General features: G+C 39.3%; 1 protein-coding gene across 1 annotated transcript; it reads left to right on the top strand.

Annotated features, from left to right (window-relative positions):
* The first annotated feature begins 17,235 nt into the window (after positions 1-17,235).
* Positions 17,236-117,969, top strand: LOC127435306 (receptor-type tyrosine-protein phosphatase beta-like). The gene is given in 31 exon segments (XM_051688675.1): positions 17,236-17,665; positions 19,390-19,678; positions 37,942-38,205; positions 40,575-40,838; positions 44,105-44,374; positions 44,660-44,766; positions 44,768-44,933; positions 45,554-45,820; positions 49,531-49,791; positions 52,064-52,327; positions 53,365-53,628; positions 54,797-55,060; positions 55,239-55,508; positions 56,778-57,041; positions 67,505-67,753; positions 68,058-68,327; positions 82,007-82,285; positions 83,591-83,734; positions 84,016-84,277; positions 85,904-86,010; positions 86,152-86,257; positions 86,336-86,416; positions 93,803-93,884; positions 94,056-94,146; positions 94,286-94,362; positions 94,507-94,641; positions 97,267-97,389; positions 109,252-109,415; positions 109,807-109,942; positions 110,833-110,942; positions 117,431-117,969. Coding segments are annotated over 30 exon segments (5,682 nt in total). The 5' UTR covers positions 17,236-17,611; the 3' UTR covers positions 110,941-110,942; positions 117,431-117,969.
* The last annotated feature ends 17,076 nt before the right edge of the window (positions 117,970-135,045 follow it).

Here is a 135,045-nt window from a genome sequence, read left to right as displayed (position 1 = left end):
GCCCACTTAAAATGGCAGCAGAGACCGCATGGCCCTTTGTTCTATGGTCAAAAGGAGAGACATTGAACTCAGTTTCCCAGGATTCTTCACAAATTCACAACTGGATGCAAAGTCCTGCCCATGGACCCAGTCTCAAACGCCATTGGTCGAGCGGCCTACGACCGATGATGTCATCTTGTCAACAAAACCAGCGGACAGATGAAGTTCGGCTTCTCTGTGCTAAGCTCTGCCTGGCTGTTAAGGGACACCTGTACTGTGAACGTACTGAAGGAGTTTTCCCTCCGTTTGGACCGAGAACAAAGAGACCACGTTTTTCTAACCTCACCATTTGGCCACGGTAGAGTAAGATTAACTTAGCTTTGTTCAAGTCTTATAGTATACTTATATCAACCGGTTCAGTTTCACTGTAAAGCAACAGTGAATTTATTTTGAAAAACGGAAAGGCGACCAGTTTCCCTTCTCCCTCTTTTTCATTCAACGTTGACTACTTTCTGCATTCTTCTCCATCGCTGGATCTGAAGAATAAAGCAGAGACGCGTCTTTTCGCTGACGAGCACAAGACAAGGAACCATCCAGACCACTTCTCCTGACCGCTCAATGCGACAGGAATTCCAACAGACAACCCTACTGAAATCACACAGGATTTCCCAAGTAAGGCTTGATATCTGGGCAGATTTAGTTTAGAAACTGTGATTTTTCTTGTGAATCTAAATCATATTTTTGATTCTAAATGCTGATGTTTTGAGTATATTTGTATGTTAAACTCTGCTCGCTGCTTCGAGTTGGGAGATTTGTTTTAGTTTCTTTTGGGGTTACGTTTGTTTTGTTGAGTGATTTGAACTAGTAATTCAGTCCTGCTGTTACAAGCAGTTACCCTTAACTAAACTGCATGCATTTTTCCTCTCTCTCTCGCTCTCATTCTCTCTCTCTCACTGATATTCATTGAGTGAGCGGCGCCGCGGTTTGTGTTCAACTCAGGCTGATGAACCAAATTCTCCCGCCTGTTTCGTCAGTTCCTTTCCGCTCATTTCCACCCGCACGTGGTATCAGCTCCATTTTGGAGTCAACCCTCCATTTTGAACCTGATCCTCCATTTTGATTCCTTTGTTACCACACCTGGACACACACACACAATAGCATATAGCTCCACTGTTTGTTTAGGATTTCCTTGATTTATTTTTGGATTATATTCGGATAGTATTGGCTGTGTTCACTGGCTGGTGAACCAAATTCTCCCGCCTGTTTCGTCAGTTCCTTTGTGTGTCCGCTCATTTCCACCCGCACGTGGTATCAGCTCCATTTTGGATTTAACCCTCCATTTTGAACCTGAACCTCCAATTTGATTCCTTTGTTACCACACCTGGACACATACACACACACACACACACACACACTAGCATATAGCTCCACTGTTAGTTTAGGATTTCCTTGATTTTATTTTTGGATTATATTCGGATAGTATTGGCTGTGTTCACTACTGCTTGATTATAATAAATCTTGTTATATTATAATAAGTACTCCTGTTTGTTTTTTGTTTGAATATTGCCACGTGAAGAACTCCCAAGTTACTTCAGAGTACTATTATTTTATTGGTGTTAGAAACTAACTGTAACTAGATTACTATTAGATTTGTATACCAATAATTTAACTAGTTTTTCCCCTTTTTGATTATTTTGATTAACAATGAAGATACTCAACCTACAGGGTAGATTTTGTTTTATGAGACTCAATCAGTAACTCGCTATCATTTTTCTCTTTTCAAAGAGTGGTGCCCCGAGAATAGAGTTTAATGAGTTAAATTCTATTTAATTACTATTTAGTTATTTAATTGTTATTTGATTATTCCATAATTAATAACAATTAATTATTGATTCTTTCTGATAGTAAAACTGATTTAAACAACCAGTAGCACCTACATAATAATTAGTGCCCCGTGTGAGGCCGTGATAATTGTTGGCTTCCTCCAATATTCTTGCAAATAACTAAATATTTTAGAGTAGCCAAAGGTTTCCCCTCTTGGCTTCCTTTTTCTACAGAAAGTTCAAACTGCTAAGACACAAGGCCGGTTGTGGTTGTGAATCATTGCAAGTGTTGTGTTAGTGGTTGCTAGTTTGGTACTAATTCATTATTCCTTCTGTTTGTGTTTGAGAGATTCAGTCACTAGATACTAACAAAGTAGTCTGACGTGCTGATAGTCATACTGTGATTATTTCACCTAAATTAGCAGCTCGAGGAACAGTTAATAATACAAAGCAGTTGCTCGTGAGTGACAGGTAAGTGGTTCCCCCTGTGCATTCTTTCCTCAGGATAACGACTGGTGTGTCAGTGTTTTCCACAGAGCAACAGGTGTCGTAAGTCGCCACCCTCAAAACTCAGCTAAGTTTCAGAATTGTGAACTCATAAAGAGTTCCTATAGGGGTCCACTGGACATCACCCTCTCACCTGTCAAACCAGGGAGATATGAGTAGCCAGTCCCCATCAGCGTCCGGAGCTGAAGCTCCCAGGTCAGGTGAGGAAACCTCACTGTCCAACTGGGTCGCTGACCTCCTCCTTGTCTCTAGAGAAGAAAGGGAGGAGCTTAACAGCTACACACCATCTCAGTGTGATGCTGAAATGGCTGCCGTGGTAGATAATGCACACGATCCTCAAGGTAAGGTAACCACTATCCAGGAGGTAGTTGGTAGGCTGTTTCTACTTTACCTCGCCCTTGAGTGTTGCTATTTGCAACTGGGCCTTGTGGTGGTAAAGACACTTTCAGCCCAGTGTAGTCGGCTTGATGCAAGCAATCGCGCTTTACATCGAGACCTCCAGACTACAAATACTATGCTGGAGGTGTGTGTAGAAAGGCTCCAGTCGGCTGAAAAGGAAAGCCGAGAGGTCGCTGACGACCGAGTCCGGCAAGAAAGACGAGACATATGGGTTAAAGCTCAAGAAGCGCTCCGCTACCCCATCTTTGACCAGAGTGGGGCAGAAGAATCAGAGGATGGCGCTACAGCGAAATACCCTATCCCTGGTTCAGGTAGTATTTCAAAACCGTTGCTCCAACTCCCGGAGTTAAAGCGCATCCCTGTTCGGGATGTGAGTCCACCACGTTTCGGGGGCAAGGCCACATTTCGGCAATCGTCCCCTCAGGTGTCTTTTAGGCCCCGCCCCAGCAGGATGCCTTCCTCTCCACAAGGAGGAAGTGGTCTCACCCAATGCCAGGGCAATGGGGGCAGGCACTGGTACTCATCCTCTGACGAGTCAGATGGATACAAACGGAACCAAGACACAGGTCTACGCATGCGCCAGCTTGACGCCTTTGTGAAGGACATAGAACGTTTCGACCCAGCAAGCCGAGATTCAAATGTCAACGATTACCTTATGGAAATCGAACATTGTCTTGCCGACTTGTCTCATGCCTCGGTGCGTGAGAAGTTGAAACTCATCTGGAAAACAACTTCCAGAAGCGTCCACACTTTCGTTGAGACTCAACCGCCGCACATTCGTGACAGCTATCCGAGGCTTTGCAGGGTTCTGTGCAAGGAGTACTCGCCATATTCTGATGAAACATCAGCCACCCTCAGTGCCATCTGCATCCAACAGAAGCGGTTGGAGCCTCCTAGGGAGTACTATAGGCATTTAAGAAATGCATACTTCCAAGGAAGTAATGAGCCAGGTCTGGAAGAAGAGCGAGGATTCAGGTCTCTCTTCCTCCATAACCTCCACCCCTGCATGCGAACCCACGTTACACTGATGTGTAAACAGGGTAGACCGATCTTGCAGGGAATTAGGAAGGTGGCCCAAATTACTTGGGAAACAGTCGTGCATCCGATTGATAAACCACAAGATGATGTCAGAGTCCTAGACATCCAATCAGCAGAGAGGACAGACTTAGGGCTTGAGGGCTATGAAATACCTCAGCCTAGAGTGTGCTGCGAAGCGGCAGCCCCAAAACGTTTGCCCAACTACCTACAGGGTGGTTGGAGAAACCAAGGGAATGACCACAAGGGTCCCTCCCAGGGTCAGAAAAAACTGAAAAAACAGAATCCCTCTCCAAAGAAAAAGAATGTTGGGTTTGTAAAAAGCCCCAGACAGTGGAATGGAAACAAAGGGAATCATTCGGAGCCTCCTGGAAAGAGTGATCTGAAGCGTCAGCTCAGCCTCATCCAGAAAAGCCTAGCGGACGTGACAAAGCACATCGAAGGGTCAGATGATGGCCACAAAAAACCCGATGGTGACAGTCCGTCAGCGTGACTAGCCCATACACTTCCCTGTTCTTTCCCCAAAGTCTACTTTGTAGGCTGGGAGAAGAACACAGTGAAGACCCAGACGCACCCAGTGGCAGTCATGCCCAATACCCATGCTCCGCTTTTTAAATTTGTGGGAGACCTTGTCCACAAGGGTAATGCCAGACACATATACACCTCAGTGTCGGTAGGAAGGTGTATAGACATCCATGCGTTACTGGACATTGGGTCTGAAATCAGCCTAATGTGTGAGGAGAGTTTTGCAGAAGTCGCCAGGGCAATGCTCTCTCTTGGTAAACCACTGCAGACAGAGTCCTGTGATGTGAGCCTTGTCAGCTACACACAAAACAGAGCCCCCATCATAAAACGCGCTTGGCTTGATATCAGCTTCCAGGAGACGACCCTCAATCATCCCATTGACATCTGTGCTTTCGACACAGAACAGCTTCTTATCGGCCATGACCTGCTGGACTGACTGGCCCCACTGATCGACTGCCTTCGCGGGCACACGTGGGCCCAGGTCGCAACCCCGAATCCGGTCCGTCTAGCCCACAGCCGTCACGCTTCAGATGACCGGGTCACTTATATCCAAGAGTCAAGAGAGACCACTTGTGACACTGTTCTTGAGTCAGCGCTTTGTCATTACCCAGACATCCAGACTCATCTTGGCTCTGACCCTGCTTGAGTTATCTGTGACTTCACTGACACCGCAGCTTGGCGGACCCATAAGCACCCACAAATCAGTCCTTTGCTCACTAGAAAACTCAAACCCAGCTTTGTACAGCCCCTGCATAGCTGGAGGCATGCATGCTAACGGTATCTTGGTACCTGATGTGTTTGTCGCACTCTGGTCTGAAAAGTCTGCTGTTAGTCAAGCTTTGTATGACAAGCTGTGTCAGAACAGCTCCTCTCTGTCTTTCATGTGCAGAAGTCACCACCTTCTTTCTGCAGAGTCACCGCAGAGGCCCATCAAGGCTATTGGGATATGTGCTCTTTCCATTCAATTTGGAAAGAAGAGGTTTACACACTTCATGAGTGTGATTCCCCAACTTGACCCCTCACTCCTCATGGGGGCCGATATCCTTGTTAGGTTAGGTGCTCTACTGGACACTGTCAACCAGGTCCTATGGTCTCAGGCAAGCATTGAAAACCATCCGGCAGTGGTTGATCCAGAACACATGTTGTCTGATCAGACCATCACTCAGGCGTGTCAGGCTGCAAGCAAGTTTGACCTGACTATCCCAGCTAGAACTGCAGGTGCCCCTGTCTGCCTCATGATCCTCAAGGGACAGATGATACCTGGTTCACAGGCATTCTTCCAACCCTTGCCATACTTCTGGGAACTCAGCCTGACCGTCTGTGGTACACCTCTGCTTGAGCTCAACAACCGCTCAGTTTACTTGCTTGTCCAGAACCTAACAAACATACCAATTGTTGTGACGGCACATAGACCATTAGGGTTGCTGATCGACCGCTCGTTTCATGACTTCGAGCTGACAGTGCCCGTGATTGGAGAGCTGCCTCCATCCTTGATGAGGGGGGAGAACCTCGAACCCCTCCTTCTCACCTTCCCGAACAAAATGATCACAGTTGCTTGTCATGAGGGGCTACACAATAAAGAAGTCTGCAGTACTGCCTTGGGCACAGAAAGTTTGACGGACATGATTGCATATGCCCTCACTGCTCACTCGGGTGACATGATTTCAACTGGTGACGAAGCCGGTTCCCCACCAGAGGAACCTTATCCGGGATTTGAGGATGAAATAGCACAACAACTCACTAAGGCAGATGCCTTAACGACAGAGGGTCAAAGACAAGAACTGCGGAAGATGTTTCACGACTTCCAACAGATCTTTTCAAGGGATTCCAACGACTGTGGAATCACTGAACTCCATACAGTTCGTATCCCAACTGACCCAAATGCACCACCCACATTCGTACGCCAGTACAGAATTCCTTTAGCTGCCTACGAGTCAATCCAAGAGATACTTGACACATTGCTGAGGAAACACATCATTCGAGAGTGTAACTCCACATATAACTCACCATTATGGCCGGTGTTGAAGCCAAATTTTAAGTGTCGCTTGACGATTGACTATTGACAACTGAACAAACGGGTCCCTCTTTCACGATGGCCCATGATCCATCTGGATCAGGAGCTTGTGAAAGTGAAAAGAGCCTGTTTCTTTTCGACCGTCGATGTGTCCAATGGGTTTTGGACAATGGCAGTCGACCCAGTAGATCAGTACAAGCTGGCTTTCTCTTTTGGCAATCGACAGTTCACATGGAACCGATGCCCATTCGGATATTCAAACTCTCCAGCTGAGTTTAATATCTTCTTGCACAAAGCCATGAGTGATGCTGCTGCCCGTGGCAACCTGATCTATGTGGATGACATCCTCATGCCAAGTCAGACATTTGAAGAACATCTGACCGAAATACGATACGTGCTCAGCCAGCTATCCAGCACAGGATCCAAGCTGGCCCTCTCCAAGGGTCAGTGGTGCCGCACCAAGGTTGAGTACGTGGGCTTATTGGTGGGTGCCAATGGCATTGAACCCCAAGCAGGGAGAGTTCAAGCCATCCAAAACATCAAAGCCCCAACCGACGTATCGGGAATCAGGAGCTTCTTGGGCATCTGCAACTACTCCAGACAGTTCATTGAGGACTATGTGGAGATAGCCAGGCCCCTTACTGAGCTCCTCTGGAAAGACAAGGTCTTTGAATGGGGAGACCCTCAAGAGCAGGCTTTCAGAGAACTGAAAGCAAAGCTCTGTTCAGCCCCTTGTCTTGCCTACCCAGACAAGGACAAGGAGTTTCATTTAGAGGCGAGCTTCTCCTCCCACTGCCTCAGCGCCACCCTGGCACAGAGGTATGACAAAGAGAACCGAGTCGTTGCCTACACAAGTCGACCTCTGAGCAGTGTAGAGCTGAAGGTCTCTGACTGTGAGAGAGCTCTCCTAGCCACAGTCTGGGCTGTGGAACACTTTCGCAGCTACATCGGGGGTCAGAAGGTAATCATTGAAACTTGCCACCAGCCTGTCTCCTTCCTCAATAGCCAGCGGCTAAGAGAAGGACGAGTGTCCAACAGTCGCATTGCCTCATGGATGATGGCACTACAAGGCTACGACATCGAAGTCAGGTATGCTCAGAACCACAAGATGGCTTTGGGTCAGGGCCTGGCCGAGTGCCATCATTGTGACTGCGAAGGACAGACAGGTTCCCCGCCCTACCACTCCTTCTCTTCCCTCAAATCATCATTACTATGATGAAACCATCTGTCAAGACATCCCGAAGGTTTACGTGGATGGCTGCTCTTTTCACCACGAGAGCCAGACCCGAGCTGGAGTGGGCATAGTCTGGGTCAATTACGTCGTTCATGCGCCAGACAGTTACCAACTTGGTGCAAAGACTAGCCAGTACGCGGAAGTTGCCGCAGCACTCATTGTGTTGCAACAAGCCGCTAGGTCGGCTATTGTGCAGTTGGTAGTCTGCTCCGACTCTAACTACGCCCATCACAGTTTCGTCTCACACTTCCCCACGTGGAAAGAAAATGGCATGAAGAATGCCAGAGGTAAAGAGATCAAACACTCTGAACTCTTCTTGGCAATGGACCAACTCGTGACTGACCGAGGGACGACTGTGTATTGGAAGAAGGTCAAAGGTCATTCACAAATTCTTGGCCCTGACAAAGAGAGCAACGATGAAGCTGATAGTTCAGCTAAGCGAGGTGCAGTAGAGGGCCCACTATGGGAATTCAAGGAGGAGTGGCTCCCTAAACCACTGTCTTGCTTGGTGAATGCTCTCACCCGTAGACAGGCAAGAGAGAACCGGGAAAATCCCCAAAACTGCTTGCAGACTGTGAACCTGGGTCGACAACCAGGCGACAAAGAGTTGAGTGCCATGCAGGAATGGGACCCGGTGATCCAGGCAATCCGGCAGCGGTTGAGGGAACCTCAAACACAACAGGTCCTACCATCCTCTTTACAGGACTCAAAAGAACTAAAAGCTCTTTGTCAGGTACAACAACACCTGAAACTTGAGAAAGGCCTGTTGGTCTATGTTCCCGATGGTCCAGGTCCACCCCGGTGGGTCATTCCGTCCGACCATAGGGGGGTGATGCTAATACATGCCCACGATGCTCCCATTGGAGGTCACAGGAGCTACTACTACACCCTCCAACAGGTTGCGTACTGGCCATTTATGCTCAAAGACACTAATGCCTACGTAAAGGGATGTTTGATCTGTTGTCAGTTCCATCCTTCCTGGCCACTGAATCGAGCTCCACTGCAGGTCAAGGGAATCACGTTTCCTTGGTCCAATCTGCAGATGGATTGGATCGGACCAGTACCCAAGTCGGCACGAGGTAACAAATACCTCCTCACTGTCACCTGTGCATTTACAAAATGGGTGGAGTGTTTGCCAGCACCCAATGACACGGCTGAAACCACAGCACTCATGCTGATGAACCATGTGTTCAGCTGTTGGGGGCTACCTCTCTCAATCGACTCGGACAGAGGCACTCATTTCACGGCGGCTGTGATGAAAACAATGTGGGAAATGTTGGGTGTGGAAGCCAAATTCCACATTGCATACCACTCCCAGTCATCAGGTCAGGTTGAGCGAACCAACCGTACCATTGTCAGCATGCTCAAGAAGTATGTCAACAGCAATGGCAAAGATTGGGACGTGAAACTCCCTTTGGTACTGATGGCCATCAGGTCTACTCCACACCACACCACGGGGGTCACACCCTTTGAAATGATGACTGGGAGGGAAATGACTCTCCCACTGCATCTGCTGTACCGTCCAGAAGACGTCAGTGTTGCAGCCGCATATACTGCACATCAGTACGTGACCGAGTTACGCAAACACCTCCAAACTATGTTTGCTTGGGCCCAAACAAACCTGGAAACCAGTGTCAAAGGACAAAAGGCCTATAACGATAGGAAAACGTCTGACCGCGAATATAAAGTAGGTGATAAAGTCTTCTACTTCAAGTTCGCTAAACCGGTGGGAATCGCCAAAAAGTTCCTACCATGCTGGTCAGGCCCCTTTGAGATTATAGGGAAGCTTTCTCCGGTAGCTTACCGAATCCATATCTCGAAGCCAAACCAAACACCAACATACAAATGGGTCCATTCAAATCAGATCAAACCCTTTGAACAGTCTCCACTCCAAAGGGGAGCGGACCCACAACAATAGTGTCTCTTGTAGTTGGGTGTAGCATGCTTTACTCATACATTAGCATGCACTAACCCTTAAGACTACTCCCGCAAACACAAGATAACGAGACTCTTGTATGTTTCAGGATGAAATTCCTTTGGATCCTTGGCATCTTCCTCAACCTACAGCTCGCACAAGCCATTGAGGTGGTAGAAACCGGCCCGCCAACCGGTATTGTCCTACAGGAGACCCCTGGGCTCTTAATCACCCATTGCCACCTCTACACCCAAAGAATATACGTTTGTTTAGATCCTTGGGATGTGTATCACAAACACATCCAGTTACCTCCACAGATGACGGAGGGCAGGGTAAGCGGAACACAAACCCAGGACACAGTTGAACATGCCAAATTGACAACTGTCCATATCCTAGAACAACTGCAGAAATTCCTAGTCACAGAGGAAGAACTCAGTGGGAATAAATGACCAAAGCGGTTCCTCGGTGGCCTGCTAGTAGCAGCATCGGCCATTGGTTCCCTGTTCTCTATCGGCCTTTCGGCTGCCAACTCCGTCAGTCTCGGTACACTCCAAAGACAAATGGGTGAACTTAATGATGAAATGCCAGAAATCCAAGAGAAACTCCTGTTACAACAAGAACAGTTACAGGATCTGGGTAAAACCCTACAGGGTACTATACTCACTGTAAACATGCGCTCAGCAATTTTAAATAACACTTTGCATGCTCTGGATGCCTTGTCAAAAGTTGTGAGATCAGACATAACATATGTGCGAATGGTTAGAGATCTAATGCATGACCTTGTAAGGGAAATTAGCACGTCAGTTAACAGCCTGAGTGGGGGAAAGATCCCATCCTACCTAGTTCCCCTAAACATAGTTGAACAAATCCTTAGATCGGCCACTACCACCATTGTGCAAACTTCTCAGATACATCTGGCATACAGCCTTGGCAGTGTAATACCCATCCATGTAAATCCTCAGAACCTAGAGATAGGATTTATCCTTAACTTACCCATTATAGAGAAACAGAACATTTACCGACTGAAATCCATATTGAACGTTGGGTTTTGGAAGAATAATGTACATGTACATATCAAAACACCACCGGTGCTTGCCTACCACGATGATGACCCCTCTCTCTACCTTATTCCCAATCTGAGCATGTGTACGAACACCAAGGACATACATTGGGTTTGCCCCAGCAACCCCTTTATCAGAGATATAACCAACCACCTGTGCGGTCTGAGGGCTGACACCCCAGAGCAAAAATGCCAGGCTAGTATGTCTGTTAAAGACGAAGGGACAGAATCTAAGGTAGAAAGAGCTGGTAGTCGATGGCTTGTCAGTACCCCTGCCACCGAGATCCTAATGTCATACGACCGTCATGACACAAACACTAAATTAACAATCCCAAACCAAACAGTGTTCTTGAAGGTCCCACAAGGGGCCACGGTACATATAGGTGATATTGTCCTCACCATCTCAGTCCAGAGAGACACGATTCAGAGATTGAGATGATGGACGCATTCAGAGGCCACAACCTCACTATTGACGACACCCTTCAACAACAGCTTCTAGCTGAAGGGACAAATTAGTAAAGTTCAGTCTCAAATCAACTGGGCTCACGACTACATTTTTCAATCGTATAGGAAAATGATCGGCTTATCAAGAACACCCCATCTGTTTGACTGCCCTTGGGCTCCTCCTTAGTGGTTGGATCATCACGGCAGGTATCGCATACGCTATGCAGAGACACATCCAAACACTACACACTAGACTGGATGCAATGACACTCATTCCACAGCGTTTCAAGCTCCTGTCTACCCCTCTACCACTAACTGCTCCTAACTCTGCCCAGGAACAGTTATACTAACTGTAACAATCTTTCCCATTTTCCTTTTCATAATCATTGAAAACTCAGGGATAACAAAGGGTTGTTGCAATGTTTGATGTGTTTTACCAATGTGAAGTGCTGTTTTGATAGAAATTATGTTAGCTAGCCTAGTTAGAATTCATCTGCCCAGATGTTACCTACTATGACTGCCCAGGTATCAAAAGCCTTTATGAACTGCTAATGTTTCCAGGAACTAAGCTCATGCAAACCCAGGACACATGGACTGTACAACTTTCGGTTTGCTCTCAAGGACTGAACTGTTCAACTTTTGGGTTGCTCTCAAGGACTGTGGCAGGAACCCCAACCTTAAGACCAAAGGGGGGAGGTGTAGGGCCTTGGCCCACTTAAAATGGCAGCAGAGACCGCATGGCCCTTTGTTCTATGGTCAAAAGGAGAGACATTGAACTCAGTTTCCCAGGATTCTTCACAAATTCACAACTGGATGCGAAGTCCCGCCAATGGACCCAGTCTCAAACGCCACTGGTCAAGCGGCCTACGACCAATGATGTCATCATGTCAACAAAACCAGCGGACAGATGAAGTTCGGCCTCTCTGTGCTAAGCTCTGCCTGGCTGTTAAGGGACATCTGTACTGTGCACGTACTGAAGGAGTTTTCCCTCCGATTGGACTGAGAACAAAGAGACCACGTTTTCCTAACCTCACCATTTGGCCACGGTAGAGTAAGATTAACTTAGCTTTGTTCAAGTCTTATAGTATACTTATATCAACCGGTTCAGTTTCACTGTAAAGCAACAGTGAATTTATTTTGAAAAACGGAAAGGTGACCAGTTTCCCTTCTCCCTCTTTTTCATTCAACGTTGACTACTTTCTGCATACTTCTCCATCGCTGGATCCGAAGAATAAAGCACTTAGAGATGTTGCCACATACAGAGAAAAAGAAATCATATAGTTGGTGCTTTAATGTATCCCTTTTGCAAAATCCTGATTTCCAACAAATGTTAAAGACTGAAATCAGTGTCTATATGGAGACCAACTGGTCCTCAGTATCTTCTGTGGGCATGGCTTGGGAGGCACTTAAGGCTGTTCTTAGGGGTAGGATCATACATTATGCCTCATTCACCAAAAAATCCAAAGCACGAGAACTCGTGGAGTTGGAAGGAAATATTAAAAGTGCAGAGGTAGAGCTGAAGCGCCGAATGTCGTCTGATGGTCTCAGAGAATTGACCCGATTACAGATATAATGCTATTTTATCACGGAAAGTGGAGTTTTGGTTGTTCAGGGCAAGACAGTCATACTTTGAGTCAGGGGACAAAGCAGGGAAGCTTTTGGCTAGATATATAAAGCAGAGAGAGTCTTTTTCTACCATTCCCTCAGTGAAATCTGCTGGTGGTGAAATATTTACCTCAGCCATTGATATTAATAATGCCTTTTAAGAATTCTGTCTCGATCTCTATATTTCCATGTCTTTGTCTACTGATGAAGATATTAGAAACTTTGTGGAACCATTAGAACTCCCTAAACTGACGAATGAGCAAAAAAACTCTCTTGATTCTGAGATAACCTTGGAGGAACTTGACGAGGTAATTAAGTCCTTACCTACAGGCAAGGCTCCTGGGCCAGATGGTTTTGCCACTGAATTTTTTAGATCTTATGCTACAGAACTGGCTCCACTTTTGTTAGAAGTCTATTCTGAATCATTAAAGAATGGGATGCTTCCGCCAACCATGACACAAGCCCGGATCAGTCTGATTCTTAAAAAAAGACAAAGATCCAAACGAGTGTAAAAGTTACCGTCCAATTTCCCTGATCCAGCTAGTTGTAAGTATTTTGGGTAAAATTTTGGCAAACCGATTAAGTAAAGTTATGACATCTCTTATACATATAGATCAGGTGGAGTTTATTCGGGGTCGTAGCTCTTCTGATAATATTAGGAGTTTCCTTAATATCATGTGGTCAGTGGCGAATGATCAGTCTCCGGTCACTGCCATCTCACTTGATGCCGAAAAGGCGTTTGATATGGTAGAATGGGATTATCTTTTTAAGATTTTGGTAATGTATGGGTTTGGGAGTACGTTTATTGGTTGGATCAAGTTACTTTATAGACACCCTGTAGCAGCAGTACAAACAAATGGATTAATTTCAGATTATTTTACTCTGGACAGGGGCACCTGTCAGGGTTGCCCTCTTTCCCCATTATTGTTCTGTCTTGCCCTGGAATCATTAGCAGCCATGATAAGAAAGGAGGATGATTTTTTCAGGGGTGATGGCGGGAGGCGTGGCGCAAAAGCTTCTGCTTTATGCAGATGATATTTTATTATTCGTCTTTGACCCTACTAAATCTATGCCTTGCCTCCACAGAATTATTCATTCCTTTTCCTAATTCTCAGGATACAATGTCAACTGGTCTAAATCCGAAGCTTTGGATTTGACAGCGTACTGTCGAGTAACGGCCTTCCAGCCAGGAGCCTTCCAGGCCCAAACAGGGCATTAATTATTTGGGCATTTTATTCCCAACAAATTTGTCTGATTTAGTAAGAGTTAATTTTGACCCTTAAATAAAAAGGTTTTCAAGCGAAGTAGACAGGTGGGCTTCATTACATTTATCGATGATTGGGAAGGTTAATGTTATTAAAATGAACTGTATTCCAAAATTTAACTACTTGCTACAGTCTCTCCCTGTAGATGTCCCCCTCTCTTATTTCAAGCAATTTGAGATTATAGCGAAGTTTTTCATTTGGAGTGGTAAGCGCCCCAGATTACATTTCAATAAGTTACATAGGCCGATTGACAAAGGTGGGCTAGGCCTACCCAAGATTTTTTTTTATTATTATGCATTCGGTCTCAGACATTTGGCTCATTGCTCGCTTCCACCTGAAAGAGCCCCTCCCTGGTTCTGCATTGAACAAGAACTTCTTGCCCCTATTTTGCCATTGCAAAGCCTTTCCATCAGACTAAATAGAGAAGTTAAATCACAGCCCATTATTTCACATTTGCACTCAGTATGGACAAAAGTGTCCAGAGTGTTTAATTCAGATATTTATCTAAATGTTGCCTCGAGCCTATGGCTAAACACCAAACTATGCATTAATAAGTCCCCTTTTTGTTGGTCAGAGTGGATTGCGAGGGGGGTTAATTGACTCGGTGATCTTTATGAGAGCGGCGTGATGAGATCCTTTGAAAATTTGGTTCAATATTTTGGGATCCCCAGATCTCAGTTTTTTAGTTATCCTCAGTTACGCCATTTGCTCTGTAGTATTTTTGGGAATAGCATACACCCCCTAAAGCAGCAGATACTGTAGGAGAGGTGATTTCTGCTTTTGGAATGGGCCATGAGGCATCAGTGTATTACTCTTATTAATTCAGAGTCTGGGGGACGGAGTCTCAAGCACTCTCAAGAGATTATGGGAGAAAGATTTAAACCTGGAATTGGAGGAGGGAGAATGGGCTAGGATTTTAAATAACATAAAAACTGCATCGAGAGATGCTAGGGTGCACCTTATACAATTCAAGATTTTACATTGGTTCTGTTGGACCCCCTCTAAATTGTATAGGCTTGGTCTTAAAGACACACCCACCTGCTGGCGATGCCAATCAGAGGATGGAGACATGGCCCATGTTTTTTGGTGGTGCGCTGAGATTCAGGAATTTTTGTTGAAGGTATAGAGTGTTGTGTGTGACGTGTTGGGCATTCGGATTTTGTTTTACCCCAGACTCTGTGTTTTGGGTGATGGGGCGGTCATCGACGTAGGTGACAAATACATAAACAATTGGGTCTTCACCAGTGCGATGATAGGCAGGCAGATTGTTTTAAGGGGTTGGAAGTCGGTGGGAGCACCCTCAATTCGGGAGTGGTGCGAGGAGATGGGAAGGGTGGCAACCTTTGAAGAGGTAACGTGTAGAAGGCTGGTGATATGGGATTCTTTTAATGGTAAATGGGGTAGATATTTGATGATTTTGGGGGGCTCTCAGAGTGGATCTGTGGAGAGAGAGGTAGAGTTTAGAGTTGTATCTTTATTATATGTGTATATTATATATATGTGTGTGTGTGTGTGTATGTATGTATGTATGTGTATGTGTATGTATATATATATATATATATATATTTTATTTTATTATTATTTTATTCTCTGTATATGTGTGTACTTATGTAAGACCACTGGGATGTTCATTTGGGGTCGGGTGGGGTTCTTGATTGGGGAGGGGAAGTAGTGGGAATTAATGTTGAGTCATTGTATATATGTTTTGTTTTTCTTTGCTTTGAAAAATCAATAAAAATGTTAATCACAAGAACACATGTCAGGGTCTCCTCGCCCAGGTGGGCAAGGTGTACTTCATGACTGGCTTCATGTCTGTTGACCTAAACAGATAGAATGATGAAGCACAACAAGATCGAGATCAAAGTGCCTATAGGCTGGCACTGGGTGATAGTCTACAAGCCTGTCAACACAAACAGACTCATAACGAGTCTACTGTAATGTTGTACACAGTGCACAGCAACGTCCATCACTGGCACCGACTGATGTATCTCTGAATCAAAATACACCTTTTCCTGGCAGACTATGATCAGGGCAGTCTTCCCAGCACATAATCACCATCACGACATCAAGAACAACACTCATACCCTTCTCATGTTGTTCCTTTGTATGTAACTCTGGCTGTTTCCATGATGCTACCAGATGTCAAAGTACTGAATTTCACAACTTCCTGAATGGCGGCATTATACATTAAATTCAGTAGCCAGACCTACATGAAGTATGGGAGATTTCAGCAAATATTAATTTTGCTTCCTCATTTAATTGAACAGCAAAAGAAAAAAATCCACTATTACGAAGCCTACCCCAGCATCCCCCTAGATACGGCCCTGCCCTGATAGCATACATCACGTACATCACTCAGACATCTATTTGATATGTGCGTTTACATCTGGAAGATGGAATTTTTATGTTGTTTGCTCATCTGCATTGCGCTTAATAGATGTATATCAATAAGTATGTCTCGAATGTAAATAAGACATTCAGCAGATGTCTTTGAGACATTCATGATTTAGAATGTTTGTAAATCTGATCTTTTTAAGATGTTTAGCAGATGTTAATTAGATTGTGATGCTTTCTAGATGAAAAGATCTAAAAAGGACATCTCAGAGAGGTACATGTGCTATCTGGGGGATGTCCAGATATCCATCCAAAGATGAAATAATACATGATTTTAGAGACTAGAATGTCTTTCCTGACTGGTGTAAGCACTGACAGTGTGCATAAAGAATGATGATTTTGCAACGTGGGTATTATCAGAACCAGAAGTGTTTCTTTCTTTAATTATCCCATTGGCACAAATGAAACGCAATTCTTTGTTTACCGGGACTTTGTCCACAACATGGTGGCAGGGGCGTGTTTTTGATGATGTAATTGAATACAAACTATTACAGTTCTTACTATGCTTGCTAGTTCAGTTGATCTTTTCATCCTTCCATGTGCCACGTTCGTGGATATTGTGACAAGTGTAACAAATGTATTTAAATTCCAAGAAGCCCACCTGACTGACATAAGCGTATTTCGTTTATTTATAATGCATTTATAAATTACTTATTAGTCATGAGTGAACCCCTTTATAAACCCTTAACAAAGGGAACATAATGTAAGGTGTTACCATCATAGAAGTCTGCTACTGCCACATTGCTCCAGTGTTTCCTGTTTCTATCACATTTTCACCCTTGCTGTTAGAGATTGTTTTACACTCCATCTGAAAAACCTCTCTTTGAAAAGTGGGAATCACTTTCATTCAAGTCACTGTCATATTTAATTAAATGCTTAAAGTCAGTGACTAGTAGATAATTTATCTTTTCAACATGTCGTTCTGTAGGAACACTGAGGATACAGGAAGGAAATGGGGCTGGGCTGTATGAGTATTCATGGAGAACATAGTCATTGAAATCTATTGTTCTAGAGAAAGTTCATATTCACTGGCATTTATGACCTAAAAAGGTTCAAGTAGAGCAAGTGTGTTGAAGAAAATAAATTTGCCATCCACCTTATGTGGGAGTCTAGTGTAGTTAAGAGGTTTTAAGGAAAAGACTGTAATTAAACAGCACATAGCATCTCAACTGGACTCCTGAAAACAATGCTTCTGGTGTTTTGATTAAGGATATCCTTTAAAGACGGGACTGTTTTCCTTCACATGTTCCTGATTGTTGCGGCTAATGAGTGAAAGTGAGCGGTTCCCACAGAGGTCCTCTCCTACACACTAGATTTTGTTGAAACCACTCTCTGGATTACATGCTAAGGAATAATGTGTGTCTTTTGAACAGGATTTCTGCATATTAAACACAAAAATCTAATAACCAACAATGCTGAAAAGTAATGCCATTCCTGTAGCTGTTTGGGTAGCATGTGGAATATTGGTAAGTTTTAATTAACATATTAATTTTGAAAACCTGGTTTTATTACTGATGTTAAGGAAACGTTTATATGGGTTAACAAACAGTGACCCCAAAAAGTATTTGCATACAAAATACAAAATGTCTTAGAGCCATTACATTAGATAACAAAATATCAAACAAATGCTGCAAGAGCTTTTCTCAGAACAAACTTTTCTGAGCCATTTTTGCTCAATGACTTTTAATCAGTGGTTGTTTTGTTGATTTTTATTGGATGTATGAAGTTCCCCTCAAGTTCTCAGGGGTTTTCAAACTGGGGTCCAGGGACCCCCAGGGGCCCCACAAGGGGCTGCTAGGGGGTCTGCAGAAAATATCATGAAAATATTTTACATGTATTGAATTTCACATTATGACTGTTTTACTCTGCTTTCTAAAGACTATGTTTTACATTTAACATTTGTCTAATATTGATTAGAAAAAAGAAGCGCTGTCATCTTAATCCAAATTAAAAAACGTCCAGATAATATTTTGATAATTTATTTTGACTTGAGTATCATAACAATATAAAAGCAAATTATTTAATTTTGAAAAAAAACATGTTGTCTTTATAATATCGCATGTATAATTTTCCTTACAATAAATGGGGTCTTTAAACGTAAATATACATAGCAACCTTTTTAATTTAGGAAGGGGGTCCCTTGCAAGAGGATCATCATATTTGGGGGTCCTTTTCAAAAACGTTTGAAAACCCCTGTCCTAGCAAAGTAACCACAGGGGGAGTTCACTAGCAAACTATTTAACTATCAGTATGTTCTATTAATATTTGACAAACACGGTTTTCAAAAACATTTTGTTTTGTAAATGTGAAACTTCTTTTTGTAAAAATGTTTGTTTGAAAACTGTGTTATCTTTAAAGTTAACACACATGATTTGGTAATTTCTTATATAATGCAAAAGACATTATTTTTTGTGTGTTCCAAGTATACAAATAATATTGGAAATGTATTTTTTTATTATATATTTTTTCAACATCAAGATTTTAGGTTAAAATGAATAAGGGAATGTATATATTTCAGGTGCTCTAATTGGTTACTAATAATAATAATACAATTTATTTATTTATTTTACCAATTTTAACCAAAATTTTGCCTTCCCTAGTCACACATGCTAAATAGTGTGACATACTTTTGTAGGTTACTTGTACTTTTAAACATTTGTTTGAGTATTGCATTAATATGAGGTCCCAAAAGCTGCATGAATAATAATCATACAAGAATTAGCAAATTGCTGTTTAAAGTCCTCGCTGGAGGAAAAAACAAAAAAACAAGAAAAAATTATACAAAACATCACTGAAATAGTAATATATATTTAATGGTCATAACAGCAATTGTGATGGTTTTAATGGAAAATATCAGTAAAAAAATCTTTACTGGTAATGTGTAGGCTTCTACTAGTGATATGTTATGTTTAGAGGATACCATTTGGAACAATACATATCTGTGTTGGAAACCAAAACAAACCATTAAATCTTAATGAAATTAATTAATACACTCATAATGGTATTTGTAGTGTAAACAATTAGAATCTATTCTAATGGTCCTGTTGTTGTTTTCAATAGGGATAGTTTTAGATAGAGCATAGCATGTCAGACTACAATACATATCAACTACCCATGTACAATTATTTGCCCAAAAGTGGCTAAAATGGTGTTTTGCCAGCTCGGTGAAAATTGTTTGTATCTTTTTCAGAGTACCATGGTGGTGAATACACAGCAATGTAGCGTCAACATTGTGAAGTCCATTTCTACCACAGAATCTATATTAATCACGCTAGATACTGAAGATGTGAAATGTCAATACACAGTGTATATCAGGGAAAGACACAATGACTCAATAGACTGTCACCAAGACCAGGACAATTCCTCCCATTTTGAATGCAAAGTGGAGAATTTAGATCCCGGAACGGGGTACCATCTGGATATAATATCAATGATGGATGGAAAGCTACAGATGCAAGAGACTGTGTCACTGCCAACTAGTAAGATATTCTTTTTCAAACTATATTGTATTTACTGCACTATTTTCAGGATGATTAAATGTACAATTCCAAAATGGCTTGTGTCCTTTGAGACGTGTTGTATGGGTGGCATACAATGTGTTGTTTGGAATTGTATCGCAGCAGTTTCCTGGTGAAATGAACACTAGAGGCGTTACAACAACAATGACTTTTATTCACTTTCACTCGAACCACGAGTAAAACGGCAGATTATCAGTTTATACACACTTCCCAGATGGCACACATACATCTCTCTTTTAGATCCTTTCATCTGGAAAGCATCAAAATTTAATTAAACATCTGCTAAACATCTTTAAAAAAAATCTGATTTACAAACATTTTAAATCATAAACGTCTCAAAGACATCTGCTATATATCTTATGTACATCCGAGACATACTTATTGACATACGTCTCAAAGACTTATTGCAGATGAGCAAACAACAAAAAAAAAAAATACATCTTCCAGATGTAAACACACAGATCAAATAGATGTCTGGGTGATGTACATGTGCTATCAGGGTTACTTTTCACCCTGTTTCTCACACAGTGCTATCAAATGACTAGTAATGTCATAAAATATAGATACATTGATCGGCACGTTATTTTCTCGATACGTTTTTCAGGCGTTGATAAATTAACATTAGCCAACATTTAAATTAGAAGCCTAATATTTTTTCTTTCTAATTCACTGTCAGTTGGCCTTTAGTTTAAAGTACTCTGGCGTAATAGCGTTGGGAGACCACAAGGGGGTGATATTAAATTTGCTATACTTAATACTGATGGACGCTTCGATGCGGTACTGGTGGCAGTCCAACGTTGTGAATCTAGTCACCATATAAATGAAGTTACAAAGGTTTTTGTACTCCAAGAATTAACAAAGTAAAGGTGATGAGTTTATTATGCAACTTCTCTGTATGTAGCCTTGAATAGGTTTCATGCAGTGTGAAGCATTTACCCATGTTTCCATTGATCATGGTATAAATAACGGGGGGTTTGTACTTGCTTGTTTTGGTTATTGATGAAAGGGGTTACCTCCCCCATCACCCCAGAATCTAAGTCCCTGACAGTAACCAAAGTTTAACCATGTATTTGTGGTGAAACCATAGTATCCACAAAATTAACCATTTTTACTACAGTCATGGTTGCCACGATATTAATATAGTAAAACCATGATTATTTTTCGCGAGGGTGAAACAAATAGGGCGAACACGTTAAACATAAATGTATACTTAATATATACTGATAAACTAGAAAACACTGTATTTTATCTAAATGAATTTAAATACAGTGATAAACATCAGCAATAGACTAAATACTTCACTTCAAAAAAAGAAGGCAAAGTCCCTTTAAGGCTGCGTGGGGCTCAAGTGAATTATTTATGTGAACTAATTCATTTATAACATCTGAAAGAAGCAACTCACTAAAATGAAAAAAATAAATAAAAAATAGTTCTCAACGCTAAATATAAAGAAGAAAATATAGTGAAAATATCTGAGATGCTGTTACGCTATGAAAAATGTAGTGAAGTTAGTAGCATCGCTACTTTTAGTTAACTTCTTCCCAATACTTGTTTGCTTTAAATAACCAGCTATATTTACAAGCTTGTTTGTGCACGATTAAATTGTGCGGTAGCTCAACTGATAGAACGTTGCACTTGTGGTGCAAAGGATTAGAACTAAGTGATCAGTCCAGTTTTTGCCTGACGGACAATAAAATAGGCAAAACGATTTCACAGACTTGAGCCACATCTAGGGACCAGAATGTTAAAAAGACTTGGATGGACTCTTTTGACTTTGGCTATTACGTAACCACGTAGCAACCGTGTGGAAAACCTCATTGCAACTGGCAACAATCTCCCAGAACAATAGCAACAGCATAGCATCAACCTGACAACCTAACACCCCAGCATTGTGGTGGAGAGTTTTGCATGGGCAAGAATCACTCATATTTTCTTCAGATAAAGTAGAATATTGTTGCTTTTGGAATTTGAAGGCTGAAGCGTATGTGTTTAAACTGTGATAAGACAATTTATTCATAATGTTTTCTCACCCTTCCAAAAAATCTAGAGTTCTGGAAAACTAGCTGCAAACTTGCCACAAATTTGCCACTCATAATTTTCACATGCAAATGAGCTTGTAATTCACCGCAAATGTTTGCGAGAAGTTTGCAGCTCTTCACCGGTAGTGGTGAACTTGCAGCAAACCTTTGACAACAATGGACAATTTGCTGCAGAGCTCATTTGCATTTGAAAATAATCAGTGGTGAGTTTGCGGAAAATTTGCCATGAACTCTAGATTTTTGTAAAGGCAATTTGCAAAAGACAGTTAATGAACATCTTAAAGATCCAGTGCATGATTTTTGCACCATTAGCATCAACAAATAGAATTGCAAAAATAAGACTTTTCAAAGCTCCCCCGTCTGCCATCCTTTACAAAAATTGAGAGTTCATGGCAAATTTGCCGCAACCACTGATAATTTTGACATGCAAATGAGCTTTGCGGAAAACTTGCAACAAATTGTCCATTGTTCCCAAAGGTTTGCCGGAGGTTCACCACTACCAGTGAGGAGCTGCAAACATTTGCAATGATAATTTGCGGCAAATTTGAGGCAAGTTTTGGCAAGTTTAGACTTTTTGGAAGGGATTGGATGCCAAAAAGATAGTTACATTGCTTAATAAGCGGACAATAAGCACATTCACATACATGTTCTTACACCGATTATGCTGAATAAGCCGACAACCCTTACAAAAAATCTAAACTAGCTGCAAACTTGCTGAAAATTTGTTGCTCGTTATTTTCACATCCAAATGAGCTTTTAATTCGCTGCAAAATTTGGCAGAAGTTTGCAGCTCTTTGCCGGTAGTGGTGAACCTCCGGCAAACCTTTGGCAACAATGGAGAATTTGCCGCAAGTTTGCTGCAAAGCTCATTTGCATGTGAAAATTATCAGTGCCGAATTTGCGGCAAGTGTGTGGCAAATTTGCCATGAACTCTTGATTTTCATAAGGGAACATGTGTAGTCATATAAGCGTATTAAATGGCGTTCCTTTAACATTGTAAGGTCATAAACGCATAAGAATAAATTGATCAACACGGGTAGATATTTGGCCTTTACACCGATTATGCGTTGCACGTAAACACCTTAAACGTCGTTCTTACCGGCTTATCCAATGTTCGCAAGGGTTGTGTGCATGCCTCTTTACAGTGTAAAGCCAAAAGCAGAGAATAACTCAATTATTTCAAATCTCATGTAAACGCAGATTTCTTGCATTGTCTGATTTTTTTAAATATGCTGATTTTTGGGAGTTATCAGCATATTGGTGTGCATGTAAACAGCCTCAATGTGTCATGTAAATGCCTTAAACGGCTTTCCTTTATCAGTCATAAATGGCTTAAATGATTGGAACACGTACATTTTTGTCAATTACCCTGATTTTGTCTTGCATGTTAACACCTTAACCGGCATTCTTAGCGACTTATGCAATGTGCGCAAGTGTTTTACACATGGCTGTTTACATTTTGACATCAAAAGCAGAGAAAAAACTGATGATTTCAAGTGTATACAAATGTAAAAACTTATACTGTAGATTATATAAATCTAGCCTTATATGTGCTATTCAAGTCCAAGTTCTTGTGTGAATATGAGGAAAGCTTGATCTGTGTTGTTAATGCGGTGTGTGTATGTATATGTCTGGGCTCCACTCCAAAACAGAAGCTTGACTGCAGGTCAGTTCTTCCAGCCCACTCCCTTCCTGCTCATTGTTCTTTTGTTCTAATGTATACAAAGACTTGTTAGCTCTCATTAGAGGGTCAGTCTGATTACAGTGATAACAGTTATATAACATAAAATATTTGTACATTTAAGTCACTGTTCAAAATGTCTGAATCTTTTTATATAACAAAATATGAAAGCCAAACATTAAATTATTAATAAAAATGAAACGTAAAATGTATGTAGGCAAACTTAAACATACATAAAAAAAAAAAAATCTGATTTAGAATAATATTTTGAGATTTATTCATCTTAAAGTATTTACAAATATTAAAATATAAATATATACTAAGGCATACTGACAGACAGAAGCTCTTGATTTCTGTATTCACCTAAAAAACTTTCATTAGAAGAGGTTACCTGAATGTGATCTTCAACCTCAAATGTTTCTCGTCCAGTTATCTCACAATACCATATGGAGAACATTCTTAAAACAGCAAAGGGCAAAGTGATTGTGTTTGCAAATACAGATTTTTAGACATTCTGCCATCCACACCTTTCCTTTTCTCATGGATTGCATAGCTCTGGCATATTAGAAAGATTTATATATATATATATATATATATATATATATATATATATATATATATATATAATTTTATTCTTCAGTTAGGGAAACTTTATGTCACCCAGTATGATTTTAAAGAAAAAAATTTTAGTTAAGAAAAATATATAGTCTAATAACTTTTCCATTTTTCATTTTCAATAAATTTGGTATTTATTGTATGTAACAATTGTAATTTTAAATATTAAAGAACACTGCTGTCATTACCACCAAGGCAAGCATCTTAGAGAAAAACAGACAATTTTTTTTTTAAAGGTAACTTTGAGAAACTTCAATAGAGCTGTGTCATGTAAATGTGTCTCTTTAGAAATGCTTTGTAAACCATAGTTACATTAATGCTATACAGTAGAAAATTTCCAAATGTCTCTTCCAAAGTGACTAGAAAACATGGCCCCCAGACCGCTCTAGACAAAAAATTTAAACAACAAAAATAAAATAAAATATAAAATAAAATGTGCTTTGTCAGTTTTATTTGTGTTCCACAAGTTTAAGATGGGAGAGTGTCCTCCAATGTTCACTGCGTCACTAGTGTTCAGAGTGATCTCACTAACTTTACATACAGTGTTGGGTTACTTTTAAAAGTAAATTGTTAGAATATTGCATTACTCCTTAAAAATAACTTAATTAAAAAGTTACTTTTTATGGGAAGCATTACGTTACTTTTGCGTTATTTTTGCTTTACTTTTTTTCTCACCGCCACTCTCTCTTCTGCTATGCTATGCATTCCGTACAAATAAGCCATGCATTGCATACAAGAGACATTACAGGTCATGCTAGATACTGTACAACAATCTTGTCAAAACAACATACTAAACAAACACATATTTAGAGTATACAATGAGTCAGTCTTCACATCATATTTATATAATATAGACTCAATAACAGGAATATGCATGATTTGTTTTTCCATCAACATGGCAGCCAACATGAATAATGAAGAATAACTACTGTCTTACCAAATGCATCAAAGTTCAACATCTGAACCTGCATCAAATGTCATCATATGCGGTGCCCATCAACAATGCCAGAGTCAACTTGAGATGTTTTTCAGAAGTCAGGATAGAATTCAGTGGGGAACACCAAACTAACATGTTCAAGGAATAAGTCTGATGAATAAATGAATATTTTTCACTTAAGTCATCTCAGTGCAGGCTTATTTTGAGTTGATCCACGGTGTGTAGTACTGCGTACAGCCTACTGCATATGCAGATGTTGATACAACTTGAATGGAATAATTTTTAATGCTACCAAAATGTCATAAAAACAGTATGTTTCACAAATCACATTACTTGTTTATTATAAAACAAACTGTTGAATATTTAAAAAAATTAAGACATTTTGTTTGTGTACACAAACCACGTGGTACACTGCTCGCAGCCGCTGATCCAGAGTCAAGTCATTATTTGTATAGCGCTTTTCACACATCGTTTCAAAGCAGCTTTACAGGAAATCATGCATTAACAAAAAATCAACCTGTAATATCTATAAAGTCTTATATAAAGATCATTGTGTAGTTTTATTAAATATGATTGTAAATTGTGTATAGAAATTAAAATATTAAATAATAGTTGTATTTAGAACCCCTGTGAGCAAGCTGAAGGCGACTGTGGCAAGGAACACAAAACTGTATAATATGTTGGTTAATGGAGAAAAATAACCTTGGGAGAAACCAGACTCACTGTGGGACCCAGTTCCCCTCTGGCTAAACAACATGAATATAATGCCAATATTAGTATGTGCAGTGCAAGTCATGGTTGCTAGGGTGGTAGTCATGTTGTGTTAACCTCCTCGTGGTCACCATAATATGGTTCTCGCTCTCGGTGGGGCGCGTGGGGAGTCGTGCGTGGATGCTGTGGAGAATTGCCATGAAGCCTCCACATGCGCAAGGTCTCCGCAGTAACACACTCAACAAGCCACATGATAAGATGCACGGATTGATGGTCTCAGACAGAGAGGCAACTGAGAATCGTCCTCTGCCACCCGGATTGAGGTGAGTCACTATGCCACCACGAGTGCACTGGGAATTGGGCATTCCATATTGGGGAGAAAAGGGGAGAAAAACAAAACAAAAAACAAGCCAGAGTTTTGTGATCGTAATGAACGTGACGGAATATAGCATGTCAGAAGGTCACTTAAGTACTGTGGAGCAACAGTAGACAAGTACAAAATTTAACAGGTAGCCAATGTAACAACGATAGAATGGGGCTAATATGGTCATATTTCTTGATTCTAGTCAGCACTCTGGCAGCTGCATTTTGAACCATTTGAAGTTTATTTACTGAACTTGTTGGACATCCTCCCAGTAATGCATTACAATAATCTAGTCTTGAGGTCATGAACACATGAATTAGTTTTTCGGCATCAGCAACAGAGAGAATGTGTTGTAATTTAGCAATATTTCTAAGGTGGAAGAATGCTGTTCTACAAACATTGGAAATTTGATTTTCAAAGGACAGATTGGTATCAGATATAACACCTAAGTTCTTTGCTGTAGAATATGACGTAACAGTACATCCATTGAGAGTCAAATTATATTTTAGCTGCTTATTTTTAGAAGTTTTTGGTCCAATCATTAGTATCTATGATTTGTCGGAATTGAGTAGAAGGAAATTTCTGACCATCCAATCTTTTTTATTTCCCCCCTTTTTCTCCCCAATTTGGAATGCCCAATTCCCAATGCGCTCTGTCCTCGTGGTGGCGTAGTGACTCGCCTCAATCCGGGTGGTGGAGGACGAATCTCAGTTGCCTCCGCTTCTGAGACTGTCAATCTGCGCATCTTATCACGTGGCTTGTTGAGCGCATTACCGCGAAGACATTGTGGAGTCGCATGTGGAGGCTTCACGCTATTCTCTGCGGCATCCACGCACAACTCACCACGTGCCCCACCAAGAGCGAACCAAATTATAGCCACCACGAGGAGGTTACCCCATGTGACTCTACCCTCCCTAGCAACTGGGCCAATTTGGTTGCTTAGGAGACCTGGCTGGATTCACTCACGACTCCAGGGGTGGTAGTCAGCGTCTTTACTCACTGAGCTACACCAGCCATCCAATCTTTGATTTTATTGATACACTCAATAAAATTTGGAGAATTATGAATTTTCATTGGGTTTAGAAGAAATATAAAGTTGGGTATTGTTGGCATAACAGTGGAAACTTATTCCATGATTCCTGATAATATCTCCCAGGGGAAGCATGTATAAGGAGAAAAGCAGAGGTCCTAAAACTGATCCCTGTGGCACTCCATACTTAACTTTTGTTTGATTTGACAATTCCTTGTTTAGACATACAAAGTGGTAGCAGTCTGCTAAATAGGACCTAAGCCATGCTAATGCAAGTCCACTAATGCCAACATAATTCTCCAGCTTATTCAAGAGAATGTCGTGATCTATCGTGTGGAAGGCAGCACTAAGATCTAAAAGCACTATAAGATAATGCAGCCATGATCAGATGATAAGAGCAAGTCATTTGTAACTCTGATAAGTGCAATCTCTGTACTGTGATGGGGCCTAAATCCTGAATGAATTTCTTCATATATTCCTTTTCTCTGTAGAATTGAACATAGTTGGGAGGACACTACCTTTTCTAGTATTTTCGACATAAATGGTAGATTTGAAATCGGTCTGCAATTAGCCAATTCTCTAGGATCAAGCTGTGGCCTCTTAATACATGGTTCGATAACTGCCATTTTAAAGTTTCTTGGGACATGTCCTAACGATAGCGAGGAGTTAATAATATTAAGAAAAGGTTCTGAGATTACTGGGAATACCTCTTTAAGAGCTTAGTTGGTATTGGATCTAACATACATGTTGTGGCTTTTGATTTTTTGATAAATTTTGTTAGCTCTTCATGAACTATGACAGCGAAGGATTGAAGTAAAATTATGCGACACTGTTTTCTGAGGTGCTGTGACAGTTGATTGTATAGTTCCAATTTTATTTCTGATTATTTACATTTTATCAGTAAAGAAATTTATGAAGTCATTATTATTGTGCTGTGACGGAATATCTGGTTCAGTCGATGCTTTATTCCTAACCAATTTAGCCACAGTACTGAAAAAACACCTAGGATTGAAGTGGTTATTTTCTATGAGTTTTCTCAAATATGCTGACCTGTTAGCATATAGTGCCTGTCTGTAGATACAGACACTCTCCTTCCATGCACCGCGAAATACCTCTAATTTTTTATTCTTCCTCTTGCGCTCCATTTTCCGAGCTGCTCTTTTGAGAGCATGAGTGAGATCATTGTTCTATGGTATGAGGCTTTTTTCTTTCATTTTCATTAATCGAAGGGGAGAGACACTATCAAGAGTGCTAGAGAAGACTGTATTTATATTTTCTGTTATTACGTCAAGTTCTTCTAGACTTTTTGGCTTACTGAGTATGTGAGACAATTCTGGAAGATTAATAGTGAAGCTATCTTTAGTGGTCAAAAGAATAGTTCTACCTGAATGATAGCGTGGTGTAGATTGAGTGACATTAGCTGATCACAACAAAAAGAGATGAGGTAATGATCTGAGTGTAACGTCTCAGCTCACAGACCATTCATCAAACCACCAGAGGGAGCTATCTCCAGAATACTAAAACATTATGAACTACATCTCCCAGAATCCTTGCTTCAGCCATCTTCCATACACCTGTTTCAAGTTTACTCATTTACTCATGTGTATTTAAGCTCCGTTAACGCTCAGACTTATTGCGAAGTATTTCCATTTCTATCCTGCCTTACTAAGCATTTTCCATGTCACTGTTTGCTTTTCATGTACCGACCTTGCCTGTCGATTTATGAGTGTGGATTACTGTTTTGGATTTGTTTAACTTTGATTGCTGTTTCCTTGTTTACGACCTCTGCCTGGACTTTGATTACGCCTTTTGATTACTGTTTGAATTATCTGCCTGAAACTGTTGTTTTATATAATAAACACTCGCACATGGATTCTACTCCTCCGTCTGCTTCAAGTTTGTTACATTGAGATGTCATCACTCTGCGGTAGAAGTTCTATAGTATCAACATCAACTCCATATGACAGAATTAAATCTAGCGTATGATTATGGTGATGAGTTGGTCCTGTCACATTTTGTCTGACTCCAAGAGAGTTGAGAATATCGATAAATGCTAATCCCAATGTGTCATTTTCATTATCTGTGTGAATGCTGAAATCACCAACAATTAAAGCTCTATCTACATTAACTACTAGAACTGATAGAAAATGTGCAAATTCACCAAAGAAACCAGAGTAAGGCCTGGGTGATCTATATACTGTGGCAAGGGCAAAAGATGACAGAGATTTTTTATTTATATCTGACAGTGTCATATTAAGCATTATTAGTTCAAAAGACTTAAACTTATACCCTGTCCTCTGAGTAACACCAAAAACTTCACTGTAAATTTTAGCAAAACCTCCTCCTTGACCCTTCAGATGAGGCTTATGTTTATAACAATAACCTGGGGGAGTAGATTCATTTAAACTAATATATTCATCCGGTTTAAGCCAGGTTTCAGTCAAACAGAGCACATCCAAACTATGATCTGTAATAATTTAATTTACAATTAGTGCTTTGGTAGAAAGAGATCTAATGTTTAGTAGCCCTACCTTTATATGATGTTTATCTTAATTTTTTTGTTTGTTTGTTTTTTTCAAGTTTGACCTTAATCACATTTTTTTCTAAATGATTTAGTGAGAGTTTTGTGTTTGATAGTTAAGGGAACAGACACAGTCTCTATGTGATATCTAGGTGATACAGTCTCCATGTGTAGTTTATGTGATACAGTCTATTGTAGTTTATGTGACCCATGTGACGTCTCAAGGCAGATAGCAGATGTTCGGATTTACCAGTTTGTCTGCTTCCTGACTTATGCCCCAATTAGTCAAATACTATCATTATTAAGACTATGAGCTAATTTACTAGAGAGGAGAGTGGCACCTTCCCTGGAGGGATGGAGCAGGTCTACCCCAAAAACTCTTCCAAATGTCTATAAATCCTATGCTATTCTTCAGACACCACTCAGACATCCAGCCATTCAGTGACACTAATCTACTATAAACCTCATCACCACGACAAACAGGGAGGGGGCCAGAGCATATTACAGTGTCTGATATCATTTTTGCAAGTTCACACACCTCTTTAACATTATCTCTAGTGATCTCTGACTGGCGAAGCCAGACATCATTAGTGCCGACATGAATAGCAATTTTAGAAAATCTACATTTAGCATTAGACAGCATTTGTAAATTTGATCTGATGTCAGACGCTCTGGCACCCGAAATGCATTTAACAATAGTGGCTGGAGTCTCTATTTCCACGTTCCTTACAATAGAATCACCAATAACAAGGGCTCTTTCAACATGATTCTCAGTGGGTGCATCACTGAGTGGGGAAAATCGAAACCCTATTGAAACCCTAACAGGAATGGGAGAGAGTTGTCGCTTTGCTGAGCGAGTATGCCGCTGAGACGTCACCCAATCGCCCTGCTGCGGGAGCTCTAAAGCCAGAACCAATGTGTGTGTGTTGCTCGCTGTACTACCAGCATCCAAAACAGTATCTACTGGCTTCTCTTTCTTACTGACCTCCACTAGCGTTCGGATGCGTGTCTCTAACTCATTAATCATCTCCATCAGCTTGTCTAATTCCTTACATTTATCACATGTAAACACCTCACTGCTGATGGTAGAAGCTATAGTAAACATGGCATGCAATGCAGGAAGCAATAACATGAGTAGATGCAATGACTTACCACAATTGTTTGTTGTTGTTGTTCTTGAGCGGCGAGGGTTTGAGATTGATGTGGTTCCTAATCAGCAGATGTTTGAGATTGATGCAATAATCCATGTAAAACACAGTGGAGAAAATGAATGCATGCAGTCGAGAATGCGAGAAAAAAATAAATAAAAAATGAGAGAAACGGGTGCTTGTGGTATAATACACACAGATGAAACAGTAGAAAAGCATAAAAATCCGAAGTACGCGTTAAAATGGCAAAGGATAAAATGATGAACGTATAAGAATAAGAATAAGCAATGCTAGGGGCCTGGGTGGCTCAGCGAATATTGACGCTGATTACCACCCCTGGAGTCATGAGTTCGAATCCAGGGCATGCTGAGTGACTCCGGCCAGGTCTCCTAAGCAACCAAATTGGCCCGGTTGCTAGGGAGGGTAAAGTCACATGGGGTAACCTCCTTGTGGTCGCTATAATGTGTGGTTATCGCTCTCGGTGGGGCGCATGGTGAGTTGTGCATGGATGACTCGGAGAATAGTTTGAAGCCTCCACACATGCTACATCTCCGCAGTAACACGCTCAACAAGCCACATGATTGACAGTCTTAGACATGGAGGCAACTGACATCCTCTGCCACCCAGATTGAGGCGAGTCACTATACCACCATGAGGACTTAGAGCGCATTGAGAATAGGGCATTCAAAATTGGGGAGAAAAGGGGAGAAAAAAAAAAGAAAAAAAAAGAATAAGCAATGCTTATATGCTAATAAAATTTCCAAAATGCAAAACAATTAATAAATTAATTATATGCTTGCTTGCTTGAGGTGGATACCTTTTTATAAGTTAAGAAGATGTGTACATAAACTACGATGGAAACACATGTACTGGATATATTCCTATAGAATGTATACAGGAATATAGATACGTATAAATAAGTCATGTGACCAATTTTCAGAGAAGTGACTTCTTCTTTGATGAACATTTTATCAAATTCTGAATTCAAACTCATTCTGATATTTTTTTATTCCATAGCATGCTCTTCTCTGGATTTATTTAAAGATTTTTTTCCCTTTGTCTTTTTTTATGATTAACATTTTTACTAACACACAGAAAAACAAAACATAAATACACAAAGTCAACTTTTAACACCCACTACCACCCCTCCTCCTCCTCCTCCACCCCATCCCCAACCCCACCCAGAACCTCAACTATTCCACCCAAGAACCCTCCAAGAACGCTAAATATCCACCCCATTTTCCAACAAACAAATCAAGATTCCCTAATCTTCTATAAGACCCCTCCTCTAAGGCTGCCACTCTCCCAATCTCCGAGCACCACTCCTGAAACGGGGGTGCTCCAACCAACTTCCAACCCCTAAAAATCACCTGTCTGGCGACCATAACACAGGTTAGGACCCAATCCTCCACATGTTTATTCTCCACATTGATTACCGCCCCATCTCCCAAAATACAGAGTCTGGGGCAAAACGAAACCCGAGTGCCCAAGATGTCACATACAAAATTCTGAACCCTCAACCAAAACCCTTGGATCTTAACGCACCCCCAAAAAACATGGGTTGTGTCTCCATCCTTGCCATCGCCAGCAGGTAGGTGTGTCTTTAAGACCAAGTCTATACAATCTAGAGGGGGTCCAATAGAATCTATTTAAAATCTTGAAATGCATAAGGCGAACCCTTGCATCTCTAGATACAGACTAGACATTTTTTAGAATCCTAGCCCACACTCCCTCCTCCAATACCAAGTTTAAATCTTTCTCCCATAATCTCTTGAGAGAAGTTAGAGCTCTGTCTCCCAGACTCTGAATTAACAGGGAGTAATACACTGATGCCTCATGACCTTTTCCAAAAGCAGTAATCACCTCTCCCAGAGTATCTGCCGCTTTAGGGGGGTGTATGCTACTCCCAAATACAAAACAAAGCAGGTGGCCCAGCTGTAAATACCTATAGAACTGAGATCTGGGATCAATTTTGAACCAAATTTTCAAATGATCTCAACACTCCACTCTCATATTGGTCACCAAGTGTAGCAACCCCCCTCACAATCCACTCTGACCAGCAGAAAGGGGACTTATAAATACATCATTTTGGGTTCAGCCATATGCTTGAGGCAACATTAAAATAAATGTTTGAATTAAACACTCTGGACACTTTTGTCCATACCGAGTGCAAATGTGAGATAACGGGGTGTAACTTAACTTCTCAGATTAGTTTGATAGAAAGGCTTTGCAATGGCGAAATAGGGGCAAGAACTTCCTGTTCAATACAAAACCAGGGAGGGGCTCTCTCAGGTGGAAGCGACCAGTGAGCCAAATGTCTGAGACCGAATGCATAATAATAAATCAAAATCTTGGGAAGGCATAGCCCAGCTTTGTCAATCGGTCTATGTAACTTGTTAAAATGTAATCTAGGACGCTTACCATTCCAAATGAAGGACTTCACTATGCTATCAAATTGCTTAAAGTACGAGAGGGGGACATCTATAGGGAGAGATTGTAACAGGTAGTTACATTTTGGAATACAATTCATTTTAATAACATTAACCTTCCCAATCATAGATAAATGTAATGAAGCCCACCTGCCCACATTGCTCTAGAACCTTTTTATTAAGGGATCAAAATTAACTAACTAAATCAGACAAATTTGCCGGGAATAAAATTCCCAAATATTTAGTGCCCTGTTTGGGCCACTGGAAGGCACCCGGCTGGAAAGCCGTTACTGGGCAGTACGCTGTCAGAGCCAGAGCTTCACATTTAGACCAATTACCTCTGTAACCTGAGAACTTAGAAAAGAAATTAATAATTCTGTGGAGGCAAGGCATAGATCTAGTGTGGTTGGAGACGAATAATAAAATATAATCTGCATAGAGCAAAAGCTTATGCGCCACACCTCCTGCCATCACCCCTGGAAAATCATCCTCCTTTCTTGACAGTTGACAGAACAATAATGGGGAAAGAGGGCAACCCTGCCGGGTGCCCCTATCCAAAGTAAAATAATCTGAAATTAATCCATTTGTTTGTACCGCCGCTACCGGGTGTCTATAAAGTAACTTAATCCATCCAATAAAGGTATTCCTGAACCCGTATACTTCCAAAATCTTAAAAAGATAATCCCATTCTACCATATCAAATGCCTTTTCGGCATCAAGTGAGATGGCAGCGACCGGAGTCTGATGATTCGCCACTGACCACATTATATTGATGAAACGCCTAATGTTATCAGAAGAGATGAGGCCCTGAATAAACCACACCTGATCTAAATGTATAGGAGATGTCATAACTTTACTTAATCGGTTAGCCAAAATGTTTTACAATATTTTAATGTCTAGCTGGATCAGGGAAATTGGGCGATAACTCTTACACTCATTTGGATCTTTGTCTTTTTTAAGAATCAGACTGATCCGGGCTTGTGTCATGGTTGGCAGAAGCTTTCAATTCTTTAATGATTCTATATAAACTTCTAACAAAAGTGGAGCCAGTTCTGTAGCATAAGATCCAAAAAATTCAGCGGCAAAGCTGTCTGGCCAGAAGCCTTGCCTTTAGGCAAGGCCTTAATTACCTCATCAAGCTCCAAGGTTATCTCAGAATCAAGAGAATGTTTTTTGTCAGTTTAGGGAGTTCTAATGGTTCCACAAAATCTCTAATATCTTCGTCAGTAGATGAAGACATGGAATTATAGAGATCAATATAGAATTCTTTAAAAGCATTATTAATATCAAAGGTCGAGGTAAACATTTCACCACCAGCAGATTTCACTGAGGGAATGGTAGAAAAAGACTCTCTCTGCTTTATATACAGTTGTGCTCAAAAGTTTGCATACCCTGGCATAAATTGTGAAATTTTGGCATTGATTTGGAAAATAGGACTGATCATGCAAAAAACTGTCTTTTATTTAAGGACAGTGATCATATGAAGCCATTTATTATCACATAGTTGTTTGGCTCCTTTTTAAATCATAATGGTAACAGAAATCACCCAAATGGCCCTGATCAAAAGTTTAAATACCCTTGAATGTTTGGCCTTGTTACAGACACACAAGGTGACACACACAGGTTTAAATGGCAATTAAAGGTTAATTTCCCACACCTGTGGCTTTTTAAATTGCAATTAGTGTCTGTGTATAAATAGTCAATGAGTTTGTTAGCTCTCATGTGGATGCACTGAGTAGGCTAGATACTGAGCCATGGGGAGCAGAAAAGAACTGTCAAAAGACCTGTGTAACAAGGTAATGGAACTTTATAAAGATGGAAAAGGATATAAAAAGATATCCAAAGCCTTGAAAATGCCAGTCAGTACTGTTCAATCACTTATTAAGAAGTGGAAAATTCTGGGATCTCTTGATACCAAGCCAAGGTCAGGTAGACCAAGAAAGATTTCAGCCACAACTGCCAGAAGAATTGTTCAGGATACAAAGAAAAACCCACAGGTAACCTCAGGAGAAATACAGGCTGCTCTGGAAAAAGATGGTGTGGTTGTTTTAAGGAGCACAATACGACGATACTTGAACAAAAATGAGCTGCATGGTCGAGTTGCCAGAAAGAAGCCAATGAAGCCATATGTGGCAACACCTCTAAACTCACCAGGGCGTGATCTGAGACTAAAATGTTTCCAATTGAGTAATCAACAACAGATGAAATGAGGGACTTAGATACCAAAAAAATTATATATTCTATTCTAGAATAAATGTTTAAATCTTATGGACTGATGAAAAAAAATGTATAGTCCCTACAAGATGGGTTCAGAAGTCTCCAAATATCTGTAAGACCAAGATTTTTACACATCCTGTGAAGCGTCAATGTTACTCTAGGGGGCTTACACACTTTTGCTTCACTATGATCAAGGACTGAGTCCATCAAAAGATTAAAGTCTCCTCCCAATATTACATCATGAGGGGTGCCAGCGGCTTGCAGCATCCCTTCTAGTTTAATAAAAACACCCTGATCATCAGCGTTAGGTTTGTAAATATTAGCCAAAATCAACCTTTGTCCTTGAATTTCTACTAAAACAATAATGGCTCTTCCTAATTTATCTTTAATCTGTTTGAGATATTTGAATTGTAGATGTTTACTTGCTCTTCCTTGAGCCAGCACTAAAGAAAACATGTCCACCCCATATCTTCACAAATTTTTCAGCTTCCTGTGGGGAAAGATGTGTTTCTTGAAGAAACACTATATCATATATCTTACATTTAAGAAAAAAATAACGTTCCTTCTTTTTATGTTGTGCCCCAACCCATTCACATTCCACATGGAGAGAGATCATCCACTCATATTAACATCTGACATTTTGACAACTTTGCCGTCATATTGCTCAAGTCTCTATACAAGTTCCATACAAATTTTGTGTGACCGATTTACATAACAGAAAATAATCTATAAAACAAACTCCAGCCAGTAGGTAGAATAAACACAAAGAACGTGTAGATTCATTCACAAAATTGTATCGAAGGTGTGTTCCTCCACAAAAAATAAAAACTCCAGCTGCTAACTCAAAAAAAAAAAAAAAAGGAAAAATCCATTCAGTTTCCTCAGACAGGCAAATTAATGTTCAGTGAGCCGGCTGTTCATGAGTGCAGCAGATGCCCTAATCATTCCAATGTCCTGCCAAAAATACTCCACGAAAAAAACTCCAGCCAATAGGAGGCATAAGAACAAAGAATGAGCAGATTCATCTACAAACTGTCCCGAAGGAGTGTTATTCCACAAAACAAACTCCAGCCACTAGGCGGGACCAGCAGAAAAATAAACAAAAAAGGCGACCAGCTTACTCAGATGGTCAAGAGTATGTTCAGCAAGTCAAGTTCAATCAGGGGCCACATGAGAAACACACCATGACTTTCTCAGTCCATTGATTTTATGGAAGACATCACTTGTTGTGGGCATGTAAATATTTTGTGGCCATCCTTAGTATCTATTCTCAATTTGGCCGGGAACTTCAGTGTAAAAATGACCTTCTGTTGATGCAAACGTTTCTTGAAGGAGTGTTACTCCACAAAACAAACTCCAGCCGCTATGGCGGAACCAACACAAAATGAAACAAAAAGGCGCCCAGCTTCCTCAGACAGTCAAGAGTATGTTCAGCGAGTCAGTTCACTTGGAGACCATATGAAATCACCAAATGGTTTACTCACCCATTGTTTCTATGAAGGACTATGCTTGCTGTGAGCATGTAAATATTTTGTGGCCATCCTTAGTATCTATTCTCAGTTTGGCCGGGAACATCAGTGCAAAAACGATCTTCCGTTGATGTAAGAGTTTCTTGCATTCCTTGAATCGATCACGTTTCTCTCTTGTCGAATTCGCAAAGTCTGGGAAAAAGAAAATGTTGTGATTCTTCCAAGAAAGATTTCCTTTGCTCCTTGCCTTGCGCAACACGAGATCTTAATCAAATGATTTCAGAAATTTGGCCAGAATTGATCGGGGCCTGTCTCCCTCAGCTTATCTCCAAGCCAGGACTCTGTGAGCTCGCTCGATTTCCAACTTGTGGCACGTTATGTCGAGCAGACTCGGAAAGAGCTCATCTACGAATTTCACCATATCTCTGCCTTCTTCATGCTCAGGAATTCCAACAATTTGGACGTTGTTTTGCCGGTTGCGGTTCTCCAAATCCTCCAGTTTTTTCAAAATGCGTTGCAAATCTACTTTAGTCACTAGCGGATTAGCAGCTAATTCCCTCTCCGATGACTCCAGATAATCTGTCTCTCGACATCCCCGATTCTTGTAACCAACAAATTTAGTTTCCATCGCAGTAATCGATCGGCGTATTACAGCAAGATCCTCTAAGTTGGCAACAACTTTTGGCAGCATCACAGACATGTTGGACAGTTGACACTGAATTTCTCCCGCCACACCGTCCAAACCGAGTCCCTGGTCTGCAGGCCTATCTGAGGTATCAGCTTGAGCACGTAAGTGTCTTTTAATATCTCCAGAGCCCGAGGATTTTGAATTCTTTGCCATGTTGACTTCAAAGAACGGTTATGTAGCAGGGTGTATCAAATCTCACCGGTTTATGACATAAAAAATAATAAAAAACTAGCAAAGTGCGCAGAAATCACCGTTTTCACGTCCGCTCCTCACTTGGCGTCACGTGACTCTCTCTATTTTTCTTTGTTTAAATGTCAAGATTATGTTATACATTATATGATATTAGCTCTAACTGTTGATATTGTATTTCTATAGGACCATCAGCGGTGGAAAATCTCAGAATTTCTGGAGATTCAAACAGCTTGGAGGTTTCATGGCAGTCTGGCCCAGGACGAACAGAGCAATGTTGGATTGTGCTCATAGACAGCAGGTACACGGGTTCAACCTGGAATGACACGGTTGCAAGCACAGCCACCTCGCATGTAATAACAGGGTTGACATCTGGACGCCTCTACAATGTCACTGTCATAACAGTGGTGGCAGGGCTACAAAATTCAACATCTGGACAAGCACAAACAGGTATTTTGGATTTGATATTCAGAAAAAAACTGTATTAATTTGACAAGACAGAATTCTTTTTTATACTTATTCTGTCTCAATACATTTTCTAAATCATGGCACAAATCCTGTGTTTTTTGTTGTGAAATTGATTAAATATTAGATAAAATTATTATCTAGCAGAAAATTAGCCTAGCAGAAAAATAGCCAGTTTTAACTAAATTAAATGTCTGTATTAAACCTTATTATTATGCTTTTGACCTGTCCCACCTCAGAAGTCTTGACTTTCTCAACTGAATCCAACAACTAAAATCATATAACATGTAAATTTAGTGGTATTCAATTCATTGTAGTAAATAATTATTTGTAATTGTTAGCAAAAATTCAGTTACATTTTTATTACCAATAAAGTTAATTTTAGCTGTGTTTTCCCCATTAAAAACATGTAACATTCCGTAGAATTGTGACACCCAAGTGACATAATTTTAACCCTTTCTAAAGCATGGCGAAAAGACAACTTAATAATCGTTCCACTTTCACAATTTTTAAAAAATGTTGTTGACTACTACATTTGTCACACTTTACATTCCTTACAAAAATCGAGAGCTCATGGCAAATTTGCTGTAAACTTGCAGCTAATTCACCACTGGTAATTTTCCCATGCAAATGAACTTTGCTGCAAACTTGCGACAAATTGTCCATTGTTGCCAAAGGTTTGCTGCAGGATCACCACTAGCAGTGAAGAGCTGCAAACTTCTGGCAAACATTTGCGGCAAATCACAAGCTCATTTGCATGTGAAAATAATTAGCAGAAAATTTGTGGCAAGTTTGCGGCTAGTTTACATTTTTTTGCAAGGGATGCAGTCATATTACTCAAGTTATATTTAAAATGTGTTTTTTTTGTATAATGCTTATAATTAGGGTTATGATTAAATGCATTAATTCAGTGCAATTGGTTATATAAAAAACGAATTTTTAAAGAAAAAAAAAAAAAAAAAAAACGCAACTAATCATGCCACCACAGCATAATAAGGAATTTTTGTTCCATCAGCTTTACAGGCAACACACCACACTTAAAGATGGCACAAGATAAGGATGCATTCTTGCAGTCTAACACAACTAGATGGAGCGCAACTCCAAATGCAACTTACCCTTACAAAATATCTAAACTAGCCGCAAATTTGCCGCTGGTTATTTTCACATGCATATGAGCTTTTGATTCACAGCAAATGTTTGCCAGAAGTTTCCAGTTCTTCGCCGGTGGTGGTGAACCTCCTGCAAACCTTTGGCAACAATGGATAAATTGCCGCAAGTTTGCCACAAAGGTCATTTGCATGTGAAAATGATCAGTTTCAAATTTGCTGCAAATTTTCCATGAACTCTCGATTTTCGTAAGGGTAGTAAAACTTGACCTAAAAACTTTGTTTTTACCCAAGACACAACCAAAGTGAGCATTTGTCTAACACATATGTGCATAGATGTGTCCTTAGAAAAGCCCCTTTAATAAGTTTACCTCGGACATATTGACAAATTCAGTTGCAAAATGGATTGCTGTTGAATGTAGGTCAATGATAGGCTTATGTTCAATGGGATGGAAATAAACAATACATTCCCTTCTAAAGCCACTTTTTGTATTGTCTAATCAATGCTTTTCTCTTCTGCCACAATAATTTATGTATTTATTCTGCATATCATGTAAAAATCCGATTGACAGTAATGTTTAATGTTTATTGCTCTAAAATTTGATCAGATATAAGAGTTTTAAATTGAATTTAGACATGCAGTTTACCCAAACATTGGTAACAGGGTTGCAAAAACTACAAACCTCGTTGAAAATGAATTGCAAATTAAAACGGCTATATATACATGTATCTTTCACTGACCATTAACTGAAAAAGAAAGCTAAATTGTAAGTTATTCATGGAAACTACCAGTAACTTTTACTTTGTTCAAAACTCTTTTTCTAATTGTGTGTGTGGCTAATGTTCACATATCTCTGCATGTACAATTTCCTCTGCAGTATTTAAAGCATGTTAACACCCTTTCCTGTTTTCAGCACTGAAAGGTTAGCTTTGTCTCTTTTGTTATCTCACCTTACGTCATGATGTTTCAATCCTAAAACATACTGCATTCCACTGACCCTGAATTAATTGAATTCTATTGATTTTGTTCTGCAATATCATTTGATTGACTGTTCTGTTTTACTCACCACTATAACCAAGAGCTAATTCAGACTACATTCACTTGTTTTGGCTCAATGGAGAATTATTACTAGATTACTAAAAATAAAAATACATTGTATATTATTTACTAGCGTTAGTGAGGTAAGCAAGTAGTATGCATTATTGTACAATCTTCAGTAAGTAAATAACCTCTCCGTTTCTATACAGTTCCCGCTGCTGTCTCTAACCTCCGTGTGGAGAACAATGGCAGCCAGAACAACCTGCAGGTTTTATGGGATCAAGCCTCTGGTGATGTGGACAGTTATCTTGTCAGTGTGATATCACCTGGTTCAAAGCCCATTGAGAAAAGCCTCTCCTCAGATACTACAGCGGTGATGATTCATGATCTAATTCCTGGAAAGGCCTACCAGGTGTCCGTCAACACCAGGAGTGGAACACTGTCTAATCAGACATGGGTCACAGGAAGAACTGGTGAGTAACAGAGAAAATGTCCCTGAAATGCAACATCTGCTATTTTATTTGGCCCCACTTTATATTGGGTGTTTTTAACTACTATATACTCACATTAAAACACAATGTATTTATTGTGTAACTACATGTTGTTCTGCAAAATTCTCAAGAGATTCATATTTGCTGCTATTGAGGTTGAGTAGATTTAGGGGTGTGTATTTATTGTTAGGATTTAGATTAGGATTAGGGTTTAGGGTATGGGATAGGGTTAGGTTTAGGGGTATGATTAACAGTGTAACAGCAGGTGTAAATAAATGCAAGTACTTTAAATGTAAGTACAATCCAACAACATGTATAGGTGCATCTCAATAAATTAGAATGTCATGGAAAAGTTCATTTATTTCAGTAATTCAACTCAAATTGTGAAACTCGTGTATTAAATAAATTCAGTGCACACAGACTGAAGTAGTTTAAGTCTTTGGTTCTTTTAATTGTGATGATTTTGGCTCACATTTAACAAAAACCCACCAATTCACTATCTCAAAAAATTAGAATACATCATAAGACCAATAAAAAAAACATTTTTAGTGAATTGTTGGCCTTCTGGAAAGTATGTTCATTTACTGTATATGTACTCAATACTTGGTAGGGGCTCCTTTTGCTTTAATTACTGCCTCAATTCGGCGTGGCATGGAGGTGATCAGTTTGTGGCACTGCTGAGGTGGTATGGAAGCCCAGGTTTCTTTGACAGTGGCCTTCAGCTCATCTGCATTTTTTGGTCTCTTGTTTCTCATTTTCCTCTTGACAATACCCCATAGATTCTCTATGGGGTTCAGGTCTGGTGAGTTTGCTGGCCAGTCAAGCACACCAACACCATGGTCATTTAACCAACTTTTGGTGCTTTTGGCAATGTGGGCAGGTGCCAAATCCTGCTGGAAAATGAAATCAGCATCTTTAAAAAGCTGGTCAGCAGAAGGAAGCATGAAGTGCTTCAAAATTTCTTGGTAAACGGGTGCAGTGACTTTGGTTTTCAAAAAACACAATGGACCAACACCAGCAGATGACATTGCACCCCAAATCATCACAGACTGTGGAAACTTAACACTGGACTTCAAGCAACTTGGGCTATGAGCTTCTCCACCCTTCCACCAGACTCTAGGACCTTGGTTTCCAAATGAAATACAAAACTTGCTCTCATCTGAAAAGAGGACTTTGGACCACTGGGCAACAGTCCAGTTCTTCTTCTCCTTAGCCCAGGTAAGACGCCTCTGACGTTGTCTGTGGTTCAGGAGTGGCTTAACAAGAGGAATACGGCAACTGTAGCCAAATTCCTTGACACGTCTGTGTGTGGTGGCTCTTGATGCCTTGACCCCAGCCTCAGTCCATTCCATGTGAAGTTCACCCAAATTCTTGAATCGATTTTGCTTGACAATCATAAGGCTGCGGTTCTCTCGGTTGGTTGTGCATCTTTTTCTTCCACACTTTTTCCTTCCACTCAACTTTCTGTTAACATGCTTGGATACAGCACTCTGTGAACAGCCAGCTTCTTTGGCAATGAATGTTTGTGGCTTACCCTCCTTGTGAAGGGTGTCAATGATTGTCTTCTGGACAACTGTCAGATCAGCAGTCTTCCCCATGATTGTGTAGCCTAGTGAACCAAACTGAGAGACCATTTTGAAGGCTCAGGAAACCTTTGCAGGTGTTTTGAGTTGATTAGCTGATTGGCATGTCACCATATTCTAATTTTTTGAGATCAGTGGGTTTTTGTTAAATGTGAGCCAAAATCATCACAATTAAAAGAACCAAAGACTTAAACTACTTCAGTCTGTGTGCACTGAATTTATTTAATACACGAGTTTCACAATTTGAGTTGAATTACTGAAATAAATGAACTTTTCCACGACATTCTAATTTATTGAGATGCACCTGTATGTACATAACAAGTACATTGTATCAAATGCTTAAGTACATAGTAGTATATGACACCTAATATTAAGTGGTTCCTATTATTTCGATGATTTATGCTCTGCAGACATTTAACTTTTGACCCTTCTTTTATTACTTAGAAGCCCTGAGTTACAATGTGAAAAATTTGCTAATGATTTGACCTTTTTTTTTTTTTTTTTACATCACTAGTAATCTTGTAATGTTCATTTATAAATGCATTAATGTTCATTGTGGTTCATGTTAGTTCAAAATGCACTCTTTTATAATTTAATAAACATATTTTCCATACAAATTATGCTTAAGTAAAAATGATTTTTAACATTCTTTTTTAATTTATTTTTTATTTTATTTTATTACATGAACAAGAAATAGTGGATTTTAAGAAAATAAAAACTAATAAATGCTATATCGTAAAATTAAGTAGAATTAAATAGGATTCTGCATTATTTTTTGGATGGAAATAGTAATTATATTTGTTATTTAACTACATTAGTTAACATAAACAATGAACAATACTTTTACAGCACTTATTAAAGTTAATTTCAACATATACATACACACACATATATATATTTTTAAATATAAAATTAAATACATTAAATATTTGTTCATATTAGTTAATGCATTATGAACTAAATTATTTTTATAATTTAACATTAAACAAAATTAATAAATGCTGTTAAAACTGACTGTTCATTGTAAGTTCTTTATACTGTACCTGATGCATTTACTAATTAACAAACAGAACAAGAACCTTATTGTAAAGTGTTACAAAATATGAAATAAACATGCCAAAAAAAAAAAGGAAAAAAAAAGAAAAAGCCTTTTCACATTTCCTGGTTTGGAACGCGGATGTAAAGTATAGCAGGGTAAACTTCCATAGCCAACAGCAGATATTTTTGCATTCCCATTTGTTCCAATAGCAAAAGAAAAAATCCACCATTACCTTTTCATTACTTTCCACAAGAGGAAAACAGTTTATAGCGGTACATGGATTACAACAGTCAGTAGAGAGAAAGATGACAAATTTCCTGTCACTCCCTCAGCAGATTGCAACAGTGGTAACTAGTTTTTTTTTTTTTTTTTTTTTTTTTTTTACTTAATGCCAGGGTAAAATAACACAAACTATATTATAAAAAGTTTGCTAGATTTACACTTCTAAATAAACTGGAAATGCGTCATCACAGTGCGTAAAAAGGGTCCATTTTATGTTGTTACAAACAGTAGAAAAATAAATAATGAAGGAAATATACTAATTGAAGGCTTTTGCATATATTCACTCCAAGTACATTGGCACATCAAAATCATAAATCTGTATGTTTACTTTATGAATACTGCAGCCCCAGGGCAGGTGTCAGATCTAATGATGGAGAACCTGTCCGCTCGTGGAGCTCTGAAGATCACCTGGACACCTCCTTCAGGAGAATGGGACCAAACCTGTGTGCTGCTCTCAAACGGAAGTGAGATCCTTGCTAACCAAACAATGAATCAAACGGTGAAGGAACTGATCTTGTCAGGGTTAAATTTGCAGCCTGGCAGAGTGTACAGCGCAGCGGTCAGTGTAGAGAGTGGAGGACTGGCTACTACCGTCTACTACCAAGGGGAAATAGGTATAACCTACATGCCAATACTGTCAATAAACTATAAAATGATTCAAAAATTTGACAAATTGGTAGAAGAGAACCTGAACATTCCTTGTGGCAAATTTGGAGGCTCTAACTGAAACCCTCTAGCGCCACCAAGAGTTCAAATTATGCTTATAACTTTTGAATGTGTTGTATGGTTGTATGCTATTCCGAACCTAGCCTTAAATTCCCAGCACTGTGCACATACATCTAAACCAGTGGTGTAATTATGGTTATGTAACATCTTGCTATTGGTCTGTTTGTTTTCAGGTTTTCCACCAGTATCCCAGTTACACATTCGTCACTCTGATGAGAGCTCCATTAGTGCTCTATGGAGTCACGCAGCTGGGTCGTCATCCCGTGATGGCTACATCGTTACAGCTTTTTCACGGCAACAGCTCTGCAGTTATTCAGACTCGAACTTTAAGCCGTGACATGAGAGAATGCACCTTTAATGTCATCACACCCGGTCGTCTGTACTATATTATTGTAACCACCACCAGACAAAACCTCCGGAGTTCTGCTTCACTCGAGGGACGAACATGTATGCCTAGCTTGCAATTTTCAAATCAAAAACTACTCAGTGTACCTATATTTGCTGACAGACTTATATTTTTTGTTTTACCAAGAGCGAAGAATATGACCAACCCGGTCTCATAACAAGTCGCAATAATTGTACAAGATGGAGAAATTGTACGAGTTGGCTTGTATAAACTTTTACACGCATAGAGAAAAATAAACTAAACAACAAACAATATTGTGATGATTAAAGTCTAACCCCTCACCCAAACACCAAACATAACCATTATTTTAATAGGAAACTAACTTATGTACCACAGAAGAAAGGAAACATATGGGTTTGGAACGAAACAAGGGAAGCATTTATCATTTGTATTGGATAAATAAATATGGAATCAGTAACACAATTTTGTTATAAAGTTTGCTTTCTTAAAATAAATTGTTAAATAGAAGGCAAGCTAAAATCTTATGCCTATATTGTATCGATTTGAAATTCTGTTTGTTGATTGGTTGGTCTCTGTAGGAATATAAGTTTTACCTTTTTGATTTCACCAAAAAGGTACCTTTATGATAATCTAGTATGAGTTAGTATGAGTTGTCATGAAATTGTGTTAATCTGACAGTAATCAAATTGTGTATCCTCAGTACCTTTGAAGGTGAATCACCTGAAACTCAGTAACAAGGGACATACAAACAGTCTGAATGCCAGCTGGGAGAAACCACATGGAGATCTGGATTACTATCATCTGCTGTTGTTGCGGGAAGGTCAGGTGGTCTACAACATTTCTGTTCCAGCAAACATCACCTCCACCGAACTTCAGTTCCTGAGAGCTGGCGCTTTACACAAGTTACTGGTGACCACTGTTAGTGGAACACAAACCTCCAAACATGCCGAGGCGGAATGTCGTACAGGTAACGTAACTGTGTGCAAGCATGCAGAAACCAGCTAAATGTGGTTACTTATTTTAAACTTTTTCAAAAAATGATACCAATGTTAAATGAAAACATGGTAAAATAACTTAAAGTTACAATTTAGATAATATGCACATACTTAACCAAAATCATACAAGACATGTGACCACAGGTAATCACAGCCATACTGATATTTAGTATACTAGCACGATTAAGTTCATATTGAGTAACTTGAATTTTAGACACAATATGGCAACCTGGTCGCATAGGATCACGTTACTATACCTACAGTTTTGCTAAATAATTTTTACTTGTCCCATTGTAGGTATCGCAGCTGTGTCCTGGTGAAATGAACACTAGAGGCGCTACAACAACAATGACTTTTAGGCTATGTCCACATTAATCCGAATACATTTGAAAACAGAATTTTCATTTTCGAAATGCTCTCTGTCCCCACTGCTGTTTTCAAGCGTTTTCCAAACGTTTCTTATCCACACTGAAACTTATAAAAATGCTTAAATCTCCTTAATGTGCACGTAGAAAATCGCCTTTCCATGTAAAGTCTGAAACACAATTGTCCTCGTGTTCCATAGCTTAGGGTGACCATACGTCCTCTTTTTCCCAGACATGTCCTCTTTTTCGAACCTTAAAAAAGCGTCCAGCCGGGATTTCTAAATTTGCAAAAATGTCCGGGATTCGGCTTTAGTTGCATTACGATGTGCATCTGGTCTAATACTTCATTGTGTGTGTGCGCATAATTGCATTGCTTTAACCCCTCTTTGTAAGTCCCGCCTTCTTGCACACCAATTGGTCGAATATAAGAGGCTTGCAGCAACAATTGGCCAAATTCCTGCCTGTCAATCTCTCCACGAACACATAAAGCTCTGTTGTGTTCGGCATCAAACAGTTGCTTGACAGTAGCAGCAAATGACAGCTGAGTGAAAACAATGCCCAAACGAAAGTGCAAATTTACAGAAGATTTGCGTCCAGGTCAAGATCCATGGGAAGCAGAATGTATGACATGTAAAGCTGGCACTTATGTGTCAGTTGCTAATAAAGGTGCAAGTGATTTAGAAGCACACATTAGCTCTGCCAAGCATAAAGGGTCAGCAAAAGGTGAAAGTTCATCAGGTAAATTAACGAACTACTTTTTGCGACCAGGTAAAATTGTTATCACATTGCTTCATTTTCCATGGCCATTCAAAATAATAGAAATAGTAAATGAAGGTACACTCATGGCATCAAATATTTTATTTTAGTACATGGACATTCAAAAGAATGTTGGAAAATGTTGTTTATTTATATATATTTATGTTATGCTAATAGAGTGTCTTTTTCACAGTATTAAAGTTTGCATTCATAGTAACACTGTTTTGAACCCTAAAAAAAAAGGTGTCCTCTTTTTGGAAAACCAGAATATGGTCACCCTACCATAGCCGGACAGCTATTCCGAGTAAACTTTTCATCGCCTTTGAAGGAATGTAATGTGAAGGTTGTACAAAGTAACATTTAACTTTAACAACTCTTGGTAGCTGGCACAGCAACAGCAATACATCATGGGCCACTGTCTTGATTTTTTTTTGGGTTGAATGATCACATGACTGCATTACATAAGAACAAATACATCATCGTTATCGGATATTTCTGTTTCCCAGTCCACACTATAACACAGCATTTTTTAATTTATCCACTTGGGAGAGATTTTTCGAAAAACTCAGTTTTCGCTGGACAAAAACACTGTCTCAGAGTGGACTTAAGGCCAAAATGTAGAAAAAAATATGTGTTCTTCAACGAAAACCTATTAGTGTGGACGTGACATTTACTTTCACACAAATCATGAGTAAAACGTCAGATTATCAGTTCATACACAGTTACTTTACACACTTACTTCCTTTTTGCCCTATCTTATGACATCTAAACTCTTTTACTATAGCGAATGACTTGTAAGGCGATACACTTTAACATTTGGATTTCTTGAAAATTAGCAGAATTGGAAGTAAACTTTGCAAGACATGACTCTCCAAGAAAAGAATCGAATAGCTCTGCAATAGTGCTTTAAATACATTAAATGATGCATTTAAAACACGATTTACACCAAATGTCATGTTATATAATGTTATACTGCATTATATTCTTCAAAGATTTAACCATGACTATTCATGTAGTATTAGTATTTTAAATATTAATAAGTATGATAATGTACTAAACGTTTTTTTTTTTTTTTACAATTATGAAAAGATATAACAAAAGCAATATATATAATATTTATACATTTATAGTGCATTTTAAACAGGCTTGATAGAATGTGCTATCAAACATATACAAAGCAGTGGTAAACTATTTTCCCAGATATTAAATTCATGATATAATCTCTGCAAAGCAATTCCCTGTTCCAATACAAAGGGGATTTGTGGAATTTCAGGAAGCTTGATATAAAAGGAGCATGTTGTATTAAACACATCCTGCTGAGCTGAAATGGGTTTTCTATTTTGAGCCAGAAATTTATGAACTCTTGTGAAGTGGTCTAAACAATGAAGTAGTCACACTCTAAAACAACTTTAAACATACAGAAAATAACATAAGCTTACTGTCAGAAATGCACTTTTATATTAAAAGACAATATTTGTCCCCTGGAAATCATTTTCAGGTGGATTATTTTTACATTTAACCATTTCAAAACAGCATTTCTCTTCGTTATTCATTAAAATACAGTTCTTTAATGAGAACAATTATGTGTGTTAATTATAAAACAGACCTAAATACAAAAGTCATAGTAAATAACAAAAAAAGATATCCACACAACAAACACTGCTAGAAAACATTTTAAACAATTGTCTGGTGACTATGTTCGGTCATACAGGTCTCTACAGTCTACAGTCACAGTAGATTTTAATATTTCATTTCAATGCTCTTTCATGTTTTGGAGCTAATGGGAGTGTATCCTTTATGTTCAGTGTTTTAAGAGCTGATTAGATTTTTCTATTCATATTTCTTTTTTTAATAATTCATAACTCATATGATCTGCACATTAAACAACACTGACCTTTGAGACAGTGAATACAGATATATGACAGCTTCAGGTCAATACAGTGTATACAGAGACACTAAACCCATAGTTGTGTGTGAAAAACAAAGTCATCCTTGTTGCAGCTAATTCTGGTCAAGAAATCTTAGAATAGAGTATACATCAATATTAGAAAATAGAATTGTAAAAATGGCATTCAAGAATTTCTGAGAAATTCAAGCATTTCAGACAGCAGTGAACACCTTTTTTAGACTCCCTTATGAAAATCGAGAGTTCATGCCAAATTTGCCACAAACCTAACTCAAATTCGCCACTGATAATTTTCACACAAATGAGCTTTGCGGCAAACTTGCGGCAAATTGTCCATTGTTGCCAAAGGTTTGCTGGAGTTTCACCACCACCGGCGAAGATCTGCAAACGTCTGGCAAACATTTGCAGCGAATCAAAAACTCATTTGCATGTGAAATTAACGAGCGGCAAGTTTGCGGCTAGTTTAGATTTTTTGTAAGGGTTAGCTTATTGTTTTCCCAGGGAACACACAATGGATGCACTGTAAGTCACTTTGGATAAAAACATCAGCCATGTAAATAAAAGTAATGTTAATTTTTCACAAATTGATAATTACTAGGCTGGTGTCTATCACTCGTTTTTGTGACTGTTACTCTTCTCTTTTTCTGGTTTTTAGTTCCCGCTGCTGTATCTGACATCATAGTCACTAATAATGCACCACACTCTCTTAATGTGTCATGGAAAGCTGCAGAAGGAGATGTGGACAGTTATATGGTGATGCTGAAGGACCAGGAGAAGACCATACACACACTCACTGTGTCTAAAGTGACTACAGAGTGTGTGTTCAGCAGTCTTGTGTCCGGTCGACTGTACACCATCTGCATTAGCACACACAGTGGCAGTTACACAAACCAAAGCATTTTACACCAGAGAACACGTAAGATGTTTCGAGAGTAATAACTCTTTTATTGCATTATTTGTGTCATATTTTGTTTCATATTTCATTAGGAAACTAATGTCTGAATCATATCTCACCCCCAAATCAAAAGAAAGTAAGCCTATTTTTAGAATCAATAAGAATTTTTGCATTGTTACTTTATTTAAATGACAATCAAACATCCCGCCCCCAATTCTCATTAACATAATGCTGTGTGTATCTTCTCTGAGTACCTTATGTCACTAAAGTTTTGGATCATTTCTGTAAAAATACATTTATAACTATCCAAAACATAACATACTTCTGTATACATTAGAAAAGATTAAAAGTACCTCTGATAATATGGCGAACAGCAACAGTTGCTAAGGTTGAACTGATCAGAAAAGTTTCTTACCCTAAGAGACCCAAGCATTGATCTTTTTTTTTTCTCCTCCTTGAAAGTGTTTTTTAGGAAGCCACTGATTATAAAAATACACATTTTGTTTTGGAGTGAATTTTGGAAAAACGTTGCAATGCTGGGCATTTAGGTTTGTAAAATTTCACCACTGTTGTTTTAAACAGTAAGTGAAAGTTTTAAATTCAAAACAAACGAGGACTGTTGATATTCATGAAATATTTGTTGGTATAATCAGAATAATAATAAAAAAATTTGCCATCTCTATGTAATGTAGTATATTTAATATACCATGAATACCATATAAAAAAAAAAAAATCAAGATGGAACAGCTAAAAAAAAAATCTTTTGGAATAGATTATATGATTTACTGAATTGACTCCATTGTGTGAATATTAAAAAAAAGGTTGAGCGATGAATTTTTGCTTAGCTTAGAAAACTTGTCTAAAATTGATATTTGATATATACAGTAGTACATATATGATATTGTTACGATGAATTATTATGTAATATTTTTCAATCATAAACATGCTGGAGAATTAAAGGTCAAATACTTGGAAAACTGTTAAATCTGTTCTAAAAGTAAAGTGTTAGCAATTGTATCATGATAGACCTGGACATGATAGATTTTATGATAAATATTTTATTTTTTTCACCCATTTAAAGAAATAGTTCACCCAAAATGATAATTCTGTCATCATTTACTCACGCTCATGTAATTTCTAGCCCATATGACTTTCTTTCTTCTGTGGAACGCAAATAGAAATGCCATATCACCCTGCAGCTCTTGCCTGGTTGCCCACTAAAGCTAAGCAGGGTTGAGCCTGCTCTGTACCTGGATGGGAGACCTCCTGGGGAAAACTAAGGTTGCTGATGGAAGTGGTGTTAGGGAGGCCAGCAGGGGGTGCTCATCTTGTGGTCTGTGTGGGTCCTAATGCCCCAGTATAGTGATGGGGACACTATACTGTAAAAAGGCACTGTCTTTTGGATGAGACGTTAAACCGAGGTCCTGACTCTCTATGGTCATTAAAAATCCCAGTGCACTTCTCGTAAAGAGTAGGGGTGTAACCCTGGTGTCCTGACCAAATTCCCCCCATTGGCCCTTATCTATCATGGCCTCCTAATAATCTCCTTCCCTGAATTGGCTACACCACTCTACTCTACACCAATATAGCTAGTGTGTGGTGGGTGTTTGGTGCACTATGGCTGCCGTCGCATCATCCAGGTGGATGCTGCACACTGGTGATGGTTGAGGAGATTCCCCCTGTGCTATGTAAAGTGCTTTGAGTGCCTAGAAAAGCGCTATATAAATATAAGGAATTATTATTATTATTTTAAAGAATGCTGTAATCGCTGATTTCCATAGAATGGCAGTTTTAACAGGTTTTTGTTCACTCTAAAGCATAAAAAGCACCCAAAAATGGTTATAAATGTACTCCATGCAACTTGTGCCATATTACAAGTCTTCTGAAGGCATTCAATAGATTTTGTTGGGAAACAAACTGCAATTGAAGTTATTTAACAATGAAAATATTGAGTTCTGCCAATCTTGACTCCACACAAGTCGTATGGACTACTTTTATGACACTTTTTGCTCCTTCAAGTGAGTCACTATCAACTGCTGCTGTATCCAAATCAGGGATCACAACATTCTTTAAAAATATCCTTTTGTGTTCCACAGAAGAATTTGGAATGACATGAGGGTGAGTAAATGATGACAGCATGTTCATTTTTGGGTGAACTTTTAAACGTAGTTTGTACTTACGGTAATTCCTTATTGAGAATGTCGAGATGTGTTTGCAGGATTTTGTTGTCCAAATACTCTGAACTTCAATAGAGTCATATAAATCACTGCTGCTGTATCATTTCCTCATCTAGAGCCATCAGCAGTACAGAATCCCACTGCAATCCACTCAGCCAGAGATGACTTCCTCAAAGTCTACTGGAACCACGCGTCTGGAGATTATGACTATTATGAAGCAGCGATTGAATATAACAGCACACTTCTGCAGCATCATAAACTGAATAGATCACACAACGAGTGTGTGTTCAGTGATCTGATTCCTGGACGTCTCTACACTGTGACTATACGCACCTGGAGTGGACACTACAACTCTACCGTTTCTATACCTGGCCGAACATGTGAGTGATGTCATGTTTTCTCTATTACTCTGTTTCATTGACTCTTCCAAATTCAGTAAGCTGCTAACATAGACAGTATTTTAAGGCATCATATTCATGCTCCTGACATGAACGCTGAGGTGGGCAGTATCAGTAAAAACAATTCATCCAAGATGGTGGACGAGGAGAGAGAAATATTGACTAGAAAGTTACTTATATTTCATTCATGTAATCCGATACATTTAATGTTTTCATTCCATAACCAACTACGTTTACAAGCTTGCTCAAGTGTGATCAAATTGCGTATTAGCTCAACTGATAGACCAGGGTGAAGTCCCGAAGAGCATGCGAGTCAACACCTGAGCCGAATGTGTCAAAAGAATGTGGTTGCTTCAGAAAGTTTGTTTTTAATCTGACATTTTCGGTTAGGTTTAAGGTTTAGGGTATGGAGGCAGGTGTTGTTGATTTGAAACTCAATAGACCTTTTATAACCTCATCTATTTCAGAAAAAATGTACCTAGCTTTTAGCACCACACAGTGGACATTTCACCTTAGAATTTCCACAATATATGTAATGAACCACATACTGTAATATCATTTTGCAAATATGTTGCCACATGAGATCTGGCTGCTTAAAATATTGCTACAAGTTCTAACATTCTGTTTACTTTTTTCTGAACTTGGAGCTAGATGATAGCTTATTGTAAATTAATTATACAATTACACAAAGTAACTTAGGGACAAAGTAACTTAGGCTTATATCGGAATGGGAAAAACATCTTGGTTACTCTCGTAACCTTGGCTCTCTGAAAGGAAGGATTGAGGCACTGCGTCAGATATGCCCACGATGTCAGCATAGGTGGAGTGCCAAGCATCAAAGTCAACGCCCCCTTGGGGGTGCTCCCATAGCGTCAGCTTCTGACAAAGCGTCGAAGTTACTTTCTTGAAAGGGAAAACAATGTTTAGTATGAACTTGAAATGGTTAAATAAGATCCTAGTGAGGTTGTATTCAGTGGGCTAAAATAAAGGTGATCTTATTTCATTCTTATATTTTTCAGTTCCGGGTGCTGTAGGTAATTTGTCCCTGGCGGAGCGTGGGAGCACATTTTTGAGAGTAAACTGGACGTCTGCTCCAGGAGATGTTGATAAGTATGAGGTTCAGATTTTCTTCAACGACACACAGGTGTTACCAGCTAAAAATGTGAGTAGCACAGTGAGGGAGCATATCTTCACTGCGCTCACACCAGGACGGCTCTACAAGATTGTGTTGTCGACTCACAGCGGGTCATACCAGCGTGCTGAGATTGTTGAAGGACGTACAGGTAAAAAAAAATATTATTAAAATTTAAAAGTATTTATCCAATGTATTTGTTGCACTGCCTTTTATTAATGGGTTGTTGACATGAAATACTTTTGGAAAGTTGACATATCTTGCAGTGTGACATGCTATAGTCTATATAAAACTATTTTAAACAGCGTTTGGCTAATTCTTATATATAATAAAAAGGTTATTAAAAAAGCTGAAAAACTTTCCTATATGCATTCAAATAAATGTAAACCTAAAATATTAATGTTGATAAATAAAAATATTGATTTAAATATTAAACAAGAGTTTGTACAAAGAATGAAAAAACAATAAATAAACTCAAACGTAAAACATTCGGGTGCATTGCACTAATTTTTTTGGTGGTGGGATGAAAAATGGTCATGAAAAAATACATAAAAATACAAAAATCTTAATGGTCTATAATTTGGAATCATTTTTCTTTTTGTGAAATATAGGATAATTTTTGTTTCTTTCTTTCTCTTGATCTTGGAGTAAAATGTGACCTGGACATGTTTTGTAAGATGGTGATAAAATACGAGTAAAATACTTAAATACAAGTTAAAATGAAAAGTTACATTTGTGCTAAATTTAAACTGAAAAATCACAGTTTAGCACTAAAAGTACCTCATGATGTGTTATATTTTTAACCTAAATTCCCAGAATTTAAATTAAAACTAGGGCTTAAAATTTATAATCGATTTTTTATGACGATGTATTAACCAAATTAACCCCATTTATCAATATTCGCCAAGAAAAGCACCCAAATGAAGACAAGACAAAGACATTATTGACGAGTAAAGCACTGAATAGACATTACAATATGTGGCTTTAGAAGTCATTATATTGTCAGTCCACATCACTCCATTTTTGTGACTGATTTTGTTAATTTATCTGAGGTAGAATTAAGGGCCGTTCACATTCACAAATATATGAAGGTGTTTCTTCAAGCTTGAATTTGCTTTGATGGTAGGAAAATTCCTTATTACGGAATTTACATACGGGTCAGGGGGCATTTTTATCACTGTATCATCTTTTAAGTGCATTATTCTATAATTCAATATTATAATTGACATTCCTAGTAAAAAAATATATATATTTTATTATCACAGTTAAATATCTTCCAGTAAGAGCTTTGTGATGTTTCCCTTCACACCACACCACAGTTCCCAGTCAGGTTGAAACTCTACATCTCAACACTGGTACCACAGACGGCAGTCTCACAGTCTCTTGGTCAGCTGGTGATGGAGATGTGGACTTCTACTCTGTGTCTCTGTATGAGGGGACACATATTCAGGACATCAGACATGTCCCTAAACACATCACACAAACAGAGTTTCACCAGCTGTTACCTGGTCAACTGTATTCGGTCACTGTGCATTCAGTCAGTGGAGCGTTAACAAATGACCGCACAACCAGCGGTAGAACAGGTGAGAGGCACCATTGACGAGGGCGATGATAATATGAAAACAGTAGAATTGTTTATTATGGCTTGAGAGACAATAGCAATTGTCTTTAAAGAGTTTTTTTTTATTTTATTTTTTTTTGGTAATACTTGCTATGAAGTCTGAATATTTAATGTTTTTTAAGTGTGTGTGTGTGTTTCAGTCCCTTCTACAGTCACAGGTATACAGGCAGATAATGTTGACAGCACTGACTGTCTACTGGTCACATGGATGGCTGCAGTGGGTGTTTATGATGAATACAGACTGCAGTTAAAAGATGACCGTGACAGAGTGATCGCCAATACCTCTGTGCCCGCTGATTCCAACCGCCATCTGTTTAAGAGTTTAACTCCAGGCAGCTGGTACAAAGTCTATGTACAGACCATCAGTGGCATTGCCAAAAGCAAAGAGCTCACTGCGAAGGGATTAACACGTAAGATACGAATATTAAAGCAAATATTTTATCACTGTTTATTATGTCCTTAGGATTCCAGTGTCAAACAAACAAAAAGAAACCTTTATTTTACAATGTTTGTTATTTAAAAAACATGTTATTACAGTGGTAATAACTTTAACAATGTGTAATTACAAGCAGCTACACAAAATAATTACACAGTAATTACATTTTACACAAGATAACTGAAGCTTATTTTAATTTAAAATGGCTGTAAACTTATAACTAAGCCTTACAAGTATCTGCACTTGCTGAGCTCAAACAAAAAATATTTTTGCATTTTTTAAAATGTGTTTGTTTAAAGTCAAAGTCGTAAAAAATCAAAATAGCCCAAATTTACTTTCTTAACGCACATTCCTGGTTTCCTAGTCTGATTGTGGACGATTCATCAGTACATATTATTTCAAAGAAAATGTTTGTCTTCATAATCTGTCTCTGAAACATCTTTTTTCCATCACCAAACAAACACAAAAATGTCACTTTTCACCATCTAATTAATTCCCCATGGATAAAATCAAATCCCATCGTGTTCCACTGAAAATGTCCTGAAATAAGGGTTGTGAATGACATTTCATGTTGAGTTTCAAGAGTAATATTTAGAGTTATAGAGTTCTTATCTTATGTCATTTGATGATATTTAAGTGTACACTTAGTCCCTAAATTACTAGGATCCCTTATAAAGGGTACTAATTTGCTTGTGCAATCTCCTAAACTGCGTTTGTGTGTTTTGCGGGTGATTTATGCTTTTAAAAAAAAGGAGGCTTTCATGTGTGGTAATTGTACCAAATGTAACCAAGCCGCTCATTTACAGTGAAGTTATGATTTCCAAGGCCCCAAGCAACTGTCCAGCTGGGGGCCCCCTTTTGGTGTACAACCAGTTGAAATTACATAAAAGTGATTTTATATCATAATTTTAAAATCATTTCTGACAGCCATTGTAGCCAAGTACATTTCTGTGATACAGTGTTGCATTTTTAGATTTGTAAAATAACTTTCAATGTTTGGATTCAGATGTTTGGAATTGTGCGAATGGGTAAACCTGCAGCACTTTGCCTTCACAATGCATGAGAACCGCTCCAAAGCTGCTGAAAACAACACAATAATTGTGGTGTACAATGGCAAGCTTGATTTTACTTGAAATGTGCAGAAACGCACAGATTCGGTGTGGATCATTATGTGAGCAAAGCCTTTACCAGCATCTATGGTTGCAGGACAGTTTACTAGATAAAACTCATGTTGTTTCCCCAGGTCCAGCGGCAGTATCTGGATTGCGTTTAATCTCCAACACGAGCAGTGAACTCTCATTGCGCTGGACTGCAGCGGCGGGTCAGGTGGACGAGTATGAGCTGTCTCTGTATGATCAGAGTGAAACTCTACAGTCACGCAGGACGCTTGGAAATGATGATCACAGCTCGTCCTTCACACACCTGCTGCCGGGAACGCTCTATAAGATCACAGTCATGAGCAGGAGAGGGACGCTGAGCAGTCAGTCCTCTATATGGGCACGCACAGGTGAATACTGAAGCTGATGTGTGTCATTTCTGCACCGCTAGTGTCACCAAACTGAATAGAACATACATTTACCATTTTCAAAGGTTTCCTGAACACTTTGCTCTTATGCCATACTTATGCCTTTGATCGGATAACTCAGAGGGGCTATATTTGCCCTCTGAAATGGATTTTTAGACCTCTGGAATCGATTTTGAGGGGCTTTTTTTTTTTTTTTCTTTATGAGGGCATATTATTTATCTATTTTTTTTCTAAAAAATAATAAAATCAGAGCTTTAAGTTCAGAGATTTCTGTTAATCAAAAAACACTTCATATTAGCTACATAGAGTCACTAAAACTCATAACTAGATAAAGATTATTATTGTTCACAAAAAAATATCAAAGATTAAAATTATCAGTGAAAACTTAAAAAGTATATAAAAAGTAAAATGGTCCAGTTACAGAGAAAATGAGTTTAGTTTTTGAATATTCAATAAATGTTTGAATGAACAGTCTCATTTAATGAATCTCTCAAACCTGACTTTAGATTATCTCTGTATAATCTGACAAGTGACTGTCTGATTGACGTAAATCAACCCATCACAGGTCACTTTTTTAGCATTTTTTGATAAAGTGTAGTGCGTCACTGTAGGTAGATAGAACTAACTGTGGTGTTATAATGATGAAAACTTACACTATAAAAAATTAAAACAAAAATGTTCATTTTCTATAGGTACGTAATAAAAACAAAATAAAAAAAATTATTGTGAAATATATATATATAGTTACAAATAGAAAATGAGATTACTGCTTGAATTTCTGATTCACATGTGGATGGCCATGAAACGTCTCTTTTCTGATTGGTCAACCCGCACCGTATTCTGTTCTTCCTCAGTGCTGTGCGATTGAATAAAAGTTCACCACTGTTAAGATGAATTTTTCTTCTTTTGATAGTGAAATGTATTAACATTTATTATTCAGAAGGTATGACTGCTCCATGTTTATTGCAACTGTGCTATCACTCTCATCAAGTATTTGGATTTATACATGGTATAACAGAACAGGATCCCGTTTCCCAATAATGATCGATCTTAGCGGTTAAGAGCGTTTTTTATGAGCAATTTTAAGAACGTTTGTTATTTTTTACTTGTGTTTCCCAAAACTGCACTTAACATGAACGTGCGAGGATGCGCTTTAAGTGCTACTTAAGAGAGACGCTGTCCATGTGACAGTGCTGAAATGTGACTGTATAGTGCTCTTCATCATTGTAACTTCATTATATTTGTGTCTAATTTTACAATCATTTGTAATTTACCTTGCTAAAATTTGTTTTAAAATATTTTCTTAAATATTCAACCTAATTAACTATTTACATATTGTTTTTACAATAATTTTGTTCAGAAAGATCTATTTCTTTTACACAATCTGCTTCCATAATCAGGTGTGCAATTGTAATATTTCGTTCGATATAATATAATATATTCTCGATATAAACTTCCAGGATTAGTGAAAACAGTGGAGGCCCTGTGTGTTGATCCTGCTAATTACATGCATTCATTGAATATTACGAGGTTTAATGTGTTATTGCAGAGCGCAGTATAAGGAGACGTTTGGAAGATGCGCTTTAAGGACATTTACCAATAAAGCGGAGGTCTGCTCTTTACTCTCAAAAGTGATAATGGTGACAGCAATGCTGTATGTGCAGTGCCACAACTTAGTGCTGGCGAGAGAGACTTTGAGTGTCAGAGAGGAAGAGGAGATGAGGATAAAAGCATCTGCAAAATGAATAAATGTAAATGTAGGATGATGAGCCAGTATAGGCCTATGCGGATGATTTTCATGCACGGTAGCAAGTTAATTACTTTTTTCTTCTCTCTCTAATATTAATTTATACAGTCGTCTGCATCAATCATGCCACCACTTTGTTGTTACCAACTTGCCCGCACAAATAACATTATTTGTTTACTAATTAATCTATTCATCCATTTAGACTATCTATTTTATGCATTTCATTATTATTATTATTAGGGCTGCAACTAACGATTATTTTGAAATATTTTATATATATATATATATATATAAAGGGCGTATGGATTTAGTTCGATCTACATTACTGAATTCACAATTCTATACTCTGACAAATCTTTGAATAAAGCCTTAATCATGAAAAGTTAAATTTGAATTTATTATTATTATTATTATTATTATTATTATCATCATTGATATTACTATTTTCAGGACATATGCAAAACATATCCTTTCCTTTTAAAAATGAACAGAAAGTACTCTTTATTGTATGATGATTCATCAGGGATGGAGTGGGACAAAAATCAGCCCAGCAATGGTGACACTAGAATAGAAATGTGAATAATTCTGCCCAGCTGAAATATACATAATTATGTTAGATACATATGCTTGTACACAATCACTGATTTCATTCAATTTTCATTTAAAATACTAAAAATGTAAGTTTTAAAATAGTCTTGTCATTGATTACATGTTTCTAAACTATTCTTTTAAAAAATATGGGTATGTTTATCCAGTGAAATAATGTTTGCCATGCTATAAATATACTGGTGAAATCAGACATTACATTTGGCATTATCAGGACAATCAAATATCAGGACCCTTAGCATTATTATTATACATTATATTCAGCATTACATACAGTTTAATATAGTACAATCATCTGTTAATGCTATGCAGATTCACTATCGTGCTGAAAATAGCATAGTTGCTCATTGTATTACAGGAGGAGGAGAAATAATCTAAAACACTTTAAAATCTGGCACACCTTGTCCTCTAAGACACACACTACCGGTCAAAAGTTTAGGGTCACTTACTCATTCTTTATTATAATTTTTTTTCTTCACATTGTAGAATAATAGTAAAGTCATCAAAACTATGGAATAACATAAATGGAACTACTTTTGGATTTTGTGACTAAACAAAATCCAAAATAAATCAAAACTGTGTTATATTTTAGCATCTTCAAAGTAGTCACCCTTTGCCTAGAATTTGCAGACATGTACTCTTGACATTTTCTCAACCAACTTCTTGAGGTATCACCCTGAGATGCTTTTTAAACAGTATTGAAGGAGTTCCCATCTATGTTGGGCACTTATTGGCTGCTTTTCTTTATTATTTGGTCCAAGTCATCAATTTCAAAAAATGTTTTTTTTTTTGTTTTTTTTTTTTTTTTTAAATAAATTTTAGTTTTATAATGAAATAAATTAATATGGTGGCACAATTATATTTTTGTCTACAAAACTAATTTCAAACATTTAAGCATACGCCTTCAGATCAAACGATTTTTAAGATCATGAGAAACATTTCAGTCAAGTGTTTCAAAACTTTTGAGCGGTAGTGTAAGTATGATATCCATGAAAGCTATATAACTGATTACATTAAACTCATGCAACATCATACCACGCTTTCAGTCTCAATCAAAATGATGGCACTTCCTTTCTCTGTAAAAAGAGATCATTTTCTATCCGTTCCGGAGTGGAACGTCAATAAATTGCCCTTTGAAGGTCTCTGTGTTGTTCTGTCTTTTCTAAGTGTTGAAGTAAAACAATTATTGTTAATTTACACTTTACAAATTTATTCTGTTATTAATTTGATCTGACTCCAATTTTATATTAATCTGACTCAAATTTTAAATTGACCTCTAATTTATATTTAAGCTCTAATTAATTTCTGATCATTCTTTTCATTTGATCTTTTTAAGTTATTGATTACTCTGAATCATCTTAATTTTCTTTTGTCCTTTCAGTCAATACTTGAATGTCGCTTAGAGTCTCTCGCCAGATGTTATATCAATTACTAGGATCTCACGTCACAAGATAGCCAGCTCAGTTCATTGTCAGAGGTTGTAGGGTAATCTAAATATCATCTGATTTGGCTTCTCTCATAATCAGATGATACCATTGCTTAGACACGTACACACAACTTGCTATGATGGACGATAAGCAGTGACTGAAGTCTTACATGGATTCTCCTATCATTAAGCTTCAGTAATGGTCTTATCCTGGTCTCATACTGGCGGTAACAAACAGTATCTTAACACAATCTACCAGTCACAAATGATTTCAGAGAAATTCAGAATAAATCAAATAATAACAATTTATTTGCCAGGTAGGATATAAAACATAAGTTACAAAATCAATCAAAGCCAATTTCACACATGATCAGAATAAACAAACATTTCTAAAAATAAAAGACAAGTCAAAGTAACATACCTGGCAATAGAAAGTGACACGCAGCGATAAGCGTGGGCGATCTGGCTTACAGATTCCCTGAGCTTCTTGCCAACCCTCCTTAAATACCAAACAATTCTATTGTTATTTCAGATGTGTTTGTTTGATGTTATTCAGGATTTGGTTTTCAATTTAGGAGGTTGTAAGTAGACCTTCGAAACTTGATTGAGTAGGTGTTTTGATGTTTACAACAAATGCACCTAATCTGATGGTTCCCGTGAGGGATCTGGGAGGGGTCATGTCTCTGATAGAATATAGTATTTACAAAGTTCTTAAATCTTACTTGTGATTTGACTTTGCTGAAAGGGAATGAAACCGTTTTACCAGTTGCAATGAGACCTCTTGATTGATACCAAACATGTGTGATCAAAGAAAACCTTTTACATTACAGAACAGGATAAGTCATAACTTAGTTTTTAATGTCCTTAAAGTGACCTGAGTTGAGAGAGAGAGAGCAGATGTGAGTAAGATTTGCGAGAACAGGATAAGTCATCTTAAAGTGACCTGAGGTGAGATAGATTTGTGTTTTATGGTCCTTAAGAAGTAGGGAGTGTTGTCTTTAGGTGGAGATGCTCATCTGTGTGCGAGTTTTATGACATTGGTTCTCACAGAGCCTTTTAGGTGTAGACATTCCGGTGCCAGCCTTACATCTCCATTGTGATCGGTTTGACGTTAGCTCAGTGAAGTGTAACGGAGACTCGCATGTGATAAAAACAAACAGTTTTGCGAAATACAGCACACGCCTTCTTTAAACGCACCTGAAGCAGCAACCGCTCCACATTAAACTATGATCTTTTTTGAAGTGTTTATGAAGTGCTCTTGTGCTCTGGACAACTTGGGTCATGTTTTTTCCGCTCCATCATTATTCAAACAAGTTTCATCATGCAACACATTTTCACTGGGCTGTAAAGTGACGTCACTGAAGGAGCTTCTCGGTGCTCGCGGCATATATCCAACTAATCGATAATGAAATTCGTTGTCGATGATTTCCATTATCGATAATTATCGATTTTATCGATTAATTGTTGCAGCCCTAATTATTATTATTATTATTATTATTATTATTATGTTAAAATTAAAATAAATAAAACACATATATCCTGATATTAAAGTCTCAGCATAAAGTGTTGGCATTTAAATTGTGTGAAGTGTAATTTCACGATTGTCCTGCAGCTGTCAAGTCTATGTGCTTACGATGCTTTGTACGATTACTCCCAGAGCACTCGCAAATCTATGAGCATTTTCAAGAACTACTGAATTTACAATGCTTTTGGGAAACGGGCCGCAAAACTAAGATGAATTGTAAGTTGGATTCTACGATCTACTTAGGCTTAGGATGCTTTTGGGAAATGAGGCCCAGGCCAGCAGGTGAGAGTGCTCACTTTTCACATGGGTGTGAGTGACTTTGTCATCATGGAAACGAAGCTAAAAGACAAGTTCATGAATGCTCATCTCTCAAGAGCTCGACCAGTGAATTTAACGTCAGCATTTACACATATACACATTTTCCTGAAAATAAAAGTATGAGCAGGGTTGGAAGGGTTACTTTTGAAATGTAATCTACTACAGATTACAGAATACATGCTGTAAAATGTAATTTGTAATGTATTTCGTTAGATTACTCAAGGTCAGTAATGTATTCTAAATACTTTGGATTGCTTCTTCAGCACTGGTAGATTTTTTCACTTGTTTTGTCTATAAAAACTCTGCCAGTACAGTAAGACAAATTACACGTCAAAAATACATTCTCTGAAAAACTGAAATATCTTACGCAGTGTTGTTTCTAAAACAAGATCAATCAAATTTATGTTGTTTTAAGGATTTTTAGATATTTTTACAGGAAAACAATAAAAAAATATTATCAAGAATATGATTTTTGCCCTAATATCAAAGGTCTTACTAGAAAAAGAAATTATGATCCAACATGAATTTTCTTGATAAAAAATATGATCGTGTCTGGTAACGTGCATGTAAAATGGCTAGAAATAGCATTTTATCTTAGCATAAAGCTGACAATTTACACAAGGTTTATTTCTATTTCTTCTTCTCCAAACTTACTTCAAACTTACTTCTCTGTCTGCTCGTATGAATGTAACACATCATAAGAAAGTGTTTCACCGCTGTTCAAATGCACTTTGGATCGCATCATTTATATGTATAAATGTTTTCCATCTGAAAGGACAAAATATTAAATTAAACAAATTACAATAAAATGCAAAGTAATCTCTTCAGTAATTAAAATACTTTTTGAATGTAACTGTATTCTAATTACCAATGATTTAAGTTGTAACTGTAGTGGAATACAGTTACTTATATTTTGTATTTTAAATACGTAATTCCGTTACATGTATTTTGTTACTCCCCAACCCTGAGTATGAGGGATGCATTTTAGATATAGTAAAAGAAGGGCATGCAACACTGCCACATTTTCTATGTACCTGTATGTAATATATTTAATGTATGTATACAGTATTCTGTGCATGCCTATAAGTTATGCATATTCCCATTTCAGAAACACTGTTTGCACATAATAAACCTTATCAGCTTGGTTTATAAATAAATCTAATATATATCCACTGTAATGTAAATACTTACTGTCTTTATTAAGGTCTTCCAATGTATTATCTGTAACTTCCTGTTGTAGCTGTTGTGCCAAATATTTAGGGCATAACATTTCAAGAAACAAATATAAACTGAGAATGAAAAAAACACTCTGAAACTAAAAAAAAGTCAAATCTAAGGCAAAATTTTAGACTAAAGATCGGAACAGATTGGAAAATTCTGAAGTAAAATATCACAAATATTGTTTCATTCACATACCAAATATATATCGAGTAAATGCCACGAGGAAAAAGCACGGAGTTGATAAGATATAAACAGATGTGGCTTTTATTGCATTTTCACTTGTAACTACATGAAACATAAAAAGAATACAAAAACAGCTTATGCTCCCCAAGTACAACACGATCACTGATCAGTGAATAAGATGCATAGATCTTAAAATCATTTTGGAGAAAATATGATGCTACCTCAGATATCTTTTTTTGTCATCCTGGTGGCCGGTCATATATATATATATATATATATACAGTACGGTTACACTGAATAAATGAAAACAAACAAACATTGAATGCGTTGTCATCCTTATGAACATTAAATTAGAAATGGTAATGGATTAAAAAGCAATATGTATATTTTATGTAAATGGTGTATTTTTGTCTGTATACTGTGTACAATGTGTGTATGTAAATATTGATATTGCGTATTACGTGTGCTTTGTTCGGTGAGTGTGTATTCTGTACATCTTGTAACTACATGACTGCGATTTTAGAGGAACTGCACCCAAGACTTTCACTAACTGTTATACTTACATGGTGTAGTTATAATAAATTTGATTTCCATAACAATTTTACTTACGTTAAATTCATCCAATTTTTAAAATCAATCATTCAGCTGATTTTGTAAAGCCACAATTTTAAGCAGTGTTTTAAGTATTTTTGGCAACAACACTCTTTGGATTAAATACCACCACCAATATCTACACCCTGTAAAAACAAGCTCCATGCTTGATTGCAATTTTCATAATCTGTTTAAATTCTTCAGAATTAATAAAAAGTACAGCCAGTGGGAATTGTACTAAATAAAAATAATTATTCATGAAGCCACTTGCAGATTCTCACACTTTACATACACACCAAAGAACTCAACTTCCCGGTCAAGGAGCTGTCACTCAAAAACTCCCTAGCTAATTAGAACCCATCTATATTAGCCCTGCTCACAGGAGACGTTTGTGCCAGAACTGCAAACGAAAACTCTGGGAGCGTAAATGAAAACTCTAGCAGCACTTTCAGAAGTCCTGATCAGTGAATGCATGCAGAGAATTTAGTTAACAAAGGATGCTGTTTATATGAAGACGTAAGTCTAAAATTTTGCATTTGATTTCATTTTTTTTTTTTTTTTCAGAGGGTTTTTATTAATTTGCTGTTTATATTTATATTTGTTTCTTGACACACTACAACCAACATCTTACACAATTTTCGTGAGGGTGCTAATTCTAAGAGCAATTGTCGTGCCAACCATAAGTGGCCGTTGGAGGGAGCATTTACGCTACTGTGTGTGTATGCGTGCAAACTGTAGGTGTAATGCATGTAAATTAAGTGGCGCAAAGCGCAATTTGCAATTTTCTTGAGAAATATGTGGTATTGAAATGTCAGCGCAATGGCATCTTATCTCAGCGCAAAGTCCAAATTCAGTTCTGACAATCACTGTCTTAGCCGTTTTGAAAAATTATTATGAGATTGTGTTAACCCTTAGAAAAAATCTAAACTAGCTGCAAATTTGCGGCAAATTTTCCACTCATTATTTTCACATGCAAATTAGCTTTTTATTCACCACAAATGTTTGCCAGAAGTTTGCAGCTCTTCGCTGGTAGTGGTAAACATCCAGCAAACCTTTGGCAACAATGGACAATTTGCCGCAAGTTTGCCGCAAACTCATTTGCATGTGAAAATAATCAGTTGCGAGTTTGCGGCAAATTTGCCACAATTTTGCACAAAAGAATATTTCTATTCTTTCAATTCGTTGCATACATTCCATTTACACTACCAACTTTTTCTGAATGCGCTGTCTTTGTTTAAATCATTGGTGCTTGAGGGAATGGACTGTATAATAGGACGCAGATGCTGGAATAACTGGAGAAGAGCCTCAGAATTAAATTGTACTTAATCCAGCCTTTTTGAGTGTTGTGCATGCGATTTCGGTCAGTCATTGGGTTATACACCAACGGCTACTATTGCTGCGCACGGCGGCTAAAACTCTTAAAATATTAGTGTAACAGACTTCACAACAAGAGGGAAGGAGGACACATGGAACCGGATTTCTCCACTCACAGGCAAGGCTTTTTAATTGACAACTTTCTGGGATTTACAGCTTCACAATAAATCAGCTTCACAATTACACATCAGCTTTACTATAGCATATCAGCTACTCAGCAGGACTCTTGATCCCTGACTCCTTGGCGCTGGCGTTGTCCCTTTTATGCTGCTTTCCCCAAGCTCACTACAATTGGAAACAGGTGTTAATCGTTATCTGGCTCAGGTGAATGCACCGTTACCGCTTTCTCTCTCTCCAGACGAACGCTCAACCACACCCCCGCTGCCACAATTAGGTATAAATTTAGTAATATAACCAGCTATAATGGTAGGTAAGCCTATTCCTCTGCTGCTTGAACAAAATAGTAAAACAAACTGCTTCACGGTCTTTAGCGTAATTAGGACCGCGATACCCAACCAATGCTTGTTCGAAGCAGGCTGTCATCTACAGTGATCGCATTCAATTGATGTTGTTTTTCTGACTAGTAGGATACACTTTGTCACAGGTATTCCATTGTCTGGTTATATGCAGAGAAAGATAGCACAGTTGCAATAAAAATGGAGCAGTTCATTTTGAACAATTTAAAATCAGTGGAGACAAATTAATCTTTACAACTTGACAGTGTAAACTTTAATTTAATCACACAGCATTAAGTAAAAACAGAAGACGGTGCATGTTGACCAATCAGAAGAAAGAGGCTTTTCAGGGCTACGCACATGTGTGAATCAAATATTCAAGCTGTAATCTCTCTAATAAAGAGGGAAAATTACATAAATAAATAAATATATTGTCAATAAAAGCATTAATACTTTCTTTATTTGCAATTCCAATTGAAATGTAATTTTCAATTAATTTTTATGTATTGATTTTTGATTTTTGTCCAATGAAACAGTGAACTAGTACAATTATCATTCTTTTACTCCTTTTTTCTCCCCAATTTGGAATGCCCAATTCCCAATGTGCTCTAAGTCCTTGTGGTGGCGTAGTGACTCGCCTCAATCTGGGTGGCGGAGGACAAATCTCAGTTGCCTCCGCGTCTGAGACCGTCAATCCATGCATCTTATCACTTGGCTTGTTGAGCTCATTACCACGGAGACATAGCGCGTATGGAGGCTTCACGCTATTCTCCGTGGCATCCACACACAACTCACCATGCGCCCCACCAAGAGCGAACCACATTATAGCGACCACGAGGAGGTTACCCCATGTGACTCTACCCTCCCTAGCAACCGGGCCAATTTGGTTGCTTAGGAGACCTGGCTGGAGTCACTCAGCATGCCCTGGATTTGAACTCACAACTCCAGGCCCCATTACAATTATCATTCTTGATTTCCAACGCAATCCTGTTTTTTCAGCCCCGGCATCAGTCATGGACCTGCAGATTGTGAATGAGGGGCGGTCAGATAGTCTTCTGCTGAGCTGGACTCGTGGTCCTGGAGGACTCAGTGGATATGTAGTGTCTTTAGATGTTTTAGAGCAGAGGTTGGATCCAGAACGCACTCAGGTGGTCTTCCAGGGTCTTGTTCCTGGTCGACTGTATATGGCTACAGTTTTGAGCTACAGTGAAGATCTGAGCAACACTGCGACAGCAGAAGGCCGCACAGGTCAGTGTTACTTCAAATCATGTAAATCGATCATATTTCACGTTCAATAGATATTTATTTTAAATAACAGTCAACACATCATCACGGATCTAATGCCATAAAGATGGGACTATTTCATTTATATTTAATGTAATAATCAAAATGGTCCTTTGCAGCTTTTAGTTCATTCTAATTTTAAAGCTTTTTCCATTTTAAAATAATTGATAATCCATGGCACTAATGCAACCATGCACCATTGGCTGCAAAAAAGCATCACCAATACACTAAGAAAAAAAACCTAAATTTCCCCCTTGTGTCACTGCAGTTCCTGCCCCTCCTTCATCAGTGTCTGTCAACGGCTCTACCGAATCAGTGGAGATAACATGGCATGCACCCTTGACCGGAGATTATGATGATTTTGAACTGACATGGTTTCCTCACGACAAACTTCATGTTTCTGGTGTTCTTCTAACCCGACGTATCCTAGAAGGACTTCATCCAGGTCGCCTCTATAATATCAGCCTACACACTATCAGCGGAACAACAGATGGTCCAGTGACATACAGCACTCCTGTTTACCACACCGTCAGAACCCGTAAGTACAGATTAAAAGACCAACATTAAACAATGAATGTGTTTACAAGAACAACAATATGCTGATAACTATAAAAAAATCTGCTCATTCTTAAATCCTGATGACACAAAATGTATATGAGATTTGAAATTATAATTTGTTTTTCTGCAGTTTTGATGTCTAAATGTCCAAGCATGCACAGAACATAAGCACACAATATAAGTTGTCAGGTAATTAAGAATAATTAGTTTACAATTGTGTATGTAAACACACACAATGACATCTAGAGGTCACGTCATGATTGAAAAAAAAAACAGATCTTGTCCCAAGTCACTTGTGGTTGGTTATAAACAATGAATGTTAATTAAGTGCAAAAGACAACAAGCGATACCAGACAAAATTTGATATGGTTAGAAAGCAGCCCGCTGCTGTATTTAAGTGGAACAAATTCATTTTCTCACATGTACTTTATCTACTTTAGCTTCTGACATTGTATTATTGGTCACACTTTATATTAGGTGTCTTTACATACCATGTACTAACATTAAAATACATACACAATGTACTTATTGTGTAACTATATGTTGTTCTGCAAAATTCTCACAAGATTCACATATGCTGCTACTGTGGTTGAGGTAGTGGTAGGTTTCGGGGTAAGGTTAGGGTAGGGGAAGGGTTAGGTTAGGTTAGGTATAGTGCCCGAAACCATGGATCATACCCCCCATAATCGCAATGTCACAGGTGGATGAAAATTTGTACATACACCGATCAGCCACAACATTAAAACCACCTGCCTAATATCGCGTAGGCCCCCCTCATGCCACCAAAAAAGCTCTGACCCGTCTAGGCATGGACTCCACAAGACCTTTGAAGGTGTCCTGTGGTATTTGGCACCAAGACGTTAGCAGCAGATCCTTTAAGTCCTGTAAGTTGCGAGGTGGGGTCTCCATGGATCGAACTTGTTGGTCCAGCACATCCCATAGATGCTCAATCGGATTGAGATCTAGGGAAATTGGAGGCCAAGTCAACACCTTGAACTCTTTTTCATGTTCCTCAAACCATTCCTGAACCATTTTTGCAGTGTGGCAGGGCGCATTAGCCACTGCCATCAGGAAATACCGTTGACATGAAGGGGTGTACGTGGTCTGCAAAAATCTTTAGGTAGGTGGTACATGTCAAAGTGACATCCACATGAATGCAAGGACCCAAAGCTTCCAAGCAGAACATTGCCCAGATCATCACACTGCCTCCGCCAGCCTGCCTGCTTCCCATAGTGGATCCTGCTGCCATCTCTTCCCCAGGTAAATGATGCACACGCAGCCGGCTGTCCACATGATCTAAAAGAAAACGTGATTCATCAGACCAGGCCACCTTCTTCCATTGCTCCATGGTCCAGTTCTGACGCTCACAACCCCATTGTAGGTGCTTTCGGTGGTGGATAGGGGTCAGCATGGGCACTCTGACCGGTCTGCTGCTATGCAATCCCATACGTAGCAAGCTGCGATGCACTGTGTGTTCTGACACCTTTCTATCATGGCCAGCATTAAGTTTTTCAGCAATTTGTGCTACAGTAGCTCTTCTGTGGGATCAGACCAGACGGGCTAGCCTTCGCTCCCCATGTGCATCAATGAGCCTTGGGCGCCCATGACCCTGTCACCGGTTGTCCTTCCTTGGACCAATTTTGGTAGGTACTAACCACTGCATACCGGGAACACCCCACAAGTCCTGTTGTTTTGGAGATGCTCTGACCCAGTCATCTAGCCATCACAATTTGGCCCTTGTCAATGTAGCTCAGATCCTTACGCTTGCCCATTTTTCCTGCTTCCAACACATGAAATTCAAGAACTGACTGTTCACTTGCTGCCTAATATATCCCACCCCTTGACAGGTGCCATTGTAATGAGATAATAAATGTTATACACTTCACCTGCCAGTGCTTTTAATGTTGTTGCTGATTAGTGTAGATGCTATAGTGGATGTCTTTAAGAATATGTAGGTCTTGACTCAATAGCTCCCCCTTGAGACAGAGTCAGACCCCTACGATCCACAGACTTTTAAATTTTGTTTGCAGTGTCTCAGGTGGATGAAACTTTGATGATATAATCTATAGGGGATGTCCTTTATAAATATGTATGTATTGAGTATCTCCCCTTGAGACAAGATCATACCCCTTATGATCCTCAAATGTGTGTATAACATTTGTCTGCAATTTTCCAGTTGGATGAAACTTTGTACATACAGTATCTCCCGTTGAGATAGAATCATCATAAGGTTATGAGTCGCATTCTGTACAAGTAAAATTATGTGAAAACATGCTTTAGTGCAATTACAGTAGTGTTCCCTATCTGTCACTCACTCGACGTTTTGTGTCGATGTAGTGACACTAGGGGTCACTCTTGGGAGCCCGAGACTCCTCTGGTCTTTGATAAAAGGCCAATGAAAATTAGTGAGTGGTATTTGCATGCCACTCCCCCGGACATACGGGTATAAAAAGAGCTGGTATGCAACCACTCATTCAGATTTTCTCTTCGGAGCCGAACGGTCATGCTCACTGAGCTGAATTCTCACGACTGTTCATTCACCTCTGCTGGATTTTACGGCGCATTTCAGTGGCTTCTCCCTCCTCTGCACTGGTGCACTGCAGAGAACGCCCCTGGGAGCTTCAGCAGAAAAAATTGAGTATATTTTCCTGAAAGAGTATATTTCTTTAAAAGAGCAGCACACACGGAACATCTTTTTAAAGACGCGTCTTTTTAAAGATGACTTTCCGATTGTGTGTTATTCCTGGTTGCGGTCCTTACCTCTCAACTTCAGATGGTCATGATCGCTGTATTTCGTGTCTGGGCACGACCCACAAGGAGGCAGCGTTCGTGGATGGTTCATGTTCTCATTGCAAGAACATGACCGTGGCAATGTTGCGGTCACGACTTGCTTGGTTCTTCTACCTACGGGTTTGAGGCCAGCGCGGCTAGCACTGGGGGCGATTTGGGGACCATTGGGGAATGGGAGCCCGTGGACCTCCCATTCCTCAGCACGCTCGTCTGCCCCGATCGGGCTTCCGGACGAGTCCACTGGCTCATCTCATGGCGAGTCCGACCTCTTGTTCAGAGCCCGTGAAGCTGATGAGCTCTCGAACGCAGTATCGGAGAGCGGGCATGCCCAGTCGGACGCAGAAGCCTCAGCTGGGCTCCCCCCTTCGAGGACGATTGCCCAGTCACAGGCTGATGCAGAGATGATGGACATGCTTTCCCGGGTGACCGCGAGCGTCAGGCTAGAGTGGAACCCTCTGCTCTCCCCTGCTCAAAGCAGCCGCGCCCCGCTCCAGTGCCTTTCTTCCCGGAAGTGCAAGAGGAGCTGACAAAATCGTGGGAGGCACCTTTTACTGCCCGGTCCCGAATTCTCAGTTCCCCCGCCCTCACTACCCTCGATGGCGGGATGGCCAGGGGCTATACGGCAATTCCCCCAGTGGATAAGGCGCTCGCGGTGCACCTATGCCTGCAGAGTGCCGCCACCTGGCACGGATGCCCAAAGCTCCCATCCAAGCCCTGTAGGTTCACAACGTTCCTGATGGCGAAAGCCTACAGCGCTGCTGGACAAGCCACCTCTGCCCTGCACGCCATGGCTCTCCTGCAGGTCCACCAAGCCAAGGCGCTAAAAGAACTGCACGAGGGTAGTTCTGCCCCAGATACGATGCAGGAACTGCGCTCGGCGACCGACTTCGCTCTCCGAGCGACGAAGGTCACGGCGCAGTCTCTCGGGTTGACGATGTCCACATTAGTGGTCCAGGAGCGCCACCTTTGGCTCAACCTGGTTGAGATGGGTGAGGCCGACAAGACATGGTTCCTTGCTGCCCCCATCTCCCAGGCTGGCCTATTCGGCGACACCGTCGAGGACTTTTCCCAGCAGTTCTTGACGGTGAAGCAGCAGATGGAGGCTATCTGGCAAATCCTGCCCCGGCACGACTCAATATCCCGCACCCCGTCTGCTCGTTGCCAAGGGCGTGGAGCCCACTGCAGGAAGCAGACGCCACCCGTCTCATGGCCGGCCGCCAAGAACCCACGAAAGGCTTCAAAGCGCCCCTGAGATGGGCGACCCAGGGTCGACAAAACCCACTGCCTTGGAGCTGGTAAGAAGACCACTCCATCCCCCGGTGAAAAGAAAAAAAGAATAAAAAAAAAGAAAAAAAGGGCCGGGTGGAGAATCTTTTGTTGCCTTTTCTATTGATTTTGCTGCATGCCCATCACGACCACCAAAAACGCATTCCGGTGAGCGTCCGGCATCAAGATTGGTTTGCGGCAGTAGACCTGAAGGACACGTACTTTCATGTCTCGATTCTACATCGACACAGACCCTTCCTGCAGTTTGCATTCGATGGTCAGGCATATCAGTACAAGGTCCTCCCTTTCGGCCTGCCCTTGTCCCCTCGCAGAGATGCGCATTTGGATCGGTGCTTTCCTTCCTGCAGGAGAGGTTGGAAGGGCGGCTGTCCCCTTCCATCTTGAAGGTGTGCGTTGCTGCTATAGCAGCACACCATGACACAGTGGACGGTAAGTCCTTAGGGAAGCACGACCTGATCATCAGGTTCCTGAGAGGCGCCAGGAGGCTGAACACCTCCAGACCGTGCCTCGTTCCCTCATGGGACCTCTCTGTAGTTCTTCAGGGTCTACAGAGAGCCCCCTTTGAGCCTCTGCAGTCAGCTGAGCTTAAGGCACTCTCCTTGAAGACTGCTCTCCTGACTGCGCTCACTTCCATCAAGAGGATAGGAGACCTGCAAGGGTTCTCTGTCAGCAAAACGTGCCTGGAGTTCGGTCCAGGCTACTCTCACGTGATCTTGAGACCCTGACTGGGCTATATGCCCAAGGTTCCCATGACCCCTTTTAGGGACCAGGTGGTGAACCTGCGAGCGCTGCCCCAGGAGGCAGACCCATCCCTGTCATTGCTATGTCTGGTGCATGCTTTACACATCTATTTGGATCGCACACAGGGCTTTAGGATCTCTGAGCAGCTCTTTGTCCGCTTTGGTTCACAGCGGAAAGGAAGTGCTGTCTCCAAGCAGAGGATCGCCCACTGGCTCATTGACGCCACAGCTATGGCATATCACGCCCAGGACGTGCCGCCCCCGGTAGGGCTATGAGCCCATTCTATCAGGGGTGTAGTGGCCTCCTGGGCCCTGGCCAGTGGTGCCTCTCTAACAGACATTTGCAGAGAAGCGGGCTGGGCAACACCCAACACCTTTGCAAGGTTCTACAACCTCCGGGTGGAACCGGTTTCGTCCCAGATAGTGGCACGCAATACAAGCGGATAAGCCCGGGATAGCCGGCCGGGAGTATCGCTTGCACATAGCGCCTTTCACCTCCTCTGAGCTGAAGACGTGCACCATTAATTCCCAGTAGTGTTCACAAACTATGTTCCCTGGTTGACTTCCTCCGAGCCCTGTGGCAGTCGAGTTTTCAGAGAGACTTGCTGCCGGCCCAGTACACGTGCTAACTAAGAGCCCTGTTCTGGGGTAGGTGCTCCTCATGTGGCAGTTCCCTGTAAGGTAACCCCAGGCGATGTATATCTTCCACTAATTCGTTTCCCTGTTGGCAAACTGCGTCTTCCTTGGGCAGGGCTCCCTCTGCCACAGTCTCCATGTTTGTAGTAACTCCTCCCCTGTTGGGTAGGATCTACCATGAGACTTCTCCACATGGTCGGCAAGACCATGTGACGTATTTTCCACTTAAATATCCCCCCCTCTTTGGGCGAGGTGTGGTCTCCGCGGTGTCCTCCCCTTGGGAGGGACACCCCCTGACTAGACCTGGCGGACCAGTCGGATAATCCCCCTTGTTTTTTAGGGAGTGGAAAAAAGAAGGGAAAAAGAGGCCACGACTGGGTTAGCCTGTCTCTATCTTTTGGGTAGTCGACTTGTCCACAAAGGGCCGTTCGACACTCATAACTATGTTGGGGGAGACGTTGTGTCCCTCCTGCCACAACGCTGAACTACCCGCTGAAATGGCCGGACCTTGTCTCGGCTCCTCAGCATAAAACCTGAATGAGTACCAGCTCCTTTTATACCCGTATGTCCGGGGGAGTGGCATGCAAATACCACTCGCCAATTTTCATTGGCCTTTTATCAAAGACCAGAGGTGTCTCAGGCTCCCAAGAGTGACCCCAAGTGTCACTACATTGACACAATGTCTCGTTCCCTCCATCAGGGAATGGAGGTTACGCAAGTAACCAGGACGATTTAATTAATAAAAACATTATCAAAAAATCAGGTAAAGGATCAGAATCAGAATGAGCTTTATTGCCAAGTATGCTTACACACACAAGGAATTTGTCTTGGTCACAGAAGCTTCCAGTGCACAAACAATATAATAATAATAAAAAAATTTAATAAAAGTATAAAGTGAATAGAAAATATAAGTATATATAGAAATACACAATAAGTCAAAAAATATATAAATATATGTATGTACAAATGCAAATCTGTTATATACAGATGCAAGGGAATGTATGGCAAAAGAGGTAGGGTATGTTGGATAAATATATATAGACTAAGCTGTGTATTGCACATAATTATTGCTCAATGGGGCAGTTTTAACTGTTCAAGAGATGGATAGCCTGAGGGAAAAAACTGTTCTTGTGCGTGACGGTTCTGGTGCTCAGAGCTCTGAAGCGTCGGCCAGAAGGCAACAGTTCAAAAAGGTAGTGGGCTGGGTGAGTTGGGTTCAGAGGGATTTTTCCAGCCCTTTTCCTCACTCTGGAAGTGTACAATTTAGTGTATTTATTGTTATAAAAGTGTGAAGTGATGGACTTAGTACAGGTATAATGTATTTAAAAAAACACATTATACATCTTTTTACCCAAAAAACAAACAAACAAACAAAAAAGATCTCTAAAAATCAGGTAAAGTACTTTTTGTAATAACAATGGTTGTGGTAAATGTACAAGCAAGTGGTGGACATAGTACAGGTGTAATTTAGTTAAAAAAAAACACATTATACATTAAAAGTCCCAATCTTTTGACCAAAAAATGATCTTTAAAAATGAGGTATACAGTGCATTCAGAAAGTATTCAGGCCCCCTCATTTTTTCACATTTTGTTATGTTGCTGCCTTATGCTAAAATCTACACTCCATACCCCATAATAACAAAGCAAAAAGCAGATTTTTGATAAATTGCAATTTTATAAAAAAAACAAAACAAAAACAAAACTGAAATCTCACATTGACATAAGTATTGACATAAGTCACATTGATATAAGACCCCTAACTCAGTGCTTAGTTGAAGCACCTTTGGCAGCGATTACAGCATCAATTCTTTTTTGGGTATGATGCGACAAGCTTTGCACACCTGGATTTGGGGATTTCCTGCCATTCTTTTCTGCAGATCCTCTCAAGCTCTGTCAGGATGGATGGAGACCATCAGTGGACAGCCATTTTCAGGTCTCTCCAGAGATGTTCGATTAGGTTCATGTCCGGGCTCTGGCTGGGCCACTCAAGGACATTCACAGAGTTGTCCCTAAGCCACTCTTGCATTGTCTTGGCTGTGTGCTCAGGGCCATTGTGCTGTTGCAAGGTGAACCTTTGGCCCAGTCTGAGGTCCTGAGCACTCTGGTGCTACCACCACCATGTTTCACCACTGGGATGGTATTGCACAGGTGATGAGCTGTGCCTGGTTTCCTCCAGACATGACGCTTGGAATTGAGGCCAAACAGTTCAATCTTCGTTTCATCAGACCAGATAATCGTGTCTGAGTCTTACAGACTGAGAGTCCTTTAGGTGCTTTTTTATGTGTCTTGCACTGAGGAGAGGCTTCCATCTGGCCACTCTGCCATAAAGCCCAGATCAGTGGTGTTGCAGTGATGATTGTACTTCTGCAAGTTTCTTAAGATTGCCATCCATCCAAGTAATATTATCGATGGCTGCCTTAATTTAAACTTTGATACAGATGGAGTGGTAGTCCATCTTAAGTCATTGACAGCTATAAATGGTACATTCCATTACTTGTTCCTCCCAGACTTTTAGCAAATATGGTTAGGAACCATTTCCACATACTTAAGAAGCATTTCAAGCTGCACAAATACAATTTAAATGTCTTGTCTTCTTTCAGAAATGCATGTGGTCATACCTTAGGAAATGTTGATGGTGGCTACTGGCTGAAAGCCACTTTAGTAACAACTAACTCAGTTGTTGTAAAACATCTTGGTTACTGTCGTAACCTCCATTCCCTGATGGAGGGAACGAGACATTGTGTCGATGTAGTGACACTAGGGTCCCCAAACACCTCTGATCTTTGAGAAAAGGCCAATGGGAATTGGCGAGTGGAATTTGCATGCTACTCCTCTGTTATAAACATACGGGTATATAAGGAGCTGGCTCACAATCACTCATTCAGGTTTTGTGCTGAGGAGCCGAGACAGGGTCCCGGCCATTTCAGCGGGTAGCTCAGCATTGTGGCAAGAGGGACACAATGTCTTGTTCCCTCCATCAGGGAACGGAGGTTACGACAGAAACCAAGACGTTCCCTATCTGTCACTCACTCAATGTTGTGTCGATGTAGTGACACTAGGGGTCCCTATATGAAATGCCACAACCAGCTGAACTGTGTTATGTGGACTGGAGGTGCAGGTGCAGGCAGACTACTGCGTGCCTCGTAGCAAATGCACTTAGCCCCCACGTAACCTTCCCCAATGCCCCATGAGTGTTGTATGGCCCCTCGCACCCCGGGGACAAGACGAACTCATAGTGGGGACAGGCTGCACCAGCTGTGGCCTCTTCTCTTCTTTGTTCTCCCACAAAAACAGAAAGTAATTCAGCTGGGGCCATATGCGTCCACGTCGGGGGGGGGGTCCTTTCCCAAGGGGAAAGACACCATGGAGACCACACCCTGCCTGAAGGGGAGGTAACGTGTGGAGAATACATCACAAGGACTTACTGACCGGCAGTATCGCATGTGGAAGAAGTCCCTGCGGCAGGTCCTACCCGGAGGGCAGGAGCTCTACAAACACGGTAGAGGGAACTCTGCCCAAGGAAGACGTGGATTTATCAACAGGGAAACCGTACCGTGGGAAATACATCACAGGGGGTTACCCACGGGCAACCAGCACATGTGGAGCACCTACCTCAGTACAGGGCATACTAGCGCACGTACTGGGCCGGCATCGAATTTCTCTGACGAATTCACCTGCCACAGGGCTGAGGAGGAAAGACATCCAGGGTTCATCATCTCGTGAACTCACATGGAGGAAAAAAGCACACGTCTTCCCCTCTGGGAGGGGAACGACGCTGTACGCAAGCGGTACACCCAGCTAGCTGCCCCGCATACTTACCTGTTTGTACATGACAACACACGGGATGAAACCGGCTCAACCTGGAGATTAAAAGATCTCGCGAAGGTATTGGGTGTTGCCCAGCCCACTGCTCTACAGATGTCTGTTAGAGAAGCGCAGTTGGTCAAGGCCCAGGAGGCTGCCACACTCCTAGTGGAGTGTGTTCATAGTCCCAAAGGGGGCGGCACGTCCTAGGCCTGGTATGCCAAAGTGAAAGCATCCACGACCCAGTGGGCGATCCTCTGTTTGGAGACAGCCCTCCCTTTCCGCTGTCCTCCAAAGCAGACAAAGTGCTGCTCAGAGTGTATAAAGTTCTGTGTGCTGTCCAAGTAGATGCGCAAAGCATTCACCGGCACAGCGACGACAAGGCTGGGTCTGCCTCCTCCTGGGGCAGCACTTGCAGGCTCACCACCTGATGCCTAAAAGGGGTCGTGGAAACCTTGTGCACATAGCCCGGTCGGGGTCTCGAGATCACGTGAGAGTACACCGGACCGAACTCCAGGCAGGTGTCACTGACATAGAACTCCTGCAGGTCCCCAACCCTCTTGATGGGCATGAGCGCAGTCAGGAGGGCAGTCTTCAATGAGAGAGCCTTTAGCTCAACTGACTCTAGAGGCTCAAACGAGTTTCTCTGCAGGCCCAGCAGGACCAGGGAGAGATCCAACGAGGGAATGAGGCGCGGCCCAGGCGGATTCAAGCTCCTCATGCCCCTAAGGAACCTGATTATCAGGTTGTGCCTCCCAAGGGACTTACCATCCACCACGTTGTGGTGCACCACTATAGTGGCCACATACACCTTCAAGGTGGAGGCCTGCTGTGAACGTTCGGTGTCTGGCAGTTGTGATAACGATGGCCGTAAACACCAGCTGTGTGACCCAGGAAATGAGGAAACCACTCTTTCTTTGAAAATGTGGGTGCCGCAGCCCCTCGGATGTGCGGCAAAATCAAATTCAAAGGAAACAAAAGATTCTCCTCCCAACATCCACCGGGGGATGGAGTGGTCTGTCCACCACCTCCAAGCTTACAGTGGGTCTCCACGTCCCTGGGTCGCCCATCTCAGGGGCGCTTCGAAGCCTTCCTTGGGTTCTTGATGCCAGATCGTGGGACGGGGGCGTCAGCTTCCTGCGGGGGGGCTCTACGTCAGGGCCGGGCAGTCGGCCCGGGCTGTGGTGGAGCTGGTGTCGTCACTGCAGGGGGATGCCCTTGACGACAAGCAGATGGGGTGTGGGACCTTGAGCCACGCCGGGGCAGGATGTGTTGGATACCTCCATCTGCTTCTTGACCACCGAGAACTGCTGGGAGAAGTCCTCGACGGTGTCGCCGAACAGGCCAGCCTGGGAGATGGGGGCATCAAGGAAGTGTACCTTGTCAGCATCCTTCATCTTGACCAGGTTAAGCCACAGGTGGCGCTCCTGGACCACCAAGGTGGACATCGCCTGCCCGAGAGCCCGCACCATGACCTTCGTCGCCCGGAGGGCGAGATCGGTCACCGAGCACAGCTCCTGCATCACTCCTGTGTTAGGACTACCCTCGTGCAGCTCTTTCAATGCCTTTGCCAGGTGCACAGAAGTGGCCTGTCTAGCGGCACTGTAAGCCTTGGTCACCAAGGACAACGTGGACTTAAAGGCCTTGGACGGGAGTCTCGGCCAATTCCGGTGCACCGCAACTGCCTTGTCCACCTGGGGAATCGCCGTGTACCCCCGGCCGCCCCACCATCTAGGGTAGTGAGAGCAGAGAAGCTCAGAGGTCGGGTCCAGGCAGTAAAAGGTGCCTGCCACAACTTCGTGAGCTCCTCATGCATCTCCAGGAAGAATGGAACCGGGGCAGGGTGCACCCTGAGCGGCGCTCTGGGCCCAGGAACCAATCATCAAGCCACGAGGGCTCAGGGCAGGGTGGAGGGTTTCACTCAAGCCCGACGCTCGCAGCAGCCCAGGCCAGCTCCATGTCAGCCTCAGACTGGGCGACCACACCCAAAGGTGGGAGCTCATCCCGCTCTCGAGCCCTGAATGAGACATCAAACTTGCCCTGGGGTGAGCTGCCTGTCTCATCCCAGAACTCAACCAGGGCAAACAAGCGTACTGGGGAATGGGAGGTCTGTGGGGGATTACCCGGCGGAACCACTCCCATTGGGGTCCCCAAATCACCCCCGTCACGGCCTCGTACCCGTCGGTAGAAGGACCGGGGCAGGGATCGGCTGGAGTGGCTTTCTCCCTGAAGAAGGAAAGCCGTGACCGCAACATTGCCATGGTCATGCTCTCGCAGTGAGAGCATGAAACATCCACGAACGTTGTCTCAGCGTGGCTGTAGCCCAGACACGTGAGGTAGCGATCGTGGCCATCAGAGGCGGAGAGGTAACGACCGCAACCAGGAACTATACAGAGACGGAAAGGCATCTTTAAAAAGACGCACTCCGTCAGTGCCACTCTTTTAGAGGAAAATACTCTTTTAGAATATACTCTCTCTTTTTAGATGTCGAAGCGCCCAGGGGCGTTCTCTGCCCTTATCCATGCAGGAGGGGGAGAAACCGCTAAAATGCGGTGTATATCCAACAGCATACACAGAGGTGAATGGAACGGCAGTGGAATTCAATGAATGAACACTGCTCGGCTGCGATCTGAATGAGTGACTGACTAGCCAGCTCCTTTTATACCCCTATGTCAGGGGGAGTGGCATGCAAATTCCACTCGCCAATTCCCATTGGCCTTTTCTCAAAGATCAGAGGTGTTTGGGGCTCCCAAGAGCCTCAAACTGCCATAGTATCACTACATTGATACAACATCAAGTGAATGTTTGAGTAACCTGCGCTTATTAAATTCAAAACAGCTCAGTTTTTCCAACAATGTGGTCCATTTGTTCAAGGAAAATTCAGAGCCCTGCCTCCTGGATGTTTGGCTATGGCAACTATTCAAAAGGCAGACTTCAACAAGCATGATTATTTTGCAGCAGGACCAGTTTTATGCCTTGTTTTTGTTGAAGCACTGCCTTTCAGAGGTTAACCCTGGGTCAAATGTTGAGATTGTCTTGAGTTTGATTAAATTTGGTCAAAAGGAAGATGATATTCTGGACCTTACCACAAATATTTTTGTGGTAAGGTGTTTCCTTCCCATCTTCCAGGTGATATCCTGGACCTTAGCTCAGTATTGGACACTGTACAAGTGAACTCCATGTCTGTCCACACAGCCTTCAGCATCTCAGGAAAAGATCTAAGTATGCATCTTCTGTGGTCCAGGTACAAATTGTACCTGATACTGTAGGTGTGAGGGTAATAGTGTACATTGCACTGTCAATCCACGAGGCTGCCAATTTCAGTTCAAATTTGGACCACATGCAGATGGATATTTCCAGGTCTTTGTGGGGAATATTCAGTGAGTTGGACCATGATTATTCTCTGAACGTTGTTCAGATTTACAAAAAATGTCACACCTGTTTCCACAATGTATATGCAGACCCTGTGAGTTGATGCATTGTTAACTGTGGGCTGGCTCATCCCACCTATTGCAGAAATATGCTTGCCAGAGCCAAAGCATACATTGCCCACATGAAAGACTTAGCCAGCAAACTGGAATGCCAGTTTACCGGTAGAGTTGAACAAGTGTCTCTCTTTGAGCAAACAATCCCTCACGCCATCAATGCATTGTGGAGGACCCTTTGATATTGAGGTACTAAGAACTCTTTTGTCAGATCACTCCATGCTTGTTCCCTTTGTGACAGTCCTGCAAGGGGTGCTTAAAAACATCACTGTGGACCTCAGGACTCTTTTCAACGAACACCAGGGAATGGGAGGGAATAATGCCTCCTGGTGAACTTTTCAGTATGAACTCACATTGGAGGAGCTGTTGGACATGCCTTGTCTCACTTTGACAACTACTTTACTGTTATCTTGGGCACGAGCTCTAACAGTTTAAGCTTTTTATTGGGCTTTCTGGGACTTGCTTTTCCAAGCAGTGCCAGTGTGGGCATGTCAACTCCGAAAGAGTTGCAGATGGTCCAGATCAGCAGAGTCTTTGAATTTTCAGATTCAGTGAAGGCAGGGCCATCTGTTGTGGGGGTTAAAGTTGCGGTTAGTTAGGGTTTGGGTAAGGGTTGGGGTAGGGTAAGGTTTAAGATAATGTTTAAGGTTAACAGGTTCTTTAAATGTATGTACAGTGCAACAACATGTATGTACATAATAAGTACATTGTATCAAAATAAAGTACATAGTACTTATACCTAATATAAAGTGGGTCTGTATTATTTGTTGAATGTGTACTGTAGGTGCACTGTAAAAGACTTAAAAAACCCCACGACATTCAGGGCATTTTACCTATAGTAAAGTGAACTACTTGTCACTTTGGACAATATTTGGATTGTGACTAGTTACTTACCGGAGTGTTGTGTTTCTCTCTAGCTCCACAGCCGACCCCGAGCATTCACTGTTATCCTGTGAGCTCCAACTCTGTGTCCTGTTCCTGGACACCTCCAGAGTCTGATTACGACTCTTATGTTGTGGAATGCCACAAACACGACTCAGAGACTCCAGTCTATACGTTCACACTGGGACACAACACTCTCACACAGCAGTTTGACAACCTGGAACCTTTCAAAAACTACAGCATCTCCATCAAAGTGAACTCTGGAGACCAGAAGAGTTCAGCTGCAAAGAACAGCGTTATCACCATGATTGACAGTGAGTGACAATATAACTACATTCTCTTAATTTTCTCATTACTAGACCAGCTGAGAATCTGTGCCAGCAGAAATCGAACACCTGCTCTTCACAAAGTTCTCCACATTCCCCATTCCTTCAGTGTTGTTTTAAATATTATTTGATGATTTCAAATATCAGTAAGTTTCCACAGCAAAATTAGCGTAGAAAATGTGAAAACAGTGTGCGTATTCTGTATGGATATACTTTTATGAATATAAAGGTTAAAATCCAAATGACTATTCCTTTTGTTATAAAAACTCACTCGTTATTTTCCAAGTCTTCTGAAAGTTTACGATCACTTTGTATGATGAACAGACAGAAATTAAAGTTATTCACTCTCAGATGAAATAAAATAAAGGTTTCTGTGTCCTGGTGTCATGCCATTCATTCACAAGACTCACAAGAACCATTGAGGTTTGATGTGACTGACATGTCACTATATTTGATTTAGACTATACATGAGTTGATCAATAATTTTAGATTTTTTAAAAGCTGCAGCCTCAAATCATTTGGAAAAAAATTAAACTGGAATAGATAGGGTAGTTGACATGAAATTTGTGACATTTTTGTTAATAATATTGAATAAATATACAGATACTGAGGATGTGTGACTTTATATATAAAGTCTGGCATCAGCTCACAATATTTATTTAAAATAAATGTGGCAGCATTTTTTGAGAAGGCAGCTAACCTCAAGGCAACAATAGTAATCACTGGAATGAAACAAACTATAAATCTAAACATCAAAACTTAGCACAACGTAACACTTCAAGGACTGACATAGGAGTAGATAAAGTTAGAGGACATATTTATACAAAAAGGAACTGAGGGAAAGGATACAGGTGAGGATAATTAGAAACAGATGGATGTGATTAGTGCAGTGAACTATGGGAAATGCAGTCCAGTAGAAAACTTCAAAATAAGTGTCCTTGAAGAAAATGAGGGAGACAGACTGTGACAATATATTGATAAAAAAAAAAAAAAAAAATTCTTCTAAAGCTACATACAGTATATGACACAAGAATCCTACAGCAAACAGGCAATATAAAGAAATATGTAATATAAACATAAAAATGAAGTTGTAAATCTTTAAAACTCAGAATGATTTGTGGTTTAGTTTACAAGCATGAAAATATTATCAATATTAATTATTAATTCAAGTAAGACCTAGAAAAAATACTCTAAATAAAAAGTATTAAACAGTAAATAAATTTCTGTTGATTTGTGCATTAGAAGTAATCAAGGTGTTGACAGAATCTCACCCGGTCAATGTTTATTTTTCAGGACCACCTGCTCCACCAGTGTCAGTGCGTGTGAGTGCGAGCGTCATCACACACTCCACCATCCTGTTCAAATTCAACTGCAGCTGGTTCAGTGATGTAAATGGAGCCATTCGCTTCTTCACTGTCATCGTCACTGAGTCGCATGGTACAACCACACATTTTCATACCTTAAAGCTACACTATGTAACTTTTGGCCCTCTAGCGGTTGAAGCATTAAACAGCAAGTTACTTGCAGAAAACACTTTACGTCAGTTCTGATTTGGCACCGCTCTTCTAACAGATTAATCTCTTGGTTTGAGGACTCAGAGACTACCTGCAGGAAGGCTGGTTTTGTGCCTGGTTTCAGCCATAGATAACATGTCTTTAATGCCAACGTCTAACTACAACAAATCTAATGCAGTCTTTTTATTTTTACAATTTTTACAGATATTGATTATATCCTACCTGAGCAGAGACACCCTCTGCCCTCTTATCTGGACTACAGACAGAACGGCTCTATCAAAGCATACCAGACTGGATACTTTCACAGTCTCTGTGCTGAGGGATCTGACAGCATGATCCGTGTGTTTGAGATAAACCTTGGAGCTGGGATGAAGCATTTAGGAGGACCTTGTAAATGGGATCCAGAATCTATCCAGCATGGACGAAGTCTTTGTGATGGACCACTCAAACCCAGAACTTCATATCGGTATGCCTGAATTGTTTAGTATCCTGAGTATTCTGCCCTACCTTAAAGGGTTGTATGGGATTTTACTAGTATGAAGTAATGAGCTGAAATGTGTTTTTTGAATTTTAACTAGTAAGAAATTAATTAAAGATATCTGTAATTGCCTTTTGAACAGGGCCTTGTTTCCTAATAACAATTGATCTTAGCGGATAAGAGCGTTTTCTACGAGTGATTTTACGAACGTTCGTTTTTTTTTTTTTTGAGTGTGTTTCCCAAAGCTGCACTTAACATGAACACATGTGGATGCTGTTACTTAAGAGAGTTACTGTCCGTATATGTGAAGTGCTGAAATGTGACAGTGTAGTGTCGCTCGTCATTGTATCTTCTTTGTATTTGTTCGTAACTTTAGAAATACTTATTATTTTCCTCTCTGGAAAAATGTTAGCTAAACACTAATTAGCTACCTAGGCTAATTAAATGTAGTTTAGTGATCATTTTGTGCAGAATGATCTGTTGCCTTTAGACAATCACTGCTTCGTTCATCAGATGTGCATTTGCAGTGTTTCCTTTCCACAAATTCTGTGGGTCAAAGTGCAATTGATTCCAGGGTCAGTGAAGACATACTGTATGTTAATGGACAGTGGCTAATTACTGAGTCCCTGTGAATGATCCTGCAAATGATCAAGCACATATTGAATATAATGAGATTCACCGTGTTGCCAGCAAAGTGCAAAGCTGAGAGCTGGACGCTGCTCTTTAGGAACATTCACCAATCAAATAAATTATTTATTTACTAGTTAATTTATTTTTTGGTTTATTTATCTATTTTATGTTTACATTTATGCATTTGGCAGACACTTTTATCCAAAGAGACTTACAGTGCACTTATTACAGGGACAATCCCACTGGAGCAACATGGAGTTAAGTGCCTTGCTCAGGGACACATTGGTGGTGGCTGTGGGGGTTGAACCGGCAACCTTCTGCTTATAGCACTGTGCTTTAGCCCACTATTCCACCACCACTATGCATTTATTATTATTATTATTATTATTATTATTATTATTATTAATTGTTGATTAATATACAATTGAATAAACCTTAAAAGTAGCTGATATTAAATTCTTATTTGAATCATTATACAATTAACTGTATTAAACTGTATTAAGTGTAATTTATATAAATTGTCCTGCAGGTGACTGCATAAGTCTGTCTCCTTACGATGCTCTTAACGCTCTACGATTACTCCAGAACACTCGTAAATCTATGACCATTTTCAAGTACTACTTAAGTTACGATGGCTTTGGGAAGTGAGGCCCAAAAGTGAATGACATATCATTGTGAAATTCTACTAGTTAAAATGCAGTTACAGATATTAAGAATAATATTTTTTACTAATTGAAATTACATTTTTGATATAAAGAATTAATGTTTTTACTAGTGCAAACCTAATTACTGATATAAATAATTGCCACTTTCACTAGTAGTAATTCCATTGCTGCAAGAATTAGCATTGTAACTAGTAAAAAATGTAATTAAACATCTATTATTAATATCCTGTACATGATTAGATCGAAGGTCAAAAGTGCTTGCCATATTGTGACAGGTTTAAAGTAGGTAATAGTAGATATTTATGTATGCTTGTTTTAGATTAAGTGTGCGTGCCTTCACTCAGCTGTTTGATGAAGAAAACAGAGAATTTGCTCATCCCCTTTACACTGACACCTACCTCTCCCTCCCATTATTAACTCAACCAGGTAAGATACAGTAATATTTTATTGTATTTAATTTATGAGCAAATGGATCAAATCAAATGGAAGTGTGAAATTATATTGTTATCAAAAACCTTTCAAAAAAGATTGTCTAGATTCTTATTATTAATGGTTTCTTGCACTTAGTGTCAAGCAACGGGCTCACGGCAGGAATCACAACCGCTGCATTTCTAATCACTATGATGATCGCTGTGACCGCTTTACTGATTTACAGAAAGAGGGCGCACAAAATGTAAGTATGAAAGAACAAGATAAGGTGTAAGATAAATATATCACGTTTGACAGTACTAAAATGTGTTTATGTATCAAGAGCGGTGCAGGAAAGTCCAGTGATGAAGATGTGTATGTGGAAGGCATTGCCCACCTCACAGATGTGCTCAGGAATAAGGAGGTACTAAAATATTTCATCTCTGTTTTCTTCTTCATATTGAGGATTATGTACTACATTGATATGTAGATAAAATCTTGATATCATTGACTAGACTAAAAAAGTTTCTCTGGATGAAATCATTGCTAGGCCTATATACTAGTAGGGGAGAATGGGGTAACATTTGTCGGCCCTTTAATCCTAAAAAAGGCAAGCATACAAAGGTAAAATTAATTAATTGCTATTTTTCAAGATATTAGGGCCCATATAATACATTTCCATGTTTTTCTCTAAAATATGGCTTTTTTTTAATGGCTTGTAGAAATCATGAAAAAAAACACTGAAAAGAGAGGATTGGCTAAAAACATGGATCATTGAATTGAAATTAAACTATACTAAATATTGAAATAAAACTATGTAAGTCATAAGTTATTAAATGAAAAAATAGTTGTTGTTTTTTATGGGAGCTGTGGTGTAAAGTGTGCCAGATGCTTTGGGGAAAGCTGTGACAGTGACTCAAATAATAGTGATCGTGAGTTTTGCGTTCACATTTTTCATTTGCTCAGATGCAATAAATACTAAATATTCGGAATATACCTTTTCATAGCTGTAATCTTTAACAGGGTTCCCATGTGTCTTGGAAAACCTGTAATTTTGCAATGCAGTTTTCCAGTCATGGAAAAGTCATGGAAAATGAAAACAAATTCCTAAATGTTGTGTTAACAATGACGACGGCCAAAACGCTGATTTAAAAAAAAAAAATTTGATTCACATCCCGAGGTGGTAGCATGGTGATGCAGCCTTTACACATGTGAATAATTTTCAATAATTCAACAATTGGAGTCTGCGATGTGGAAAACATGGATGGAATCACTGAATCCAGTCATAAAAATAGCATTAGTAATACATTTACATTTACATTTATATTTATTCATTTGTCAGACGCTTTTATCCAAAGCGACTTACAAGAGAGGAAAACATAAGCGAATCACCTTAAGAGACAGTGGTATGAAAAGTGCTGTATTACAAAGTATCACTAGCATCATAATTGTATTTAAAATAGAATAAAGTGCAACAGAATTATTTTTATTTATTTTTTTTTTTTTTTAATGACTGGTTAAGTGCTCATGGAAAAGATGTGTTTTTAGTCGTTTTTTGAAGACAGAGAGTGAGTCAGCTTCACGGATGTAGTTGGGAAGGTCGTTCCACCAACTTGGTATGATGAAGCTGAAAGTCCGGGAAAGTGTTTTGGTGCCTCTTTGTGTTGGTACAACAAGGCGACGTTCCTTAGCTGACCGCAGACTTCTAGTGGGTGCGTAGCTCTGCATCAATGATTTTAGGTATGCTGGAGCAGACCTAGTGACTGTTCTGTATGCCAGCATCAGAGCCTTGAATTTGATACATGCATCATCCGGCAGCCAGTGAAGAGAGACAAGGAGTGGTGTAACATGTGCTCTCTTTGGTTGATTAAAGACCAGACGTGCTGCTGCATTCTGGATCATTTGGAGGGGTCTAGTTGCACATGCAGGGAGGCCTGCAATGAGAGCGTTACAGTAGTCCAGTCTAGTTATGACAAGTGACTGGACAAGCAGTTGTGTGGCATGTTCAGAGAGGAAGGGTCTTATCTTCCTGATATTGTAGAGTGTAAATCTACATGATCTTGCGATCTTTGAGATGTGGTCTGTGAAATTTAGTCTGTTGTCGATGGTTACCCCTAGATTTCTGACCGATTTGGAAGGCGTTACTGTAGTTGCACCCAGCTGCGTGGTGATGTTGTGTTCAACATCAGAGTTGGCTGGAAAGACAAGGAGTTCAGTCTTGGCTGGGTTTAGTTGCAGGTGGTGCTCCTTCATCCAGGCCGAGATGTCCGCCAGGCAGGCAGAAATTCGAGCAGTTACTGTGGTGTCGTTGGGCTGAAAAGACAAGTAGAGTTGCATGTCATCAGCGTAACAGTGGTAAGAGAAACCATGTGCTTGAATGATGGGTCCCAGTGATGTTGTGTATATAGAGAAGAGAAGTGGCCCAAGAACTGATCCCTGAGGTACCCCAGTAAGTAGCTGATGTGGCTTGGATACCTCACCTCTCCAGGCTACCTTGAAGGACCTACCTGAGAGATAGAAATTAAACCAGTCAAGCACAGTTCCTGTGATGCACAGCGAGAAGAGGGTAGAGAGTAAGATCTGATGGTTGACTGTGTCAAAGGCTGCAGAAAGGTACAGCAGAATCAGGACTGATGATCTGGATTCAGCTTTCACCCGTCTCAGCGACTCGGTGACAGACAGCAGGGCGGTCTCGGTGGAGTGTCCACTTTTAAAGCCTGACTGATTGTCATCCAGCAGCTTGTTCTGTGAGAGATAGGTAGAGATTTGATAGAAAACTGCCCTTTCAAGTGTTTTTGCCATGAATGGTATGACAGAGACTGGTCTGTAGTGTTCTATTTGTGTGGGATTAAGTGCGGGATTCTTCAGCAGCGGGGTTACTCGAGCCTGCTTAAATGTAGTGGGAAAAGTGCCTGTAAGTAGAGATGTGTTAATTATGTGTGTGAGTGCAGGTAGGATGGACGGAGAAATGGCCTGGAGAAGGTGAGAAGGAATGGGGTCAAGGGAACAGGTGGTGGGGTGGTTGGAGAGGAGGAGTTTAAAGACCTCAGTGTCAGTCAGAGGAGAGAACATGGAGACAGAAGAGTTGCCTACAGGAGACAGGTGTTTGACAAGGTGTGGTGCTGAGAATGTATTGCTGATGGCTGCAACCTTATTAGTGAAAAATGTGGCGAAGACATCTGCTGTCAGTGATGTGTCAGGTGGTGGAGGGGGAGGGCAGAGAAGTGTGTTGAATGTTCTAAACAAGCTGCAAGTGTCTGTGGTGCTGTTGATCTTGTTCTGGTAATAGGAGGTTTTTGCTGGATCTTTAGATTTCCGCCATCTCCTCTCAGCTGCCCTGAGGTCAGTCCAATGTTCACGAAGGACGTCAGACAGCCAGGGGCTGGGTGGTGTAGCACGTGCTGGCCTAGTGGTGATAGGACAGATGTTGTCTAGACAGGTTGTTAAAGTAGAGCTTAGTGTGTTTGTGGCAGTGTTTACATTAAGCATTTTAAATACATTTTGTGTAGGAAGAGATGTAGAGACAGCAGTGGAAAGGCGAGAGGGTGAGAAGGAACGGAGGTTACGGTGAAAGGAAACCAATGGTGGAGTCTGTTTTAATGTAGATGGGAGTGTCATGTTGAATTGAACAAAGTAGTGATCAGAGACATGTAAAGGAGTAACAAGAATATTTGAGTTGGTACAGTTACGTGTAAAGATGAGGTCCAGCTGGTTGCCCGATCTGTGAGTTGCTGTGGTGTGTAGTTTTTCCAAGTCAAATGAGGCCAGGAGAGTATTCAATTCAGTGGCCTGGGGCTTGTCTTGGTGTATGTTGAAATCTCCAAGAACCACAAGTGGCCTACCATCCTCCGGCAAGGAGGACAGCAGGACATCCAATTCCTCAAGAAAGTTTGTCAGCTGACCTGGAGGGCGATAGATGACAACAGCATGGATTTTTGTGGATTGCATTGTAGTAATAGCATGGAATTCAAAACTAGTATTGTTACATAGTGAAGAGTGTGGTGAAAAAGTCCAGTTGTTATGAATGAGCAAACCTGTTCCCCCACCCCTACCGGGGTGTCGAGGGGTGTGAGAGAAGGAGAAGTTGTTGGAGAAAGCAGCAGGTGTTGCTGTATCCTCTGGACGTATCCATGTTTCTGTCAGTGCCAGGATGCTGAGGGTGGACTGTGTGGCAAAGGCTGGAATGAAGTCAGCTTTGTTCACAGCTGACTGGCAGTTCCAGAGTCCCACTGAGAAAGAGAGCGGAGCAGGTGCTGAAGTGCAAAGTGGCCGTAGGTTTTGTGGGTTGCGTTTGGTCTTGCATCGATATCGTGTAAATGGTCTGTAACAGATAACAGGGATGTGCTTGAAGGCATGTGTTATGCGTGAAGTAGACATGTTAGTACATAGAAGGAAAAGAGATACAATAACAAGATACTTAAGTGCTATGGTGAGTGGCGCCTTGTCGGTGTCCTTGCTCAGTGGACTCGCACAGGTAGACTCGCTGGTCTCTACACAAGTAGGTCTTCACACGAGGAGAGCTTTACACGAGGGTTATCACTTCCGCTGCCGCTTCCGCGTCAGCATTCGAGTCAAATATATACGCGATGATAATGAGCCGTTCGATGAAAAAGGCAGAACACGCCTTAATGCTACTTAGCACAACAAAGCTAGTCACGTGGTCAGCCGAAACTAAGGGTCGCGCGAGGTGACAAGTGCGACTTCCGTGCACTGCAAATAAATTATGCTGCACTTTAGCAATAAATAATACCCTTAAACAAGTGAAGCACTGTTTATAAACACACACACACTGGCCAATCAACGCTAAATCTAGCAGTGAATAACCTGGGACAAGTCAAAAACAATATAGCACACACACACATACACACCAACCTTTGTATAAGCGACGCGGGTTCAAGACAGTAAACAAACAGCACAAGTCTAGCAATGAATACCACTCTTCAACAAAGTAAAACAATGAAATAAACACACTTACACGCAGCTGCAGACTCCTGTAGATAGATTGCTTATCCTATGCGGTATGTCACGGAATTTGACATAATTGGAACAAAAATGTATGTTTGAATGCATAATTAATCAAATTAAAATCACAATGTGTCCTAGTGTGATTATTAAAAGGCATGAGGAATCAAATTTACCTTAATAGAAAAAGAGAATTTATTTAAACTAAGCTGCAAAAACAGCTAGTTTGGAATTTGTGGAACTTGTGATGTCACAAGGACCAAATACATCTGCATATTCAAGGCCTATTTTTCATCACTGCACCCTTGGCCCCACCCACTGGTGCTCAGTCAGTCACACAGGTGAAGAGGAGAGAGATGCACCTGTCATGGGAGATTCATCCTAAATGAACTTACACAGGACGCCTTCATGTGCCTGTCTGAATTTAAATGTTTTCCTACATAAACATGCACAGACAGACGTCTTTGACCATTGATACATATCTGGGGCCTTTTTTAAAAGACGCGGTGTCAAGTTACAACTCTGAAGAGGAGAGGCTGTCTGACATTCAGCTGCTGCCTCGGGTTCTTTCGCCCATCTGCGCTATTTTTTAGTTGTTGGTGTATGAAAACATGATGGAATGATACTGGAAACTGGATGTGGATGTGTCTTCAGTGTATTTTAGAGTGGATTGTATGTTTGGCTCATAACATACCAGTCAATTCAAGCTTTGCAAAGGAACTGTTATTGAAGGATGGGGCAGTTAAAAACACTTGGACGCAATCGCAAAAACTGTGAGTAAACAGTTTCATTCATGAATATTGCATATGTCATGACGGTGTGATAGTTTATGGTGCTGACATCCTGTTAACACCAGGAGCATCCATTGATGCGACACGAAGGCTTGAGGCTGTCTACACCAGAGGCATTGACACAAACTTTCTTAGACATTTATTTTTGTTGTTGGCAGTAGTAGTGCCACCACGTACAGTGCAAAATGGAACAGGACATCTGTTTACTGTTGGCGCAACACGATGCGCCACAATGGACGCTTCCATGGTAGACAGCATCATTGATTATAATGGGTTCTATTGCTTTTGACATGACTCTCATGTCTGGTGTAGACAGGGTGTGAGTGTTGACAGTTGTGCTTGTGATGAACAGTTAAATAAATATGGATGCAATGTGTTGGATGTGTGTTATGTGTAAACCCCGACATTTGTTTTATAATGTTGTTGAGCTGGTTCATTCTTTTCCGATTGAGTTTCAAAAATGTCTCTATTCGAGGGACTGCACGATGTTAGCCAATCAGAACAGTGGGCGTTTATGTTGAAGTTTTAAGGATATGCTTAGGCCAAAACCGAGCATTTCAGACAGAGGGCCAAAAACAGGGTGGAAATGATCAATTATTACTACATTATGACAGTTTTAATGCAAAAAAAAAAAAAAAAAAAAACTTTGGAAGACCTCATGGAAGATAATAAAACTATATAAAAAAAGAGCATTTAATGACCCCTTTAAAGCGCAAAAGGGTATGATTTACTTAAATAATCTGCATGTGCTGCATGCTTCAAAATGAATGTTTGAAGCCTTCCACTCAAACACTGACAACACATGAGCATCATGCGAGCACTGGGTGTTTTTGTAGTAGATGAAGGGCTGTACAGTGTGACAGTTTTGCTCACAATTGCGATTAAAAATTTGTAACGTGCATATACAAATTTTTACCCATTCGCCCATGTGCAATAAGTTTTAGCTCTTGGAAAACCCACAAATGACGCCTATTAACAGTGTTGCAAAAAAGATCATGTTATACAAGTCTGATGTCCACTTTGCTATTGCCAAATCTCAAAAGCTCAAACTTCAGTACATGGCCATGGATCAAGGTAATGTTCCCTTTGTACTTTGGATGTTTTAATGAATTAAAATAATTATATTGTCACCATTTTGATAATAAAATGTAATTAAACTGTTGAATACCGAATTCAGAAAACAAAATTACCATCCAATAACCACAATATACATCATGACCTCTCATGGGTGTTTGTTTAAATATTACACTCGATGGGTACATAAAATGTCCTGGAAAATTGTGCCATGAAAATGTGAATAATGTGTAATAAAATAAGAACTTAGAATGGGATTGTACATCTAAATTCATTTCCTTTATGTTTTTTTTAATTTTTTTTATTTAATTTTATTTAATTTAAAACATAAATCATTCACATATTAACCAGTGATTCGACTAAACCTTAACTTAAAATAAAAGATGCTTTGATCAAGACACAGAATCTCAGGGTGTAACGATAATGAGTAGGCAGGACATCTCACGATGATGAAGTGAGAACCCAAGTGCATTTTATTTACAAAACTGTGAATCCAAAACAAACATAAACAACTTGACAACATTACACCAACACAATACTTGACAAAAAACAATGGCAAACATGAGGGCTTAAATACATGGACAAGGGTAACATGCCAACCAATGGGAAAACTGAACTAATAACAAGATAACCAGATTACTAAAACATGAACCAATGACACGACAAGACTGATAACGAGTTAACAAGACAATAAACCAGTGAAAACAAGACACATGAACATGGAGGGAAATAGGATATCACATGACCTGAAACAGGAACAGGAACTAAACTTTCAAAATAAAAGACATGATCACAAAACATGAACAAAAACACATTAAAACGTGACACAGTGCTTACTAAATGACTACTTACCAACAATGCAATTTTTCCTAGTTTGAATTTAGCCCTTATTACTGCTACAGATTTAACGTTTGTTATCAACAAGAGTGAAGATGAAGTGTTACTGTAAGGAATTGAAATATATGTTCTCTATTTTGCATTAGCCCAGTCAGTGCAGCCCACTTTGAATCCCATCTTGCCAAACTTCAGGCTGATTCCAGTTACCTTCTATCAGAAGAGTTTGAGGTAATGCACTTCATATTGTCAAATCAATTAAATATCAAAGTCCACCAAAGCAGTTATGGTACAATAGCACACTTGATATACGATTATAAAAGTACTATCATTACATAAGGTATACTTTATCATTTGGATGCATTAATGGTTATGGAATCAACTTTTTCCCAACATTAAAAGAACCTAAGGGACGTGGGACGGACCCAAACTCAGAGCGCAGCACGTTTACTATGGAACCGAAGCAAAAACCGATACAACAATATACTGCCCTGTAAGTAGAGATGTATGACATTTTCTGACCTAATTTATATTGTTTTGTAATTTATAAAGTATATTTTTTAAACCCTTTTCTTTGTGAGCTCTGGTAGTTTTGGCCCCCACTCATTAACCTCTGAATTAATTTACTGCAGATGACTCCTCGCGTGTCAGACTGTCTTGCCTGGAGGACAACCCCTGCTCAGACTTCATCAATGCTAACTACATACCTGTGAGTTCAGGATCATTTATCTTCTTCAGCTGATTGTTGCTAGGCTTAGTTTGGAATATTTTGGGTGATGTGGTGTTCACATGCATATTTGTTAACCATGTTTAATTGTATTGTAAGATCAATAAAAGTAAATCTGTTTAACAGGGCAACAATTTCAGATGGGAGTATATTGCCACACAAGGGCCTCTTCCTGCTACCAAAGATGATTTCTGGCGCATGGTGTGGGAACAAAATGTACACAGCATTGTTATGGTGACGCAGTGTGTGGAGAGGGGGATGGTGAGTGCTGTCAGGAAAAAATGCTCTTCAACAAAGATGGTAGAACACTGTAGGGCTATCAACAGGACTCGGAAACTAAATTCTAATTTGTTACTTAAATAAAACAGGAATTTGAAAATGTGTTAGAATTAAAAATTTCAGTTTATTTCAGTTAGGGGGGAAAAAAAACTACAATACATCAGTGATCACTAGATTTTTAAATCGATGTTGTCTCCTAAGCCTACAAGAGGGCGCAATGAATACAAATAAACCAAACAGCACCATTGTTTATTGCAAATAACATACCTGTCTACTCACAAAAATGCATCCTATTTTAAAAATCGAAAGATTTAACCAGTTTAAATGATCAAATCTGAAGTAAAAAAGTAAAACGAGAGAAGGAATGCTTCCATAGATGGTTCTATGTTAACTTAGTGTTGCACAGTATACTGGTGCCATGGTACTACCGCAGTACATAAGCTTCAGAATACTAGTGGTACCACAGTGTTTTTCATTAATTACATTTGTATGTACAGTACGGTAGTAATATTACATTATAATAGATACATTAGTAGTAATATTCGGCTGAACTCATTTGTGAAGCACCATTTGAAGCATTTATCAGAGCCCAGTGCTACAATATGGGCTGTTCAAACAGGATGCTAGACGGAGAAAAACAGAATGGAACAGAACATGGAAATCTCGAGACACACTTTTTCTGAAATTGAGCTCCTTTCCTGACCTAGCATTTTAAACCACATAGCTTATACTGCAAGACACTAATAAAGAGAATATGACGCAACAGCCAAAGACCTCCACTTCAGTCATTAACCTAGTTTACATCCACTTTTTGCGAAAATGCGTAAAAAATATTTTGTGAAATTTGACGGCTTCTGCCTGTTTCCATTCAAATAGCCTTTTATAGATAAACATAGTGTGCTTGATGACATCATGCTTAAAAAAAAAAAAAAACTTTCGCATAAGTTTTGGTTTATCGCCAAATAAATTTTCCATACAGAAATGTGTGTATATCGCTAATTGTGTACATTTCGCCTCCCAGATGTCCCTAATTTTTTTCCTCTGACGTTTTGGTAAAATGGGGAGAGTATTGAGACAGTTCATTGAAATTGGACAGCTTACTGTCATTTTCATTTCACAAATAAAAGCAATCAGAAGACGAGGAATTGCAATCAAAAGAGAGCAGTTGCCCTTCTGATAGGACTGTAATATTGGTCCTAATGTTGCGCCTATCGCAGGTTGCCACCGGTTCCGACCCGAAAGCGAATCGTCATGGCCCTGTTCAAGTTGGCAACCTGCACCAAGTAGTGGGGGAAACTTTCAGTCTTAGTATAAGGACCATCCATTGATGTGTATATGCTGTGTGCACAGCTATTAAAGAAAAATTGATGCGGTGTAATATCAGAGTTTACATATATGATACATTCCTGATATTCAATAGGCTATTTTGAACAATCATCTAATCTAAATCATTGCCATCACAACTGCATTATGTCCCGCATATTTGTCCAGCAACTTTTAATGACCTACAGAACTTGATTGTCATCTAAAATTAATTTGACATTTGACATTTTCTGAAGAAGCTCAGCATATGCGATCTGAGGTAAAGAGGGTCTGGAAGTGACCTCAGCATTGGACAAATAGTTCTGATAGTTTATAATCTTGAAAAAAGTGTAGAACATTCTGAGAATGTCATTCAGCCGACTTTTTTCGTCAATTTTTTCATTTGGTAATATTTTCATTTAATGCTTTATTCGTTTGGTAATTTTGCCTGCATTTTTTCAAAAGTAAGCTAAACAATAATTTAATATAATTGGGCTATGTTAGTGTTCCAAAAAAGCACACTGAAGTTTTTCTCCTAGTATTGTGTATTTATTTTTAATTTAAAACATCTTTGTGCACAGAAATGATATGTTTTTTGTTTGTGGGTTGATTCCATGACTGCCGCCTATTATTTTGAATGGTGTGGAAAAGCAACTTTATTAAATAAACGGATGTCTACCACGATTAAATTAATCGCAAAGAGTGGCCATTAATTTGTTCTCCATGATATGAGATATTTGTGTTGGCACTCTAGAAGTGTCATGACGCAGATGTGTTTGCAGCATTGGATCTGTGCAGGTATCCCATTAAGACCAATCCATAACAGTGCGAGTAATGCTTCACGTACAATAAACTGGCTTTCAAGGATGTATACCTTGTCGTTATGATTAACACATGCAAATGACTGGGGTCAATTCTGTCATGTGACTATATTTTCTTGACACAAAGTGTTTCCAAACCAGTTTTTCATGACATTTGAAATATCGACATAGAGTTTATGCGCTAAATTTAAACGGAAAAATATTATGTCGACACGAGAAATTTTAGTGACAGTTTGCGTTTCCATCAGCTATACGGTAAACTTTTTGAAGCGCTACACTTTTTGACGCAAAAAATCCCTTGGATGGAAACGTAGATATTGTCGGTGCTTGGCACACATCTAAAAATCAAATGCATAGTTTTAGCATTTAAATGTGCATTTTTTCCCCCCTTAAATTTGACAAATATTCAAATTCTAATTTGACAGCCTTAGAACACTGTTTACTTCTCACATGCCTCTCTTTTGTGTATGCTTGTATGATTCAGGTGAAGTGTGATCATTACTGGCCTTTTGACAGTGAGCCGGTGTATTACGGTGATGTTGTGGTGCAAATGCTTTCTGAGAAGATCCTCCCAGAGTGGACCATTCGAGACTTCAAGATATCATGTGTGAGTGTGTTGATTTCATATAAATAAAATGTTATGTTCAGAAAAGTACCATTTTTAAAATCCTTAACCTGAGACAAAAATGTTTGTTGACAAAATTAAAAACCATAACAATAAGATAAAACAAAAGATATACTATATGATGATGATAATCAAACATTTTCAATTAACATACTGTAAAAACAAAATGAGAAAAAATATTATACAATTAACTGTATTAATGTTATTTGTATTTATTTTATTTTTAAGAAAGAAAAATCTAGAAAGAATTGAGAGAAATTATCCAGTCATAGTATGTTTGTGCAGGTGTTCAGCTCTTTCAGCTCAATCCGCTTGAGCCGAAAGAGCTGAACACCTTCACAATGAACTTTACCAATGGGCTATTTACCTTACTCAAACACATCCTATATACAGTATGTGACATTAATCAGCTATACCCACTACATAAACATCATATTGTAACTTAGATCTGCACTGACAATTAGGCCAATGAACAACTAGAACTAAGTAACGGGCTACTCAGAATGTGTAACTTGGGTTGTGAACACACAATTACCTTAAAAATGCAATATCCTAAACATGTCTAAACATGAGGTGTTCACAACAGAGTAACTTTTAAAAGTAGCTAATTCTTCAGGATATCCATTATATGCTATTAATTCAGGAGCTCAGGTTTCCAAGGCCAGTTTTCTCATGTTATATAGTCTTGTATATTAAACACATTAATCTTTGATATGTTGATACATGTTTAAATAATTGTAAGTAGTGTAACCAAATATTCAAATATAATATATATATATATATATATAAGTTAGGTCTTTTACAGTTTAATACATGTTTGTTACATGTTGCACATGATCATCAATTAAAATGTTATTTATGTTGACTAAAATTATATGCTATTTTAGTCAGAGTAAAATTGACCAAAATTATTGAATTTGACATGATGAAATATTGACAATTTTAGGGCTGTCAGTCAATTAAAATTTTTAACGTGATTAATCACATTTTTTTTATTTTATTTTATTTGTTTAGTTAATCGCAGATTTTGAAAATGCTGAAATTTGACACCATATATACTTTCCTGTCAAAATGCATTTACAGTATTTCTATTTTAGGAACGAAAATGAAACAATATGTAACAGTATAATGCTTTATTAACATTTTCCAAACAAAGCCTTCCACAATATAATGTCACCTGTTCAAGTAACATTAAACTTTTCCCAAAGTCTAATTGGGAGTTTGACTTATTGAAATAATTAGTCCCCAAAGGTTGAGTATTCATTCATATGATATTTTCATTAATTTCATATTTCTATATTCATACTTTTACATTTTAAATATTCAGCTCATAACATATTTATGCATTTGCAACTGCTATGTAAAAGCATGTATTCCTGCTCTGTGAAAATACACCTAATTGCCACTTCAGATGCAGCTTCTGTGACACCTATGCTGTGTAAAGATGGCTTTAGTCCCCTTTTAGTATTCATTGCAATGTGCATTAAATCTCTTAAACTCTCATCCTCCACAATATTTATCTGCCGGTAGACTGTGACTATCCACTTTCCTACAGCAATCCTGAAGCTGTGTTCATGATTCACATCAGAGCGTCAATGCCAGCATCCAGTGCCGGCTTGAACTTCACGGGAAAAGCAGAGTGATAGTTAAGGCTTGGCATGCTTCAGTGGTAATTAAAATGTGCTGAAAATACTTGATTTCTATCACAAGGCTTTTTTTGTACATCAAATAATAGCGCTTAGAGGTCCTTTCTCCATCATTTTATCACTGACAGTGAGGCGCTGTTGTGGTGTGTCCATCACTGTAATGACTCTGGGCAGAGACATTATAAAGGTTCTGCCTTCCCAACAAGTGTTTATGCTATATTAACAGTAAATGTGTTTATTGCAATTAACGCGTTAAACTTTTTAAATTAATCTCATGCGATTAACGCGTTAATTCCGACAGCTCTACTAAGTTTTTAAAGGGTATTTTCGTCATAAGACAAAAATAAAATAAAACAACTGTCTGAAAATTAACACTGCCCGAGACCAAATACAGTATTCTGACTGTAAATTCTCCTAGACCTTTCAAACTACATCTACCAAACTCGGGACAGACCTTCAGACAATATGGACAAAGTGTGCTTTGTCAACTTTTGGAAAACCACAAGTTGGATCAGTTGATAATCACATTTCCCACAAATCCCATGGACTTATATTCTTACTTACTACTTACTTCAAATATAATTCCTGCTAGTGCTTTCATGCCCTCCGAACTAGAACTGAAGTACTAGAGCAATGCCCACTAGCCAATAGGGTAGTAAAAGTGCATCAAATTAACAAGGGAGGGATAGGTAGGGAGAGGAAAAAACTAAATACTTTAACAATTTGAACAATATCACTAACTAGTCCAGGTAGTGAAGACATTGACAAGAAACTCTCCCTCACATCACAATGGGAAGGAAGAGAAATAAGTCAAAAGACTTATATAGCGCAATGGCATAAAAAAACCAGTGAGAAAGTCTTTGCTTGGAGATGGCCATACCTTTTGCGTGGCCTCCAAAGCAGACAAAGTGCTGATCTTACAGTCTGAATTGACACATTCGGTCAATATACATACACAATGCCCCCACATGACAAAGCATGTGTAGTCTTTATCCTTGTCCAACTCAAATGGAGGAGAAAAGAATGCTTGCGAGGTGACAATATGAGCTTTGAAAGAAGTGGCCAATACTTTGGACACATAACCTTCCCTGGGCTTTTAGACTCTAAGCAAAAGTCCTTGACCAACAAGGCCTGAAGGTCCCCAACACATTTGACTTAAGCCGAAGCGAGCAGCAGTTCAGTCTTCAAGGAGAGTGTGCGTAAGCTTGCCACATTTAATTGCTCAAAGAGGTAACACGTAAGCGCATACAACACCAGCATTAAGTCCCAGACCAAGATTGTAGCAAGGTGAGAGGGCCTCAGCCATCTTGCTCCTTGCAAAAACTTACTGAGCGATTGGAGACATGAGCGACTGTGTCAACACGTGAAGAGGCATTCTCAAATTGACACGGCACTGGAGAATCCTAATATGTAACTAACCCAGAGAAGTGACTGTGGGCACAGCGGCCATGAACCCCAACATTTGCTGGAACTGGAGCAGCTGTAAGGCATCCCCCAGCTTGAAATTTGTCAAGCATTGCAGGACAGACTGAATTCCTACGAAGGAAACTTGCAGACTGGGCACCAACATGCTCTTTACCCTATTGACCATGTAAGACAAAAGGTCCCTTTTCTTGCATGCCAGTTCCTCAGATTGCGCTAAGAGCAGACAATCATCAAGGTAGCTGAACACATTGACACCACTCAGCATCAGCGGAGCAATCATCATGTGGACACACTTGGTAAATGTGCCAGGAACCAGGGATAATGTTGCATTCCATTCAAGTCAGATGTGGGATATTCCTACTTGATATCTCCGATCTCCGACCATAAATGCATTCCATTGCCCGATATTCGGAATATGACATTTAAGGAAATAAAACTGCAATGCTCCCATTAGCCTAGCAGGGGTTCGACTGTTACCAGAAACGTCTCCTTGGAACCCAACTGATAAACAATGCTGCAGTGCTAGCATTTGTGCTACAGGTGTACGATCATCAAAAGAGAGTTTAATTTACAATATATTATACACCTGTTTTCACAGACGTTTGTTAAACAAGCATTAATATCATGTAATATGTCATTTTTTCCTCATTAAAAAAGCTGTACTCCTTAAGAAATGAATTGTAATTTTGAAACATATGTAGAAAATCATGACCACTCAAATTAAAATGAAGACTCCAGTCATATCAGTAACCTGATAAAAGCTGTTTTATTCTACATGGAGAGGATCCGCACATGGGGGCTGCCATGTTAGATTCACATGACCAGCCAATACTACTCACTTGATCTCAGTAACCATCCTGTTATAACCATCCATGGCTGACTGTGAATTGTGAATTTTTAAATTGGCATCAGTAACTGAACTATTGCGTTTGGGCTCAAAAACTGATTGAGTGACAGAAGAGTCAGAGTCAAACCTTCTGATTGAGTCAGAAGGCTTTTTTGAGCATTCTGACTCAAAAAATCTTGAGTCCAAAAACTGGACTCAAGATGGCGCCGAGTATGGCTGCTGCGTTGCGAGCTCAGATACAACATAGTAGTGTTTTGTTTGTTTTGTTCACAATTCTTATGTTTTTTGTCTTGGATGTTGTCTGCCTTATTGTCTACGACAGACAAACACTTTTAGACATTGGTTTAGCAATTTCACACCTTAAACCGGACTTCAAATTCCTCAATGCCGACCCGCTGTTTACAAACACGCAAGCAGAGCCCTTTGTCTGGGCAGTCCGGACGCGGAAACGCAAAAGGAAAAGGGGAAACAGAGCCGGCGTTCTCATCAGAGTAAGACGCCACGCAAATCGACCCCCGCTACCCAGTATTCTACTGGCAAATGTTCAATCTCTGGATAACAAGCTCTGAGAGCTGAAAGCGCGGATCTCTTTCCAATGAGAGATGAGGGACTGCTGCATTATCTGCCTTACGGAAACTTGGATGTCTGTGGAGATTCCAGACTCAGCCATTGAACCCACGGGGTTCTCCGTGCACCGAGCGGACAGAGCGAAAGACCTCTCAGGTAAAAGCAGAAGTGGTGGTGTATGTTTTATGATCAACAAATCCTGGTGTGCTCAGAGGAACGTACATTCTATCAAGTCTTTCTGCTCTCCTGATCTGGAATTTCTCTTCTGTGTCGACCATTCTGGCTACCGAGGGAATTCACAGCGGTCATTATCACAGCTGTGTACATTCCCCCACAAGCCGACACAGACCGGGCAATCAAGGAACTGTATGGGAGTATAAGTGAGCAGGAAACCGAGCACCCTGAGGCCGCATTCATTGTGACCGGGGACTTTAATAAAGCCAGTTTAAAATCAGTCGCACCAAAATACCACCAGCACATTAGTTTCAACACACGAGGAGACCGGGTTTTGGACCATTGCTACTCTCCCTTCCGGGATGGCTACAAATCCCTCCCCCGCCCACCATTTGGCAAATCGGATCACTCTTCCATTCTGCTTCTGCCCGCTTACAGGCAGAAACTGAAACAGGAAGCACCCACTCTCAGAACGATCCAGTGCTGGTTGGACCAATCAGACTCTACACTACAGGACTGTTTTGATCACATGGACTGGGAGATGTTCCGGTCCGCCTTTGATGACGACATCGAGCTTTACGCTGATAGCATAATGTGTTTCATCAAAAAGTGCGTGGAGGATGTGGTTCCGACCAGAACAATACGGATCTATCCGAACCAGAAACCATGGATAAATAACGATGTTCACGCGGCACTTAATGTGCGGACCTCCGCTTTTAATTCCGGGAACGCGGAGGAGCATAAACAAGCCAGTTGTGCCCTCCGAAAAACTATCAGAACAGCAAAACGCCAGTACAGGAGCAAGATTGAAGGACAGTTTAACACCACCAACTCTAGAAGCATGTGGCAGGGAATTAACATCATCACGGACTTTAAAGGGAATAAAAACTCCACCATGAACACCGCTGCCTCTCTCCCGGATGAGCTAAATAGTTTTTATGCTCGTTTTGACGGAAATAACACCGCCCTCGCGGAGAGAGCTCTCGCGGCTGAAGCTACAGAGGTTAGTTCACACTCCGTCTCTGTAGCGGATGTAACCCGATCCTTCCGACAGGTGAATATCCGCAAAGCCGCTGGTCCAGATGGCATTCTGGGCCAGAGTGTGCGTGAACCAGCTGGCTGGTGTTTTTACAGACATTTTCAACCTTTCCCTCTCTTTGTCTGTAGTCCCCACATGCTTTAAAACATCCACCATTGTGCCTGTTCCAAAGCAATCAAAAATAACTTGCTTAAATGACTGGCGTCCTGTTGCTCTGACCCCCATCATCAGCAAATGCTTTGAGAGACTAATCAGAGATTACATCTGCTCTGTGCTGCCTCTCTCTCTTAACCCATTGCAGTTTGCTTACCGCAACAACCGCTCCACTGATGATGCCATTGCATCTACAATACACACTGCTCTCTCCCACCTGGAAAAAAAGAACACTTATGTGAGAATGCTGTTTGTAGACTACAGCTCAGCATTCAACACCATAGTGCCCTCCAAGCTAGATGAGAAACTCCGGGCTCTGGGCTTAAACAGCTCGCTGTGCAGCTGGATCCTGGACTTCCTGTCAAGCAGATGCCAGGTGGTTAGAATAGGCAGCAACATCTCCTCATCACTAACCCTCAACACTGGAGCCCCACAGGGCTGTGTTCTCAGCCCACTATTGTATTCCCTGTACACACATGACTGTGTGGCAACACATAGCTCCAATGCCATCATTAAGTTTGCTGATGACACGATGGTGGTAGGTCTGATCACTGACAATGATGAAGCAGCCTACAGAGAGGAGGTGCACACTCTGACACACTGGTGTCAGGAGCACAACCTCTCCCTCAACATCAGTAAGACAAAGGAACTTGTGGTGGACTTCAGAAGAAAGGACAGAGAACACAGTTCCATCACCATCAATGGAGCACCAGTGGAGAGAGTCAGCAGCTTCAAGTTCCTGGGTGTCCACATCACTGAGGAACTCACATGGTCCATCCACACTGAAGTCATTGTGAAGAAGGCTCATCAGTGCCTCTTCTTCCTGAGACAGCTGAGGAAGTTTGGAATGAACCGCCACATCCTCACACGGTTCTACACCTGCACTGTAGAGAGCATCCTGACTGGCTGCATCTCCGCCCGGTACGGCAATAGCACCGCCCACAACCGCAAAGCACTGCAAAGGGTGGTGCGAACTGCCAGACACATCATCGGAGGTGAGCTTCCCTCCCTCCAGGAAATATATACAAGGCGGTGTGTGAAAAAAGCTCGGAGGATCATCAGAGACTCCAGCCACCTGAGCCACGGGCTGTTCTCACTGCTACCATCAGGTAGGCGGTATCGCAGCATCAGGACCCGCACCAGCCATCTCCATGACAGCTTCTTCCCCCAAGCAATCAGACTTTTGAACTCTTGATCTCCCATGATCAAAATACATCAGCACTTCACTTTATTACTCTTATATCTCACACCTGACTGTCATAAATTATATTATTATTATATTATATTCTCTCTTAACAACTTACTATCAACCGACAGCCTGAATGTCAATACAGTACAATATAACCTACTGTACATTCTATATATACTACTGTATATACTTTTTTATATATATTTTTATTTTTATTGAATGTGTATCTATATAGTGCGTATTGTATACTGTACAGTGTATGTTATTATTTGTATATTGTTGTGTGTAATTATGTGTATATCAGACGTTTAAATTGTGCTGTTAATATGATGTTATTGTAAATTGGTATATGTCCCATCACTGTCACCACTGCTATGTTGATCGGAACTGCACCCAAGAATTTCACACACCATTGCACTTGTGTGACAATAAAGTGATTTGATTTAGATTTTTTTGATTTTTGAATGATGCTGCATCCAGGCCACTAGGTATCAGTGTAAGTCTAAGACGACAAGTAATATCGATTAATGAGTTAATGTTTATAACTTACTTTGTATATCTCCCTGGGTGCTGACATGTTTGTGTGACGTCGCGCACCTGCATCTCGGTGAAATCGGAGTTGACAATTTTTGCACAAGCTTCCAAGTTGAAATTCTGAATTCAAGTGTCATTCCATTGCTTTTTCCCTAGCAGTACGTTGGACAATCTAACATTCCGAGCTGAATGGAATGCAGCACGAGCCAAAGAGCAGAACTTTGAAATGGTATGTTGTCCCCTCAAAGGCAAATCTCAAGAATTTCTGAATCTTTCAGGTCTGTTGACATGAAATAGTTCCAGTGGACACACGTGAGACAGAATCTTTCTCTGAGTAATCTTGAACGTACACTTCCTGAGTGTAAGTTCAAGATCACATCGTCCTTCTTGGCGACCAAAAAATAATGTCTGTGGAAGCCTTTCTGTACATTGCACAGAGGTAGGCTCTCGATTGCATCTTTGCCAAAGAGACACTGTACATTTGAATGTAAAATTGGCACGTCCCACACAGCCACAGTGGAGGACAGAATGTTGTTGAAGCAAGGCGGCCACCTCGCAAACTGAAGGACAGAGCCATGCTTGACTGTGCTCAGCACCCAGGTGACCCCTGGCAGGCCACGTGTCCGCGTAACAGGCAAGTGGGAACTAGGGATGTTATGGTTTCACGGTTTCATGGTATACGTCGGTTTTAAACTGAATGACTTTATACCGTGAATGAGATGTCAATGGTATGAAAACTATCTATGTAGACAGAGTCAGCTACACTTACACAGCACCACATAAACTTGATAAGATTAAATAAATCTCTAAATTGTGACTTCCTCATTTTATGTTCATTTTTTAGGTGACACACATGTCGCAAGCACAGCAGCACACAGACATTTTGTGCTTTATTTCCCCCACCAAAGCGGTTCAAGTCCGCTGTGTGAGAAAACGTTGGGTATGTTTAAGACCCATTGGGCAACACCAATGTTTCTCAGTTACCCAGTTTGTAAAGTTTGTTGCAAAAAAGTGTCGACTCATGGAGAGAACACTTTAAACCTGAAGCACCTTCTCTTCAAGCATCATCCCACTAAATGTGCATTAATGTAAGCAAAATGCATTATATAGGATAATAAATTATAGACCCCCTTTCTTAAAAAAACATAAGATACATTTTTACATCATTTGTAGTGAGGTTTATAGGTAGGCTGACGTTATGTTTGTGCATTCTGTCACACTCACAAACACAAACGTATTTAAGCGCTAATATGCAAAGTTACATTGGGCCGAATGTTTGTTCATGCATTTATTTGTACAGTACAGCACAACAGTAGGCCTACAATGTGTTAAATAATAATAGACTACTACTAATAATGATATATTTTATTTGAAAAGTACTATATAATGTAACGTCTGTGTAAGATCAGTGATGGCTAATTACACTTTGTTTAAAAAAAACCCTTTTAGCCTTTTGACATTTGCATATAAATTACTGACCTGGCCTCCGCGTTTACATTTATATGGGTGCTAAATTGCAGATGGTCTTTATCACTATCAAAAGGATGCTAAAACAGGTCGCCTCTGGAGTGTCTCCATCAAGCTTCAAACACATTCCACAGAAAGGGGGGTGACCCCCGTGCCAGGCACCAGAGCAGTTGTCTGTCTCCAGTAATTCCAATACACGTCACACACACACCTAAAGACATTTTCTCTATTTAGGCCATAGTAAGCAGTTATAAATGTATCTGCTATATGCATGTGTTGTATGTATATTCCCCTATTATATTAACTTAGTTAAAACCCTTTACTTGTATTAGTTAGACGTTAAACGCCTATATTCAAGTGTATGAGTGTATCTCTGCTTTAATATCGTCTGGAGGTTACCTTCTTGGTATCAAAATGATCTTCTCTTTATTTCTCACACAATAATGTACACCATGTGATCGTGAAATGCATCGAACAATTCTTACTATGTTTTGAATTAAAAGCTGCACTAGCGGTTCAGATCAGCAATAAAATGCGAATGGGCCATAAACGGAGACAAAGGATGTCTCTCCCGCTCAAAATGCATGCCTCTGATTGGCCACTCCACCCACAAAATGGGTGCGGCAATGAACTAGTAAAACTCCAGAACGCAGACTAATCATCGCTCAAAAACTCTTCTTCTTGAGACCAACACCCTCCAAAACTCTCCTCTTGAGTTTAACCTTCTGGCAGTGTTTATCTTCAAGTAACTTTGTGGATTTGCTGTGGACTTCTTCAACTCACTCCTGAAGAAATCGTCGAGAACCTCGTCTACCACATCAAGACTCTTATTCAGCAACAAACCAATGCAAGTAACCATTTACAACTGATTAGATGCGCGTCTAAGTTTGAACCCCTTTTAAGGTGAATTGTGCCTCTGATGATTCTCATTTAGGTTGTGGTTAATTGATGTGAACACTGCCATTCTCTGCTCTTCTCTCTCTCTTTTCCTTACTTTCCTTCATTCTATATATGTATGTTTTGCTTAGTTTGTTTGTATGTTAGTTATAGTTTCATTTATTAAATCCCTTATATTCACAATTGATTGTCTCTGTGTTCCGCTCACAATTCAAAGTCACTGAATGTTGCTCCTTGCTACATGCTAAACTGCTGCTAGCACTGTATAAGTAGGAGGGCTATTGTTCTTTGGCCAGGAAAGTAATCTTCCTAGAATTGATAAATGATTATATTGTCTGCTCTGTGGACGGACAGATCAAGTAATTGTAATATCGATTCTGCTACAGTTAATTCTAAGATCTAATCTGAATATTTATTATTAATTATAACCAGTTATAATTAATTATAAATAATTCCCTTTTTAAGCTAATTTGCTACAATAAGTACTATATACAGCAAAGTGCAGACAGGAAATGGACAGTACTTGAAAAAACACCAATAAGTAAACTGCAATTGAATAATAATTTATTTTTAATAGGTATTGTTTAGAATCAAACTAAATTACAAAACCAACCATTTACGGAATCAAATGCATATTTGTTAACCTGAGCAGTAATCATTACAAATTATTAGGTTTTTGTTTTTGCTAAATCAGTTTCTTAAATTTTAAAATTTTGTTGTTTTACTGTATGGCATAATGTTTGAAAACTTTTTTGGAATGTGGCAAATTTTTGCCACACCGCCAATGGCAACACAAACAGTCACAAAACTGAAACCATGTCCTTCACCCTGGCACGCAATGGCAGGGAGAGCGTGAGAATCGTGGGAAATATCCTCGGGCCCATCAGCCAAGTGTGACCTGTTCTCACCATCAGAGGCCTCCAGTGATATTGAATCCCCTTCATCATCATCATCTCCGAACATGATCGCACTATGAACGGCAGTAGTGGGGTGCAGATTGTAACAGACGAAGCCACTTGAAATGGAGTGGAGGAGATACATGATGCCCAAGTCGGCGATAAATCATCCTCAGAACCTGCACACTCCAAATACCGTCCTTGCTTACCTTACTCATGTTGTCCCTCGGGAGGTGCAGATGTTGGATATTGGGAGGAGAGGGGAGCGGCATTGAGTTTCATCCGCTCAAAGTGAACGCAATCAGTCTCAACAAGCACAGCTTCGAAGTGACCGACTTGAAAGAGAACCATGGTTAATTTCCAGAAAGGTTAAACAAGTAGGGTGACAATATGAAATTGAACATACATTTTTACTTTATTTACACTAATAACACCAAAAATAAGCTAAAAAACAAAACACCCTATTTTCATATAACTGGATCAAAATACTGTGTAGTAATAAACAGCAGCAATTAACTAAATATTTCACTTAAAAAAAGAAGGCAAAGTACCATTAAGGCTGTGTGGGGCTTGAGTAAACCAGTTAATCTTTTATGTGACAAGTTCATTAACATGCAGTGTCCAAATTAACCACCTTACTAAAATTAATCTGAGTTCCCAACGCTAATTACAGAAAAGAAAATCATTTATTTTAACCGGTTCATTTACTTGAACTGTTCAAAAGAACTGGTTCAGCTAAATTATTTGGTTTTCTCAGCACTACATGAGAGAGAGGATGGTTTAGGTGAGTGTGTTTGATTAATCCCTCGACTCCACTGCTGCATTCAAAATATAATGTGACAAATGTAGCGGTTTATGACGCTACAGTGTTACTCATTGGAAAATGTTGCTCATTACTGGAAAAGCTACACTATTGTGAAAATTGCTGAAATGCTGTCATGCTACTGAAAGTTTGTAAAGTTAATATTGTTGCTACATTTAGTTAACTAATCCCCAACACTGTTTTTCAGGAGGGCCAGTTGAGATACCCGTGGATGGTGCGTCAGTTCCATTACACCATCTGGCCGGATCACGGTGTACCAGACACAACCCAGTCACTTGTTCAGTTTGTGCGGATAGTCAGAGATTACATTGACAGGATGAGCAGTCCTGGAGTCACTATAGTACACTGCAGGTACAGTATATGTGTATAACATAAACAACATTAACACAACAGTTCGCCTTCAAATGTAAATTCAATTTTAACACATATGACTTCCTTACCTCTGTGAAACAGAAACTATTTTGAAGAATGTTCACATTGATCTTTTCCATACAATTTTTTTGTTTTGTTTGTTTTTTTTTTTTTTTTTGTTGCCTTTTTGGAGCTTGAGAGTCATTGTGTTCTTTGAAAGAAAGAAAATCATACATGATTGTAACAACATGAGGGCGAGTAAATGATGACAGAATTTCCTTTTTTTATATTTAACCTAATATATATATATATATATATATATATATATTATTTAAAATTCAGATTTAAACCCTCAAAATCACATCAATTATTTTTTTTTTTTATCTCTCAGCGCTGGCGTGGGCAGAACTGGCACTTTCATTGTGCTTGACCGTGTTTTACAGCAACTAGAAAAAACCTGCACAGTGGATATTTATGGTTGTGTGTTTGATCTGCGCCTGCATCGGTCATACATGGTACAAACTGAGGTATGAATCTGCCTGTATCTTCATCAGCAACATTCATACTGCCATTAGAAGAGGGTTGCTTCATGATATATGGTATATTCATGGTATATTTCATATACAGTTAAGTTCAGCTGACAGCATCATCTTTGAATGATTGCCCTATAATAAGTGCAGAGGTCAGAAATGCACCTTTTTTGTACAAGGGTCATTGACAAATAAGGTTGTCTGAGGTGATAAAAATGAGAAATCTTTTAAAAAACAAATTTAAAACACACTTGTTAAGTTTATAGAAATGTAATCTTTGTGTCCATGTTAGTTTTATACATTTTTGAAAGCCATTTGCAAAAAAAAAAACAAAAAAAAAAAAATTTAATTACTTTAAAAATGTCATGTAGTATAACCATTAAGTAGAATGTATTAAAATACTTTCCTTGCACCTTCAATACATGAGTGTAATTTAATAATTAATTTCAAAAAAGTTTTCAAACCTATTTGTAAAAAAAAAAAACGTTTTACCATAGAAATTCATTATATTCATAATTGTTGTTTTTTTTCAGGGTTACACCATTTGACCTGAACAATATGTGCCTTTTCATAAAAATGTCAAAAAGATATTAAATGAAATGTCAAAATATAGATTTTTTATTTATTTATTTATTTTTTTAACTTCACACAATCCGCGATCAAGATTTTGGGTCTAAAAAGATCATCTGTTTTATTTGTTTGTTTGTTTGTTTGTTTGTTTGTCTGTCACATGCCTTACAAGAAATCTAGAGTTCTGGCAAACTATACTTGCCGCAAATTTGCCGCTGATTATTTTCACATGCAAAAAAGCTTGTGATTCTCCACAAATGTTTGCCAGAAGGTGAACCTGCAGCAAACCTTTGGCAACAAAGTCTTCTCTGTTGCAGTGTCAGTATTCATATATCCATCAGTGTGTCCGTGATGTTTTGAGGGCCCGTAAACTTTGTTATGAACAAGATAAACCTCTTTTCCCCATCTACAACAACTTATTATAACGGTAAGAATGGCATCTGTCACTTTTCAATAACAAATGCTAAATACTTCATCATATTGTAGTGCATTTTATTTTCATAGACTTTGTGAATGCTGTTTCACTGTTCTGTTCATTCATAAAACTAATTTAAAGACAAGAAGTCACTGGTAAAACTGTTATATACAGTGGCTCCAAACAGTATTTGCATACTTTAGTCACACTTAAAAATGTCTGAATGTCATTGTGTTAGATAACAAAATATATAAGTAAAATATAGCACAGACACTTTTAGGAAAACATTTGACAATTTTTATTATTATTATTATTATAAAACAAAAAACTAAGGGTGTTATACGCACATCTAAATAAATGCAGGTGCACAGCTACAAATTAATATTCGCAAGATTGCCGCAAAGCTTATTTGCATGTGAAAATAATCAGTGGCGCATTTGCGGCTAATTTGCCATTAACTCTCAATGTTTTTTTTTTTGTTTGTTTTTTTTTTTTTTTTGTAATATGACAACAAAATGGCTGCCTCATTATTTAACCCCTTATACAATTTTTCACACTCAAATTTAAAAGCTTACCATTCACACATACTGTGGAATAATTGCTAAAAAGTGGTCTCATTTTTCAGAGAACCCTCCCAAATAAAAAAGAAGACTTCAATTATTAATAAATAGTATTGTATGTGTTTGTAATCTTATGTTTTTTCTAATTTGTAAACTTGTAATTCTGGTTCTGTTCACTGTACCTCACCTTGAAAAGTGTCATTTTATTCTTTTAGATGGCAGTAAGAACTAGAAAAAAAAAAAATCTCTATCACATTCCAACACAATATACAGGTCTGAAATATAGGTGGCGCTCTAATGCATTTTAGATGTGCTCGTCCATAGACGTTCACTCTAATTTTCAGTTCAAGCACCACCCTTGTTATTTCATTTATTATCTTGGACTAGAAGCTCAATCTAGGTGTCATTAGAAAGCTGAGATCCTCCCCTTTGCGATGATATATTTGATCATCAATAGTCGAAAACAGATTTTTCAGATGATTTGCATGCTTTTCCCTCTGGATGACATATTTTGTTCTGTACATCAAAGATATAACATTGAATTATTCAGCCAAGCAAGGTTACAGACAAGTAAACAATAGCTAATTTTTTAGAGAACTTAATGTAAAAGCAGATATAAACTTTTTAGCAATTTGAGGCTTACAGCAGCAGTTATTGGAGCATAAATAGACATTTGTATTTGATGACTTACAGAAATCATATTTCACTTTGTGATACTTTTGAAAATCTTTCGAACTGTGTTATAAGGGCAACAGAATTAGCTGTACAGTCCATGAGTCCTGAGAATGAGAGCTTTCATTTGATATGACGTCTCCATTTAGGTGCTATTTGAGGACTTTTATTTTCATATAAATATTTCTACCCCATTACCTCTAGGGGGTGCTCAACCTGAATGTTTCGAAGGCCTAATTTTGTTATTTTAAGTAACATAAATGCAGAAGTGATGGTTATCTCTGAAAAGTTCAGATTCTGATCTTTCATATTATATTTCATATTCCTGCCTTATGTATACAGAGACTTTAACATTTTAAGCCTAAACTTTTTTCAGGATATAGTGCCCCCCTTTGGACCAGCCGGTGGGTCCATACAGTTTAAGGAATACATAATAAAATATAATAATAATAACAGAAATAATAATAAAATATTTTTCTTCACTACTTATGCCACAATTTCAGTTTTTGATGAGACTTTGATTTTTTTATTTTATTTAATTTTTTCTGTAACTGGACAGTTATTAAATTTTTTACTTTAAGCCCAGAAAAAATATTAAAATGACTTTGAACTCAGTAATTCAAAGGAGAGGTGTATTCAAGTCATTTTTTTTTTTTTTTTTTTAATTGTGTTTGTAATGTATTTTTGAATGATGGAATAGATCAAAATTAGAGTTACCTCATAAACCCTTAACCAGCATTATATTATTTTATTATGTCTCTCTTGAATACTTGATTCTGATTGATTAATCGCAACATTGAGTGGTCAAATATTTTTTTCACAATAACTGCTAAACTGCATATATGACCATTGTCGATAGCAATGAGCCAGTGCTAATTTCTTGTCTCTTGTATCAACTCAACAAATCAACTCAAATTTTCATGTCTATGTATTTATGAATTCGGTAAGCAGCTGTGTAATAAGCCTGATAATTAATAGTTAACACTGATATGGTGTTAACAAATCAGGGTTTACTGGAGTTACAGTGTTTACCAATGTCATCATGACAACAAAGTCGTAATATTGAAAATAACACAGAAAAGGTTAGTAAGTGATTTTATCACACTAAACCATGTCTTGTGGCTTATATTTCAATGTATATGGGCTGGCCCCATTCTCTTCCATTGTAAGTGTCCCACTTACCTTCTTACAATAAACATGGTGTAGCTTTGTGCGCACACCTTCCTGTTGTTTAATCAAGGTGGATAAAGATAGTCAAACTACCCTAAATCAAAAGCAGTTTGGCCTTTGTTACTTACAATCTGGATAGAGACCCCCTTCGTCGATATACTTCAACCCAAAGAAGACTCAAACTTAAAATCAAAGCGTCGGGAGGCTCTTTGCGACCTTAAATCCTTTTTCAGCTAAAGTAAATTAACAAAGGTATTGTAAATTAAATTACAATATCAGCTGAGCAATATTAGCGTTGGGGAGACGACCTAAATCGATGTCGAATCCAAAATCTAATCAGTTTATCAGTCCTTATATAGTCAGTCTCTCTAATTTGGGAAATTCCTTCGATGATGTTAACTGAAGTTTCGGAATGCCCAAATTAGAACCTTCCGGTGTTTCCTAGCCACACGACTTCTCTTGGCTCACCTCCTTTGTAGTCACCGTCGTCTCGTCTGTAAAACACTCATACATTCCCCATTCTATGTTGTACTAAACTATTATATATATTTTTTTTATCATAGATTATATTTTGGTTAAACTTCTCTATTCTAATACATGCATTTGTTCTCCTATTCTAAACATAAGTATATAATAAAACAGTTTAAAACAATTTAAAGCAGTATCAAAATTTTCTCTTTTTATGATTACACACACACACACACATACACACACACACACACAGCTGCATATTTGAAGCCAAACGCTTATCAAACACACAGAGGCTCTTCAAGGTTACATGGAACATTGTTTCAGCATTGCTGTCAAAACTAATACATTGATGCTGGTTATTCAAAGGTACTACAGTAAAATATTTCAAACAAGATAAAATATCAAGAAAATATAATTTAAAAGGTAACATATAATAAACATGTAAGGTTACATATACAGTTGAAGTCAGAAGTTGAAATACACTTAGGTTGAAGTCATTAAACTAATTTTTTAACCACTCCACAGATTTAATATTAGCAAACTATAGTTTTGGCAAGTCATTTAGGACATCTGCTTTGTGCATGACATGAGTAATTTTTCCAACAATTGTTTACAGACAGATCGTTTCACTTTTAATTGACTATATCACAATTCCAGTGGGTCAGAAGTTTACATACACTAAGTTAACTGTGCCTTTAAGCAGCTTGGAAAATTTCAGAAAATATGTCAAGCCTTTAGCCAATTAGCTTCTGATAGGCTAATTGGAGTCAATTGGAGGTGTACCTGTGGATGTATTTTAAGGCCTACCTTCAAACTCCGTGCCTCTTTGCTTGACATCATGATCAAATCAAAAGAAATCAGCCAAGACCTCAGGAAAAAAAAAAATTGTTGATGTCCACAAGTCTGGTTCATCCTTGGGAGCAATTTTCAAATGCCTGAAGGTACCACGTTCATCTGTACAAACAATAGTATGCAAGTATAAACACCATGGGACCACGCAGCCATCATACCACTCAGGAAGGAGATGCATTCTGTCTCCTAGAGATGAACGTAGTTTGGAGCGAAAAGTGCAAATCAATCCCAGAACAACAACAAAGGACCTTGTGAAGATGCTGGAGGAAACAGGTAGACAAGTATCTATATCCACAGTAAAACGAGTCCTATATCAACATAACCTGAAAGGCTGCTCAGCAAGGAAGAAGCCACTGCTCCAAAACTGCCATAAAAAAGCCAGACTACAGTTTGCAAGTGCACATGGGGACAAAAATCTTACTTTTTGGAGAAATGTCCTCTGGTCTGATGAAACAAAAATTTTATTGTTTGGCCATAATGACCATCGTTATGTTTGCAGGAAAAAGGATGAGGTTTGCAAGCCGAAGAACATCATCCCAACCGTGTCAGCATCAGGTTGTGGGGGTGCTTTGCTGCAGGAGGGACTGGTGCACTTCACAAAATAGATGGCATTATGAGGAAGGAAAATTTATGTGGATATATTGAAGCAAAATCTCAAGACATCAGCCAGGAAGTTAAAGCTCATCACAAATGGATCTTCCAAATGGAAAATGACCCCAAGCATACCTCCAAAGTTGTGGCAAAATGGCTTAAGGACAACAAAGTCAAGGTATTGGAGTGGCCATCACAAAGCCCTGACCTCAATACGATAGAAAATTTGTGGGCAGAACTGAAAAAGTGTGTGCGAGCAAGCAGTCCTACAAACCTGACTCGGTTACACCAGTTCTGTCTGGAGGAATGGGACAAAATTCCAGCAACTTATTGTGAGAAGCTTGTGGAAGGTTACCCAAAATGTTTGACCCAAGTTAAACAATTTAAAGGCAATGCTACCAAATACTAACAAAGTGTATGTAAACTTCTGACCCACTGGGAATGTGATGAAAGAAATAAAAGCTGAAATAAATCATTCTCTCTACTATTATTCTGACATTTCACATTCTTAAAATAAAGTAGTGATCCTAACTGACTTAAGACAGGGAATGTTTTCTACGATGTCAGGAATTGTGAAAACTGAGTTTAAATGTATTTGGCAAAGGTGTATGTAAATTTCTGACTTCAACTGTAAGTATAATAAGTAGGCAAAATAAAACAATCCTTCAGGGTAAGTACAATGAATATTTATGGAAGCAAATAAAAACAGGATTTTTGCCTCCCAGCCCCACAGTCATGTCTAGAAGGGATTCCTCTTTCATCAATCTTGCTAGATTCTATAATTCTACAGATTATACGTGGCGTTTGAAGTCACACAGCAATGATGAGCGTGAGTAAAAAAATATTTTAAATGGTCTAATAACTAATTTCACCCCGTGCATAAGAGGCTTAGGGTTCTAATCCACCTAGGTACAACTTTAGATTTTAATTAACAAAGATTGTATCTGCACCTCAGTGGATGTATATCTTGAGTGGTGACACATTTCTTTGCATTTTTCTATGGGATTCAATTGGAAAAGAGTGCAAAATGCAGAATTCGCAGCAACGAGGAGTGCTTGCCGCCCATTCTCGGTTCCTCAAATACATCACTGTGGCACATATGTTGCTGTCTTAATACTGTATAATTAACGCTTATGTTGTTTAAAATTAAAAGAAATTCATGAGCATGCGATTATTTTTGCTAGCCATCTTGAACTGATCTTTAACTATATATGTCGTTCTTTTGATAAGCATAGTTAACTGATGAACGTAGTTATACATTCTTAGACTATACATAACAGACTGCGCATGTGTGAGAAGTTGACGAAAGGGGGATCCCGTCTAGACAAGACCCAGCTCCACCTATCTCAACAATGGGAAGAGTCAATGATTTTTGTTGTAACCAAAATTATGCTACAAATGCTTTTGGTTGAATTTTACTTGTATTGAACAAGATACTGCAGCACATTCACAGATATTGCAACATATTCAGAATAATCAAACTTTATAGGTGTGGATGTATAATAGATAAGTACTTCAGCAATGTTCTAGAGATTTGTATGTAATGTATGAATTGGTTTACATTAACAGATCCCTAATCAATGGACTTCTCTGTTGCAGTGTCAGTATTCATATATCCATCAGTGTGTCCGTGATGTTTTGAGGGCCCGTAAACTTTATGAACAAGATAAACCTCTTTTCCCCATCTACAACAACTTATTATAACGGTAAGAATGGCGTCTGTCACTTTTCAATAACAAATGCTAAATACTTCATCATATTGTAGTGCATTTTATTTTCATAGACTTTGTGAATGCTGTTTCACTGTTCTGTTCATTCATAAAACTAATTTAAAGACAAGAAGTCACTGGTAAAACTGTTATATACAGTGGCTCCAAACAGTATTTGCATACTTTAGTCACACTTAAAAATGTCTGAATGTCATTGTGTTAGATAACAAAATATTTAAGTAAAATATAGCACAGTTGCATTTTAAGCAAAACATTTGACAATTTTTTTTAATTATTATTATTATTATTATTATTATTATTATTATAAAACAATAAACTAAGCATGTAATGCGCACATCTAAATAAATGCAGGTGCACAGCTACAAATTAATATTCATTAAAAAATTTGAAAAGAGTTTGTGTGTGTGAGAGAGGTGTCAGTGTATCTGAACAACACTTGTATTTCTCTTCACAGATTTTGTGAAAACAGGATGTTGAAGAATTTTTCCTTTATTAAACAAGAACATTTGAGAAGAAAAATATGCAACTTTAATAATGCACTATAGAGATATATCCTTTATTTTTATACAACCATTTCAAGACATACATATGTACTGCAGACCACTGTTTATAATTTAATTTATGTTTTAATGAAATTTTATATGCTGTAATAAATATATTCATGATGTTGGCACTTACTGGACCATTTATTCTTTTGTTGTTTCAATGTTTAATGTATGACATGATGAGAGGGTCATTCTTCTGTAGCTGGGTAAGAACTTGTTTTCTAATAATAACCATTTGCCTAAATTTAAGACTAACTTAATTTAGTGTAAGACATTTGTAGTATAATTATTCTCTAGTAGACTTCCTCAACTTAAGCAAATGTGCTAAATAAAAGAATACAAAAAAGAATAATATTGTCATCAACTAAACGGTCTCCTATAAGTTTTTCTGCCTTGAGGTTTATTTCAAACAAGAAGCTATTGTACAAGTAATTTATGACATTTAATAAATAAGCCACACTGGCTTAACCCTCTGGGGTCTGAGGGTGTTTTGGGCCCTGGAGAAGTTTTGACATGCCTTGACATTTGTGCTTTTTTTCAGTTGCTTAAAAACATTAATGGCTAAAGACTGATAACAATGTATTCAGTTCAAACTGGGCTACAATAATATGTGAACAACATGTATGTACATGTTTGTATTTTTGAGAAAATAACGTTTATGCGTGGTTTTTGAAAAAAACTTATTTCGCTGAAATAAGGCCATATATCACATACTAAACATTTGTTCACAAGACTTTTGAGAACTGGATCTTGTAGCCTAGAGTTTTTGCTACAAAATGATGTGAAAACCATCCTGAGCACTCATTCATACAAAACAATATAGTCATTTAACTTTTGTAAGACACTTTTAGTGTTAGAAAGGCCATATGCGAGGAGGTGTGGATGATCATGAATACTGATGTGATTCACACCTGAGGAGACAAAGACCCCTCCCCTGAGAGAGAATGAATGTGAGGAGACTTAATGATTGAATGTATTATCTGATTATACATTTTCTTTACATAAAGACTTTACTTAAACTTTAGACCTACACTACTGTTTAAAAGTTTATAGATCTATACATTTTTTTTTTATGTTTTTAAAAAGTCTCTTCTGCTCACCAAGGCTACATTTATTTGATCCAAAATATAGCAAAAACAGTGATTATTGTGAAATATTTTTACAATTTAAAATAACTGTTTTCTATTTGAATATATTTATCAAATGCAATTTATTCCTGTGATGTAAAGCTGAATTTTCAGCATCATTACTGTAGTCTTCAGTGTCACACGATCCTTCAGAAATCATTCTAATATGCTGATTTTCTAATATGGGCATATTTACAGCACATTTTACACATTTATACCCAAACAGATATTTGCAAGCACAAGCTTCGTTGATGATAATGAGGCAGCATAAACCCTAGTTAAAATATAATCTAAACATTCATATTATTTTGATATCATATTACATATCATATTTATATCATACAGCATACAATTTAAATACCTGCTTTAGCAGAAACAACATTTAAATGTAACTAAAACTTGCCTATTAGGACATATTTCAAATATCAATACTCTGAATCCTGGCTGGCAAGTCTGGAAATAGTCCAACTAGTAAAATATGTCCATGTTTATATAAAATAGCATGTCAACTGATATGTAAGTAAAACTAAATGACTTACTCATCCGGAATTGTATCCTCGGCTGGATCAAATCGCTCTTCAAAATGTAAACGTTCATCATCGGAGTCCCGCTCTTCTTCTGAGGAAAATGTGAACTCTTCATCACTATCCAGGACCACCTGTAGAGCTTCCTCACCTGTATAGCGTGCCATCTTCCAAACATGCAGAAAAGTGAATGAATCTGATGATGAACTTGATGTTTTTTTTAAGGCACTGTTGGGGGCGTTTACCATTTGCATTGATCGCCTCAGCACATTACCGTATGAATAGCGCACTCTGCTGGTGGGTGGGATCACATTAGCGATAATGAGCTGAGCCAGAAGAAACTGTACATCGCTTTGTTTCATACAGATTACATTGCAGGAGAATATTTGTTTTAAATTTCAATTGTTTTATTTGAAAGTAGACATTTTAAGCTTTCTTTAGACATATGATTAATGTTTGTGTGATAAGTATTCGCGGAGTTTCACTTCTTTATTTTACAAAAGCACAAGGTTTTGTTGTTATTGTGAGTGTACACAAATAAACGTAGACACTTTATAGTTTCTAATGATGTCTTACATTTATCTGTATGCCCAAAAATGGAGTATTTTAAGTTGTTTTCCGCTTTTATGCGGAAAAAATCCAGCAGGACGCGCCGGCGTGTCCGTCAACCCCAGAGGGTTAAACTTCCAGTTATATTCCAATTTTGCACAAAAATTAAAGGGGTCATGCCATGAGGAATCAAATTTTACTTCATATTTTGACTTATGGTCATTATACTATAAAAAACACTGTAAGTTTCAGGACTCAAAACTTCCTTTCCATTTCGAAAAGAGCATTTATTGTTTCTACTCTACAAAAAATACTTGTTTTATAAAATTGGCTACATTGTGGTGTCACAGTGCAGTGTCGTTTGAATAGCCCCGCCTCCACAACATACGTAATCATTGCAGTGAACTGTTCGAGTGGCTGAGGTACTTTCGCTCTGAAAGTGGTACTATTTAACTGCAGTTTGCTTTTAACCAGCATAAAGACTAAGATGTCAAGTAAGGACCCCAGATGTTGTGTTCCTGGTTGTGGAAAAACTGTACCAAAGAGAGGGCCATATCGCACTCTTGCTTGTGTGTTATTGCTTATAAGCAATAACACACAAGCAAGAGTGCGATATGGCCCTACATCAGCACTGCTGTGATTCGGCTGCAGCCATGAGGCTGCAGGTGATATTATTGCTTATATACAACAGTTTAATGAACAAGTACATTTTTTTAATATTAGGAAAAACTGAGTACGGTCATAAAAAATGCATTTGTGCATGGAACTACTTTCTTACGCCATGGATCAGAATCTGCTGTTGCTGGTTCAAAACAAATGATGTGCCCAAGCCTCTCAAAAATATAATTTTAGAACTACTAGTATCACGGCTTGGGCTGTTTCTAACAGGTTATAGGAGAAACAAGGGTGTGTGTGTGCGTGTGTGTGTGTGTGTTTGTGTGTGAGAGAGAGAGAGAGATGGAATGTGTGCAATCACCTGTTGATGATGCTGTAGTCTGTTAGTCAGCTTTCTGAAGATAATGTCATTTTGGTGAAATTCATCCTATTTTCTCAGTGGAAAAATAGCCATCCAAGTGGGGGTATTCCTCCCTATTTCGTGGTAGCCAGTGTGCAAGAGTCTTTCACTATAGAAACCGCAATCTCCTCCGCCATTTTGAACAGTATTTCCTCTACAGTGTGGAAACTCTGGTAAGAAGTAAGTGCTTGAGTTTGTGTAATTAATCAGTCTGTTGTGTCTCAGCTGTGATGAGCCTTAATGCTGAAGTTTTTAGTTTAAAGCCATTTAAAGCTATTTCCTAGCTTTAGTAGTGTAGTAATAATACGAGCAATCATGGAGTGCCATTGAATGTAAACTGACTGACGCTGACTCACTTCACGTCACCAACTGGCTCATATTACACACAAAAATGGTCTTTTGCCTCCACCTGCTGGCTAAAATATGTATTGTCACACTATATATATATATATATATATATATATATATATATTATACACACTACCGGTCAAAAGTTTTGAAACACTTGACTGAAATGTTTCTCATGATCTTAAAATCTTTTGATCTGAAGGCATATGCTTAAATGTTTGAAATTAGTTTTGTACACAAAAATATAATTGTGCCACCATATTAATTTATTTCATTATAAAACTAAAATGTAATAATACAATTTTTTTTTTTGAAATTGATGACTTTTTAGCCAATAAGTGCCCAAAATAGATGGGAACTCCTTCAATACTGTTTAAAAAGCATCCCAGGGTGATACCTCAAGAATTTGGTTGAGAAAATGTTAAGTGTACATGTCTGCAAATTCTAGGCAAAGGGTGACTACTTTGAAGATGCTAAAATTTGACTTATTTTGGGTTTTGTTTAGTCACAACATAATTCCCATAGTTCCATTTATGTTATTCCATAGTTTTGATGACTTTACTATTATTCTAAATGTGAAAACTATATATATATATATATATATATATATATATATATATATATATATATATATATATATATATATATATATAAAATTAGTTGCAATCAAAATTATTCAACCACCCTAACCAGCAATACATTCTGGTGATGTAAATCTCAGTAAACAGTCAAAGTTTTTAATACACATTTGAGTGATTTTGAGAACAAAGAGTTCAGTTTATTATATTAAATAACTAATTCTCTCCACAAATGTCATGTCAAAAATATTCAACCCCAAAAGTCAATCATTTGTGGAGCATCCTTTATACTTAATAACAGCAAATAAATGTTTCAGGTAAGTGTTCTCAGGCTTCGGACACCCCTCAGAAAAAAATAGAACTTTTACACATTTCTCATGATTAAAAGCTTCCAGCTCATTGACATTCTTTGGTTTCTGTGCTGCAACTGCTTCCTTGAAATCCCAACAAAGGATCCCATAACAGGACTGACCCACCTCCATGTTTGACTGTGGGGATGGTGTCGTTCTTGTCATCACCTTGTCATCTTACTCCAGATGTACTGCTGACCCATGGGTCTAAAACTCATTTTCAGTTTAGTGTCATATGTCTATAAAACCTTTTTCCAGGACTCCACAGGCCTTTCCTAATTACTTCTTGAATATTCAGTCAGCTGGAGTCAACATTTCCCTTGGTAAAGTTTTGCTTTCTTCCACATCCCAAGAATGTTGCTGTTGTACCATATTTAAAAAATGTATGAATGGTGCTGCCAACATTGTGTATTGGAAATTGAAGTGCCTTGGAAATGTATTTTTAGCCATGACCTTTCTTGTGTAATGAAATAATCTCCTCTATTAGCTTTTGAGACAGCTTATATTTAATTGCATTATTTGCATAGAAATACATTTTTGCTTACAACGCTGAACTTAAATTTTAAAACTTAAATAAGTGCCATTGCAGATTGATGACTTAATTTTGTTTTAAAACAATTACTTGTGTAGCCTTACATATTTAAGAAACAGCTACATGCAATAGGGGTTGAATAATAATGTATTTTTAAAAAATCCTGCTATTTAGAAATATTAGGTTATATATATTCACACTATGACTTTGAATGTGTCACTCAACTGATAAAATTCTGGGGGGGGGGGGGGGGGGGGTTGAATAATTTTGAATGCAACTAATATATTATTTTATCCCCTTTTCTCCCAATATGGAATGCCCAATTCCCACTACTTAGTAGGTCCTCATGGTGGTGCGGTTACTCACCTCAATCTGGGTGGCAGAGGACAAGTCTCAGTTGCCTCCACTTCTGAGACCATCAATCCATGCATCTTATCATGGGCTCGTTGTGCACGACACCACAGAGACTCCGCATGTGGAGGCTCATACTACTCTCTGCAATCCACGCACAACATACCATGCGCCCCATTGAGAGCGAGAACCACTAATCACGACCACGAGGAGGTTACCCCATGTGACTCTACCCTCCCAGGCAACCGGGCCAATTTGGTTGCTTAGGAGACCTGGCTGGAGTCACTCAGCACACCCTGGATTCAAACTCGCGACTCCAGGGGTGATAGTCAGTGTCAATATTTGCTGAGGTACCCAGGCCCCCCGTAATGGTACAATATTAAATGTAAAGAGACAGATAGCTCTTAACACATCTGCACTGTTCTTACACTAGTTTAGAATGGCACTAACACAAGCAGAGTGATATACACAGTGAAGCATCTGAGTGCTGATGGTGTGAGACAATCAGTACTCATGGAACGTCTCTCGTCCAATCAGATTGGAGGACCAGAACTAACTGTTGTGTGTGTGTGTGTGTGTGTGTGTGTATATATATATATATATATATATATATATATATAACTCAGCAAAAAAAGAAACATCCTCTCACTTTCAACTGCTTTTATTTTCAGCAAACTTAACATGTGTAAATATTTGTATGAACATAAAAAGATTCAACAAGTAGGACATAAACTGAACAAGTTTCACAGACATGTGACTAACAGAAATGGTTAATCAAAAGTAACGGTCAGTATCTGGTGTGGCCACCAGCTGTGTTAAGTTCTGCAGTGCATCTCCTCCTCATGGAATGCACCAGATTTGCCAGTTCTTGCTGTGAGATGCTACCCCACTCTTCCACCAAGGCACTTGCATGTTCCTGGACATTTCTGGGGGGAATGGCCCTAGCTGTCTCCCTCTGATCCAACAGGTCCCAGATGTGCTCAATGGGATTGAGATTTGGGCTCTTCACTGGCCATGACAGAACACTGACATTCCTGTCTTGCAGAAAATCATGCACAGAACAAGCAGTATGGCTGGTGGCATTGTCATGCTGGAGGGTCATATCAGGATGAGCCTGCAGGAAGGGTACCACATGAGGGAGGAAGATGTCTTCTCAATGCTGTAACGCACAGCATTGAGATTGCCTGCAATGACAACAAGCTCAGTCTGATGATGCTGTGACGACACACCACCCCAGACCAAGATGGACCCTCCACCTCCAAATCGATCCCGCTCCAGAGTACAGGCCTCGGTGTAACACTCATTCCTTCGACGATAAACGCGAGTCTGACCATCAACCCTGGTGAGACAAAACCGTGACTCGTCAGTGAAGAGCACATTTTGCCAGTCCTGTCTGGTCCAGCGAAGGTGGGTTTGTGCACATAGACGACGTTGTTGCCTGTGAATGTCTGGTAAGGACCTGCATTACAACAGGCCTACAAGCCCTCATTCCAGCCTCTCTCAGCCTATTGCGGACAGTCTGAGAATTGATGGAGGGATTGTGCATTCCTAGTGTAACTCGGGCAGTTGTTGTTGCCATCCTGTACCTGTCCCGCAGGTGTGATATTCAGATGTACCGATCCTGTGCAGATATTGTTACATGTGTCTGCCACTGCGAGGATGATCAGCTGTCCTTCCTGTCTACCTGTAGCACTGTCTTAGGCGTCTCACAGTACGGACATTGCAATTTATTGCCCTGGCCACATCTGCAGTCCTCATGCCTCCATGCAGCATGCCTAAGGCACGTTCATGCAGATGAGCAGGGACCCTGGGCATCTTTCTTTTGGTGTTTTTCCAGAGTCAGTAGAAAGATCTCTTTAGTGTCCTAACTTTTTATAACTGTAACAGCTTACAGATGGTAGGCAATCAAGTTCAGTGTCTTAATGACCGTTCCACAGGTGCATGTTCATTAATTGTTTGTGGTTCATTGAACAAGCATGGAAAACATTGTTTAAACACTTTACAATAAAGATCTGTAAAGTTATTTGGATTTTTACAAAATTATCTTTAAAATACAGTGTCCTGAAAAGGGACATTTCTTTTTTTGCTGAGTTTAGTTAGTCCCCGTCCTCGAATCTGATTGGACGAGAGACATTTTATGAGGTCACACACCATCAGCATTCAGACGCACTCTGATCTGTCTTGGATACTATTATTCTGATGCAAATAAAACTTTGTAATGCAGCACTTTTCATACCACTGTCACCTTAAGATGAATTGCTTATGATGTATTATTCCTCTTTTGTAAGTCGCTTTGGATATAAGCGTCTGCCAAATGAATAAATGTAAATATCTGCATAGCCTTCTGAAGGATCCCAATGTTAGGAATGAGTGGCTTATTTAAACAAAGTTCTTGAAAGCATCATTGTGGGATGCACATTTGTCGAAGGATTCATTTGAGAATTTAATGGCAAGCACTACCTTCAGATTCATGGCACAGCAATGGGAAAGAAATTTACAAGAATATGCAAATCTTTATATGAATCTTTGGGAGAAAACTGCATTTTTAAAATGCAATCATGTACCGCTTTTTTAAGGAAGATTATATTTTTGGCATTTAGGTACATTCCGCTGCAGAAATTCACCATTTCCTAGAGATTTTAAACACACATCATCCAGCGATTAGCTTTACACATAATGTACAACAACAAACTTTGGGTTTTTTTTATATGAAGGTTTTCTTTTTCCAGGCCAAGAATGGGAGGAAAGGTCTAGCAATAAAGGTATTTTCTAAAGAGATGGACAAACATGCTGTACTATGTAAAAAACAAATTCATCCGAAACATACTTTTAAAGGCTTGATTAAGTCACAACCAATTAGATTTCATAGGAACTGTAACTTCCCTAAGGATGTTAAAGAAGATACACATGTACTCTTTCAAGCATTAGCTCACAGGGGATTCCTCAAGGAGGTTCCTGAGGTCAATAAAAGCAGGGTCAAATTTTTATAAGTAATGATGAGCAGGGTCAGAATGAGAAAAATAACCAAACCATCATACTTTTGGTAGCTACGTACCATTTCTAAAGATCTGGTAGTGCTTAGTAGCAAATTTAAATCTCACTTTCAGCAGGCTCAGGGAATGATGCTTTGAGAGAGTTTAAAGTAATCTCAGTTTATAGGAGGTATATCTATTAAAATATATATTGGTATGTTAAAATTTAAGAGACTACAAATCAGTTGATGTATTACATATACTTAAAAAGAAATTAATTAGAAATGGGTTCTCAGGATTAGGCAGACCAATAATGCATAAGATAAGCTTAAATACAGTTAATTGTGTATATGATATCCAGTGCGAGGTTTGTTACAAACTTCATGTTGGAGAGACAAAAAATTCACATTTATATCATAAAGGAAAAAGGTACACTTCTTCATAATCATTTCAGGATGCATACTACAGACACATTTTAGATTTGGAAACAAATGCCAGGTGGTCTAAAGACAAAGAATTGAGTGAAAATGGATACATTTTATTGAAAACAAGAGACCTTTTAGGTTTGAACAAGATTTTATAAGGCCCACCTCACCTCATCCCTAACCACGGGGAGTCCTAAGTTATAAATATTATCTCTACATTCAACATGAACCCTAACCATCTATAATCCTCAACAGGTACAACTATAGATTTTATACAGTTCTCCTGTCAATTTCATATTTCAAATATGGATTATTTAAATTTTACATTTATATGATTTATAAACCTTTTTCTAAGAGCTTACAAATGTTATCATTGTGTTTTCTTTTTTATATATAACTTTTGTTCCTTTTCACCCTTTTATTTATTTCTTTTTTATTTTTATTTTATTTATTTTTTTGCTTTTGCATCATTCTTATTCTTTCAGTATTATCAATTTGGAAAAATAAAGTAAAAAGACAAAAATGGTGCCTGTGTATATTCAACACTTAATAGTGTTGATCAGTCCCCTGACCCACCATGTGTTTTTGTGTGTTTGCCCTTTTCCCTTCATTATGTAGTTTGTAAGTCCATTGTGGTTTAAGGAGTAGATATGCTTGGATGAACATCTTGAACATTGATAAAAGTGCTTTCTTATTTACATAATGTTTTGGAAAAAGGAACAAATAAACAAGAAAATATAGGCTTGATGATTCAAAGCGGACATGTTTACTTTCAGGACTCAACAAAAGTGAAGCGCTGTGTTGTGATATCAGCGGCTAGCCCTGTTTTGACTAGTGCAGTTTCGTCACACTTTAATAGAAGCTTCCCATTCAGCTCATAATTAAATAAACATACTGTGTGATTGCGACGAATGATTACAATAAGCGGTAGATTATATACATATACAGGTACAAGTGACTTCATATAAATAAAATACTTTCTCCTCTGTCAATGTTGATCGCTTGCCAGTGATTAAGCCCCCGTTGCTGACCTAGGTTGACGTAAAGTGACCATATTCTGGTTTTCCAAAAAGAGGACACCTTTTTTTTTTCACTGGAGGAGGGGGGGGGAATAACATAAATATATATAAATAAATAAAAATTTCCAACATTCTTTTGAATGTCCATGTACTAAAATAAAATATTTGATGCCATGAGTGTACCTTCATCTACTATTACTATTATTTTGAATGGCCATGGAAAATGAAGCAATGTGATAACAATTTTACCTGGTCGCAAAAAGTAGTTCGTTAATTTTCCTGATGAACTTTCACCTTTTGCTGACCCTTTATGCTTCGCAGAGCTAATGTGTGCTTCTAAATCACTTGCACCTTTATTAGCAACTGACACATTAGTACCAGCTTTGTCATAAATTCTGCTTGCCACAGATTTCAACCTGGACGAAAGCATCGGAATTTTTCTGTAAATTTGCACTTTCGTTTGGGCATTGTTTCCACTCAGCTGTCATTTGCTGCTTCTATCAAGCGACTGTTTGATGCCGAACACAACAGTGCTTTACGCGTTCGCGGAGAGATTGACAGGCAGGAATTTGGCCAATAGTTGCTGCAAGCCTCTTATAATCGACCAATTGGTGTGTGAGAAGGCGGGACTTACAAAGAGGGGTTAAAGCAATGTGAATATGTGTGCACAAACAAAAGTATTAGACCAGATGCACATCATAATGCAACTAAAGCCGAATCCCGGACATTTTCGCAAATTTAGAAATCCCGGCCGGACGCTTTTTTAAGGTTCGAAAAAGAGAACATGTCCAGGAAAAAGAGGATGTATGGTCACCCTAGGTTGACGACCCCTGGTCTAAACTATCCAAATATTTTAGGCATTACAAACTACACACGGCCAGAAAAGATGAACATACGCAAAACTTTGCCACTCTGCTGGATACCGTGCTTGGCCCAGAGGGGTGTCATCCTTACACCATTACAGTTACATTCATACACAGTTGCAGGACTGCCTGTGGCTTCTGTTGAGTATTTTGAACTCAAAAATTTTTTGTTTCACATCAGACTTCACATTTTCAACATGTAACCCTTAGTAATGCCAACTCAAATTGATCAATTAACCCTCTGGGGTCGACGGACGCGCTGGCGCGTCCTGCTGGATGTTTTCCGCATAACAGCGGTAAAACAACTTAAAATACTCCATCATTTTTGGGCATACAGATAAGTGTAAGACATCATTAGAAACTATAAAGGGTCTACTTTTATTTGTGTACACTCACAATAACAACAAAACCTTGTGCTTTTGTAAAATAAAGAAAATAAACAGGGTGCGCTTTCAGCCGTCTCTGTCTCCGCAGCATCTTTCTGAAACACGTCACAAAAATGAACTGAAACTCAGCGAATACTTATCACACAAACATGAAACGTATGTCTAAAGAAAGTTTAAAATGTGTACTTTTAAATAAAACAATTCAAATTTAAAACAAATATTCTCCTGCAATGTAATCTGTATGAAACTAAAGCGATGTACAGTTTCTTCTGGCTCAGCTCATTATCGCTAATGTGATCCCACCCACCAGCAGAGTGCGCTATTCATACGGTAATGTGCTGAGGCGATCAATACAAATGGTAAACGCCCCCAACAGTGCCTTAAAAAAACATCAAGTTCATCATCAGATTCATTCACTTTCCTGCACATTTGGAAGATGGCACGCTATACAGGTGAGGAAGCTCCTGGATAGTGATGAAGAGTTCACATTTTCCTCAGAAGTAGAGCGGGACTCCGATGATGAACGTTTACATTTTGAAGAGCGATTTGATCCAGCCGAGGATACAATTCCGGATGAGTAAGTCATTTAGTTTTACTTACATATCAGTTGACATGCTATTTTATATAAACATGGACATATTTTACTAGTTGGACTATTTCCAGACTTGCCAGCCAGGATTCAGAGTATTGATATTTGAAATATGTCCTAATAGGCAAGTTTTAGTTACATTTAAATGTTGTTTCTGCTAAAGCAGGTATTTAAATTGTATGCTGTATGATATAAATATGATATGTAATATGATATCAAAATGTCAAGGCATGTCAAAACTTCTCCAGGGCCCAAAACACCCTCAGACCCCAGAGGGTTAAAAGGCCATTGTTTTAAGCTATAAAGACAATATTTATATTGTAGGGAACTACCATTTCAATTAATATTAACTTAAAAATCTGTGTAGCTAATCAGAGAAAATAAGTTAAAATTAATGCATTTTGAAAAATTTCAGACGCTTGTCATTTAATATTAGCCTTTATTTGTAGCATGCTGGATTGTAGTTAGGGGTGGGCAATAGAGCAGTTAATTTTGATCATCTAAGCATCTGGAACATTTTGAATTTGACAGGTTTTGTTTTCCTTCAAGATGATATGGGAAATCAAACGAAACTAAACTGATTTAACACCTTATTTCTATAATCCTTGTTTTTGCTTTTAGTGAAAATGTCCTAATCCTTAACAAATATGTATCCTTTTCATTATGCTCATCATGATTTAAGTAATCTCTATTGAGAATATCAGAATCAGATTCAGAATCAGAATCAGCTTTATTGCCAAGTATGCTTACACATACAAGGAATTTGTCTTGGTTACAGGAGCTTCCAGTACACAACAATACAAAACAGCAACAAGACTTTTAAAAAATAATTAAAAATTGAATAAAAAAATAAAAAATAAAAAAAAATATTGAAAAGAAAAAAGTATTTATAGAATACACAATAGACAGACCTCCAAAGTTCATGTGGCCTTCAGATTAGCTCAAGAACAGTGCGTAGAGAGCTTCAAGGAATGGGTTTTCATGGCCGAGCAGCTGCATCCAAGCCATACATCACCAAGTGCAATGCAAAGCGTCGGATGCAGTGGTGTAAAGCACGCCGCCACTGGACTCTAGAGCAGTGGAGACGCGTTCTCTGGAATGACGAATCACGCTTCTCCATCTGGCAATCTGATGGACGAGTCTGGGTTTGGCGGTTGCCAGGAGAACGGTACTTGTCTGACTGCATTGTGCCAACTGTGAAGTTTGGTGGAGGAGGGATTATGGTGTGGGGTTGTTTTTCAGGAGCTGGGCTTGGCCCCTTAGTTCCAGTGAAAGGAACTCTGAATGCTTCAGCATACCAAGAGATTTTGGACAATTCCATGCTCCCAACTTTGTGGGAACAGTTTGGGGATGGCCCCTTCCTGTTCCAACATGACTGCGCACCAGTGCACAAAGCAAGGTCCATAAAGACATGGATGAGTGAGTTTGGTTTGGAAGAACTTGACTGGCCTGCACAGAGTCCTGACCTCAACCCGATAGAGCACCTTTGGGATGAATTAGAGCGAAGACTGTGAGCCAGGCCTTCTCGTCCAACATCAGTGTCTGACCTCACATATGCGCTTCTGGAAGAATGGTCAAAAATTCCCATAAACACACTCCTAAACCTTGTGGAAAGCCTTCCCAGAAGAGTTGAAGCTGTTATAGCTGCAAAGGGTGGGCCAACGTCATATTAAACCCTATGGATTAAGAATGGGATGTCACTTAAGTTCATATGCGTCTAAAGGCAGATGAGCGAATACTTTTGGCAATATAGTGTATATACACACATACATACATATATCCAGGAGGGGGGTTGCAGGAGGTGTTGGTGTTTGTGTGAAGTGAAGGTCAGAGTGGGTGTGGGGTGTGAGATTGTGCCTTTCAAATCTACAGTAGAACACATCCAGGTCATCAGCAAGTTGTTGGTCCACCACAGGGTTGGGGGTAGGAGTCCTGTAATTCATAAGTTGTTTCATGCCACTCCACACTGATGCAGGGTCGTTAGCTGAAAACGTGTTTTTCAGCTTCTCGGAGTATCTCATTTTAGCCAGTCTGATTCCCTTATTCAGTGTGTTCCTGGCCTGGCTGTACAAGACTTTATCCCCACCTCTGTAAGCATCCTCTTTGGCCTGACGAAGTTGCCTGAGTTCTGCTGTAAACCATGGTTTGTCATTGTTAAACATTAAATAAGTCCTAGTAGGGATGCACATATCCTCACAGAAACTGATATATGTAACAGTATCTGTGAGCTCGTCCAGATTGATGTCTGCAGCCTCAAAAACACCCCAATCAGTGCAGTCAAAGCAGGCTTGTAGTTCCAGCTCTGCTTCATTGGTCCATTACTTTGCAGTCCTTACTACAGGCTTCGCAGATTTTAGTTTCTGTCTGTAGTTTGGTAGAAAATGAACCAGACAGTGATCAGAGAGTCCCAAAGCTGCTCTAGGGACATAGCGATATGCATCCTTTATTGTTGTGTAGCTGTAAAGGCATACAGTTAATAAAGAGCGCTTCCAAATTAGGACAGCACATCTTCTTTAACATTGTTACATCTGTACACCAACTTTCATTGATGTAAAAGCATGTTCCACCGTCTCTCGTTTTCCCCGTTAACTCCGCGATATGATCCGCTCTGAACAGCTGAAAGCCTGGCATATGTAACGCACTGTCCGGAATGGCTTCACTCAGCCAGGTTTCTGTGAAGCACAAGGCAGCAGAGGTTGAAAAGTCCTTATTTGTGCGGGTGAGGAGATGTAGTTCGTCCGTTTTGTTAGGAAGAGAGCGGAGATTCGCAAGATGAATACTCGGCAGCGCTGTTCGAAAGCCGCGCCGACGGAGCTTGACCAGCACGCCTGCTCGTCTCCCTCGCCTGCGTCTCTTGAACAACACAGCCACGCCTCCAACTAAAATGTCCAGCAAAATGTCTGAATATTCAAAAACCAGGAAAAGATTGTCTGGTATATGCTGTCGAATGTTCAGCAGTTTGTCTCTGGTAAAACTGACTGGAAAAAGATTACTAAACACAGGACAAACAAACAAAAACAACAAAACAATAGGAGCGCTCCACATCCGCGGCGCCATCATGATGATTGACAATATATGAATATATAAATATCTAAACCACAGGCATTACTAGGCCCTATTTAGGAGGGATATTTGACTCTGTCTCCTCCCCCTCTGCATTATTCAGCGTGTTTGGTGGCAAAATTAAGTTTTGTGAAGAACTGAGGCTTTCCCCTCAACTGTATTATAAAATAAGGTGACCAGATTTCTGAAATGAAAAACAGGGACATTTCTAGTTCAGAGGTAAATATGTCATTGAAATTTCACGTTACTTATCTATGAATTAAAAAAGGGGGACAATTCGGATGTTATGTATTTTGACCATGGTGAATGTAATATTGTGAACTATGGTATATCATGAGAATATGTCTCAATGAAATTCCGATATGCAGGTAAAGTTGGTCGTTTTTAATTGTCTTCTGTTACAAATGAGTTCATTCTTTTCTACACTGTATACAGTAGATGACACTGTGGCATAAAAGTGAACTAAACAAACATATATAAACAATGGTTGAATATAGGAACTATTGCAGCTGACTCCACAGCACAGGGACACCTGCCCTTGGAAACACTCTTTGCATCACTCCTCTTACTCTCTTCCAAAATTCATTCTGTTCTCCTCTTTTCCTTCACCTTTACCTGGCACTTTCCTAAAAGTAAGATGGTAGGCTACTAACTTGCTTGCTGGCAAACTGGCAGAGGAATTTCAAAAGAAATGAGCTCACTTGACTAACATTTCCCTCAGCATTACAACTGAAATCATATGAAACACTTACACTATGTACTATATCAGGGCCTGAAATTCATTTCTGAAGGGCTGATTGCCCCCCTTAGATGCCTCATATTGTTGGGGATTTTTTCCAATTTGTAGTCATGACACAAAGATATTCAATATTGTATAATAATAATAATAATAATAATAATTACTACACTATTTCACCTTACTGTTTCTATCAGTTATCTCATATGGACCTGTTTTTTTTTTAATTATACATTTTATTTTGATCAACTCTTATGCTTATGATGCTTCTTTTCAGTCACTTGTTTCCCAACAAGGCGCAATGTAATCTGTGCTGTAATGTGATGACTTACATTTACTGTTGTTCTTTGCAGATACTTTATTATACATTTCATTTATTTTCCCATGTTATTAATGTCATATTTTTACTTTAAATGCATTAATTTTATATAATACATAACAATATAACTTATTTATAACATAGCTAGTATGTGCCTCACCTCGAAGCTGATAATGATTTTTCTTTTCAACTGCACTTGCTCTCTGGTCCAGAATAATGGCAAAACTGGCGCAAACAAGTAATCAGTAAAGGAAGACAAATGACTTAAAGCTGCTATAGCGAGCAGCTCCCTCTGTTGGTCAAAATAAACAGCACACGATTAACCTTGTTGCCATGTATTTTCTTAGCATGTATTTTCACTTTGCGGACTGTTTTGAACATGCATTAAAAATGAGGACATTTACGGGGACAGCTCCAGTCAGGGACAAACCGTCAAAAATCGGGACTGTCCCCGGAAAACGGGGACGTCTGGTCACCCTATCATAAAATGGTTCAATATTCAAAGCTTTTCAACACATTGCATACTAGTAACATCTGGTGGTCAAGAGGTTGAAAAGCAGCCAATGTGTCACTTGGACCCAGTTTTTTTTTTTTTTTAGTGTAATAAATCAGTCACTTTTTACTTAAAAAAAACAACAACAGCAAAACTGTAAAAACAATAAAGGTAGTCTTACATGTGTCATTGCAGTGTGGGCGTAGTACTTGCATTCATGAATGTATGAATGAATGAGTCTAAGAATGAATAAATAAATGGGAGAATCACCTCATACTAAAAATCGGGAATTATGACCCAGCTATGAACACACACACACACACACACACACACATGCACACACTTATACACATTTAAGTCCACACTGAGGCCGTTGTGAAGAAGGCTCACCAGCGCCTCTTCTTCCTGAGATGGCTGAGGAAGTTTGGAATGAAACACCACATCCTCACACGGTTCTACACCAGCACTGTAGAGAGCATCCTGACTGGCTGCATCACTGTCTGGTACGGCAACAGCACCGCCCTCAACCGCAAAGTGCACAGTGTATTTTTATTGTATACAGTCATCTTATTTGTGTGTACTGTATATTGTATATTATTTTATACCGTCTTCTTATTTTGTGTATGCTGTATATTGTATATTATTAGGTGTATATTGTATATTGTGTTGTGTCAGCTCTTTTGGTCCATACAATGCAAGTGAATGGGTGGCAACATTTTAAAGCTAAACAAAATCACATAAGTCAGCATAAAAGTAATCCATAAGACTCCAGTTGTTAAACCAGTATCTTCAGAAGCGATGTGATCACTTTCACATGCTTCATCTTGTGTTTTTGGTGATTCACATTCTTCTCCGCATATCGCCCCCTGCTGTGTAGCAATAAATGACAAATATTGATCTGTTTCTCACCCACACCTATCATATCACTACTGAAGATATGGATTTAACTACTGGAGTCGTATGAATTACTTTTATGCTGCCTTTATGTGCTTTTTGGAGCATCAAAATGTTGGCCTACAGAGCTAAAATATTCTTCTAAAAATCTTAATTTGTGTTCAGCAGAAGAAAGGAAGTCATCCATATCTGGGATGGCATGAGGGTGTGTAAATGATGAGAGAATTTGCATTTTTGGGTAAACTATCTCTTTAAAGTGATAGCTCATAATTTCCCTACCTTCATGTTGTTCCAAACCCATGTGACCTTCTGTATTCTGTGGAACACAAAATATGTTAGACAGAATGTTAGGGATTGACAGTCTCAGTCACCATTCACTTTCAAAAAATGG

The sequence above is a fragment of the Myxocyprinus asiaticus genome, chromosome 45, assembly GCF_019703515.2.
Source record: "Myxocyprinus asiaticus isolate MX2 ecotype Aquarium Trade chromosome 45, UBuf_Myxa_2, whole genome shotgun sequence".
NCBI lineage: Eukaryota > Metazoa > Chordata > Actinopteri > Cypriniformes > Catostomidae > Myxocyprinus > Myxocyprinus asiaticus.
This window is presented reverse-complemented; position numbering and strand designations above follow the sequence as displayed.